Genomic DNA, 144,179 nt, shown 5'->3' on the forward strand with positions numbered 1-144,179 from the left:
ATAATCATTTTTCTCCAGAAAACAACACTAGGTTCAAGGAACCTGCAGCTCAGCTAATTCCTGTGCCATTTCTGAGATATAGTATCTTTGCAACTAATAGCCCTTTATGTTTTTCCATTAATTAGCCCACTGACTTTTTGAACCTGCGTAACTTTTTCCATTCCATATAATCCTCTGACAAAAAGCACCACAGTTTAACTACACATAAGTGAAAAAAATTTCCTTTTGTTTGTTCTGAACTTGTCATGTGGTCATTTAATCATAGACATGATGCTGCTACTGCTTAACTTATGAAAAGTATGAAGCATTCTCTCTGCACTTTCTCCACCCCATGCATGTTTTTCATGTAACTGTATTGTCTTGCCTGAGGCATCTTTTCTCCAGGGTGGAGAATCTTGTTTGTTTATTTGATCCTCATGAAGAAGTCAAGGTATATCTTTAACTATCTTTACTATTCTTTTTAGCACCTTTTCCATTTCTTCTATGTTCTTTTTACACAGATAGACAAGAACTACACATAATGTTTGAGATATGGACATGCTGTGAATGTAATTCATGACAAAACCCTGTTTTCTGTGCTGTTCTTTAGTCCTAATATTCTATGTGCTTATTTTGACTGCTACTGATCATTGAGCTGGCCATTTTATAGAACTGTCTCTTTTAGCTTCAAGATCCCTTTCCTAAAAGGCAAGAGCCTCTGCTGATGAGATATAAAGTTAGAAATGTTTTCCCCCAAGTACATCATGTTATTTTTGCTGACACTGAATTTCATCTGCTTTTTGTAACTGTTCAGTCAATAGCATAAGATCTTTAATTTACACTACTCTCAATAATATGCATTTTTTTTTATTTCCCTCTCCACCATTTTACATACTATTTATGAACATTTGGAGCCTCAGATAATGCCTCTGGAATTTTGCTAATGACTTCCTTCTTTGAGAAAACTGACCATTTATCCTTACTCCTTGTTTCCTAGTTTTCATCTTGATAGCGAGGAGCTCTCATTCTGCAACATAGTCCTCCTTAGGCATCTTTGGTGAGGGAACTTTCTAAAAGCCTTTTGGAAGTCCCAGTGGACTGTGTTGGCTGACTCCAATTTGAAATGCTCAGTGACTCCTTCAAAGAAGTTTAAAAGATTTGTAGAACAAGGCTGCTTTGAGCAAAAGCCTTGTTGACTCTATCCCATTACATTGTTCTAAGAAGGACTGGAAATAGCATAGCTGCATAGCAATGAGGCTTCAGTTAGGATTTTTTTCTCCAAAACCTTTTTTCTATGTGAACAGTAATCAAGAAAAAAATTTTTTGTACATGAAATCCTGCTCCTGCCCTACCTCTGAGACCTGGATTTTCAAAGTTGATGGCAGGGGACTCTATATTTTCTTTTGCTTCTACTCCAACCTCATCCCTCTACATTAGTGACCTCTATCCTTATTTTGCCTTTCAGTGTCTTAAAATTCAGGTTTTTGTGCAGTCATTCACACTGAACCCTGAAAAGAAGATACACATATATTTATAATGATAAAAGAGAAAGTATTTCTTAACTGTTATGGGCTTCTGATATTTTATTAGCCAAGTCTACATTCACCCTCACCCTTACAGGTCTCCCTATGGTGGCTCCGAGCTCTGCTGATCATGAAGACAAATGATGGAAGCATCTGACTTACAGCTTTTTAGAATCAAAGAAGTTTGAAAGGGAAAAGACCTTCTAGGTCATTTTGTCCATCCCCTGCCAATACAGGATCATGACCTACTGTGCAGTAACTTCACTAATGCTTTGCCAAATCTCAGTTTAAATGAATCAAATGATGGGAATTATACCACTTTCTTTGGGACAATATCCATGTTGCTTCATAGTCTCTGTGAAGAATAGTTATGATGTGCTACCTAACATTCTTAATATCACCATAATTACAAGGATAACTTATTTTCTTCTTATAATCAGTGTTTCTCTCCTGGTGTTTGTAGCTGTCACATACATGTGGACAATTATGTTACAGGTCCTGTATTTGTCATGTAATTCTTTCCAGCTTTCTTTATAAGCTCCCCAGTCCTTTATCCATGTTTGCTGTTTACCTTCATCTAATTTCTTTCTATTTTATTCATCCTTCCAGTATAGGCTGCTATGTGTAATGTTTTTTTAGGTTATTCTAGGCATAATATTCATTTGTTAATGTTCTTCAGCAAGAAGACTATTACCTGAGTCATAATATGTTGTGTCTGGATATGTGATTCTAAATCTCATGGGTGTCCCCCTTTATAGCTTAATGCATTTCTCTGACCAGTTCTCATTCTTGTCTTTTATTGCACCAATATACCTTTTACACACTGCTGAAATTCTGTTTTAGTGAATCACCCTTCCAGTTCTCAAGTAAGCTCACTTGTTCATTATCTACATTATTTAGTAATCAAACTCTACTCAATCTGGAAATAATAATAAAAAACATCTGGCAGACTTTGAGTTACATAAATTGTATTGAATTTTTAAAAATCAACTAATCTTTTTTGGAGCCACAAAAACTAAACTGCCTTCATCATAAATATACATTTGCTTCTTGGCATTGATACAGATCAGAGATAAGGTTCTTTGGATATACTCAATGGACGTTTCCAAGACAGTACATATTTACCTTTCATTTCAGTACGATCTTCAAGCAAAATTCTTATAAAATTTTTCGCTCTTAAATCACTACACATACTTTCAATTTTAACTCATCTTTCTTTCCTTTTTTTTTTCTTTCCATTGGATTTCTTTAAATTGTTGGTCTGACCAGAAATTTTCAAAGCTGAAAACTGTCAACAAAAATTAGAAAAATATGAAGAAGACATTACACGATTTTTTTTGTCCTCCTACTTGTTGATTAATTCTGAAGAAACAGCATGGGAAGAGGCAAATTGTATTTGAAACTATTGAAGAAGTTATGTAGGATTAACTTTATTAAGCTATTTGTAAGTTGCACAAATTATACAAGTTAAGTTGGATTTCAGATTTTAAATATTCATTTCTGCTGAACTTAATTTTTACTATTTTAACCACAAAAGTGCTGAGATAAATGCAACTTTTATACATGGATATATACTTGAAATTTTTGTATCTTTTGCAAATAGCATTTGTATGTGACTCTTCTCCTCCCTCACTACTCTAACTGAGGGCATAAGTATACATTCTCTTATAAACACAGATTCCTTCAGTTTACAAAGCTCACTGTCAAAACTTGCTCCAGGCTAAAAGTTGACAAATGAAGGGTTAACTAAAAGGTCAATGAAATATGAAGAAATCTCTGTCTCTCGATGTGTACAAAATTATATTTTTGGTTTTAGATGTCTTTTATGTTTCTATTGCTCAAAAATAGATTTTTTTTTTGATTAAACATTTTCAGGCTTCCATTGACTGAAATAGATGACTGCCTTAGGGCATTTTTGAAAGGGAAAACTAAAAGAAAAATGACTAAATTCCTGTGTTGAGAAGAACTCCTGCTCTGCATATCCAGTAAATGTTTTAATACAAAGACATACTAGTCAATGGGGAGTTTTGCTTGCAAAAGGACTGCAAGATTAGTATGCAAGTGTGACATCCAAATAGGTGTGATAATACTGCAGTGACCAGGAAGGAACAGTTACAGTCACTTTCTCAGTTTTCATGCTTCAGAGCTTCTTGAGTGTTCACATACGAATAGTCTGGCCAAAACAGTAGAGGAAGAGCCAGTGAGGGAAGGAAGAGAAACCCTTTATTGCAGAACAGCTGGGAGGCAACACTAGCTAGACCAGTGGCTGAGGTAGTCTGGTGCTCTGACACAAGAACAAGGTGGCCTTCTGGGAACATGGGAAGATTTGGGCTTTTGCTGAGCTTTTGTGTGGAGCCAGTGATGCACCTTCTTGCAAAGTAGATAGCCGATCAAGGCATAGTGGATCAAAGGCTCTGAGTCACCCACGGATTACTCTGCTTTACGCTGTGCGGACACTGTCAGGCTAGGCACAACAGTCCTCAAGATGATGAACAGGAAGTGAAAAATGGACCAGTTTCTTTACTGGGCTTTCATCTGAATCCTGCGCTAGACTTCTTAAAAGAAATAGAGAAGAAAATTGGTGTGGTCCATTTGTCCTTCTCTCTTTAGCGTTGCATAGGGAGCTTATACTGGAACAGCCTTTCATGGTACAGAGTCCTGACCCCACTCCCACTGAAGCCAGAGGGACTACAACAGGTACAAACCTTGCACTACAGCAGGTGCAAACCTTGCACTTTGCAAGTGACACTCCTTCATTCAGCTTTCTTTGAGGGTAGAAGAACAGCACAGATTCTAAATGCTCAGGTTAAAAAGCAATCCAGTAATAGTAATCTAGTAATCCAGGAAAAGCAATGGGAATAACTGCACCAGAATGCATTCTCTTCTTGGATGACTGAGCTGTGTACAAAAGGACTAACCATTTACTGCTCATGGCTAAGGAACAGTATTAGCAGTTAGGAGACAGAGCAAGTTTCTATTTTAACTTTATTTTAGAGTCAGCCCTGATGAGTTAGCCAAACTGTCTGGTCCTCAGTTTTCCCTCTTGCTTGTATTAGAAGACATTGCTGTGAGAGGCGGTGAAGTAATTTTTGTGAAGTATTTGCATGATGTTCAGCTGAAGAGGTTCTGAAAGAACAAAGGAAGATCCTTGTCATTTTTTCTGGGCACCCAAGCAGTGCTCAGTGAGGAATTGCAGGGGTCAGCCTTACTGAAAGAAATTTTAGAAGCGAGGTTTATTTTGTAATAAAATGAAAAGGAGACGTTAGGATGTTAAAACTTACATTTTTATTCAAATACAGTTATCTCCTCCTTAGTGCATACTAGCCAGCAAGAAATGCATTGAAAAGGACAAAGCCTTGAAGAGAAGGAAAAAAAACCTATCAGGCTTTCTACTTCTCTAGTGCTGCTGCTACTACTAAAAATGTTCTGTGTAAAGCTTAATTTTTTTGTTGTTATTGTTGGATACGTATTGACATGCTAGCTCATAACAGCTACTTAATGGCTATTATAGCTTAATATGTTCATAAAGTACATTTTTCAAAATGCCCTAAGTAGGCATTTACATAATAGGAGAAGGAATTCTAAGCATCAGAAAAATAATGCACGGTTTCAAAAATCATTTTGATAGACATTAAAACATTGACTAAGTTCATAAATACCGTCTGGAGTTGAATCTGGTGAGGGATGTGAAGGGAAACATGAAGGGCTTCTACAGGCAGATCAACAACAAAGTGAAGCCTAAGGGAGAATGTGGGCCTGCTGCTGAATGGGGCCAGGGACTTGGCGACAAGACATGGAAATGGCCAGAATACTCAGTGCCTTCTCCTTGGTCTTTACCGGTAAGACCAGCTTTCAGGAATACAAGGTCCCTGAGACCAGTGGGCAAGTATGGCACAAGGAAGACTTCCCCTTGATAGAGGGGGATCAGGTTACTGAATATTTAAAAAAACTGGACATACACAAGTCCATGGGACCTGATGCACCCACGAGTGCTAATGGAGCTGGCCAATGTCAGCAAGGCTACTCTTGATAATCTTCAAAAGGTCATGATGGTCAAGGAAGGTTCCTGAGGATGGGGAGAGAGCAAATGTCAGTCCTACCTTCAAGAAGGGGAAGAAGGAGGATCTAGGGAACAACAGGCTGGTCAGCCTCACCTTGATTCCTGGAAAGGTGATGGATCAGCTAATCCTGGAAACCATTCCCAAACATATTAAGGACAAGAAAGCAAATAGATTTCCAGCATGAAAGTTACCACAGATTTACAAAGGGAAAATCATTCCTGAAGAACCTGATAGCTTGCTATGGTGAGATAACTGCCTTGGTAGATGAAGGTAGAGCAGTGGATGTTGTTTCTCTTGACTTCTGATGCAACGTTTTTGATGTTGTCTCCCCTAACATCCCCACAGACAAACTGGTAAAGTAGGTACTAGACAAATGGACAGTGAGATGCATTGAAAAACGGCTGAGACGCTGGTCTCAAAAGGCTGTGATCAGCAGCACAAAGTTTGGCTGAACGAATTAGGCCAGTCACTCGTGATTTCCTCCAGTGATCAATACTGGGGCCAATACTGTTTAACTCTTCATTAATGACTTGGAAAATGAGACAGAGGGCATCCTCAGCAAGTTTGCAGATGATACAAAACTGGGAGGAGTGGCTGATACCCCGGGTGGCTGTGCTGCTATTCAAAGGGACCTTAACAGGCTGGAGAAACGGGCAAACAGGAATCTTGTGAAGTTCAGCAAAGGGAAAGGCCAAGTCCTGCACCTGGGGACAAACAGCCCCATGCACCAGTACAGGCTGGGAGCCAACTGGCTGGAAAGCGGCTTTGCAGAGAAGGACCTGGGGGTCCTGGTGGACAGAAGTTGGACATGAGCCAGCAACGTGCCCTTGCAGCAAAGGCAGCCAACAACCTCCTGGGCCGCACCAGGAACAGCGTTGCCAGTGGGGCGCGGGAGGGGATCCTTCGCCTCTCCTCAGCACTGGGGAGGCCACAGCTGGAGTGCTGGGCCGAGGGTTCGGTTCCACAGGGCAGGAGAGACACGGACCTCCCGGAAAGTGTGCAGCAAAAGGCCATGAAAATGAGTAGGGGTTTGGAGCACCTGCCCTGGGCAGAGAGGCTGCGAGAGCTGGGCCTGTTCAGCCTGGAGAAGAGATGGCTCCAGGGGGATCTTATTAGTGTGCATAAATATCTGACGTGGGGAGTAAGGAAGATGGAGCCAGATTCTTCTCAGTGATGTCCAGTGAGAGGACAAGAGGCAATGGGCACAAACTGAAATACAAGAAATTCCATTTAAACGGAGGAAAAAACTTTTTTATTGTGATGGTGGTCAAACACTGGAACGGGTTGCCCAGAGTAGCTGTGGACACTCCATGCTTGGATATATTCAGACCTTCACTGGACATGGCGCTGAGCAACTTGCTTCAGTTGACCCTGCTTTGAGCAGGGGGGTTGGAGTGGATGATCTCCAGAGGTCCCTTCTAACCTCAACCATTCTGTGATTCTGTGGTTCAGACAATTCAGAATTATATGATCTCTTGTGGTCAGTAGAGATTTTGGGAAACCCATTTACTTTACTTCCCCCTCCCCCCCCCACCTCCCCCCAGGGAAATCATGTAGCAATTAATATCGTTTAAGTTTGAATTAATAAACAGAAGGCCAGCTCACAGCACATTGTACCACTTCCCTCATTTTGCTTTCTGTTTATCAGTACTTTTTGACAGGGTTCAAGTCAAGCCACTGGAGATCTGATTTCTCATGTCTAACATATTACAAAACATACTTACTATAGGGGTGAATTAGGGATGATGTTCAAGTCTTCATTCCATGTTTCCTGGGGGCAAAGACAGTATAAGCCAGTGTGCTGTTATTTTAAAGGGCTGGATCAGTTTATACTACAAGCCCTTTCTCACATGAGTAATTCTGATATGAAGTTTTCTTCCTCAGAACTATTCACTTTTGAAATGGTTACTTTTTCAGGATCAAGTCTTCATGTTTCATATGACTGCTTAGAAACTGGACTGTGAAAATATTTCTTCTTCTAAACACAGAATGTTAATGTAGATGGCTGTTAGCAATGCAGTTCCTCCAGAAAACTGAAATAGCTAATGCATACAGAATCAGTTTTACCTTTATTACTTTTCAAGAGGTTACTTACATATATATTGTATCCACTATAGAACAAGTAGGAAACAGAAGGGGGAAAAATAAAGGCTTCTTTCTGATATCAATTGTGGGTTTTTTTGTTGTTTTTTTTTTTTTTTAAGCTGGCAGTTGTTCCTATTTTCAAGTGTTTGTTTCTACTTTAATGAGGATACCAACTTTCATCCAGCGAGATGCGTGGGTCACTTTGTTAGTGCACTTGCACACACCAAGGCAATATACCAGCTGGAAATTTTGACTTTTAGCTGAATTATTTCTCCCCAGCAAATGGCTTTCCTTTTGACATATTTTAATTTACTTGCACACTGAGAGGAAGAGTGGGTGAACAGAAAACAGACTGTTTTATTAACCCAGCAGTCACCTTTGAGATTCATACATGTCCACTTTTTTCTCGCCTTTGTACCTAATCCCAAGAGACTGGTACCTGGCTTCCCTTGGAATAACAAAGTCAGTCAAAAACCTCCAAACATGATTGTTAACTGAATGCCAACTGTTTCTTCTCATCTTTTTTTTTTAGTAGTGTGTTAGGGATTGTGTCCTTATGGGTGCCGTATAACCATAACATTAATTTGGCTTTATATTTAAGGATTTTTTTTCTCTTGCAATAGTAGAATTACATTGTGCAAGAAATTAAATTGCTGCTTCTATTTTGTATGTGTGTGTGTTTTATAGTGATTTTTTCAGCTCTGCTAATAGTGGAAAGGGAAGAAATAAAGCAATGCTGCAGGCACTGACTGGACTACAGTTTCAGCTCAGAGGAAAGCTACAGGATCAAGAGTGGACAGACAAGCACCCTCAAGAAGAAGCCCATGCACATTATTCACAGTGTCATATACCAGTTTCACAGTATTCTGGCTTCAATGGATTTTTTCCACTGGGAACACGCTTTTCATCAGACAAAGCTCCAGCAATCTCAGAGGTACCTATATTACCAACATTTACAAAGCAGATTTCAGAATGCTGTGTTATCTGCAGAAAGCTGTTCTTAATTGTAACATAATTACCTCATTTTGAAGTTCATCTAAATCAAATCCAGGAGGGAGGTGAGGGGTGAAGCTGTTAAGCTTAACATTTTCTAAAAAAACATATATAGGGCTCAAGCAAGTGTTGGGATATTAACTAACAACTTCTTGTGCTCATTCTGCATCAAAACATGCTAGTTGAATCAATAATCTTGGCACAACTGTCTAATGAGCTAAGTGTGACGACATACAGTCCATTTACCCTTTGGACAGTGGAATGGCTCTGGAGTTTGCTTTCCACATTGTGCGACGTTTCCTGGGAGCAGACAGGCTGAGGTCCAGCTGCAGCGGGCAGGGGAAGGGACCTTGCAGCTGTAGGGGTGCCCCTCACCCTGGGGTAGCGGGTGCAGGTTCTCATGATGTGGGGAGAGAGGGAACGACCGCCTCCCGGCAAACCTGTGCCCGGCAGCTGTTAGCACCATCCCTCTGGGACTACAGTTTTTCTCCACGGCTTTTGACAGCTTTGGGCAGCCTTCGGCTCTTCTCTGAACTCCCTGCCCCAAGGACTGGCAGAGGAGAAGCAGGTCGGCAGGGTGGTCACCGTTCTGTACGCAGGGTTTGGAGGCAATATCGCACAGCTCCTTTGTCTCAGCAGGGTCTGCATGGGGGTGCAGGGCAGCAGCCCATCGCCCAGGTTATCTGGTGCTGGCTGTGCATTACAAAACTCACTGTTTGAAAAACAATTACTGAACATAACAGATAATGCCACCATATTTCTCTTTACTCAAATGGGAAATAACTGTGGTATTTCAGATACCACATGGTGGCAGTTGTTGATAAAGGGTGATACTAGTTTGTTTTTAATTTATTAAACTGAGGAAAGCTAAACTGCAGTGAGTGGAGTAGCCAAGTAGCCATTTCAGAAATGTTACATCTGTTAGTTTGATATCTGATATCTTGACCGTTTCTTTCTCATTTAGCAGTGGGAAGGAAAAGAAAAAGATAAGCAGAGATTCAGTTACTATCCAAACTCTGAATCCAACAATGAATATTTTAAATCTTTGACTGCTAATAAACTTTCCCTCCAGTTCTTGCCACTCCCTCTCTCTTCTGGGCTCTCTCCGCTCTCCTGCTCCTCCAGTATTCTGCACTGTAGCCTGGGGAAAAGAAGTTTAAGAAAAGTAATAAAGTTTTTATTTATTCCTTACAGCTTTTCTGCCCCTGTGGGCATTTGTCTGCCTGTCTGGCTAATGTGCTGTAATAAATCTGCTCTCTGCCATACACACATATATCATTCTATCAATCAGCAAGAGGAAATGCTGAGTATGGTGAGTGCTAACAAGCACTCAGAGAGGTCAGTACACCAGTGCACTATACTGGCATGCTACTTTCCCTACAGGCTGCCTTTAATTGGAGGAAAATAAATGAGGTGGCACGTGGCTGGCGCCATGTCTTCTTGCCGATTTCCTTGCTTTGGCAAACTGACTGGCTGCTTCATTTTGCAGGGTGGCACTAACCCTCCCCAGGCTCCTGTTGGAAGGCAGTTCCCTCTTAGCCTCTTTACTGACTCTGAGTTGACTGGGGCAGGCAGTGCTGCTGGAAGAGGTGCTCCCACAGAGGCTAGCAGGTGATCAAAGGGAGCTGAAGGGCCTGTGGGGATAGCACTTCCTCGCAGGCTGGAAATCACAAGGGAAGGAGGTGTGGGAAAAGGTGAAGAAAAAGGAATAAGGGAGTGAAGGAGAGGAAAGCAAGGGGGGATGAGAAAGAGAAAATATAAAGTGGGAAATGGTGAAGGAAGTGGCATCGAGGAGAAATGGACTGAGGAAAAATGGAAAAAAAACAAATAAGAGGAGAGGGAAAAAAAGTAAAGAAATAATGATGAAAAAGACATAGAAAGCCATATATTACTGGAGAGAAATATCAAAAGTAGAAAAAAATAGAAAAACAAAAATATTCTTGTGCAGAAGTCAAAGTAGGCAGGAAGCAACATCTCCAAAAGATCTCAAGGAAGATCAGGTCATCAGAGGAATTTTTCAAAGACAGGTTTCAGGTTTCAGTTTTAGACAAGAAATCGTGCCCAATCCATTATTAAGTAGCAATGCTTTAAGCTGGATTTCTACAGAGAGGCTGACTTCTAGACATTTCTTCTCACCCACTTGTGGGCAGCCATCAAGCCATCAAGGACTGACTCTCATTCCTCACTAGCAAAACTTATGATTGAGTAAGTTTTGTACCAGAGGCTTTACAGCAAAGCCAATCTGTTCACTGCAGACTGTGTGTCTGGTAGGTGAAAAGGGATTTGTTGTGAAGAAGAGAAGAATTACAAATCTCTGTGGGGATATAAAGGCCAAGGTGAGAACTCAGGGTTTATAGAATGTAAGAACAGATCATTTTCTGGAAGTCCTGCATTTTCTCTGCATTCACAGAGGTTCTGGTGTTGATAAGTGTATCACATTTGCACAATAGTAAAATGATAAAAAATCTTAATGATATTTTTCCCAATCAGAGTCAGCACTAACGAGGAATCCATCCTGAGTGAAGAAGTACCATAAAACAGCATTGAGAACACTATATTTGAGATCAAGGATTTGGGAAGGTAGCAAGAAAGGGTTAGAATTTGCTATTTTAGAAGAACCTTGGCAAAGGTCTAAGAAACAGAGTTCAGAATATGACTCATGTTGAGGCCTCCTTTTTGTGACACAAAACTTGGGTCCAGATTAGCTTTTGTGTTGAACAAAGAGAATCATCTTTACTCTCCCAGAAGGCAGATCAATCTATAGAAAGGCAGTAAAAGAGCTACTGGGTTTTCTCTTGCATTATTTGTAGGTCTTATGAGCTAAGTGACTTTGGTTTTAGCAAATATCTGGATTGGAGAACTGAAAGAAAATCCAGAGGAATGTAGGATGTGGTATCTGTGACTCAGAATGTGTGACTTCTGCTCTTGAATGAATGTCAAGCCTACTTTGTATCTGTTTCAATCAGAATTCAAATTTGGCTGATAGTGGTAAAAATGTTAATAATATAGTCAGACTTCCTCAAGGTGTTTGATTAGTAAACTTGTCATGGAATAATTGGATTAATCAACTAAATAACTGACAGATCTGAAAAAGGACTTGGAAACGGGGGATCATTGCTGGATTGGATGTTGTCCTTGGACTAGCACAGGAATGAGTTCTTGGGCCAGTGTTACATAAAAATATATTTTCAACTAGTGAAAACAGCTTAACCTGTGTAAGTGGCTTCATTACTGGAGCAGTGGAAAAGAGGAGAGTATAGAAAAATGTTGCTGGCGTAGAATAGCATGGGTCTTTTCACAATGTGTGCACAAGTAAATCATGTGTATTTTAATGTGAAGTAAGCAAAGCTTCACCTCCAGAAAATGAAAAGCTGTATCAGCCCAGTCTGTGGCAAGGTGGGGGACTTTGACCTGGGAACCTGTAAATTTGAGGAGGACTTAGGAGTCAGAAGGCTTGATCAACTAAAAACTGGTGTTAAATGAGGTTTAAGGGTAACCTGCTGAAAATCCAGCAGCACCTATAAAGATACTGAAAGACTGAAAACAGGCTCCCCAGTATACACAGCAAAGGCACACAAAGTAGTGGCTGGAAGCTGGATTCTTTGGGCAAGAATCATTTCACCTGACTCCCAGCACCTACAAGGTAGCTGTTTGCTAAACACTTTCACATAACTCCTAGTGAGGCTGGAGTGATACTTGTCTCATCTACTGGAGAAAGCTCCACATAAGGTCTGCCTGTTAACCATTTAAAAATACTACTATGATCTACATACCCTATTATATATCCCATACCCCCTACATACCCATACATACCCAACTACATACCCTACTATGATCTTCTCAAATTCTGTAAGAGTGATTAGTGAGAATAACACCCAACACTGTGACCTGGGACCCTGATGAAGCTGGGAGTTATGCTTCACAAAAGCATTTCTATAAATGGCTACATCTCTTTTAAATTAGGTATTTTAAAGCTTCTGGGGTTTTATTTTAATACTTATTCTTTTAGAACTTTTTGGTAGGCAACTTTTTATGTTTAAATACAGAACAGGTCTAATCCAGATACTGCAAGAAGGAAAGTCATGGCTTTCTTACAGTATTCTAAATGCCACAAATATCTGCTATATGTAGAAGTCCTGTGTTGCCTGTCTTATATCTCCCATGTAGGGGAGTCTCATTTACCCAATACCAGCAACAATGAGTATTTTCCACTTCCTCTTCTTGCTGAAGTCCTCTATTGGTAGCAGTGACACCCTACATTTGATATAAGGGTACATAAACATTCTAAACAGGATTTACCTTTTGGTGGATACGTGCATAATCTCTTTTGCCTGCAACTGCCAAAGTCTATCCTACTGTCATGTGTCTGTTCTTTCCAGAATTGTTAGGGCTGTCTTGATTAGGAAAAGAGAGAACAGAATGGCAGCATCTTGCTACCCACATACAAATAGCTAATTTGAATGCAAGTAAGGTGCACCTCATATCCAAGAATATCCTTGTCAAACACACGTATACATCTCATCTACCTCTGTAGTGTCTGTAATATCTTATCAGGGCTTTGCAACAGCTCCCATGTAAATGATACGTTAGCAGTACACAGTAACACAAGGATGCTTACACTACAATAGAGCAGTGATCCATACAGTTGAATATTGTGCTTCAGAATGCCTCCCTTGGGATATCCTCTATCTCGATATGTGCCTAAATCTGAACTAGATATCTCAGCCACTTTTTGTAGTCAGTGCGGCAAGTAGGCACTTTTAAGGTCCATTTTATATGGCTTATGTTAGGCATTTACTAACAAGTAAGATGGTTTGTACCCTCAGACTGCCCTTTTTATCCCTGTTTACTGAAAAGAGAGTCTAGATAATTAGCTTGGATGTAGGCATCTTCATTTTCTCATACACGCGAGTCAAATGAATTCTGTCTCTGCCTTTTGCTTCCGAGAAAGTATGGAAGTCAAAACCTTCTTGATTCCACTTTCAAATTAGTTTATGAGATGATGCAGAAGGGTTAAAATTTAATTACAAGAAATAAAGTAATTGAGGTTATTATGCTTTTTAAGTCTTCCCAAACTGTTTGCTGAACAGTTTCTAGCTACACAGATGCCTGTATGTTTGCTGAATTCACATAGATTTTTTTCATGGCAGTCGTCTGAAATTCATTACTTTTTAGTTTTATGGACAACCTGTACATTTATTATTGATATTAATAAAATTCTTATATTTGGTATTGATATCTACATCATGAGAAAGCATACAGAGAAAAGGAAAGAGGGAAATGAGGTGAAGGGATCAGAAACAAGAGGAAAGAGGGAAGTGGGAGGAAGAACAAAATATGTTTTGGAAGATCTGGAAAGAGGAGGAGCAGAATGGAGAGCAAAAGATGTGGGTGAGTGGGAAATAAGTAGAGATCTGTGTGGGATCCTCAGGCTCACTCATTGTTTTGTAGACGTCTATAATATCTCTTCTTTTCTTCTCCTTTTCAAACTTCACAGACTTCATCTTTTTAACCTTACAGTGTGTAAAGTCCACAGTCTCCATTCTTCCTCCCACATACTTCATCTTTTTTTGCCATTTTTTAGACCTTTTTATTTTTGCTGTGTCTATTCTTTCACACACCTCTTCACATCTGAGCACAGCTGTTGACCTACTTCTGTGCAATAATTCCTATAACATGGAAATCACCAAATCTAGCACTTTCTCTACACTGATGTCTGTGATATTGAGGGCAAATTCAGTATGTTCATCACCTGCATCAGTTGAGGAGTGCGTTAAAAATGCTGGATCACTTTGACTCAAAATTAGAATCACTTACTCAGAGGTAACAATTCTCTAAGGACTTGAAGCTGTGTCCTGTTAGGATGATTTGGTCTAAAGCATATTGTGATTCTTTGTATGAAGGAGGCCAAAAAGTGGGAAGACAGGTCTGCAAAGGAAAATAGTCATGCTTATATCACAGGATCTCTTGATTTCTTCCATGTGTTCTCAGCTCAGAGTCTTGGGCAAGAGTGAGATGTCTGTCTAAACTAAAAAATTTAAATATGCCCAGAACTTTTCCAGGCACTGATATTATCCTCTTAGGATCTCTTAGAAGAGTTCTTAGCACAATTTTGGCCCATGACAGCTAGTGCTCTCCTTCAGAAAGGTTTGGAATTTATGAGGTCTGGGGACAGTTTCTAACTGGCGTTTTGCAAGTAGTTGTGCTACTGTAGAGGCTAAAATAATTTACTGATGTAAATGTGGGCTCTTCCGTGACTGCCTGGCTTCAGTGCCCAGAGACCTTCCCAGGCACAACAATTTTATGAGTAAAAGTATAGATTGCGAGGGTTCTGTAAAATTTCTCTTCTGACAACCAAGTGCTGTTTAGTATATATTTTAAAATGGATGGTGCAAATGGGTACAGACCCCATTTGCAAGGAAGAGATCAGCCATTTTTTTTAATGGGGAATACTATCAGGTCCCATCTGCAGTTAAAAACTGTTTTGCAATTGTAAAGTAGAGAATGACAGTACAAACACTGTTGGCCCTACCTTGGGGGTATGCAAGTTTATCCACTGTTAATGGAAGGAGGTGAAGTTTCTTGTCTCATACAACAGAGAAAATGAATCAGCTCCACAGACTTGCAAAGCAGATCAGCACTTTTTGAAATGCTGGCCCAGAATTAACAGCATTGCAGGGCTTGCAGCTTCCTATTGACTTCAGTGGGAAGGTAAGAACCAAGATGGGAGTTAGAGTTCAAATGCAGTAATAAATAGCTGAAGGGTTACTGGGGAAAAATGGGCTTTGAAACAGTGGTGTGATTCTCTATGACAAGGGCTATAGTATTTGAATTTTGAAGAGAACTGACTGTTGAGATGTTAAGTATTATGCACTGCATTAGTAATTATATAACAGATGATATTAATGATTCTTATGCAAGTGTTTGTTAAACCTATAATTCAGATTTAATGAATAACCAATGGCCTTTGTTATATGGAAAAGAAAACCCACACTTCACTTGTGAGATTAATCTTATTTAAAGCAAAAATTCTCTCTGAATAGCTGGCAGTATTCAGCCTAAATTAGCATCAGCTGAAGTGAGCAGTTGAGCTTCATCTGACATTTATTAGGACAAATGCATAAAGGCTGTGCTGTGGCAATACCATTTAATTGTCAGGGCAATTAGTTTCCACTCTGGATATCAGAATTGTCACTGAGTTAAAAAAAACAAAAAAAAACAAAAAAACCCCCTGTTAGTTGTTATAAAGATCCAACAGAAATGGTTTCTTTTTTAACTGAAATTTGTGTCTGAATTTTATATTGCGCATAAAAGTGAGAATCTGATGGCATAGTCTGGGTCCAGGCATAACAGAGAAAAAAGTAATCATATTAACAGTGGTTGGTCGTCTTCTTATGACTTTGAACCGGTGCTGACTTTTATAAAAAACAGGTAAATCACGGGGTGCTAGGGGCAAAGTCCCTGCAGTGTTTATGGTTCCCTTACCTCCCTAGAAAAAGCAGGATTATTTATTTTCAGCTGTATTAATATATTAAAAATAAGAAACCTTGTGTCCTTATGCATTTTTCTGTAAGCCTTAGCTCATTTGCTCTGCAGTTTGTGGAGATGTCCTTAAGCAAATCAGATCTGCAAGTTGTCCAACAGTTTGACTCTAATCTCTGAGAGCTTTCTTATTTTGAAAAATACTCATAGTGTTATCCTCTTCTGATACACAAATAAACTTGCCATTGCAGGAGATCAAACTTTAATTTGAGACAGCTCTTCAGCCTCTCTCTTTATCGCTCCTTTCATTCTCAAATTCTTTCTAAAGACTTTTGAAATCAAACATTGCTTATCTGCCATGCAGCACAGACATAGTGGGAGCCAGAAAAAATCCAGTGTGGAAATGAGAGTTCCTTTAGGTCAAGGCTCTGATCACAAGTGCAGTGTCTGGAAGCCTATACTCTGATGGCTTGTACAATGGCTGGCCTTTGGATTAACATAGGAATGCAGTTTTCAAGAGCTAAAAGTCTCTTAATTTTTATAAAGAATGACAACCATTTCTAAATGGCTGGAGTCTGAGTTGTGTGCTCCTCCACTTCTTCTTCGCCCCTCCCCACCAAAGTGGGATTTGTGTGTTCAAAGTCAATCCAGATCAAATCCTATAGCCTGACATTTTCATGTGTTTGTCAGTTCTGCATCTGGACAGATCTGAACTGGTGATTATGGTGACTCTCTTCTTTTTAAAGGGGGCATTTTAAATTAAAATTTAACAGAAAGCCCTGGTGTCATGACGTGGAGTAGCTAGGTCCTGCTCTGGATGTGACAAGGTCTCTGGGCTATGCTGTGATCCAGTGGTGTCAAATGAGAACTTTGTCGCATCAGCTACTATTTCCTACCTCTGAGACAGTGGTAATGTAGTTCTGCACTTGCATTCAAAACTATTTCCAATGATCCCCGGAATTTCAGTGCCTTTTGACCATAAGGCAGATGTTCATGTCTAATTAAATGGCCCGTCTACTTTCTGAGCTGTGTGAAATAGGGTTAGGTTCATTTAGAGCTTTTGTATATTATTTTTCTGTGCAAAGATCTAGGACCTTTGAAGGCTAGCACTCAAAAACTTTGGAAAATAACACTGTATCAGAGGCTGGACATTAAAAATATCTGCTACAGAAACTGGACCAAATCCTTGCAATTTTCTAGATCAGTTCAGGTTAACTTTTCTTCTTGAAGTGAGAGGCAAGAGATTCAAAAGAGTGGAAACTCTAGGTAGCCTCTACAGGTAGTTGAAATCAGATTGAAATACGACAAAAATAGCGTCAAGATGTCATGATTTATCTGTGGTTACCTTCAGTCCAGCAAAACAGCACAGGCTGAAGTAATCTGATTCAAGAGGCTGTATACTTTGTAGCTAATTTTGAAGGTTTGGAGATGAATGGACCATTTCCTTGGTTCTTTGTAACGCTGCCATTGGTGGCAGATCAGAAGATATATCCCCATATAAGCCACCATATCTCTCTGCATCTCAATCATGGTGTTCCTGTTCCTTTTATCATCAGCCCTATTTCCTCTAAAGTCTTGCTGATTTCTGGTACATTGTGATCTTGATAACATGGCCTTTCCTCATATTGCTTGTTATCATATCCATTCCCATGAAAATGTTTCGTTAACAAGCTTCTTGAATGCAAGGCAACCTTCAATAATCACCCTGGGTAATCAGCTTCATCTGTGAAACTACTCTTCCTTCTTTTCTGTTGTGGACTTCTTATCTGTCAGAATTAGGGCCAGATTTTGGAATTAGGCAGCCAATGATGCTCATTTCCAAATCGCTGTAGTATCTTCCTCTACCAATGTTTGTACTGTTCTGCAAAAGGTCATTCAGTCATTCTCAGGTATTGTCTGAAGTGCATTTTTCCAGGAATGAAGCACATGGTTATTGACAATAGAATCCTACAGCCTCTATTGGGTTTGCTTTCTCCACTAGTTGGGAGAAAATAATAATGGGGGAAAAAGAAGAAAAAAAAAAAGCTACTGGAGTAACTTTTACCTGACTCACACCTGGATCTGCAAATTTGTTGCTATTCTTTGAAAGTCCTGTTATATGAGTTTTTGATGAGCAAAACATGATGTAAACCTTTTGTATTTGTCTCTGGGAGAAGGATACAAACTGGTGTTTGTGTCTGAGATCAGGCAGTTTTTGACCTCTCAGAGGGAGTTTTAGGATGTTTCCATTTCTCTCAGAATTCAGATGTGCTCCCTGAGACTTAAAGCGTCTCCATTTTGGAGAGCTGTATCACAAGCTGTAGAGGCAGACCCAAAAGGCACTGAAAATGAAGTAATGTCTTGCCCATCAAATGTGGATACAAAGCAAAAGAAAAACAAGTCAATAAGGATAAAGTAACACAAGAATTCTCTTCCACAAGGAGAATCAGTCGCCAGGTGTTCATATCTGTAGTGCAGACACACAGCTTTAGTTCCCGTGGCTCTTTCCCTCTGTACATGGGCATATTTATCCTTTCTCAGGAAACAGCTATTTGAATGCGATAATTCCTGTCCATGGGATAGAACCATAGACAAATTTAGTAACAGATAAAAATGTAACAGACAAAGTGCTTTGGTGCTCTTTAAAGGAGAATATCTGTTGTGAACAGCAACAACTTTTTCTTGTGTCCATAAGCCTAAAGGAAGAAAAATTACTGTTATTTCACAGCCATCATAATTTTCAAAGCCATGCAAACTGCGGAGGTTGTCAAGAAAGCAAAAAACCCAGAAAACACACAGACACACACAGACACACACAGACACACACAGACACACACAGACACACACAGACACACACAGACAGAGTAACCCCCACACCTCTGGCCTTCCACATTCCACTTATTTCACCCAGGACTGCATATTTATTTTGAGATTAATTTGCTACATGTAGTGTACATTTGCCAAGGGTTTTTCCTATTTAATCCTTCAGTTCAGTTATGTTTTAATCCTATTACTGCTAATTGAATGAAGTCTGAAGTCTTTCTGAGTTCGGTGAAGTTCAAGTTGTAATTGGTGTCAAAGAACGGCACAATGCAAGAACTGAATATTAATATTTAACTCTTGCCATTTTATTATTTCCACTTGAAAATCACAGCAGTGGTTAAAAGACCTTTTTATGAGTTCATAAGGGTAGTGAATTGGAGACTATGGGATGAAATTTTCCATTCATGCAGCAAGATTAACAAAAATTGCTTTGTGAGAAACGTAAATGAAATATTATACTGGTGCCCAGTAGCACTCATTATAGGTGCAGGTCTCTCAGTATTCTCAATATGAAATTTTGCCTGTAGGTTAAGTGACTGCACTGTAAAATTTAGCTCAAGGCCATTATGGCATACAAAATTCAAACCTAGGAGCTATTTTCTTTCATATATTCCATTTGGCCTTTTGTAGATAACTAGAAATTGTGGCAGTTTTAGATGATGTTTTAGATTTGAGAACTTTTAAAAAGGCTATGATTTAAAGAAGAGTTCCTGACAAGATATGCACACAATGCTGGATTAATTGCCTATGACTGAAAACAAGGATAAAGACCACCCAGGACAAAGACCACCCCTTTGATTTCAGATATCTAAACAAGTACATTTGTTTGCCTAAAGCAAGTTGTTCAAGGACACAAATGGTTAATTTACCCAACATCTACACAGAACCTTGTTCAAAAATCATAGAAATTAAAAGAAAAATGCCCATTTACTTAGTGGCTTTGGAAATAATTTTTACCCTTGATTAAAAGAATATTTGGAAAAAACAGTTAATTAAGAATTTCTATATGAAAGTTTTATTCTCTCCATTATTCCAGTTTTTCTTTTGATTTTTCAGGGTAGACCCTATAGCCTTTATCATGCTGACAGTGCATATTCAATATTATACCTTTGGGATCCCTATAATCAATCATTTGAAATCAAGCTGGATACAGACCACAACAGAGGAGCTGTTCCAGGAGCACATTAGTAACAACTATAATTCTCTGAACTATACTTTCCTGTAATATCACTAATACTAGAAAAAACAGTGCCTGCGAGGAAGAAAAATGATGAAAAGTAATGCTGGAAGTCAGAGTAAACATCTAAGGAAATCAAAACAGAGAAAGGGAGCAAAGAAGAGATGAAAAATTAGGCAGAGAGAAAAACACTGAAAAAAGCAGAGCAAAAAAGACACACCTGGTAATACTACATATCTGTCATCTGCTTTACACTACATGGGATAAAACTGTGATAATTATTACTGCTTATTTCTATCTACTGATATTTTTGGCCATCACATGAACACTGCACATAATCTGAGCAAGTTATTTGACCAAAATTTATAAGTAGCAATGATAGCAAAGCTGGTTCCAGAGTGAGATACTTGATTCTAAACACTTGCTCTGTGCACTGTGATTTCAGACCAATATATGGATAATCAAAGTTTTGTTTATTTATATTTTATCTTTCCCAAGAATATTTTCTTTTAATTTACTGCAGTTTGTCATGTTGTAATGCCATGCTAGGTTGGAGCAGAACTCCATTGGCCATGCAGATCCAATAACTTTGTGAGGAGCATTAATATGTCTGTGATATATAATTCCTCACGCAGAACAGATCTCAATGGCTTTCTAAAGCCAATGGCAGCTTTTTTTGACAGATTATGGAACTAAAACTGGATTGGAACTAAATGGTACTCTAAGCCTGTAACTTTCATTAGTGGTATTACAAATCATGGGCATATTTCTAAAGAAGAGCAGACTCCACATTTTGTTCGTATTTGAACAACAAATATTGAACTATGTCCTCCCTCATTAATACTGAAAGAAACAGATCACAGTTACCAGTCAAAGGATGGGAACAGTTAAAAATAAGCTGCACTGGGTCTTGAGATAGTCTACAGTATCTAAACATAGAGGAAGAAAATTTCTGAATGTTGCCACAACAACCTCCAATTGTCTCAGTGAAATTTTATTGTGGAAAGACCAGAGGAACTGAATGCAAGTAAACATTGTAATCCAGTTTGTGCCACTGAAATTGTTGATTTTGTGGCTTCAGTGATATGATTAATAATTTTAAGATTTTAATAATTTCATACTGAGTCTTTGAAGTATGATCTAGTCCATACAAACTCCAAACTTAGTCCCTTCTCTGGATTTTTGCTTTAGGTAACAAAAACACCCAAATCAGAGTAAAAACATTCAGTTCATATCTTTTGAATAGGGTTCACTGCCTCCAGAATACTTTTCTATCCATTTATCTTAAGTAACTGTCTGGTCCCACTGACATATTGCACAAGCATCATATAAACTTTGTAGTTTTATCCCTCACACTGTCTCACTGTAAGTAAGGTGTCACATTTTACAGGTGAAAACCTGAGACACAGATTCAGCTCCTCAAACTATAAAGCTTAGCTTCCACAACTTCCTAAGCAGACCTAGCTTTTTAGCCATGTAAATATTAGACATCTAAGTAAAGTTGCCCAAGTTCCCTTCTGTGATCAGTGGAAAGAGATAGGTGCCTCCCAAGAAAAAAAAGTTTTCCTGCCTTTATTAATCTGTCTTAGGAGAAAGAGAATCACTTTCTGGAGGTCCTTTTTCTTACCATTGTCTAAAAGACAGACATTTGCTTTACTTAGACTAGATACTTTTCTTTTAGAGATGAATGCCACTTGTGATGAACTGCTCAAAATTATCCAGGGAATCCCTGTTCAGGCAGGAATTGAACCTGACTCTTTGAAGTCTTTGTGTAGGATGTAACCACTGAGCCACTCCTCTTGCAATCCAGATGATCTTCTTCCAGAGACTCAGTCCACTTCTCTTACATCCAAATGATCACGAGCCTCTTTTCCCCTTTAAGTCAGTAGTATCTACTTCATTCCTTCACAGCAGGATCAGCACCTGTTACAACAATACTGCTCCACAAATGACTGTGGGATACTAAAGCTCACACTTTAGGATAGTGATATGGGTATCTGTGACCTACCTGACAGTAAGTTCATCTTAGAGCTGTCTGCTGCAACCTCCGCTGCTGACCACTGGTAGAAGTAGGAGACCAAGCAAGGACAACTTGCAAATGCAATGCCTTTCAATATCTGATACAAAGTACTTAGCACTAGAAGCTGTGTGCTGATTATCTGGAGTACTCACAATATAATTCCCCGCCCCCCCCCCCCCCACATTAGCTCTACAATAAAACAAACAGCTTCCCTGCAGGCTGGCTAAGAACTACCATCTGCAAACTGAAAGACCTGGAACCTATTCCAAAGCCCATTGAAAACAAGTTGACTTTACTGAACTTTGATTTGGGTCTAGAAAAGCAGCATTTTTAAGGTTAGAATCTTTGTGTTTAAAGAGAAAAATAACTCTGAAAACATTTTTGAAAGCATTCCAGCCAGTGATATTTCAACAAACAGACTTTCTGATCTCTGAACTCTGCTGATTTGTATTTAAATTATTATTTAAAAAACATGCTTGTACTCTTTTGGATCTTAGGTAATAAAACCTAAGGGTAACCCAGGCCTTTAAAGTCTTGTGTCTGTGAGAATAAAATTGAACATACATAAAAGGAACCCTCCCCCCCCCCCCCCCCAAAAAAAACACCCCCCCCCAACTTTCCTGTACCCTTATCTGAAATCTTTATACCAAGTCAGGTCTCCATGCGTACAGAGCTATTTTAAGCACATTTTCTAGCAAAAGAAATGTTGATGACATTTCAGAAGCGATTCCCTCACTGCTGTGCTAGTTATCGCCACAGTTAATGGGCCGCTCTTGATAACAGCAGTATTGCTTCTAAAAATGTGACGATTCTCTGCAGATAGAAATGTCTTGCTCTGCATTATGCCCATTGATTCAAAAAACAATACTAAAACACTTCTCCACAGAACTCATATTTGGAAGAAATGAGGTCTAACCAGACTTTATTCTCAAAAAATAAAAAAAGAATAAAAAGAGAATCTCTATTAGAAGAGGTAGGCTCTTGCCAGTCATTTTTTATTCCTCATTATTCAGTATTACTGAATATGTAAGTATATATATTTACACACATATACATCTATACATTCTGTGTGTATGTGTGAATGTGTTCAAGTATATATAAAAATCAAAGCTGTTTCAGTGAAAGAGACCCAATGTATAAGACATTGTAAATGTGTATATGATCAGCCAATTAGAGGCCCCAAACATTTGTTAGCTAAGGATCTAATTCTCTGGCTGTTCCGAACAGATCATCATCAGTTTCATCACAGCAATAAAGATTCCCTTGCACATAGCACCTGGTAGTCAAACAAACAAGTGACATATGTCATATCACATATGACATATGCTGAGGTGGTGGCAATACAGTTTTTACTACATTCATTCTTTAATTAAAAAAAAGAAAAAAGAAAAAAAAGAAAGCAAGTGGCCCGAACTGACTTGCTGTTTATTGTTATAGAAGATAGACATCCAAAATTAAACTCAGAAATCGGTTCCTGAGGCACATAAAGCTGAGATTCTCAAAAGCGTCTACATGACTTAGAAATACAGTCTCCAAGACTTCAGTTAATTAATGAGTGCTAACTAACACCTAAATCTCTGATGTGTTAACATTCATGTGGTTAACCTCAACTACGCTACCAATTATTTCCTTCTACAGTTATTTCTTTCATAGATGGAAGATAAAAGTGGATTTTCTTGATAGTTTGATTAAGTTCCTCTGAAAATAAGCATACTCTTAGACTTTCATGCAGTTTTCCTGCTACCACTGTTGACCTTATGCAGCCATTTGGTTCACTGGCTTTATTTACAGCTCTTAAGTTCATCATGCATGTTAGTTCTTTCAGGAACAGCCTCTCAGTGAAAAGGGAATTTTCCCAGGTGATGTATTAAATGGTGTTCTTCAAGATTTTAAAGAAGTATAATATACATGTTTAATGCAATATGTTTCATTAAGCAAGTCACTGTAATTTCCATTATTAGATATTAGTCAGAAATTAGATCACGCAAGGCACTGATTATATCTTTGAACAAATCCTAATACTTCAGAAACTTTCAACAGTTAAAAAGATCTGAGCTTTCACTCACTGGGTTTAAAATCCAGTTTAGTGTTGATTGATTCATATTTGATTTTCAAGTTTTTGTGATTCTTCTCCACTATTTTTACTATTACTGTTTTTCTGTATCAGATTTGCATTTCTAAATCAGATATACTCCCCTATACATACTGTTTGCCTAAAACCTTTTCTACCTTTCCTGGCTACTATTTGTTACATATTAAAAGCACTGAATTTATATTCTCAATTACATCTACTCTTACGTGTTCATTAGCTGAAGCTAACGTTAACATTACAGAGTTGCATCCACAAGAATTCTGCCCCTTATGAAGAAATGCATTAGTTTTTCAAATTGATAAGATTTGCCTAAAAAATATTATTATTTCTGTATTGTCTCTCCTTCATATTGTTTTAGATACGTCGTCTTGTAGCTTTTCTGCGGTTCAAAAGACATCAAGGTGATTCTGTAACTACCCTGAAAACAATCGAGAGTTTCGTAATTTTGGAACATATCCTGAATTTCTATAAAATCACATTTAAGACGTGTGTTTAATTTTCATTTTTGTAAGGAAATGTACTGTGTAACTCCAGTTTTTCTACTCTTATTTCCCACAGGAAAAATGTCTGTGGTGACTCCTCAGATTACATTATGTTAAATAAATGAGAAACTATTGAATGTCTCATAGTAAAGCAGTGTTTCAAGAAGTTCAGTTTCAAAGTGACACCTTCATTTTTCCTAGGCAGCAATATTTGATCATTTTTAATATAGCTTCCTAAAGAAATGCTGCATTCTGTGATTGCAGTTGCCTTCTGTTTGCCCATCATCAACCTTTCCATCCTACCATCTCAATAATTCCTGAACCTGCAGGCCATTTTCAACAGAAGTTCCTTTATGTGTTATAAAGATCCACAGGTGGGTAGGGGAAGAAGCATAAACTGCAGTGCAGAGCAGGAAGGCCCTTCATCACGCAGCCCCACATGCACACATGCGAGCAATGGCAGCACGTGTGTGCTGGCCTACTGGTTTGTAGGCACTCTAACAACACGCTGTGCCACCAGCTTCCTGTCCAAACAGCATATGAAAGCACACTGGAAGGTGCAGTGGCTATGATGAAGAGTCCAAAATGAGGGAATTGACAGTCCTGTGAAAGGAAGTTTTAAGGGACATATAACACAATTCCATAGGAAACAGTACTGTATTAGTTTCACTCTTCATGGACCAGCTTGGTTATATGCAGCATTCAAATTATACTGTATATATGTAACATTGTGATGAGATGAGGGTCAACTGTTTTATTTTATTTATCATATCTCTTCAGCTCACAGTCATTTTGAGGCTGATCATCTGTATCTATTTTTGTACTGCAGGTTGTTAAGGCAGTGTAACAAATCAATGCTTTTGACTTGTGTGTAGAATTTTGAGCTGGGTTTTGTAGTTAGTTGCTATGCTTACAATGTTCCAGACATGAAAATAGATGTCCTTTTTCTCTGAAAACTTGAGGTGCCTCATTTAGTTCATCAGAGTACTGTGCAGCGCAGGAAGTTCATGGAAAAAGTCACAAGCTCTTCTAATGTGGAAAAGTAAATAATAATAATACCACCAACTCTTGTAATTATGATTCAGGTAAAATTCCTAATCACTTACAATATTTTAAAGAGCAGGATGGTAGACTTTTGCCACTGTTATAATAAAATATACTGCTTATTAGCTAAGAGAGAGGATCTAAAAATAAGATGCAATTGCCAGGGAAAAAGTTGAGTTTCTGAACCACATTACTGAAAGAAGAAAGATGCATTAGTGTGACTAGTTTCAGAATCATATAATATTCTTGCTGTATTTAGCATACATAACTTTGGACTGCAGCATTTTAAATGAAGAATTTAAGAAGAAAGGTTCATATAATCCTTACTGTATCTCATTTATTTATTACTGAGAAGGTATTTAACTTGTTACCGCTTTGGAAAAACAGGCAGTTTTAACGTGATGATGCACTGTTTGTACAGGGGTCAGATAGTCAGGCTTAGGTCCACCAGGGCAACATAACCTGTATTTACATGCAGTTAAGAATCTAGTTGAGCATAAATTAGACCTTTTCTTTAAGTGATTTTGTCACTGCTTGCCCTTTTCTTCAAATTCAAAGCAATTGCTCTTTTTGGATATCAACCCTTATTTCTGTTCTTCGATGTACTGCATGTCTAGTACAAGTACATCTTATGCTATCACTCTCGGAGGTCCTTTTATTAAAGCGTTCTGAATTAGGAGTTAAATATTAATCGGTAAGCTGTAATAAGCCTATTCACACATGAATTTCTGTTCTTCCTGATTACTCAGTGGGAAAGTCATTTATGTTACATACTACTTGATTTATAGAGAAAGGTGTCTAGAAGACTTCCAAACTTATCGACCTGACATGAGATGGGACTTCTGAAAGGATTCTGCATTGGTCCGCTCCTGCTGAAGTCATAAGGGATTGGTGTTGACTTCAGCAACAACAGAGAACTGCTGGAAGCCTCAGCCAGGACTGAAAGAGCTTGTTGTCAGATGTTATTGGTTAATTGTGGTTTCTTCAACAAGATCTGGGCCCCAGTGTGCAAAGCATTATACAGACATATAGTGAACCATTTCCTTAAGGACCTTACAGCTATAAAAGACTTTACTGACAGAAAGTACACCTTAGACTTTTAAAGTCTCAATGTCAAATCCAGCAATACAGGAATAAGCAGAGAGGATAGCAGTAAACATTCAATGCAGATATTTAAGTAGTATGTTTGTTCAAGTGTTGGCAATGTCTTGGTTTCCTACACTAAAAAGGTAATGGGAGCTATACCTGGAATAAAGAATTGTTCTCAGCTCTTCAAGGAGCACTGTCTGATTTTGGAAGGCAGTTGACTGGGGTTATATAAAACTCCAATAGCAGTAATATGCAAACCCATCTTACCTTACTGTTACACGTAGGACTCCTCCCTTCCATTTAGGGCTTTGCTGAGCAGGTCTTCAGCAGAACTGGAGTGATGGGTGCCTGCTTCCAGGCAGACTGATGGTTCTGGGGTGTTCTGAAATGTGTCCATAATGGTGAAGTCTTCTTAAAAGATTAGGACCCTGTTCAAAATATTTCTGATTGGTTCCTTCGGTGCAGAAAATGAATATTTAGAAATTAAATCTTGTTAATTTTGTTACATGGAGACTGGAAGCTCTCCACTCTCTTGAACCAGAAGTAGTCCTTTGACCTCTGGGGACAAAGTCAGAACAGCAGAATTTCATACCTTCTTTAAATAGCAAGACTTGGTTCAAGGAAGTGAAGCATCAGTCTGTTGACCTAGCTGCATTATAAATAGTTGTGCCAGCTGCTTTCTTCAGGTGAGGCAGAGGAGAAATTGGGGGAGAAAGCATTCACATGCTGAGCTGTGAATATTCTTCCATGAGCAGCTCTCTGAAGTTAGATCCCAGAAGTCCAAAGCTCCTCTTAACCTTCTCTAACTAATGAAGTCATTCTTCAACATGCCTTCTGATAATACAGCATAGAGGGCTTCCCGTTGTGTATGATATATGCAGCAAAATCAAGGAATTCAGAAATCACAGGCTAGTTTTTCCAAAACTGATAGAATTAGAATAAATCTTTACCCCTTTAAAGAATAATTCTTTGGGAGTCTTTTAACTTTTGCAATTTACAATTTGATCACCTTTGGAATATATATATATTTATATACTATTATCAACAAGCCCAAATCTGCCCCACTGACTCAAGGTACATTTTTCCTTTACAGTTAGATACAGTTAGATAACATTTTCTTATTTCTAAGAATTGTCTTCATTTTCAGATATTAAAAAAAATACTGTTCTTTGACGAGAAATAACTCGATATCTTGATTGCTTAAATCACATATTAATGAGACAGATGTTTGGTCTATTTCATGAGAAAAAGTCAAGTCATAGAGCGTGAAAGATATATATTTTATGCATGGACATGATTATGTAAAAATAAGTTAGTTCAGAGAACTCTCTATTGTCATCTTAGTTTTGATGCTAAAGTAGATTATGAAATGAAGTTTGAAAGTGAACGCTTAACCAGTATGAATTCATGGATGATGAGTTTAGCATTAGTCAACAGGTCAGTCTAAAAAGTGAGGTCATTGATGGTATCTTGTTTAGACTAGAAATATTTTACACAGCATTCACCTGAAGATGGAGCTTGAGTGGTTCTGAATATGTAAGTAAAATACAATTAGTTTCACAAAACTGTTATTAATAACTTTCTATTTTGGACTGTGTATCTGCATAGGGAATAAATCACCATCGTGGGCTTATTTAGATTCTTGTGGCAGAAGAATGAAATCTATAAACAAACTTTCTTTCTTTAATCTTCTTCAACTACCCTGTACTCCTGGGTGTTTTACAGATTCTTATATAAGACTCCTGTAATTATTGAACTGTTCTTTTGACCTGGTTGCTTGAAGGATATTGGATTTCTGTTATATGCGGATGGAGATTAACAGTCAGATCATCTGAAATGCTAAAACACTGTTAATTTTTAGATTTATTGAAAAATCTCCATATTTTTTTTCTAGCTTGGACTTCATCATTTCACTCATTACAATATCTGTTTAGTGTAATTCAAGGATAACATTCCTTAGTTACAACTTTATTAAATACACTCACGACTGCAGTATAACGTTAAAAACTCACTGGTATTTCTAAAAAATTATAATTATATAGCTGGATAATTACTTAGGTACCTAAAATTATGATTAAAAATAATCAAAGCATGTTCTCTGTGACTGCTGTTTTCCTTTTATTTCAGTGGCCACATTCTTAAAGGACCACTTGTATGTGCATATTGAATCTCAGCATATACTCTGAGGACCCCGTTTTACATCTTTTTGCTAGCTTCCTGCTTTCCAAGTTCTGACACTGATTTCACAGTTCACAGCCACCTGGAAGTGACTATGAGGAACTAAAGTTACTGACATTGCCTGCAGTGAAACTACCTTAAAAAAAAAAAAAAGTATATACCTAATTGTGAGTTGGCTTTGTCCTAACTGTGCAACTTCTGTTTTGTGCCCCCAAATTATTATTCCAAATTCCTAATTTTCCAGGGCCACATGTTTGGAATGTGGGTATCTGTGGCAGCAGAATTACATATGTGGAATTAGTGTCCAACTTGGGAAACAGAGGTCTTACTTCCCATTTTTGGATGAAATTTAGGACAGTGTTAATTGTGCATTTCCTGAATCTGGAAGCCCAGGCACAGTTATTGAGTTTGATGAGCACTTTTTGATCTTACAGAACAGAAAGTTTTTATTTCCCTTTTTGTATTCTCATGATTATAACTTATTCCCTTTTTATTATGAAATTTTGGAACTGGAAACATTCCAAGCACTAATATCAGAGAAGAAGAACAATAACTTATTTTTTCTAACTACCAGACTATTTCTAGAAATTCTCTTTTAAGACATAGAAAGATATCTAAATCTCAATTCAATGAAGATCCTTTCTGACAAAAACAAAGAGGAGGAGATAATCTATATGTGTGTTGCGAATAGCTTCCAGTAGGGAGGAGTGAGAAGAAGAATGCAATATTCTAAAATTTGGCTTTCTGAATCATCAATCTCATCTCTACATCTGCAATAAATTAATAGACACCATGCTTGTAAATAAAGAGACAAGCATGTGGGGAGGAAAACAGGGTTGCTAAGGTCGGTGATTTCCACAAAGAAGGAAGAAGACGATTGTAAAACATTATCTATCCAGTTCTTAAATCTTCTTCAGCCTCTGTTGTAGAAGCCTGAGTGAAAACATTTTAGGCAAAGTTTTAAAAGAACCTGGAAGATTGTACAAAAATGCCAAGAATTGGATTAATTGGCATAATACAAGGTGGCTGGGCACAGTTGGGGAAAGTGTCAGTGTAGGGAGAATCCCCACCAAGTAAGACTGTCTATGCAATTAGCTATCTGAACTCTAACCCTTCCAGAATATTTAATGAATAACAGAGGGGATCAAGACAAAGACACAAAGTGATTTGGTGGGTGCTAGCAAGTAATACATCAAAGAATGCTGGTAATTGGCCCTGTGGCTTTCATTCTTTGCCCTATTTCTTTCAATTCATTGACTCAAAATAATGGGTTCAGGTTCATTATCAACAGGTTTTAGCTGCAAGAGCACAACACTGCAACAAAGCTATAATTGTAGCAGTGCTGGTGGTTAAGTAAAAAGTTGTAGACTGTAGCACACTCCCTTGAAAGGGAAAGTTACAGCATAGTCATAGGCTTTGTCTTACATGAAACAGTTGGTATTCACGAATTTGCTCTGAGTTTTCTAAGGCTTGGTTTTCACTGAGGTTGCAATGCTGGAATACAGTTGGTATGGGCAGGTATGTATAACTCCACTTCAAACCATATTATAGAAGCAGCATCTATATTATGTTCCTTCAGCTGTAAGAAATGAAATAGAATTCTTGACATCATGTGTCACATGTACATGACATTATTTGCATACTAACAGAGACAATTTAGAAACTTTTTTTCATTGTTTTGGAGGCATTGCAGTAAACTGAAAGTTAATGATTTTTAATCCCTAAAAATATATTCCTGGTCTGCAAAATTTTACTGTGGGGTTTGAGGGTTTTTGGCCAAAATCAGAATCGGAATCTCTACTGTTCTCTTTTGTTTCTAATGTAAATGCTGTAGTAAGGTGTTGACTTAGCTAATGAGGATATCTTTAATTATTTAGAATAACTTTTTATAAAAAATAGAAGAAACAGTAGAGTGTTCGAAGAGCTTCTTTAGCAGTCATCTTCAATGAGTGAATGATATATATTTTTGCTCTGCTGTTTCATTTTCCCATCATTGTTCCTCCCTATGTGCAGGCTGCAGCACATATTATTTGTTATTTTGTTACTATCACATTAAAGACAATTGCATTTATACTAAGTGCTTTGGTTATAAATTTCCCTTTTGGTTTAGTATCTGAGAAACATTAGAGGTTGTTTAAATGTTAGAGGCATGCTTATGAAAGCAAGTGAATGTAAAAAATTATTTTTCTCTGAAGTCAAAAGAAGCTATTGTGAATTTGTTCTTAGAAAATGTGCAAAATGCCATAAATGTTTAGATCACCAAACTGTGCTCCATAGAAAACAATCTAAAAACTTCCCATTACATCTAGCAAGCCTGCTAGGAGTTAGCAGCTAGCAAGCTGCTGGTGCAGCTATTAGCTGTCTATACGATACAGGTCAGATTCTGATCTTTCACTGTCTTTTCAACATGCTTCAATAAAATTTATCCAGAAGTTCATTTTGAGAGGTCTATATTTTCTAGTTGCAAAATCATAAAGTGGAATCTTGAACAATAATAAAGTTAGATAAAAAGTTCTTGATTCAGCTTGTGGTATTTCATTTTGATCTTAGTCATGTTTCTGAAAATGACAACTATTTGTGAAATACTCAGACATATGTATTGTTTATGAGTGTATACATATAGCTATAAATATGATGCATGACCAACAGGTCCCGCTTTAAATGACCACATGCTGGTTACAATAATGTTGTCACAGATTTTTATGTTTTATGCTGTTACCTGCTGTAATGCTTTCATTCATTAGAATATACACCTTATCCATAACTTTGTGCATGCCATGAACAAAAGTATTTTGTAAAGCTAGAACCTCATTAACACAGCATCTAACTAAATTGTTGTTTCTGGTAAATTCTAAACAACACTTTCCATAATTTTTTGAATATTTTAAATATTTTTATTAAAATTATTGCTCATCGTTGAGAACAATGTTTACAAATGGTAAAGCTGTTAGAACATTTGATTTTCCCCCTCACCGATTCCAGGTGGTTTTGGTAGAGGTTTCTTGTGTAAATCTCAACATGATTTAGACAATATACGAAACATCCTTAGACAATTTCAGGATTGCTCAAATTCTAGCTCTTATGGAAGCTTTTATGGTACTGAGGAAATCTTTTCCATCCATTCTCATGGGAACATGGGTGTAGTAAACATATCATTGTCACAAAAATTAATGTTAGAGATGACAAACAAAAATTTTGTAAGTGGTTTTTATTTTAGTCTCGACACTGTTATATGTTGTTAAAATAAATATTTAAAAGCATACTAATATTATGAAGAACACTATTCACAGTGACTTCTGTCACACATGTAATTCAAGATACTGAGTTGGCAAAAAGCTGTTGATTTTGTCCCAGAGGTCCTCACACTTTTTCAGAGAGTTGCTCCTCTTTTTGTATAATTTTACCTTCAAATGAATAACAAGACTTAGGGAGAGAAGGAAAATTGTTATTAAAAATACACACAGACTTGATCAAAATAACTTTGATGGCTAGAACGATGAGAACAGTCATTCTCTTCCTTTGGCAGGTACTTTTGGTTTGAGATTTGAGGACACTGATATTGATTTAGAAAGCTATGTGGCTCAATTTTAAATGAAACGTAAAACTTCCATTTTGTCAGGTATCAACCTCTACGAAAGAGCAACTCTTCTTGCAATATGGAGATGTGCTTTTGTCAAAAGTGTTATTCTTGCTTTGGGAATCACAATGCAGTTATTTGTGGGGCTAATCTAAACAGCTTCCCTTTGCATGAGAAGGAAAGAAAGTCTACCTTTATTTAGGGTAGGAGATCTGATGTTAGCACTTGGATGCAAGTTTGGAACCCAGGGTGGGATCTGAGGTTTGGATGCCCTTCAGATGATCCTTTCCACCAGGTATCTCCCCTGTTTTCCTCCTCTCTCCTGGAAGTAACAGTGGCAGAAACCTCCTCCCTGGTCCCCCTTCACCCTCTGCTGCAAGCAGGTGCACCCAGGCCCTGATGGATGTTTCTTCTCCTCCCCAGAGAAAAGGCAGCAAGCTGAATATGCCTGGATGATTGCTTGGTCCCTTGCTACCCCACAGACAGTTTTCAAGCAACATGTAGGGGGTTTATGCCTTCTACCACTGATCATCAAAATTGCTCACACATGCTAAAAATGGATTTGATCTGAGAGCAGAACTAACCATGTATGGGAAAGGCAGAGGAAGAGGAGCCAAGAGACAGTCTGGTCTCTCAACAGCACTCAGTTCCTGTCTTTCAGTGAGAAGAGGAACAACTCTAAGCTTTTAAGGAGGTTTAGCAGAGGAATATTAGAATATACCCCATTGTGCTCCTTTTTAATAGAAAGTGAACTAAGGTTAGAAAGGACAGAGGAATCTTGATTGCTTAAGGACTGCTCCTGTTTTAAAGCCTCCACTGAAAAGAGATCTGTACCTAGTATTCCCATATGAAGTGAATTGGTTGGGCTGCATGCTGTGCCTTGAGTCAGGGAAGTACTAAGGTTCAGTTCAAGTCACTTTCTCCTGAGAAAGGCATTTCAGCAGAACCTTAAGTCTCTCTGACTGAAAAAAGGATGCTTTCTAAAGCAGGGTATTCATTTGGCTGGTATTTATGTGCTTGAATATCTCAAAACTGTAAAATTAGAAAAATCCAGACTCTTCTTAGATGTGATACTATTATCTTCAGCTGATGCAGTTTCACTTGGTCCGTTATCCACTGCACAGCGTCTTACCAGAACTATTAGTAAAATATCATCTAAATGGAGCTAGGATAGAAAATCATCATTATTTCAGATTTTTAGTGTAAGTTAGGATTGTGGAATGAATCAGAGAGAGAAAAGCACAGTGGGGCAGTAATTAGACTAAGGGAGTGCAATCTGTGTTTCTGGGTTTTGTTCTTAAACTATGTCACATACTAACTTTACTGCCCAGTCTCTCAAAAATAACACTATTTGCCAGGACTAGGACTTTTGAGATTCTTAGATGACAGGTGTATGTAGAAGGAAAATATTACAATATTGACATTTTAATTTGATTTTTTCTATAAAGTGAAAAGAGGAAAAGTTCATAGTTTGGAGAGGGAAAGGGTCTGACTTCTCTTATTATTAGATTTGTACTTTCTTGAAAAATACATTCCTTAAATAAAAGGATGACGAATGACCACTGGATCTCAGGGAAGAGAGTAGCAAGATGCTGGATGGCACAGGCATGTTAAATGATAACTCCTGATAAGCGATTTCTCATGGAAATTAATGAGGTGGAAGCCAGAAACAACAGAGGAGCTTTGGAGAGAAAGAAGACCGTGTTAGATATTGTATCTGCTTACAATGTGTCATTGGTCAATCACGAAGGGATTGACTCATCCAACTCTCCTCTTTCCTATAAAGCCAGGTCTTCTCCCTTTGTCTCCTTGACCACCCTGATCTCCTCCTATACAGCTTTTATATTGTTTGCCAGAATCTGCTCCGGCTAAAGATCCAAAAGAATTTTCTTATGAAAGAAAAAGTTCTGTGAAGGTTGTTTTTATTGAGGAACTTTGAATTTGTCTCAGCTTTTCAAGTGCCTGGTGTGGGGCTAGACTGTCAGTGTCTAGAGTGGAGTTTGAGTGAAGGCAAGCATAGGTCCCATGAAACTGTTAGGTCTCGAAGTGTTCTGAGAACAGCAAAGGCTGTCTTCAGCAGCTATGGCTTCTTAAAAGAAAGCAGGTCTGTGTCAGTGTCCAAGGAGGACAGTGTCTGAGTGTTGGATTGCTATTTGATGGTTTTGTCTTTGTGTAACTTTTTGCCATACTAGATCTCTTGCTTGCTTGGTGAGATCAGAGGAGCTATTAACTTCTTTTAGTATTGTTACTAAAAATTGTGAGCTGCTGCTTGAACCCCATCCTTTTTACTTTTGGGTTTTGTGCAATGCACTGTGGTAACCTGATTGTAAATGTGAGATCTTACAGAATATTTTAGTATCTTCCCAGTAACAATTAATTAAAACTTATGAAAATACAGTGCTAACTGCCTCAGAGGATATCTGTTTGCCATTTCTTATGTATGCCAATTCTTGCCGCTCATGAAGGATCAGATGGATCCTTTACTCTTATGTTACATGGAGAATAATAGTATGAGAGAAAACGGGTGTTTCCTGAATGCAGCTCTGGGATGCATTTCCCACCTTTGGAAGTATTTGAATCTTCAGATTGAACTATGCCAATAGGATTTACAGCAGTCATAACAACTAGGCTTAAAAAGAGACAAAATTGCCTCCCTCGAGGCTTTAGCATATAGACACTACTAAAAAAAGCTTAGAAGACTTAGCGTGACTTCAACAGTTAATCATAAATCAGAGGAAATCATTGCATTACAAGAGCCTCTCCTGATTACAATTTTTTTAATCTCAATCCAGGATAAACATGTCTTCAACACTACATACACCTGAGTTGCCCTTTTAAATACCCAAAACCTTGATCCATATTCAGGTCTTTTTTTTTCTTGAGCCTGCCTGCTGTGATGAAACAGTCATCTCATCTCGTATTAATTTTGTCTTGGTACATGGAATATTATTATGCTACTGCTTTTGGGGTAGGTTTTCTCACATATTTCTGAGAATTTTAAACCTGTTAAAGTAACAGCTAGAATTTCTGCCTCAATTCCAAAAAATGTATTTTGGTTGTGAAAGAAAGGTGGCGTTATGCAACTTTCCTTTGAGTAATTGTCTTCAACAGTTATAGAAAGTCAAATATAGAACGAAATTTCTGGTAGTTCCTTAAGAACTGAACCTTGTCCCCACCCTTCATGGGAAGGGAAGCAGGATTTGTGAAACCCTGTTTATTTGCTCCCCTCAGCAGTGTGGACCTTCAGATGGCCGGTCACGTCTGCAAACCGCGGTGTGGGGAGCTAGGGTGAGTAAGGAGATGTTCAGGTACCTGGCTCCAATGATCATTTTCCTTCTCAAAAGTGGGGATAACTAGCTAGAAGTGTCTAGCCTGGGTTTGGAAACTGCGGTAAGGGTTGCAGGGCCTTGGGGAGTGCTGGAGCACACAGCCCAGACTTGAAGACTGAACCCTGTGTCCAGATGGGTGTGTATGAAAGCTGCAACTGCAAAACAGCCCTTAAATGTTTAGTCATTAATAATCGATTTTAATGCTCATATTTTAACTGATGCTGAACTTGCAGTGTTTTCTGTGACTGGAACTGATTGTTTAACACAATATTTTCAATGCCATCTGGATTTAGATCCCATTACAATTAAACTATTATACTTCTGTAGCCATTGCATTACACCATAACTAACTGGGTTTAAGTTAGACCATTAACCCAATATACTGCTTTCTGAGGAGACGTAAAGATTGCATTTCCCAGTTTTCTAAAATTAAATTTGTCGTACTATATAAAACAGTACATGCTCTTTACTGCTTATTCACACAAAGCTTCTGTTGAGTTTAGTGGAAGTTTTGCTGACAGATTCAGAGCAAGACTGTATTCAGATAATATTTACAACACACAACACTCTTCCATTGTGCGGGTCACTCCTTTGCCTCACCCATTTTATATTTAATTATAAAATAATTTTAGAGCTTAAAGTACTTTAATGATCTTATAGGTACAAATGGAGGCCCATATGTTTGGATGCTATACTTATTCCTAATTGAAGTCTCCACCATAAATACTTGTTACTAAATATAGACAATTCATTGCCAAGGAAAAGAATATAGGAAACACTCATCTAAAGAGTTTAATCACGTCAGTCTTTTTGCCTCCATGGCCATGGACAAATATCTCAAATTTGGATGTCCAAAATCTAGATTAATTTTCAAAGCCTGGAAGTGATTTAAGAGCAGGATCTACAACAAGATCAGTGGTGACTGCCATTCTTAAGTAATTTTTGCAGTTTTCACAAATGTATATACTGGCATATAAGTCAATATGATGTTCTTTCAGAGAGCTATACACAGAAGTATTCTGGTACTTCAGTGGAAACTGACAGGACTGAGTACTAATTTAGATGCCTAATTATAAATTGAGGTAAAATTTTAAAAAAGACTGAATTATCCCAAGTCATGTTTTAAAAGCTGCTCCTATGTACCTCATCTTATTTGAGCCATTCTAAAAGTTTGACATCTGGGCTAAGCTAGTTGTCAGTGCAGAGAAGCAAGTATTAACAAAGAGCAATCAACCCACCTGTTTTAGACATAATCAGGACACAATCCCCTAATTGAAGCCAAAACTAGTGTTCTGGAACCTACATGCATTTGCATGGAAGAAAAATAGAAAAAAAAGGGTAATAAGTGTAGATTCTAAGACATTTTTTCTGTTTATATTTACATACCACATGCTTCTGAATCTCCAAAATGCTCAACACCTCTGCTGAGTGGGAGAAGATGAATGTGACAATCAGTCCTGGGGAATAAAACTTGTATACTGGAATAACACTTATGTAATCTGCTCTAGAATAACTCCCCGTGTTGGGGGAAGCAGGTGTGAGGGGGTACACAACAGTAGAAAGCATTTGAAAAAATGAAGGTTCAACGTGGAAGTTTCTAAGCCTGCAGAAAGGTCTGCAGGTCTGCAGAAAGGAAGGTTGTCCTTAAGCTGCCTTTGCCCTGGTATGTAGTGTTTAACCCACTACTCTAAATTGCTTTGCTTTTACAGAGTTGTGCTGACAGTGAGCAAGACTGCAATTCTTTCCTACCATTTGTTTTCCCTGCACTGACAGAGAAAGGGAATGTCTCTGTGATGATCCTTTCGCACAAAGTCATAACATGGTTGTGTCAATGGAGTATTGCAAAGCTACCTTAAAGCAGTAAGTGCTCATCAAGTTGGTAGCAGCCCAGGCTTTGTTTCATGGTCATTTGGTTACTTTTGGCAGCTTCTTGGGACTTCACAAGTAGATTGTGTATTTGTATGATAAATAGCGTGGGCTGGGCAATGTTTTGGTATACCTGTCTGTAGTTGGCCTTTTTCCAGAGGGGCAGATTCTACTTAGTCTTGAACGCACAGCAAGCAGCACATGTCTGCAATCTGTTGTCAGCACAGGGCTGGGAACCAAACAAACTCTGTCCCACAAGTGATAATTATATTATGGTGCAGTAAAAGGAGCACCAGCAATATGTGCACAGCCAAGTGCAAAATAACCCTGCTGATCAAGCAGCCATACCCATCAGGAACTATTAAGTTCTCGTCTTGGTAGAGATTACATAGGTGTGTTCAAAACCTGGTGGTGTGATGTTCCTTTAGAAAAAAATTAAATTTAGGCTAAAAGTAAGCTGCCACTCAAGTCTCAGGCTATACGTGTTGTAGGAAATACTTGTAGGAAATACTTGTTGTTTGCTTCAATTTTGCATTACGTTTCAAAGCCTCCTTTCTTTAGAGTGTTTTCAATCCAGCTGCTCCTCTTTGCCTGAGTAGAGACACCTCTTCACCTCCATAAGTGACTGGCTGTGCTGCAAAGGCTTTATGGGACAAAGCCAGATATCACAGCACAAAACCATTTTTTCCTTTTTGGGTATTTAATGACTTATGATTTTGAAATGAAGAATAAATCTGTTCAGCTAAAGAAAATCTAACCAAATTCAGATAAAAACTTTCTTATGATTCTATTAAGTGTCTAAATGGCCATATTGAATGTATTAGAGAGAACTTGTCTGCTCTCATTCAATGTCTGGAAGTTAGATGTCTTAACCCAAATTACTAACACCAGGGGCCCTTTATAATAAAAGGCTTATAAGAGAGAAATTAGGAGACCTTTGTGTCACCCTAAGATAGCTGTCTATGGTAGGTCAAATGACTCCCCTTTTGGAGATTTCTCTCAAGTAAGAGGCTCACCTCAGGTTTAGATGTCTGGCTTTGAAGACTCTAAACTTAGGCGACATGAATATCATCATGTAAAAAAGCATGGCAAGAAACAGTCCCTGTTCTGAAGAATTTATCGTCTAATCAGGAAAGGCAGACAAAAGGGATGTGAAAGAAGGAAGGCACAGAGATGTGGCTGGAATTACTCAATGTGATCAGGAATTGCAATGATTGCATGGTAATACGCCTTTGCTGTCCTCAGACAAAGTTCTTTGTCCTAGATGTTGGAACCATTTTAATCTGATGTATGTTTTTTGTTTTGGCATGCTTCTAACTTCCTGGTTCAGCCAGGGCTTTAAGCAATATGTGAAAGCCTTGGGGTGGGGAAGGGGAGAAGGAAGGAGGAGAGGAGACCTCTCACACTTTACAGCCTAATCTGAACAAGGAAGTGCTGAAAGTTTTGCAAGATAATCAGGCCCTCAAAAAAAGTTCACTTTCACAGCCGTTTTACAGATGCAGTGAGCCCAATGCAGCTGTATTGCAAGCAAGTTCAGCAACTGCCTTTACTGCAGCTGCTCCCACTAGTACTAATTTGAATTGGGCCAAATAAACCAGGGTAACTTTATTTTTTTCCTCTTTTTATTTAACCAGTGATGAAAATGCTGTAAGAGGAAATTCTCAATCTATGGCACATGGGTTATGGGTTGGAGATGTGGAAAGACCTTTCAGATCACTCTGTAGTTTTTATCTTAATTTACATAGGCTAAATTAAATCAGTATGGCTGATACACATGAAATATTTTTCTAGTTATTTTTTTTGTAGATATTCAGTTGCTTAGGCTGCCTCGTGGATGGTATGTGAATGTAAATACAAGAGGTCAGTAGACTATATTGACAGTCTTCAACATTAGATATGTTCCACTCTAAGAAAAAAAGGAGGTGGGGGATCAGAAACAAAACAAAAATAGTCCCCATACCAGATAATTCACCACCCAATAGAAACAGGGGTGAGATGGCAGACTCCAAAGATGGACATTAGGAATGATTTATAGGATGAACTAAAAAGAAATATGTTGATAAAGTTTAATAAACACTAGCATTCCAAATGCTTTTTTAAACAAAATTTAATATGTAAACCAAGTAAGTTTTGCCTCAGTGTTCTAAAATGAGTCTTCTAAAGAAAAGCTTCAATGGATTTTGCCTTCCTAATTCTCATCAATCTTTAATCTCTGGGCTGGAAATCTATTTTAAAAATATGCCTAAAAATAGGACAGTGAAATTTAATGACTTTAGGGAATAATGGCATGAGTCAAACTATTTCTTCTTAGAGTCCACTATCAATTCAAACAAAGGGTGGCCTCTGTTCAGTTTTATTTACTAACTGTAAGTTATCTTTCTTACAGAACTGTGGTAAAGACAGCTGAAATATTTTGTTGTATAAATTATGATGCCATATAAACTTCCATTAAAGCGGTCCAGATACTCAGCTACTGTAACTCAGGATTTAATGAAACAACAGTGAGTTATAGCAAGTCATGATCACAACAATGAGTTTTAGCAAGTCATGATCTCAGCCAATATGACCAGCATACAAAGATACGGATTGTCATTTACCTTCCTCATGTAAGGTACCTTCAGGACCACATAACTGGTTGTACCTTTAGCTCATTGGCATTAATATATTTAATGATGTCAAAACAAAGTCTTTCCACTGCAGTGCTGGAAAATTTCAAGTTCTGTTTCTGTAAATGTTGCAGGACTTTAAGGGTAACTTGCTTCCCACTGTTGGAATCCAGGTGTTCCCCAGTTTCTCAGTGAGAGGGTCTCCAAAGGGTGGGTAGTGCTGGGGTGAGAGGCTAGTACCTACCCAAAGAGGAGCTTTTTCCCAGCCTAGTCCTGGAACCATGGGCAGCTGGGATTGATTCTGCCAAATGTGTACCAAGTGCCTCAGGGATATTTTCAGCTCCCACTCAGAGTGGGTAATGTTGAGATTGGCCAGAGCACCTACCAGCTGTTCAGCACCTTGCAAGAATAAAGATTAAAGTCACTCTTTCTTAAAAGAATCCCTAAGAAGAGCCAGAAATTAAATCCTGCCTGTCCTCCTTGAGGAGTAAGTCATTCTGGAAGCCCTTGTAGCTCCCACAGGTAATACATGTTACCTGCATGTTTACAGATATTTGCTTGAGTCTGCTGTTTCGTGGTCTTTACAGTGAAATTCTTGAAAAAAGATGTCCAACCAGTTATAAACACCAACAGGAATTTTAGTTTATCTTTATCATTATTAACATGATAGTAAGTTGAAATATTCCTACTTTCTAACCAAACCAAATTAATCAAATATATCTTTTTCTTTGATGCTCACAACTCATATTCTGTGATTGATTCTGCAAAATGTGCAGAGGGTTAAATTAAAGATGAAATAGCATTCAGCAGATTCTCGCCCTCCTCCAAATCATATTTAAATGATAAAAAGCCTTTCTACAGGGTTAGCTCCAAACTATGGAGTTCCTGTTACATTTAATAATGTAACCTCATACATAATGATAAAACTTAATACTTGCAAATTCAATTTTTGAAATTACCAGAATCGTTTATGTCAGAAAATAAGTGAAACAATTCATTTTCTGATTGTTTGAATATTGTTTAAAGTTGACTATTTATGTGTAAAAGCATTTTTCTATCTTTTTTTTTATAGGACTTTAATTTTAAAGCTCTTCTTTCATGTTAATTCCATTGACTTCATTATTTTTCTCTACATTGCTATTTCTAAATTCATACCATTGCAATTACATTTTATTTTAAGTTTTATCTGAGGAGAAATTATTTTAAGTTTGTATGTTGGGGAGCTCTGCCAAGAGTACATGCCAATGAGGGCAATCACTATTTTGTATTTGGAAAATGTCAACAACTTTACTAAATGAAATTAAATGAAATAGCTCCAAAGATAGGTATATTCAGCAGCTACTAAAATTCTATTTTTTTTCTCCTTTTCATCAAACAGGTACAAGGAGAACTGCAAGGAAACAAACATATCATAAAAAACTTTGTTAGTGTTTAAGATTTTTGAGCATAACTTTATAAGCCTGTGGAACTCATCCCTACAGATGCACAGACTTTATATGAATGAGGAATATTCATAAATATTATGGAACACTAAAGCAAAGCATTTTCAGAGAGCTCCTATTAAGAAGCTCCTATTTCTCAACAGTTGCTGATCACTAACTTTCAGCTCAGCAAATCCCATCATTACTTGGATTGTCTGCATAGTTGCTCACAGAATGATATAACTTCCCTTCTTTGTTTCTAAATACCTGAATATGGACACCGTTTGAGACAACTTTTGGACTACTTTTTCTACTTGCTATATATAATCTGTTAGCTTAAGGTGCCTAAATTGAGCCTAATTTGTCTAAAAACTTTGGAAATGTAAGGTCAAGTGATCAAACTAAACTCTGATTAGACATGTATGTATATTTAATTCATAAAACAGGATTAAGACACAGATCCACAAAGATGCTTAGATAGTATTTAGGAATCTATTTATACCAGCTTCTATGAAACTTGGGTGTCTAAAAAGGAGTGATCCAGCCTGCACATGGAATAGAACTCTCTTGTTCTAATGATGGGAAATGACAAACACACTGCTTTTCAGATTACACTAATGCCTCTAGAAATTATCGTTACAATTGGTGAAAGTGATATTTCATCTACTACCACAAAGACCAGGATAATATAATGTAATAAGAATTACTAATAACCTGTCAGACTATTACAATCCTCATAAAAATTACAGTGGTATTCAGAATACACAATGCTGGGACAAAACCTAATGGCCACTGTGTAGAATCCAATGGAATACAAAGGAATGCTAGTCAGTCTGCATCAGACTCAACACCGTCACCTTTCTTTTCTATATAGTAAAGATCAACACGTGGCTCTTCCTTAGGACATTTCCTTAGACTACACATGTCTATATAGAAGGCTACCTGAAACCAGGACACAAGAGATTCAGAGACCGATGTTAACTTTGTTTTCCTTTGTTCTCTGACTTGATGTTATGTATTTTTTTTAAATGTGCACTTTTTCAGGTTTAACAGGATTAAATCAAAACAAAATCTAATGAATACTACTATGCAACTCATGTTACATGTCACTTGAATCAATGAGAGTTAGTATGTTAATTAACTTAATGTTGACTAACAAATTCAAAGCACTCTTATTCCCTGGTCACATTAACAGAGGTCTAAGATAGCAGAAGTGTGTATTTAATGCTAGCTGCACGTGCCATGCCTGCCATGGTCTTTAAAGCCTAAGATTTTCATATGTTCAGACTTCACTTTCCAAATAGCAGTGCTCTTAGGTCACTGTCTGTTATTTTGTAGACTGTAAGCCTAGGTAGCTCTCAGTATTTTTAAGAAGCAGTTCATTTATACTGAAAGTCCTAAAGAAAAAAGAGAAGTCAGGATTGCTATTTCCATTTGTCAGCCAGTGTCTTGCTCCTTGTATAGCAAATGCTGAAGACTAACATGACACTTGCACCCTATGTAGCTACAAAACTGAGAAGAAAATCTCCTTCCCATCACAGTTCTTTCTTTAAGGTTGTCACAGTAGCTCTTGAGGTTTTTATGCCTTGTTTTCCTTGGATAGGAACAATGAATTTAAAATGTTCTATAAAGTGCTTGGCTTAAGTACTTGGAGAGTTTTGAGATAAACATCAAGTCTTTCACTTGAAAGGGTGGAGGGGGAACAGTGTAGCAGATATCTTCTATTTAGGCACTGCCTACTCAGCCTTTATGGATCTGAATTTAGAATTCCCTGATGTAAAACAGTACCATTTGCAGGTACTCACTTTCAGGTGAGATGCTCATAGACAGCCCTTTTAGTAGACAGCAGCTGAACTACTCTGCTTTCTCCAGAAGAATAGGAGCTACATTGAAATACCATTGTGCCTGTATGTTTACTATACTTTTTAGAAGCCTTTTTCTTTTCAATACTTCTATTGTAGGAACACATAATTTAATGACATTTTGGATCCAAACTAACCTATAAATGGAAAAAAAAAGAATTGTTTTGGTCTAAATCTTATTGAGTGTTATTGTTTCAGAAATCCTACATTGAAAGATGCAGGTCTAGAAACCTTCTATAGGTCTGAAAATAAAATTTGTCTGAGGCTATTATCTAGTCCTTAGACATTTATCTCTATTGTGCAAATGCTGCATAAGGTTGTGTGGATGGTAGAGGTAAGCCCCAGTAATTGAATAACTGTAGTGTTCCAGGTGAAGCCTGAGCTGAGATGCAAATGTTTGCAGTGTCTGCCTACATTCTTCCTGTATCTGTCTCACTTTCATGAACAACACAATTCACATACAATTATTTTTTTTCTGTGAGAAAAGGTGAACAGTTGGTGCCAGCCTACATAATGGCTATTATAATGCCTTCTTTTTTACTAACAAAAGCACTCTGAATATTCATAAAAAGTTGACATCATTTCATTAGCGGTTGCAGGTATATGTGTAAGCCTACTGCAAAGAGTATCATGCTCTCTGCTGGATGTCTGCATGAGTGTTTCTAAAACATGACTTCCCACAAGCACGGAGGACCATATAGCAAGACAATTAATAGGCACTGAATGTGTATTCCCAGGCTCTCATTCCTGCTCTTTCTCCTGTTAGTTCAGAGCTGTATTTATTATTGCTTCTTTCATAAATCTGTGAGATCCCAATCAAGCTTTCCAATAGCTAGACAGAAATGGGTGTTTGTCAAATTTCTCAGCCCTTTTGACCTCCTCAGTTTTAACAAAGAGATTTTTATATATTGGATTTTTACTTTTGTTACGGAAACAAGACTTTCTGAGTTTATTTTAAATCAGAGGTGCACTCCAGGAGCTAAAAAAAATTCCAGTCATGATCAAAAAGCAGGAAATCGGCCATGTTACAATGCTGATCATTATAACTATTGGTTGATCGTGCCTTCTGAGCAACCAGCAACACGGGGCAGTGCCTGCTATTTTGTTCTGAATCTGCAAAATGCAAAGAATGAGGGGTTTCTAGTATATCACAGACTCCTGGGTGCTGTGTGGCTACTGAGTGTGCGTGCAGTGCAGCTGCATGGATCAAAAGGGGTGCAGGTGCTGGGCTACTAAGGTGGCAGAGGTAGACATAAGTGGCAAAGAGGGCCTGGACCCCCATTTCCTTCTTTGCTTGTGCTTGACCAACACTTCTCTGTTCTACTACAGTGCAAAAAATAAGTAATAACACAGGTTAAAAGCAGGCGTTGCCCTACTCAGCTTTCGAAGTAGTATAAATGGGTGGAGAGCTTGTGACAGGAGAGTTAGGATGTGCTAAAATCATCTTGTGTTGGACTCATTGAAGAGCTATTAGAAAGAAATAGCTGTAAATCTTTGCTGTAGTGAGCATTAATCGATCTAGGGACCTGCTGCATATAAGCAAACATCCTGGATTTCCCTGAGCTTCAGGGTTATGCATTCAAGAATAATAGCAACTTTCTGAATTTTGGGCTTCTGCCTCAAGAGAGTCTTCTACTCTCTGGGCACACAGGCAGTGCTATCAATTTCAAACACAACCTAACTGTCACATCCTATTCTGAAAAGGAAAGTGCCCATATTCAAAATCAAATAAAAAATGACACAGTAAAGGCAAATATTCAGATTTGCTTCTAAATTCAAAGCTTTGCAACAAAACTCCAGTAGTTCAGATTTGTGATTCTATTTTTCCAAGACTCTAAGCTAATTTTTATCCATTCCTTTTCACTTCCACATAGGCTACCAGCTGCCTGTGAACTTACAGTCTGGAGATCCACAGAACATGCTGTATTTTTTTCTGCAGCAGGCTGTTAAAGCCTTAAGTTTGAACAGTATAGGCAGCTGTCTTCCACTTTATAAGCAGAGAACTGAAGACGAAAATGCTCCTGCGCATTCACTTTTTATATGAAATTAGTCAGTTAATTTTGGAACAGAGGTGAGATTGTGTAAAATTCATTCAGTTCTGGAGCTTATCACTATCGTGATTCTGTTGCTTGCATAAACAAAGCTTTTTAAATGCAAGTTTTAGGGAGAGATAAGAACAAAGATTAATATTTTTCCCAGAGTAAATAAGTGAAGTCAATTTAGAGATTATTGAAATACATCTGTTAAGCAGAGTTGACAAAAAGCTATTTTGTGGACCTACGCCACCATTTCATAACAGACTTGTTCTGAGCTACAAAACTATCTACAATTTTTGTTTATTAGACCAGATCCTGGTACTCTGTTCCTGAATTCTCACACTGGTACAAAAATAGGGAGGAATAAAAAGCCCAAATGGATATATTTATTATGTGGAAGATGCTGACTTTAAAAAATATAAAGGGCTCATCGGGTGTAAACGGATTTGGTTGCCTTTGTCTCCGCAGCAGCTGCATTGATTGACACAACCTAAGGACCTAAGTCTAAAATTTTTTTTTGTTTCTCTCAGAGTTTTGAAAGCAAAGCCACTGTTCAAGTCTCCCTTTTAAAACAAAGAATGTATGTAAATCATGTCCTCTATGTTCATCAGATGTACTGCTGAGTTTGATAGTCCTATCATTTGTAAGCTACATATATTGTTGCTTTAATGCATTCTCTCACTACTTTGATAAAAGCCTTAGGATGCTGCCACTAGTCCTTTGATGTTCCTTCTGATGTTAGAGAACCTCTTTTTTTCTCCTCTTCCAAAAATTCTGTTTTGCATTAACATGAGCAGGCTAGACATTTCTGGTTAAGGATAGAAACATCGAGTTTTATCAATAAAAGGACGAAAAGAACAGACTTTTATATGCTATAGCGAAGCCCTTGTAGATGAAAAAATGCCTTGCAAGGGTATTTGCATTGCACTTATGGCAAACATATTTTACTAGTTCTAAATAAAGCAACAGGGTTGCAGTGAGTTTTCTTGTGATGCAACCATTTACTTCTTAATAGGCTGTTACAGCAACTCTGAGAGAATTAATACCAGTAAGAGATTACTTGCATATCTACTCTTGTCCATAAACTATCAGGCTACTAACGGGGATTATTTGGTTATCACAGCAGAGAAAAGACCAAATTTTTGTATTTAGCTTCAAAACAGTATGTCTTCCCTTAAAAAAAAAAAGGTTCTTACTAGGAGCAGAAAGGGAATATTATTATTATTATTATTGGTACAAGTGTTTCAACTAAAGGTCCCAATGAAGAGGAGGTCCCATTGTGAATGAAAAAGTTCTTGCTGCAAAGATTTTCCAAAATAAAAATATATAAAAATAGTGAAAAATAAATATTATTATTCACATTTAACATGAAAAACCAAGGCATAGGTTAAATATTTTGCTCAAGGCCATATAGGGAAAATGTACCAAAGGCGGGGACTGAATACACACAACTCCTGAGTGCCAGTCCACTGTATTTTAAGTTATTGGCAAATGTTGTGGAAAGTGTGACTTTCTTATGAATGGCGAGACTGTTTTGCTGCATTCAGGAAGAACTTAATATAGTGGAGTCACAACATGGTCTGGTTAACTTAAGCCAAGAAATGCCAGCTTCTAATCTTGCTTCTTCCAAGACATACATGTTCTTTGGCTAGTCAAAATTTTTACTGCTTTCAAGAGCAGATGATGAGATCCCATAGTACATTATAGCTACAAAATGAAAATTTCAAATCCATTTAAAAGATTTATATAATCACTTCTCAGTAATTGCAAAAAAGGGCATAAAATATTTGTCTCACAGCCAGAGTGGTGGTACACTTCTTAAGGACCTGTTTCTTAGCTCACTACTGCAGGATGCCTTTGTCAATTGCTGCTCAGAGCTCCAGTCCTCCAAGCAATTGTCCATGTGAGTATGTCCTTGAAATTAGCAAAAGCTCTTGTTGGGATATAATGTGAAAGGTGCAGGTAATTGCAGGATCAGGACCTAGAATGGTATTAGCAAGGATAAAGACATTCTTGCAGTAATAAGTAGTGATTAAACAAAAAACAAACAATCCTGCTTCCTTGCCCCCTCCCTCCCCCCCCCCCATAAAGTGGGTAGGGACACATTTTTAAGTAAGCTCCTAATTAGCTAAGGAGAAATTTGGGAACTGGAAATAAGCAGGTTAAATAAAAACTGCTTGACAGTGGAATCCAAAACTGTGCAAATGAGATCCCATTTGAACCACAAAATGTTCTAAAAGAACAGAAAAAGGAAAGGAACCCAATGATTCTTGAGAAATATTATTTGTTAAACACATTTGTTTCTTCATCCTATCTCATGTCAACTACTGCTTTTGCGCCCACCTTCCCTCTTCCCCATGTTGCTGAAGCTATTGTGTTTGGACTAGGAAGCCTGGAGAGATGACTTTCAAATTCCATTACGTACTGGTAGAGAAGGTCACAACTATGAAAGGTGACTTCTTTTCTTTTTTCCTATATACCACATTTTAACATTAATTGATTTTATTGTACAGATGTAAAATAGAATCTGAATTTATGCCACTGATCAGAGCATGAATGATCCCTGTATAATGAAAGCTTATATGAAGGCTTATATTTCCTACTATTGTGCTGGCTACTTCTTTCTATAATCCTGTTTTCAGCTACTTCTTACCAACCTCTCTCTTGTTTACTCTCTACACATTTTCAGCAGCATGGGTGCCCAGATCTGAAGTCTACAGAAAAAAAGAATTAGAATTTTACTGTACAGCAGTTGATATTTTATCATTTGAATCATTTTAAACTGTCTTGCCTCTATGCAAAGCCATTTTCTGTCTGTTACTTCAAAAGAAGCCCACAGTGCATTATATCAGATCTCCCAGAGAGCGAGCTTTAAAGATAAGTTTAGAGAACTAACAGCTATGTTCATCTCTCTTGTAACATTCGTTTCTTATTACTGATGTCTGAATCCTAGGACTACTGGACGCCCTGTACGCTGATATTGAGATCTGTATGCTGGTATTGATAGAAGAAATGTTTACTACAGAGTTTTCTGTGGGTTTTACTGAATCCTCAGCAGTACGTTTTCCTGAGGTCACTTCTCACTATTTGAAGTTTGGTTAGAAAATTAATTGGGCTTCTCTTCCATGAAACACCTTTTCCCTGTCATCCATGGCACTTTTTGCACAGTGGACACATACCTTGCACACTTTGACATCTTAAAACCCACAACAAATAAGTCTTTATCTACATCCTCTAAACAGTGAAACTGCACTACTGGTATGGCCTTCTTACCTATGAGGGAGGATAGATGGGGATTTGCTTTAATGAAGCACTTAGAGCCTTAAATTATTCACCTGCTTATTCACTGTCTGGTCCAAAACTTACCAGCTTCAAGAAAACACTAGTAACAAAACAACAAGTCCTACTTCAGATCTATAAAATGACCTATAAGCTCTGCTGGGATTATTGCTGTTTCTTGTTTTGCTGGCAGTCTTTTGTATGCTTTCTAGTCCTTCCTGGTAAAGGACTTTCTGGCTGATATATACATATTTCTTGCTACTGTGGTTTATTAAGCTTAAGTTATAACATCAGAACCCTTTGTTCAACGCAAACACAGGAAGTAAGCTAACCATGATTTTCTACATCCAAGTTGGTTTCTATGTTGAACACATTCCTTTTCTTGGTTTTGTTTAATAATAAAACATTTCTTATACATAACTGCTCAGGACCTTTTCTTGTGCCAAAATGGGGTCTCTGTTCCTGTAAGTGTGACTCCTTCATGTTGCTTACTGACAGGGCCAGTTTAGACTTGGCATCTAAGTACACTATTCACTAGACAACCAAGATACAGTCTAAATTTCTTCTTCTTATGTTCTGACATTCTCGGGTCATTATCATTTTGGCTACTTCCCAGGTTGTGTGATTGCCTTATCTTGGTTTTCTTTTTCTTCTTATAAGGTTATTTGGTTTTCATTATGACAACAGACTTATCTTTCTTTCCTTTTCCAGTTTTATTCTCCCTGTTTTCTTGGTGAAGGGCTTTAGTTCTGCTTTCAAATATTCAGGCTAGTAATACAGAGCTACCAAAAATATCTTCTAAATAGAGACTGAACTTAGTGTTCCTCCCATTGTTCAGTCTTCTGACAGGTCTTTATCAAGCCCTATTTTCTCCTACTCACATTTTCAGCCTATTCTAGCCAGCTGGTCTAACTTTTCTAATTATTCTTAGTCATGCTGTTTTCATCTTTCACAATTGTATTAAATCCAGTTTTGGTTTTACACCTATTCATCATGAGTCAACATTTCCTACTCTTCCCACTAAAATTTTTGAACATTAACTCAAAGCTTTCCAGCAAATAGGATAATGTCATCTGCAAATCTAAGGTGACTTAAATATTCTCCATCAATATTGCCATGCTTTTCTTTTCATTCAAGGTTATGGAGACTTTCTTCACACAGGAGGAAAAGGGTTTGGTGAGACAGTTCAACAGGACCTTTTCACTTGCCTTGTCAAATGAAAATTTCAACTCAACTATACTAAAATTATTTTTGAAGACAGAAAATCTACAAAAATGTAAAATGTAGCTTTGGAAGTGAAAATGAAAATTTAGTAGTCAACATGAAAATCTTGCTTCAGGAATTGAAAATGTGGGTTAAATTTAGCTGGGTTGTAGACTAACTTATTAATGTGATAAGCTAAAGTCTTCCACTGGAGATCCAGACTTGGGGAGTGACAGCAGGAATTCTGCACTTCAAATAGTGGGATTTCATAATCTTTGGGATAGGATAACCTCATCCATTACATAGACTATCCTGGCTGTAACAGTGAGCTATGCACAGTGCAGCTGTGAGAGTGGTGGTCAAAGAGGTAGGGACAAAGGCAAAGCTCAGAGACCAGCAGGATTAAAATTTGAGGCCACTTGTACATATTCTGGTCTTTCTGCCACGGTTTTCAGGCTGTATGAAAGCCTTCTTCACTCTGGCAAGCAGCTATGCATCCTTTAATTCAGTGGGATGGTCCTGAGGCCCATACCATCTGGACTTCACTGAGAAAAATGAGGATGTTACTGAAAGGTAACAGCATTGCACATGTACTCTACATACAGCTAATGAAAAGGTAATAAGTTCAAGTAAATCTGAGCAAATTTTGCAGTTAACTTACTTTGAAAAAGTGTTGTATATACTGGGATTGTGAAATGGGTTGAGAATAACCCTAGTGCTTGATGTTAAAGAAGAGAAAGTTAACTCATTCTAGATAATAACAATAAGAAATTGTATTGGGAAGAGTTCTGCCCCAGTGTTTAGATTTTATGGCCTTTTGGACAGAAACGGTGATGACAGTGATAAAATGATGGAAGAAAGCCACTAACATGGCCATACTATTATGCTATTGATTTCTTTCAGCATCTGTTCTTCAGTTAATAGTGCATTTAAGACACAGATAGGAAGTTTCTGTCCTTAAAAGTGCTGTATCATTTCTTTTTCTTTAACTGAAATTCCAGCCAGAGTTAAGGAAATACCCTTATGAACTACTTCTCCTTTCTCTCCCTTAAACCAACTAGATATGCACATACATTATTCATGGTCAGATTTGTACTATTCTTTTGTTGTTTGGCCTGCTGTGTTCTGGTACCTGGGCTTGGAGTCGATGCTGTTTTGTAGAAGGGGATAAAACTGATAAAAATCCAGCCACTGCTGGTAGGTAATTATGCTGGCAAACCAGTGTTTCTGCACTTTAACTATGTGATGAAAATCAACCTAGTCAATTCTTAATTTATGTTGCATGTGCGACTGAATCATAGTTTTTCTGCCTTCTTAAAGCAGACCACAGAGACTACAGTTTGCCTTCTTTCCATAATGTGACTTATTGATTATACTGACAAATACTAATGAACTCACCTGACAATTAAATAAACTTGATAATAATAATAATAATAATAATAATAATAATAAACTCACTTATTTAATTTTACTCTGTTTAACATTGACAGCACATCATTTTGTTGCAGTACAAATACTGTGACAATTTTCCTGCTGAAAGTTCTGTATCTCTTGTAACTTGCAGGAGACTCTTTAAAATAATGTACTCATTATTAAATAGTGCAAGGAAAATACGAACTTGCAAAGGCATAAGTATCTAAAGATATACTTAATATTTTTAAATTGTTAATTTAGCATTATATAGCTCATTTAATGATGTTAATTTATTCACCACATTTCTTGTTCATTAAAAGATTCTGGATTCCTACTTTCAATTAAAAAATTAACTAGGGGAGCAGAAAGATTTTACCCATTAAAAATAAAATAATTTCTACGCAATTCTAACTTAACTTATTTTTAACTTGTACATTCCTTTCCACATTAGGACTATTGCATTTGAAAGACTTAGTTTGTTTTGTTCTGTACGATACAGCTTATAATTAATGCTCTTAATAATGACTTACCAGTAGTAATCTTTAATTCCATATTCACACAAAAATCCTATTTAAACTAAGTGGGAGTTCCACTTGGTTAATCACAGTAAGATCAATTTTTTTGTTAATTAACGTTTTTATTTAATGGATGTTGGCTGAAAATTGTTGAGTAGTTTCAGCTTACCCAGATATCACTTCCCCAGCTCCTACTCTGTAGTATCTGCTAAGTGTGCAAATGTTTGTTGTACCTGAATTAAAATGTAAATGTTGTAAAGTACAATTTTAACACTGAAGGACATGCACACGTTTCTGTCAGACTGCCTTTTGATTCTGTTTATGGGTATTTGCAGGAGTTCTTTTTTCAAAGGGTTTTAAAAGCTGATTTCAGAATTCAAGTAATAGGAGAAGGAACAGAATTTTGCTCTGTTGTACATTAGAAATGGTATGAATATCTTTTTTTGGCTAATTGAGTGACTGCTGAATGGAACATGTGGTGAACCAAGATTAGTTTAAATACATGTCAAAAGGCAAGGCTGCTTGCTCAGTTCAGTACTGAAAGTACCAATTATGCTATTTTTGTGAGATTTCCTGTTAACTGTGGAGTACAGCAAAAAATAAGTGTTGGGGCCTTGCACACATAAATGCTCGCTGAATGAATTGTCAGCTTCCCTTCTCCTCTACATCAGATATTCATTAGTGTTAGGCTGAAAGTATCTTTTCAGATTCAAACATGTAAAACTACAGTTTAGAAAACCCACCCTTAAAATGAATTACACCAATTTTAAATAAAAGGTTAAACTGTATTTTTTATAAATTCTGGTCACACTAAGGCTTTTTGACTAACAACTTGGCTCTTTATTTGACTCTTATTTGTTAAAAATAACAATAAACATGAGCCTCATGAAATTACTAAAATATCTCAAGGACAACATAATTACTACACTGTAAATCCACTGTTTCTAATCTTGGAATATAAGTAGAAGTATTATTGCCTGAAGAATACATCAATTTGTAGCTGCTGTGCGAGTACTGAAAGCAGAGAAAGCAAGAGCTAAGCATCCGATTTCATGTCCAGGCAGTGAAATGGACTAAACACAGTTAGGACCTTGGGGAACATGGAGAAAAGGGCAAGCAAGAGACAGTAAAGTTTTCCAATCCCATGAATAGCAAGGCAACAGCACGCTGAAGCCTGAACATGGTCAAACTCATTGCCATTTACAGCCATAAAACATATTTGAAGATAAAATAGACCAGATGGATTTTAAAAAATGCTATTGATAATTGATGCGCAGTATTTTTGTTACTTTTTCTCATATAGTTAGTCTTGATGTCCCATTCCTGTTTCTTGCGGAAATGTCACATCCTCCTGTCAGCTACCAATCTGCTCCTCTACACTCTGTGGCCAGACCCTAAGCTAGCTCAAAATGATGTTGCTGCCTTGATTTCACAAAAACTGTGCTGTGAAGCTGATCCTAAGATTCTTACTTCGAAAGCTTCCCCTCTCACCCGCTTCATTCATTCTGAGACTGAGGGAAGGAATAGAAAGTAGCCCTCTTCCCATTCTTATCATATCTTCCTGACTTCTCAAAAAACTCTTTTTAGGCTCAAGCTGGTCTTGTTTGTTTGTTTACAGAAGCTAGAACCATTCATAGTCTTTAACATGACATTCAAAGATAACTCACCCAACAAATTAGTCTTTATTTTGTGACTATCTCACCATACCACCTTAAGACACCTGCTTTTTTCCTTCATTCTATGCCATTCTTGTAATGCATGAGTTAAGAGTATGCAGTCTGGTGAGAGTATATTTAAGTATTTCTGTTCGCAATGAGGGAGACTGAAACTCAAGAAAGTAGTTAGTAATAAGCAGTGCTGTCATCTGGTGGTGAAATTGTTACCCACTTTTTAACAAACTGATAATGCTTTTCAGGCAATGGGTTTCAGGCATTTTGGGGGAAGTCTGTGTAGTCCCTTTGGCACAGAATCATGGATCTTACATATTAGAAACAGAAAAAAATCATGTTTTTATCTGAAATCACTAAATCTTTTGAACTTGTTCTATTTTTCATGAAGTATAACAGGCCAGAACTAGGATCACTGTGTTAAATTGTTCTTTTTCTTTGTTAACTTGTGCTGCCAAAGCATGAAAAAAGTTCATGCGAAGACCATTGTAAGAGTTGATTATTTGCAGAAAAGCACTACTTGTTTAATGACAATAAGAAGGAAAAGCAAAAAGATATACCCTCCACCTCAGAAATATCAGCATATTCAAATGCTGAAGTACCAATTCCTCCTCTTACAGTTTTATCATCAATACTTTTTTCCATATTATATTTGATGTCCATATCCCTACATAACAGGAAAACATGTTTTTCAGATCTAGCTTCTAGAATTGTTCTGCTCTCTATAACTGAGCAGGACAGATATTACTGCTATCATTGCATCTCAAATGATGAAATATCTGCTGTCTAAGGGAACCATGAAAAATGTATAGCAAACACTGAGCAATTTATTCCTTCATCCATTCCTCCCTCATACTTTGTAAGGTTGAATTATTTCTGAATTTTCTTAACCCTAAATGTGAGATACAGATGAAAAAAATGATAGTTGGTGTCACATGAAAACAGTCAGAAATCAAAGAATAAATCAGTCTCTTAAAACTATTCAGGAATTTACTAGAGTAGCTGATACACCGATGATCTTTCTTCTTTTGGTTCATCCTTGTTAAGGTTCTGGCCAAATGGCTTTCTCATCTATACATAAGGATAACATACATATTTACTGGTTCTTTCTAATGTTACACCTATTTTCCAGTCTTTGCCTAGCAATGTCAAAATAGACTATGTGGATCTTCATAATACAGTCATCTTTTGACTTTTCTGAATACTTTCATCTGAAGTTAAATAGCTAGCAATGTTGACATTAAAATATAAACCTTTGTGACTGCAGGCATTTTCATCATTGCTGACCCCTATTTTAGCCACAGAGCTCCGTGAATCCTATCTTTTGAAATAGATTTTTTTTTGACATATATTTGTCAGAAATTTTTGGTTCTTTGAATAAGCTACATCATTCTGGTTACAGGTTTCCCATACTACCATGACCATAATCTTTAGGGCTCCATATGAATTGTTGCAGTTGACAAATACAGAAGAACTTTTAAAGCTGCTGTTTTGTTTCTGTTATAGGGACCAATAAACAGTATCAGTGGAAGATCATTAGTAGAGGTTTTTTAACTAAAAAACAGATGACTGTGGTTTTCATATTTAAAACTGATTTTCCTAGAATACATGTCTAATATCTTCTTCTCAGTTTAATAGCATCTTATTACATGATCTAATTAGAGTGACTCTGGGAATAGGAGAGATATTTAAGTAAAGGTATCAGGACCTCTTTAAACATAGCTAGCTGTACAAAAAGTTTCTTTCCATTCTTCAAATGCAGTAGTCACATTTGCCATCCTTTAATAATATCAACAATAAAGAGGAACTGGAACAGCAAAGATTTATTATATTCACAGATCTCATGAATCAACGAGACCATGGACAGGGTCACTGTGCAGAGTCAAAGTCAGGATATTAGACAGGGTTTCAAAATTTGATTGTGGTCCATTGTTATGCTTGTGTGGCCTATTAACTGTAGTGGTTGGTTTTATTCACAGTTTAGATTTTCAGCTTAAATTCTAACTTAAATCAAAGGGATAGTTTTGTAAAAATACTTCCTGTAGTTTGCTTTGCTTAACTTTATAGGCTGTTTTTATACTGCAATGCTAAAAACTTGAGCCTTTTCTGCCAGTAAAGACCACAAAGTCATCGAGACTCATTGTTATTTTAAAACATGACAAGCTGGCCTTAAGACCTTAGGGATCCTTTCTTCAGAAGTCAAGCTGGTGATGGATAAGGAGCCATAAGAACTGTATGTATCTTAACTGCAGGAGTTCAATTAAGAAGCCAAGAGTGTCTCGGGTATACCAGTGCAAATAGAACTGCTTGCTTTGATAATGTCTCTGTAGCTGTTCAGTGCAGGTAGTTGGCTTCCCCCAACTCATTTCTGATTGCACAAGGAGGTTAGCACAGAGAAATACCTGAAAGGACTGAGCTCCATCAATGCTCAGTGAGTGCTAGAGAATATTACAATGGGGAAATGCTGTCCAAATCACGACACCTGCACAGGAATTTGACAGGAAATGGCTAGTTATAAGATACAGCCTCTAATAGCCATATTCATGGGAGTTCTACTGCCTTTCTCCCTGTGAGAGAAATGCTGTTCTGCTGTTTATATTGTACAGAAAAAGTTTTTCTTATCCATCACTGGTATCTGCAAAGTCTCTTTTGCAGTACTTTTACTCCCGCATCCCTCTTGCCTATTTCTTATGATTGTTAATTTGCTGAACCACTTAGTTTTCTATCTCTTTTGGTATGTTTGGGCTTGTTCCCTAATATGTTTGCTGCAACAGATAGGTGGGTTTCCTTGAAAGTGTAAGTCTGAAGAGAATTTGGGAAGGTCCATTTCTTTTCCCTAGGCTAGCCTCAACTCTGCCCCTGTCCTTCCTGGAATGCTTGCCTCGCTTAAAAGACTTTCAATTTTGAGAGACTGCCATCTCCTCAGGTAACCTCTGCCAATGCTTCGCTATTCTTATCATGAGAAATCTGTTTCTAACGTTTGGCCATATTCACTCTTCTTGCAGTTTAATGCTGTATTACTTATTCACCTTATAGAGAAATCTGTTGTTTGGCCACAGCCTTTTAAAGACCTGAAGTCTCTTATGTTCCCTCTCAGTCTTCTCTTCTAAAACTAAATAACCCGATCTGAAATGATGTCTGATCATTGATGTTGCTCTCCTCTGAACTTACTCACTTCTCATCTTGAAAGTCAATATTTCTACTGTAAACACTTTCTAGAGTACATGTCCTACTTTCAAGTTCTGATCTTGCAAGATGCTTCATGTCAGTGGATCTCAGTGGAAACCTGTTTCATAAAGTTTTCTTAAGTGGAGCTGTACTTGGAAAGAGAGGTCATTCATATAGTAGATCGCAAGACTGAAGTCTGATTTATGCCTTCCGTTTCCAAATTCTGTGTAGTCAAAGTGTGAAAAACCCAAACCCACTTCTATTTTTCCAACTGGAGTAAAATTTGGGACAATAGTATTATTGAGAAAGACACTTTCTTGCAAAAGTTTGTTAGTCAAGATATAAGATCTCATTTCTTCATTTTTAATTAGAATCTGGACATGCATTCCCTGAAAATAACCAAGTTAAAGGGTTTCTTTCTTTCTCTGATGTCAGTGACAAAACCAATATTGATTCCAATGGAAAGAAGTTTGGGTCAAAATATGAATAACAGTGAAATCCATTTGGGCTTGGACACTGAAATGTGAGCCTCTAATATAGGCAAACATTTTGTTGTATCCTTATATGTGACCTTATTTAGGGAAACACTAAGATTTGTATTTCACTGTGAGTACATATTAAGTTTCAGTGACTTCAGAGAGAGTTAATCACATAATTAATTGCTTTCCTAAATTCACATTTAAATTACAGAGGCATTCTTCTGTGGTAAAAATAGTGTCATGAATTTCATAACTCACATCTTATAACTGGATTCCCTATGTACTGTCCTGCTCTGTGCAGCTGACTCCCTTTAATTTCGGGTAATTTCATATTATAGAAATATCCATTTTTAAAGCAAAAGGAAATACATATTTTAAGTATTTTTCTGAAATGTTGTAATAATTGAAAATGTTTTTTCTTTCTAAGAATAATAACAGAAATAATATGTAAATCTGTCTCAGAAGAAAACAACTGTGAAATTAATATACTTCTAATAATCCTTATTATATATACAATAGACAATATCATGGTTTTAATAGTGGTTGGCAGCATGATGGAGAATTTTAGATTACTTCCATCCTACTCCACATTTATAATTATCAGCTATTTTTGGACATTGAGATACCAAAATACAGGAGCAGCAATCATTGTTGAAGACATGGCCTGTGTCAAAGAACTTTAAAATGTTTCTTCTTTAGTCCCTTTACCCTTGAAAGAACATTCACAAGTTCTTGATGAATATGATGTCAAAGGTTAAACCAGATGAAAAATAGTGCATTAGAGTCACATGAGAATTTTTTTTAGCTTGAAAGCTACTGTAAGGCATCAGCTAAACACAGCTATGAATTGCCAGACTGGATGTCTTTTGCTTTGTATTCTCTCTTCATGAATATTAACAGAGAAGAGCTCATCTAGTCAGATCAAAGTTCGAATAAGAAAAATATTCACATTAAAAGATTAATTACTGTGTTTAGCTTAAGTAATTAATTGACATAATCACACATGCTTTTAGAAACAGAACATTAGAGTGAACAGCTACATTATTTGGTGATAATTTTCAAGATAGAACAGAAATGTATAATTGCTAAGTTAAATTGAAATTTCTTTTTATTATGAAATAATTTCATATATAGGCATTTCTCAAAAAGTTTAATAGAGTGAGCAGGACAAATAAACAACTGATGTTAATTTCTAACAGAAGTTCAAAAACACTATTTCATCACTAAACATGTTTTCTTTTCACCCTTAAAATCCAGTTGAAAGTCCTCAGAGAAAGAACAAAAATAGTCTGTGTTGTGACTGTGTTTCTTACCCTAAAATAGAATTAAACTCTTTAGGTACTTATAGAACATTTTAATAATTAAGAAATTCATGATTAGATGCTTATTTTCTGGTAGTGTGACTGAAAAAAACATAAAGCCCCTAACTCAAACAGTTTTAGTGAGGTGTTGTATTCAGGACTAAAGATAAATGACGTGATTCCAACAGTGTGAGGAATTTTATTTCAAAAGCCATTAAAAACACTGGAACAAATTAACCTCTGGCGTAAGTGGCAAACTGTAATGAAGTCTGCTGAGTTCTGTTCAGTATACCATGACCATATTTAAAAATATTATTTTGTAACAGACTTTAATATTTATTAAATTCAGTGTGAATTTTCATCCAAGAAAAAGTTACTATTATAATAGCCAATTCTCAACCCCAAAAATGCATCAATTTTAAAGACAGAAGGGACTATTACACCACCTATTCTGATTTCTTTAAAATCTTGGAGTACTATATTCCATTCAGTTATTATTCTCGTACTCAGCTTTGTGTCCAAGAATGTGTTTGATAAAAGTATATCTTGGATTTGGCTAACATATCTCTCCCAGAAAGTCTTACATCCTTAGTTTGAAGAAAACAGCAGTTAGAATATTTCCTTTTGTTGTGTATTTCATTGTCTATTCCCATAATTTCTGATGTCAGCTTGCTAACATCAGCTTGTGGCCAGTGATTCTCACCATGCTTTCCGTGTTAGCTTAAAAACCTCTTTCACTCTCAGCATTCCCTGTAATCAAACCACCTCACAAATTTCAGTTTGACAGCAAGAACATAATGGAGTTTCATTAATCTTTCACTGAAACAGCCTTTCTTCAGTCCTCAGTTACTTTTGTAGTTCCTTTCTGTACCCTTTCAAATTTTCAACGGTCTTTTAAAAATAGAAACTTTTTCAGGATTCTATTATTGGTCTCTTCTGAGCCACAAAGGAAAGCAGAATCAAACCAGGCTTCCATTTACTACTTCCATCTTCATGACATTTGCCCTTTCTTGCTACAGCATCAACTGGACTCTTCTGTTGAGCTGCTTGTCTGTTATGACACCGAAACTTCTTCAGATTTGTTACTTCCACTGTTTTCTCTATTCAGTTTTCTGCATTATTTCATTCTGTATTTCTTCTTCCAGCAAATGTAGTCGTATAGTTGGCTAACTTAGAACGCATTTTGTTTAAATGGTGTTACTACTCTAAACAATATTTGTTCTTTTTAGGTTGTTTTATTTTACACTAGTCGCAAATCACTGATGAAAATTTTGAATAATATAAGACTGAAGAGACCCTCTTATGATGCTGAGCCTTTACTGATTGCTTTCTTATGCAAGTTCGTTAGCCAGTTCTTAATCCAGTTAAAATATGCTTTATTGATATTGTATAGTGCTATATTTTTAATTAGAATACTGAATGATAGTCAAAAGACACACAAAAGTTGAAGTATATTTTACCTACATCATTATCTTTGGCAACCTAACTTGAAATCTCATCAAAGAGCGGAAGTAGATTTGTTTGACAAGGCTTATTTTCCACAGAACTATGTTGACTAGCATTAATTATATTCCTATCTTTTAATAATTTATTAATTGGATCTCTTTTCAGCTTTTCGATTATTTTGCCCAGGACCAATGCTGGGCTAACCACCGAAGGGGTACAGGGGTCACTTACTTGCCATTTATGAAACACCAGTACAATATTTAGCACTATTATTTACTGGAATATTGTTGACATTGTTCATGATTCATTTAGGTCCCCTGAATGTATCCTCATTTTTACCTTTAGCATGCTGGGGATAAACCTAGATATCTTTTTCTTGATGGAAAAATCTCATCCACAAATGTGGAAGTAAAATATTTAACGTTTGTGTAAATAAACTACTGAAGATCTAGTTATGCCATTGTGAAATACATTAGAAAAGAAAGTAAAATTAGTGTGAGTGTGGGAAAAGCTGTTACACAATTCTACCACAGTTTTACAACGTCAGGATGCGTGCTTAGATTAGAAAGAATAATTGAAGAAGTTGAATATATATCTGTAATTCTGAAAGACAGTTAAGTTCTTGTTCTCAAAACTGGCTTGTCAGTGGGATATAAAATAGAAATAGATGCAGTCAGTTACATGTGCATTAGGTTTTGTTCTGGATTACAAAATCCATCTCAAAGTGTTGATTTCTGTTCTGGTTTTGTTCTGCTTGAGTTTGAGCTTGGGCTGGATGCTTTCGGTTCCCTGCATGCTTGATGCTTCTGGTTCTGATTTGGCTCTAATTTCACCATGATTAGGCAAGCAGGATCCCAGACAAAAGAAGTGTCTGGAAGGGAGCAGATAATGTCTTTATCATTGAATTTTATGCTATCCTTCACTTCTCAAATAAGTAGCATTAAAGTATATGGCTACAGGAGCTGCAAGAGAATGCCTAGGAGGAGAACCAGCACTTCTTCCACACAGATTTCAAAAGAGTCAGAAAAGCCTACATGATTTCAACAACACTTGACACTGTGATTCAGGCCACTGACTTTACTGGGAGTTAAAGTGCTTCTGCAATAGACGCACCAGAGGATGAAGTTAACACCTGGGCTGTGTCCGAAGGCTTCTTTCTCTCTGGTAATTAGGGAGATTAGGATCAATGTCAGATGCCTGATTCAAAGAAGTTTTAATGATTTCTTATATGGAAGGTCTCAAACTGGAGAGATTTGGAGACCTTCACCTTAGAATTTCATATAACCTTTGACAAGATGTTCTCACAGACCATGGGAAATCGTCAGATGATGAGGGATTAGAAAAGTAGTCTCCCAACACTACAGGATGATACCCTACCTGGATTATTGGGTGAAATAGAATGCCCTGAAAAATTTTTTTTTGGTTGTGTGTGGAAGGGACCTTTTTTGCTGGCTCATATATATGCACATGAACAAGGGCTTCACGCAGCTTAGTGTGTGTAGATCTGGGCTGTTTGGTTCATGTTTGGTCAGCAACATAAACATGTAGTCGTGTTGGGAGTTTACAGGTGAGGAAACCTGAGTATAAGGCAACAGCTGAGTAGTAACTTGAGAATGTAAGTCATGGCTGAATAATAGATTAAGGTACTGAAAGACCTTTATATACTTAACCTCTAAATCTAACCTCTAATTCAACTTCTAAATCGTGTTATTTTTGTGTTGTTTTTTTATCTTCTCCTCCATAACTCAAATTTTACAGTTACTTTCACAGATCTTTTATATCAATAAAGGAAAATAAAGGTAAACACACTAAACAGGCCTATATTTGCACATTTCATGTAAATAGGTTTATGTACATAGATAATCTCACTAAATATGGTAATCTCAATAAACTACAGTGGTTACTCATATTTCAGAATAACCTTTCTGTTCCTTTATTTTTTTGCATTTATTTCACTGAATCCCTGAACTGAATATTTAAATACCACTTTTTCTCCATACTTATGAATGATTATCCAGAGTTTCAACATTTAGACTATCAGTTGCAATTTCTCTTGCTATCTCCAGATTTTTGTTTTGTTTTGTTTTCTCTGCAGTACTGGATAAAATAGAATAATACAAACATTTAAGTTGCAAATGGCCTCTGGAAGTCATCTAGTCCAAATGTCCGCTTGAAGAAAAGTTAGCTTCGAATTTAGATCAGATTGCTCAGGGCCTTGTCCAGGCAAGTTTTGAAACTCTCCAAGGATGGAGATTCCACAGCCTCTCTGAGCAATTCACTCCACTGCTTAACCACTCTTATTACATGATTAAAATAAAGGTCAGAATCAGAAACTGATGTTTGTAATTATGGTAATATTTAAAAGAGTTTATTTCATTTTAAACTTTCAGAAAACCTAAATGGAGCTTAACATTGCTGATATAAGGTAATACAAATCATCTGGCTTCCCACTGGAGAATAAATGAATCAAACTGTGGTAATTGACAGTTCACTATCAGGTTTCATAAAATTATTAAATTTTGAGCTTCCTCTCCTATTTCACACATGTTGCATGGGCAGTTTTAACTGTCATTTCTTATTTTTGAGAGCTTGACTTTGCAATCTTAGTATTCCTTTAGCATAGCAAGGCTTTCTTTCTGCCATTTATTATATACTCACAGTATGATTATAAAAATAGGAGTCCAGCTCTGTTTTGTCTTTATATAATAGTTTGACTTTCATAAGTGCTGTACAGCCTATTGTTGACATTGACTTCTATGACTTATTTAGCTATACAAAGATGAATCAAGGACTGTAACTTTATGCAGTTTCTTTTGAAAATCATGTCAGAGAACCTGTTTTAACCCCAACAGTTCTGCTTTACAATGACTGTGATTTGCACAGTAAAGGGAATGGAGAAGTTTGCAAAACCAAAGCAACAGATCCCATCAGAGAAGCTTTAAACTCTTTTCATGTTTGTGACAGGACAGTACTGACAGGATTGAAGGTCATTCAAGAGAAGTACTCATGATAAGATTGATTTTTGACTTAGTCAGCGGTTAGTTGATTTTCTTTCACAGACCCCTCTGGTGGGATACTGGTGGTTCACAATAATTCGTTACCCATTACAGAGAGACCATCAGATTCTTTTAAGAGAAAAAATTAGCTGGGGTGAAATGTAGCAGTTGTACTTATAGCCTATGCATTGTCCTCACTCCCATTTATGCCACTGAAAGAAGCTGTACTTTCAAAGCTGTTGATTTGGGTGTTCTGCATTTCAAAAAAGACGTTTTCGTCAATTTAGGCAGCATAAGGGTCTGGATAGCAGCCACTTTTTGTGGATTAAGTGACACCAGAATTCAGCACAAGCATGTGTGCGCTTCTGAAATAGCAACAGAAAATAAGGGTGCACAGCAAATCCCTACTCTGGCCTGCAACAGGACTTATTCTCTCCCCCTCACCACATTGCATTTCACCCACAGACAGACCAATACTCTTCCTAATTTGGCATGCAGTAGATTTTATGGTTAAATTCTAATTTAAGAAAACACTTATTGAAGCTAAGGGAATAAGTATATGCATAAGCATCTGAATGATTTGGGATGGATTTACTTGTGTCCTTGCATATGATAAATCAGAGCCTAAATTAACGCAGCATTAATTACGTTCTAAAACTAACACAAATACTTTCTAAAACTGACACATTTGTCAGTTAAGACAAATAATACCACAATTTAAGTAAATACAAGATATACATATAGTTTTTAAAACCATACATGTGATGCATACCTTCCTAATACAAAACATGGGAAGGTCTAAACAGCACATTTAAGATTTTATATCAATATTTTAATAGAAAGTTATTTAATAACTCTAAGGCTTACATCAAAATAATTAATGTTATATTCATTATTGCATGGCTTAATCTCTTTTCCATGACTAGAAAATTAGTTTAAAGAGACTTAATTAAAATAATTCTAGACATGCCACCATAACACAATTAAAAATAGAGTAAGTACTGCAGTATTGTACAAAAATATAGCTAATTTAAATGCAAACCCCTTTTATGGGCTATTTATCTCTGCTTATGTATGTTAGGGGAATTAAAAAGAAGTTTGTTTAAATGGACTGAATTTTTTTCAGAGAAAATAAGGGCTACAAAGTGAGCCCTGCTATTATTTAATTGTATATTGATCATACTTACTTAGAGGTCACTTGATAAAAATTTATTGCAAGAAACCTGTGACTAGGCATGCCATAGCAAAAGGAGAAAGCCACAGGGCTGAAATGACAGTAAGGTCTGTGTACACAGTGTTTCTCTGGTAGTCAAATAGCAGGATGTGACATTGATCTGAAATGGGAGCTGTTTGAAGTAGCAACTGTTAATCTCTACAATCAAAGGATGGCCCAATGTCTTACTCAATTAGCCATTTTGGCATGACCACTCAGTTTATAAAGTCCTTCCAATGCAAAAGTGATCTGTCCTCAAGAGGCACTTCAAGAAGAGCAGGAGAGCAAACTTTGGCCTCTTCAGGGACCTACTTGGAGKAATCCCATGGGTGAGGGCCCTAGAAGGAAGGAGTGTTCAAGAAAGCTGGTTAAGATTCAAACATCACTTCCTCCAGGCTCAAGAGCGGTGCATCCCTGTGAGTAGGAAGTTCTCCAAAGGAGGCAGGAGACCTGCATGGATGAGCAAGGAGCTCCTGGCAAAACTCAACCAGAAGAAGGAAGTATACAGAAAGTGGAAAGGGGGACRGGCCACTTGGGAGGAATATAGGAATGTTGTCAGAGTATGCAGGGATGCGACGAGGAAGGCTAAGGCCCGTTTGGAATTAAATCTGGCTAGAGATGTCAAGGACAGCAAGAAGGGCTTCTTCAAATACATCAGCAGTAAGAGGAAGACTAGGGAAAATGTGGGCCCTTTGCTGAATGGGGTGGGTGCCCTGGTGACGAAGGATGCAGAGAAGGCAGAGTTACTGAATGCCTTCTTTGCTTCAGTCTTTACTGCTCAGGCCAGCCCTCAGGAACCCCAGATCCTGGAGGCAAGAGAGAAAGTCTGGAGAAAGGAAGATTTTCCCTTGGTGGAGGAGGAGTGGGTTAGAGATCATTTAAGCAAACTTGACACCCACAAATCCATGGGCCCTGATGGGATGCACCCACGAGTGCTGAGGGAGCTGGCGGATGTCATTGCTAAGCCACTCTCCATCATCTTTGAAAGGTCATGGAGAACAGGAGAGGTGCCCGAGGACTGGAAGAAAGCCAATGTCACCCCAGTCTTCAAAAAGGGCAAGAAGGAGGACCCAGGGAACTACAGGCCAGTCAGCCTCACCTGCATCCCTGGAAAGGTGATGGAGCAGCTCATCCTGAAAGCCATCTCCAAGCATGTGGAGGACAAGAAGGTGATCAGGAGTAGTCAGCATGACTTCACCAAGGGGAAATCATGCCTAACCAATCTGATAGCCTTCTGTGATGGAATGACTGGTCGGGTAGATGAGGGGAGAGCAGTGGATGTTGTCTACCTCGACTTCAGCAAGGCTTTCGACACTGTCTCCCATAGCATCCTCATAGACAAGCTCAGGAAGTGTGGGCTAGATGAGTGGACAGTGAGGTGGATTGAGAACTGGCTGAATGGCAGAGCTCAGAGAGTTGTGATCAGTGGCACAGAGTCTAGTTGGAGGCCTGTAGCTAGCGGTGTCCCCCAGGGGTCAGTACTGGGTCCAGTCTTGTTCAACTTCTTCATCAATGACCTGGATGAAGGCACAGAGTGCACCCTCAGCAAGTTTGCTGACGATACAAAACTGGGAGGAGTGGCTGATACACCAGAGGGCTGTGCTGCCATTCAAAGAGACTTGGACAGGCTGGAGAGGTGGGCGGAGAGGAACCTCATGAAGTTCAACAAAGGGAAGTGCAGGGTCCTGCACCTAGGCAGGAATAACCCCATGCACCAGTACAGGTTGGGGGTTGACCTGCTGGAAAGCAGCTCTGCGGAGAAGGACCTGGGAGTGCTGGTGGACACCAAGTTAAGCATGAGGCAGCAATGTGCCCTCGTGGCCAAGAAGGCCAATGGTATCCTGGGGTGCATCAGGAAGAGTGTTGCCAGCAGGTCGAGCGAGGTGATCCTCCCCCTCTACTCAGCCCTGGTGAGGCCACATCTGGAGTACTGCGTCCAGTTCTGGGCTCCCCAGTACAAGAGGGATGTGGCACTACTGGAGCAAGTCCAGCGAAGGGCTACAAAGATGATTAGGGGACTGGAGCATCTCTCTTATGAGGAAAGGCTGAGAGAGCTGGGCCTGTTTAGCCTGGAGAAGAGAAGGCTGAGAGGAGATCTTATCAATGTGTACAAGTATCTGAAGGGAGGGTGTCGAGAGGATGGGACCAGACTCTTTTCAGTGGTGCCGAGCGACAGGACGCGAGGCAACGGGCACAAACTGAAACACAGACACTTCCGTCTGAACATGAGGAAAAACTTTTTCACTGTGAGGGTGACAGAGCACTGGAACAGGTTGCCCCGAGAGGTGGTGGAGTCTTCTTCTCTGGAGATATTCAAAACGCGCCTGGATGCAATCCTGTGCAATGTGCTCTAGGTGACCCTGCTTGAGCAGGGGGGTTGGACTAGATGATCTCCAGAGGTCCCTTCCAACCTCAGTGATTCTGTGATTCTGTGATAAGGGTTCAAGAGTTAAAAAAGATTTGAGATTCATAGTAATTCTATCCAACAGGTATAAAAGTTGAATCTGTTGTTTTAAAGTTCTTTAAGTGAGCGTGCATGTAAATGCTGTGTTTGAAACTCCAGCAATTATTTCCATTTTCCACAGGTGCAAACACACTTGGAAAATCAGTCTAGATACCATATACAGCAAAGCCAGAGGCACCAGGTGAAACAGTACCTGACCCTTGATACCAAGCTGTCCAGCCAAACGCTCTCCCTGTCCCACTCCCACACAATCCAGCCTGCAGGAGTTGCAACCTTATTAAGAAACGGACATATGCCTCCCGTCAGTGATATTGGCACACCGGAAAGCCCAGTTACCAAGCTGTTGGCCCTTGGAGAAGAACACGAAAATGCGGTAGGGCAGGGCTGGTAAAAAGAATGGGGAAATGGGCACTGCCTACTTTTAGGAAAGTGTTGTATGACCCATCTTGCATTAATTGTGGGCAAGAAATGGCTTTCTTTGCTTTTGTGGGGCCTTCAGATACAGCTCTAGCTCCCTGAATCCTTCTGGATTGCATGGGTGATTGCCTTGAATGTCATGTGAGCAGCTTATTGCATGATCAGGCTTCTAAATTACTGCCAGTTTAAATATACTGATGCATCTTTTTATCTAGGAGTCATATATTGCTGTACACTTTCTGAACACACACTTTGCAATGCAAACCTTTTTTTTCAGGTGAGAGTTATTTCTGTCTAAAAGTATTATCCTATCTGCATAACAAAGTTAAATACTGATTACTTTAAAGATGTAACTGAAAGAATCATTCATTCATTTTTCAGTTAGCTGATATATTTATATATGGGTTATCTTGGGTAAATTGGCATAGATCTGCTAACTTTAGTGCTGCCATTGATTTTAACAGAGGTACAGCTATTATGCAGTGTCAGATTCTCAGTCAGTGTGAGATGTAGATCATTATGGCCTTTAATACTTCAATAGATTTCAAGAGAGAGTGCTTATTAGGTAAAAGGGGAATTTCTACAGAAATAAGAAATGGAGATGCCATATTATACCTTGGGCTTTAACAGAACAGAAGAGTCTTACAAATACACTGTGACCCACCTTGAGCATTTGGATGCTATGCTGCTAACTGAGAGGGAACTGAAAAAATAAAACCAACACTTGTTGGAGAGCTCATTTGGGGCCCCTCCATTTCTCCAACAGAGAACTGACATTTTATGTCAGATGTATGGATTATTGGAGCCACTGCTCTGCAAAGACTCTTTTAGATGGCCTTTGTGGAGGCCTCTGCAGCTACCTATGTGCTGGCAAATGCAGCATTTTGAGGATCATTCTTAGGCACTATGGGTGTCTGACCAGGAACAACCTGTGCCCATGCTATTGTACTTTGTCCTCTAGAGCAAGAAGGCTACTTGTAACCGCCTACGGCTCCCTTCTGAATGGTGCCTGGCGATATTTGGAAGTGTGACCGCTGGCACAGGCCAAAATCCATGTAGTGACCGTTCTAGTAATTTAAACGATCCTGTTCCAGAGCCTCAGGAAGCTCACTGGTACTGTACAATTTACTAGTACAAATGTACCCTGTGGGTCAGCATGGGCTATGTTTATATCTGTAAGTAAAACACAACCAAGGCACAAGCTTGAGCACTGGACTGTGGCTATTCTTACTGCCTAATTGCTGAGACATTCTCTGGCATCCTTTGGCTCAGAAAGCAATCTCCTACATAAGTCTGGGCACGGTTCATGGGACAGCACATGCCCTGTTTCTAGAAGGGGAAGAGGAGTATCAGTATGAGCTGTGGTGTGTCACTGGGCCTAAGAGTCTGTATTGAATGGTCCTTGGCCTGTGAATAGTCCCTGGCCTATGGTATGAAATTGTTTCGTAGGGCCTTCTACATTTCCTTCACCTAGAGCTCTTTGGACTGAGATCTGCTTGGATATGCTCAGAGCGCAAGTGAGCTGTTCCTGCAGACAGTAGAGTTAACAGCGGCAGGTTCATTATCTGGTCTTTTTTAAGGTTATTTTGTGAAGGGAATCAGACCAAAATTATCATTGAAAACTCATACTGAACCTTTTCCAAATTAATATATATCTCTCTGGAAAGTATATCCTGTTTCATCCCATATAATTAAATAGTTATTCCATCTGCTTCAGCAGTTCTGATTCAGACTAGGACAAAAAAATAAGACCAGAAAGCTGGTTAGAAAAGTATCCCGTATACATCAGAAGAGAAATCCCTAATTTTTATGCTTCCAAACACAACACAAACCTCTGCCTTCTGAATCCTGAGAGCAGAGTATAACACCAAATCTTGAATGACTAATGCTCTTGAAGAAGCACAGGTTCCTTCCAGCCTTCCTGCTCCAGTAAAACAATACCCTGTGGATACGACACATCTGCTGAAGGTGATGGATCATAGTTACAACTTAGCAATACACTCCTGTCATCTGAGCTAGGTGTTGCAATAAGGGGTTAAAAAAAGGCAAATGGGTTGTTGGTGTTCAAGAGGAAAAAGCTAACTTGCTAAACCACAAAAATTGTTTTCACCAGAAGTATAAAATATGAATATCCTGTAAAAGTGCCTGAATTATTTGAAGTTTAAGATACAAACCTTTGAAATTCAGTTTTATTGATGCAGTATATGCTCAGGATTATTTCCTCTATATTTTCAGAATGACATTATCTGCATTATTGTTAATAATGATTAGTTTAAAATATTATTTTATTAGATGGAAGAGGTTATTGATGACATAATCAATATGGAATCAAGTTTTAATGATGAAGGGATAGGTTGCTCTGAAGCTCCTCTACTAATGCAAAGAACTGTAAGTATTTTGTGGAACTTGGTCTTGCTGTTTATAATAGAGAATTTCATTAAGTGATTCAATTATACGTTACACTTCAGAGGCTAAAGCAGTAATATCAGTGGATTTATTCTCCTTTCTCTTGAGTTACTTGTCTTTATGTCAAGAAATATTAAAAGAAAGGGTTCTAATGTAGTGGGATACAGCCATTTTAACTGGCTTGAATTGCATCCAGTGTTTTAGCCTAGCCCCAGCTCCAGTGTGTAGGCCACTGGAGGTAATAATTCACTTGCAGGACTATGGATATAAAGATTCTCTAGACCCATGAAGGTCTTTTAAAGTCTTTCTTTAAGATCCCTCTGTCTCATCTCAAAAATGCTGCCTCATGTAGCAGTAGCTATTTTCTTTGGGGTGTTACATTGAAGTAACGATGGGCTCCATTTGTTGACTTTCATAAAGGCAAGCTGCACTTATGTTGAATAATTCTAAGGACAAAGATGAGAAATATCACTTTTCAGTTGAAATGCCTCATTGGAATAATAGTAACGGAGCATTATAATTCTGTAATCTCTTTTCGTAAAGGAATGACAAAAGAATGACAAAGTCTGCTTAAATTTTCATGTGTGCTATGCATTTGAAAAGGTAGGATAGACCTTTTACAGACACAGCAATTTACAAAGCATTATTATTTGGGAAAATAACATCTGCCAAATACCCCCAGTGCAACATACTTTATAGAGGAGATGTCCTCTGTCCTCCCAGCCCTGATTTGTGTTGGGAACATTTTTCCACAGATTTTGTTCTCAGGGCCCTAATTTGGCTATTCATAAAGGCAGACTTCGTCCTGGGGAAGGCAGAAGGTTTTTCACAGTCTTTCTCTGGCAATCTACAAAGCTAATTTCGAAATACAAAGCTAGGTGCTTTTCTTAATCAGCTACTAGAGGAACATCTTTTTCTGACTACAGAATATCACTGGCTACAAGAAATACTTTAGGAGATGATACTTTTATGTCCCTGTGTTACCCACCACACAGTACAGAGTGGCAGTTAATACTTACCATGAATGTTTGGCCATCTGCATGCCAGTTATGGAATTAATACAGTCAGTAATAATATAGTCAGTATGATTTATACATACCGAAGTACAGAACATACCAAAGAAATGCTCTTAGGGAAGTGAATTAATAATTTGGCTCAAATTAACCTGAGGCAGGGGAGGATCCTTTCTGGTGTGGTACAGTGCGATGGTGATGGGAAACATGGATTCTCTGTTTTGGATTGGACTCACACTCCCTCAACACCTTTTAAAACTGGATGATATTAATCTTTGCTGATTCTGGACTCAATAGCCTTTATCTTCAGCCATGAAGGACGTATGTGAAATGTATTGAATGCCCTATTCTTGAAGAGCAAGGTAATAGGCAGTGACTTTTAGGCCCAAATTTTATCCGATTTGAAAGATTTTAAAATCTTGCAATGCCTCTGGGCTGGATAATGCTACCTAAATTTTTGTTTATGCTGCAGAAGTCCCCAGGCTCCTAGTTAAACCATGAAAATAGAGTGTTTTTCCAAATTGCCTACTGCAATACTGTGGCAAAATGAAGCCTGCTTTCAACAGGGCCTGTGAACTGTGCCAGTGTGTCAAGAAGTCCAGCAATGTTTCTGCCTGTTCTGTCTTCTCTTTTGGCAACTTGTACTCCAAAAAACATATGAAAAAAATGGCCATATGGAGGTGAATTCAGGCATTTGACTTCAGGCATATAGCTTGTGACTCATGATTTTGTGGCATCTTTATGGCAACATCCTAAACTTGTCTTCAAAATTTCAGTCATAAGCTGCACAAGCATATTGAATAGAGAAAGAAAGAGAGGCAGGCAGAAAAGACATTTTTCAGATCCGGTTTTTCAGCATCACATAAAATGTGAGGACATTTTATTTACCTGAGTTAAAAATGCAGATATATTACAACAATATTGGACTAGAGACATGTTATCAGGAATGAGAGAACATCTAATGCTATTCATGACCCTGAGAAGAGGAACTGTACTTAAACAGTCTTATACAAAGATTCATATCAGCTCTTCCATCTTTTTGCAAAGGCCCTGCTATGATGTCTGCTATCTATATAAAGTAAGTGAGACCACAAACGAGACCAAGGTGCCTGTAAGCCTGTCTGACTCAGTATTTCCTCCTTCCTTATGCTTATCCAGTGCAATGCTAAAGTATTTTTTGGGTCATGTCTTAGATTTTTCCTTCCCTGGCATTCTCTCGAATTTCTCTGAACTGTGCAAAACAGTCTCTAAAATTCTGAAAAAATTGGAGTTTCCTGGTTTTCTGAATATGTGTCAGGCTCATCTTTCCATTAAACTGCTTGCTTGACCAAGTCAAATTCATGAAGCAATTTGCTTCATTTTTCTCATTTTTTTTCAGTAGATGATAGGTAAGATTAGGGATTTTGCAGGGCTAACCATTGTGTGTTGTTATGAACTAATGTTTACTTTAGTTAGATGCACCCATGTACCATTTTAATGGGCACATTAAATGAGGACATTGAATTCTATGAGACTACTCATGTGAATAATTGCTCAGACGTTCATTGTTTGACCCTGAATTAATGAATTACAGTCATGTATTAGTAGAATCAGAGGAGTGAAAACAAGAACATCCCTCCATTTCCCATTAAAATTAGCACAGCTACTAAAGAGCTCTTTTTCCTGCTTTTACTGTATTTGGCCTAAAATTCATAATTTCATAAAACCTGCTGGTGGGCAGGAACAGAAGAATCACTCAAAACAGGGAATATCCTGACTGTGTTTCTCTTGCTCTTAATGTTACCCTAATACTGGAAACCTACCTTTAATTGCTTTTTAGACGCTAGATTCAAACATAGGACTAGGTCCTTGTTATATGCAAGGTGTCTTGATTCTTCTGAAAGTATTTGTAGACCCTAGCTACATCTCTGTCCAGGAAATACAGTTGAAAACAAACCATAACTATTCTTATGATCTAGCACTTGATGAGAGATGTTTTTTTCACCATGGACAAGGCAGTAAAACATAAGAAAACTATATAATTATCACAATCTCAACTTTCAGTGCAATTTTAAGTGTGGACCCCACACCTAAAATTCTGAATTCTCTGTTGATAAAATTTAGGACTTAATAAAGCAAACTTGAAGATAAAACAGAACATGACCAATTTAAAGTCATTTTTTTAATTGTAATAATTTAGTCTTATGAAACCATTTACTAATAGACATCATCATATTTAACCATATTATAAGAAATCCATTTGTGTTCTGAGTATTATATTAAGAGCAACAAATGAACAGGTGCTCTTCCTGACCTCATAGGAATCATTGAAAAGCTTCCATTTGTAATGAAACAAAGAGTATATGAATAAGTTTTAGAAGTTAAATAATATTATAGTATGCCAGATATGGTGACAGACATTTAGAAGGTATACTTTGACTCTTATTCAAAATCCTCACAGTATAGTCAACATTCTGTAATGAATTTAAAATGTATTAACTTCCAAATGTTCAAAATAATGTTCTGCTAATATAAAGCATATATGACATCATCATTGATAGTTTAGTACAAGTTCTATAAAGCTGAAGTCTATGTTCCTTTTAATATCTGAAGAAGGGAGGTGCGAAAAAAAGTATCAAGGGAGATATGGAGAGTGAAAGGAACCAGAAAAGAGCAGAGTTAAAAAATAAGATTTCTATGTTTTTCAAGTTTGGAGTTGAGAGTGTGTAACCTAGTGAAACCTTTAATTATTACTAAAGGTTGTTTTGTTGTGTTAATACATGTATACAGTCCTAAGACTGTAAGACACCAGAAAACTCTAAAATTTAGCAGTGATCTCTTGCGAAGAAGGTTGGCATTTTACTGGTACCTTCATTCAGAAATAACTGCTGTAGCTCAGAAAATCACTGTGCAGCTACTGGGATAATGTCCTCCATTTGACAAGGGGGCCACTAAAACTTATGTCAAAAGCATTAGAAGATTGATTGGTTCAGAATGAGAATAAAATAAGAGGATATTAACATTCTGCAAGGGTGCAGCCTTCTCCCGCACATTGCTGGGTGTGACAGGCCAGAAAACAAGAATTTAATGTTTTGAACATTTCCAAAGATTCAGAGTTGTCTTTTGTTCTGGTGCAGACCTTTCAGAAGTATTTCTGTAGAAGCCGGAGGAAAGAGGCTCAGCAACCATTAGAAACCCGGTGGTAAGGCCTCCCATCCTGGCTGTAAGAGCAGTGCAGAGCAGTGCTTGAGACAGAGCACTACCATAAAACTGGGCTTCCCAGATCCCTAACAAATGCCTGACCGGTGATCTGTTGAATCAGGTGGGCTCACTGTTCTTGGCCCAATAGATATGGAATGACCAAAGAAAATGGAACAGTTCCCTTCAAACTGTTTAAGAGAAAAAGGAAGGCCTCTCCATGGAAAAACATTTAACTGATTTTTACCACTCCAATACTAAACAGAGCCCCCCCCCCCCAAATTGCTGTTTTGATTTTTTCATAATACATAATGAATTTTATTTCTGTAAATATCCCACTTAATGAGCTTGTCAGCAGCCTTGTTTCCTGCAAGCTATACCTTCTAACCAGCAGGAAGCGCAGCTTTTATTATTACATACGAATACAGGCACCATAAATATGATTTGAAGATGTATTCTTACTTAGGGACTAGAATAGCCTTGGAAGTCCAGACAAAGGTAGGCAAATAGCTGTTGAAACAAGTTCTTTAAAAAAATCTGCAAAATATTTTCCAAAATTGTTCTTCAAAGGAAAGAAATAGTTAGCTCTGAAAAAGCATTTCTTGCTCCAGCAGCTCCAGCTCCAACTACTGAAATCATCATGGTGTCATTGGCACTTCGAAGTTCATATCATTCCAGAGATTCAGAGCTGTCACAAGCAATGAATCTGTTACTGGAAACTTTGTCGAGTTGCGAGCTTCAGCAAATTTCTTCAGTTCTCCTTTGAGTCTGATGATGTATTTGGCATTTTTATGCTGGGAAAAGAAGAATTAGAACAACAGATAAAAACATGTTCTTTTTATTTGCACCAGTTTAAAGAAATGGTAATGAACCTCAGTCAAAACTCGGTTTTATTATTAATTAGGCAATATTTACACAATATTAGATTATTATATTGAATAGTAATGTTCAGTGCAAAGCAGTGATAGTGTCAGGTTCAACCTTACGTTATCGACAAAGTGCAGGCAGGTTCTCCCTCAATTGCCAGGCCTGTGCTCGTAATGATAGTGGCCCCTAGTTGCTGCCTCACTAACTCACTTTCTGCTTTCATATTTGCTCATTCGTAACCGAGTGAGAGGACTGTGAGCTGGAGGAATCACTAACAGACAGAGAAAGCAAAAGCATCTGGGCATGCTGAAAGACAGAGGTTTCATTAGCCACTAAACAGAAAAGATGAGGCCTGAAGGCCGGCGTGACATGGGGAAAAGCAGCCCAGCAGGTAGCACAGTGTGGTGCTGAGGCATTGTGCTGCAGTAGGGCACCTCTTTAGGGGTCCTGCAAAGTTTCACTGCTTCACTTTTACATTACTTGCATACTTTATTGCATACATTCACAGTGCATTATTTCACTAAGATAGGTAGCTACAATCTGCTTCCACTCCGATTCAGAGTCAAGTCTGTCAGGATTACTTCACCTCTGTCATTCTTGCAAGAAAGCAGCTAACTGAGAAAATTCTTAGTTGGCTGGTGGCTTGCTTTTATTTGTCAGCAATTTTGACATTTGAAACAATCTTGTGTTGCACAGGCGTGGACTAGAGAACAGGATAGATCTTTTCCATCTCTAATTTTTAAGATTCTGTTAAATACAGCTGGTATAAAGTTCTCATTAAATCTGTTAACACTGCATTTGGTTTTATGCAGACAGTATTTATTGATAAAAGCAAAATGCTGTCTGTCTGGAAAAATCTCACTGCTATTGCAAGGTCTCTGAGGTCACAGTTTCTCATCATGTCATTAATAATTTGTATTTGTATTAATTATTTGTCAAGTACTGATGGCTACCATTTGGTATTTGGATGGATTACAAAAATTGCTGTTTGTCCCACTCCCAGAAATCATACAGAAAAAGAGAAATTGAAGTAGATATCCTCCTAAGTATTTTATTTAATAATTGCTATGATTATTCAGTCATGAAGTAAAAGCAGGTTCCTTTAGGGATGCATATAGTATTGCTGAACTAGGCAGCCCTCTGCTGCATAATCATGTGAGTATGTTTTATTCAGTGAATAGTGATGTCATATGGCAATTTTTTAAAGTTTATAAAAACTGCTAAAGTTCAAAACCATTCCAGAGAAGGGCAGTGTAAATATTAACAATCATCTCATTTGCTTAGGTTGGGTAACTTGAAAAAACTGCACAACATCAATGAAAATGCTTTGTCAATCACATTCTACACTAGATTAGTCTTAAAGTCCAAGGAAGAATCAAAGTTCACCTGAGTATATAAGCTTCTGCCTAGCACTCCCTGGTATTGTTTACAAGTTTAATGAAAAAGAAAAATGAAGGAGAAAGAACAATCTGTAGCTATTGTGGAAATAATAGACTCCTCAAAAATAAAACTGGTGAGCAAATATTTTCTTTGTCTTTCTTCAATAGTATAAAGGTAAGGATGTGCACTATATGTGGATCACGAGCTACTAATCTCAGGATCAGTAAAATAAGATAGGAAATTGTACCTTTCAGCTGCAGAAAACTAACAACGAAATGCACAAGTTTAGAACTCCTGAGAACTGTTTTCTGTACCAGGTGGAGATGTCTTCTGATATCACTTCCACTGTTGTTTTGAATGTAATACGGATGCCAAATAATGTTTGTTATCAGCCTTTTACACATTATAGCAGTTTGAAGCAGCAATCTCTGAATGAAATGGGCAGTGTATGGCCCTCTTGCATGCTTGATTTACTCCAGATAGGTTGGGAATAAGCGTTTGCAATTTACTTCATGCTGTAGTAAAGGTCTTCATAGCATACAGCATACAATGCATTTGGTCCAGGAGAAGAAATATGGGTCCACTTTTACATAGCTCCAGGTCTCTAAATCCATGTAACGTGCCTGAATGGCTAGTGAGGTAGCCAAATAGCAATCCTTTCTATACATTTAATCAACCTCGACACATTATCAACATTTAGCTTAACACATGGAGTTGAATTCCCCTCATTTGATCTTAGACTACCTTCATCTAGTTTCTTCATCTGCATCTGAACTCTTCACTCTAAGTTCTTTTTGTCTTCATTTACTATAAAGAGGCAATTTTAGCCTGAGATTTATCTGACTGATTTTAGATGTCAAGTTCAGTATGAAGTGAGTTACACTGAAGAATTTTCTGTTTCCTCCCTTAAGTATAAGGGGAATCTAAACCAGTCACTTAATACTGAAGTCCACGCTGTGGATGTCTGTATTTAGTTGAATGTATCACAGCCCTTAGGGACAGGCAAACAAAAGATACGAATGAAGGCTATAAAAACAGAGCTTTATCACTTCTTCACCATAGGTAACCCCAACATCCAACAAATCACAGTGTCTAAAAATATAAGGATTAGCATTTTGGAGTAGATCCTGAGCTGATGGACAAAGGAAAGGATTTTTAATGTGTATTGTCATGTTGCAGTTTGCCTTTGTTGGCAGATAATAAATGCATTCAATGTCTTGGTAGTCCTCACTAATTCTAAGTTTGCAGGATCTGCAAGTAAATTCCTGCTGTTTGTGATCACCAAGTATATTCCATCTTATCCTGAAGCCTAATGACACAGCTGCTGCTACATGTCTCATGTCTTCTTTTCTGTATATAGTAAAGTGAGAGCTGCAGTAGAGATGCCAGATAGAGAAGGCTACATTAAGCTTGTCTTCAAGAAGACTGGGTTGATTAGGTGAAAATTTGGGTCTGTAATGTATAGGAGATAGTTGCTTCTGGAACTAATCTGGATTACGTAGAAGATTTGTAGACTCAGAGACAACAATAGTAGCCACTAACTTTGTTCTCCAGGCACAGTCAAGGTTTTTAGTGTAACACAAAGCTAATTTGTGGAAAACACAAATATTTCTTAAAGGCCATTTTGAGAAATAAACTGCAAAATATCCTAGCATTTCTTAGCACCTCCCTCTCCACAGCTTTCGTTTACTGTATGCTTATAGAGTATTTTATAAAGTATTTCACAATGCATTTATATTTACACTATAAATAAACACTTTTGTTTATATCTAAAGTCAATTATTACAGAAGGGAATTCAAATCAAAGCAAAACTCTGTATGTCACATGATAATCCATCTGAACACACCAGATCACAGAAATCATTAAATACCTTAGTGAAAAGTTTTCAGATACTGAGGTGATACATGAAACGTAAGAGAATATATAAAGTCTATGATATGATATAAATACTAATATTAGAGTTAGCATCTGTATTTAAGAGAAAAAGCCCAATCTTCATATTCTGCAATAACTCTGCTTTATACTTGTACCTCAGCATCAATTTTTCACTTGTTTGAAGTTTTTGTGCTGACATTTGTTCAGGAATAGAATTTGAATGATCTGGTACATACAGTTACAGATGGTAGGCAAGAAGTTGTTTGGGACCAGAAATTAGTGCATTAGCTGGTTTTACTGCTGAAATAATAGTTGTAAAACAGATAACAGTGTTATTTAAATTGCCATTTTTAGGTTTCAGACCTTGGAGACAATTGGAACAGTACTCCTGTGATGTTTTATTTCTAGCTGCCACCTGGCTTCTTGCAGTATCACAACATCACTTCACTTTTGGTCCACATCTGTTAAGTTATCCTTGTAACCAGAAAAGCCAAGAACAGCTAAAATCATATTATTAAAAGATCATAACTAGAAGAACAGAACTCTCCAGCAAAAGTGGATTCTCCAGCAAATTCCTTTGCTTGGTCATATTTGACCAGACATTTATCTAGACAATGGACTCTCTATATATGATTGGGGCAGGAATGTACTGTAACTGGGAATCTGAACAGAGTTCATTTTTCTCTGGTGAATAATGAACTAACTTGATGATCATTATTTGAAGATAAAAAATGAACCAGTTTTCATACATAATATATAAAATGTAATATAATCTATCTGAACATTAAGTCCCTGGTTGAGGAGTGTGTAATTATGAACCATGTTAAGGATAAATATAAAAGGAGATACAATTTGTTCTAAGCAAAACAAGACTGAAAAGGGAAGCATTTGCTTTTCTGCTGTTCTCTTTAGATAATAAAAAAATGAACTGAAATATTTGGTTATTAGTTAGTATTAAAGACCATTTATTTCCAAATATGTCATAATTATTTTGTGTTTTAATTACAACAGGACCATTTACCTTTTCTTTCATTTGTAAAACCTGTAGTCCACATCACTGCAATCACAATTAGCTTTTCTCCCCCACAACACCTTATCTTTGGAAACTTGGATACTCCACTCTTGGATCTGAGTATACACCTCCACCAGCCAAGACTCCATTTTGGGTAGACTGGGGTACCATCCTCTGCCTCCCTCACTACCAGTAAGATCTGAGGCTAATTTAAAACCTAATACAGACAAATCAATGAATCTATTCAGACTGCAATCTACAGAACCAGTTTCACTTAGCAATTCACCAAGTATTAGCAAAAGTATGAGCTTCCATTATGCTTGACGTGTGAGTGGTACACAGCAAAAGAACATGGATCGCTCTAAAATCACCTTACGTGCTGCTTCTTTGGCAGGTAAATCTGAATTTCTGCAATAGTAGTAACATTGCAGTGAAATAACAATGGATTTATACTAAATTCAAAGCACAAATATTTAGGGGATGCCAAGAAAATGATGCCCTTTTAAAATTCAAAGACTTAAGATGTACTGAAGAAAAGTAATATGCTTTAAAAATGCAAAAATTCATTATAGTTCATTAGAAACAAGCCACTAAGATAAATTTGGATTGGTAATACTGTAATAACAAAAAAATAAGAAAAAATAATGGGTGTAGACATTTAGTACGCTGCATGCCTGCAATTGTTATGATGCTTCCTGACCTTCTTATGCATGACTGAACTAGGTATGCAAACTTTCGTACTCACAGCCCACTCCTTGCCTTGGAACAACCCTGGAAAGAGGATTGCAGAGGAAGTTTCTGCTAGCAGGACAATTCATGAAGCTTCTTTCCTACTTGCTTTCTTTTCCATAGCCTCCTCAGACCTGGGCAGAACGAAGACTTCTGGTAGAGGCAGCCTGCTCCTGATGTCTGCCTTTCCCAGGGCATCTTGCCGTTCTTGTCACATGCCTGGTCTTGTGTCTGTTATGTGACAATGGAGAACTGAGGAGACCTTGGGAGAAATGGTAGCTGGAAATGAGCTTCCACCAACAGGTTCCTGATCCCAGGTCTCTCAAGAGAAAGAGGGCTATCTGGTGAACATGTCAGGGCAGTCCAGAGACTTTAGGTTCAAAAACTCTTGCTATCCTAGGTTTAGCTATTCTAGGTAACTGTTTACTTGAAAGGTGTCTGTTATTTACAAATGTACATATCCTCCATCACTTCAGTGATTAGTGATATCCTTTTGGAGATATGGAAATCTGTTTGCTACTTGAATTATTCTTTCTAGCTAGTCTTGCACATCCAGAGTTTGTTGATTTGAGCCTTCTTTTATGAGAATAGATGAGTAAAATGCAGTGGAGATTTTGAAGAAGGTAACTGAGCAGGATTCTTTTCAGGGTAAAGGGCTGGCAAAAGAGAAGGCAATGATTTTGTTGAAAGAAAAGTACATGGCTGGAGTCAAGAATCAATCTTCAGCCTCAGTTTATTTAATATTTTGATTACTGACCTTGGTACAAAAGATATGTGCATTCTGATGAAATTTATTGAGTTAACAAAAGTAGAAAACATTGTCAATACAAAGGAGGATCAGGATATCATAGAGGAAGAATTATATGACTGTGATGACAGAACAGTATAAATGGAAGGAATGTAATAGTACTGAGTGCAAGGTCATTCATTTAAATACTAATAACAAGAATGTCTGCAGTAAGCTGAGAGCTCATTAATTGGAGATGACAGAGAAAGATCTGGGTATATTAGTTTCTCAGAGGATGACTATAAGCCATCAAAATGATGGGAATGCAAAAAAGAGATAAATATGATCTTAGAATCCATCAAGAGAGATATTTCCAGGAGGCACAGGGAAATATCCACTGCAGAATTCACTGGGAAGAAAACTTTTAGAATGCTGTAAACAATTAAAGGCATCCACCTTCCAAAACACTAACTCAGAGCAGGAAAGGTAGAGAGAGGACTTTGCAGATAATTCATAGCATGAAATGTCTGGCTGAAAGAGTATGGCCTGTTCACTTTTGCGAAACAAAGGCTTAAGGGAACTATGGCCACTCACAGTAATTGCACTGAGAGGCTGAAAATGAACTATATAAGCTAAAGGAGCACAAAAACAAAATAAAATCTGTTTAGGAATGGAAGTGAAAAGAAGGCTTTTTAACAGGCATTTAAGATCATACAAATTCTGGAACATGCTCCAAATAAAAATATTGGAGATGCAAAACCTATTTGGTTTTAAGATGAAGCATGATTGGTTTATGAAATGGATTATGTGATGCTGTGATAATTGAGCTCAATACCCAGGAAATACTTTCTAGTCCTGGGCCTCTGTGTCTAGACTGAGCATTATCATAGTCAGCATAATTTTTAAATTAAGAAAAAGCTAGCTGACTTTGGAACATGGTTGAACTGTTATTTTCTATCTGTGCAATACTGACTGTGATTGAGCCGTGATCCTGACAGACTTGAATACAAACTGCAATACAGACTGCAATACAAACAAATTGCACAAAGATTAGGCAGTATGGAAAAAGAGTTAAAATAGTATTTGATCATGTAAGTGAAGACTTTATCATTACATATAGCTGCCTATGGACTACAGGTGAATAGGCACAGCCAATCCTCATTTCTATATTTTATTATCTTATTAATAATCTTTCTTATATGTTCCTGGAAGAGATGGAAATGTTATTTGGTTTGTGTCTCACTTGAAATTAAATGATGTTTACTAATAGCTACTATGCTGTGGGATCTGGGATATCACATTCTTTCCCTAAATTAGGAGAGAGTTTTCATGGCCTAGTAATGTTTTCCTTTAGAAAGGACATGACTTGGTATTACAGACTGCTAATTTTTTGTGATCATTGTTGTCCATTGCCAATTATCTGTGTGAGAAATGAACCCTTAATATTTTACCTTAGAGGCTTGCCTACACAGCAGTTCAGACCCAATTATTAAATATAACAAGCGCTTCAGGATGAGGCCTTTCCAGTACTTGTGCTGGACAGCGCCAGCAACAGCACCCAAAGGTGCCAGGCTGTGTTTCTGAGAATGCTACATCCTGCAAGGTGCTGCTCAGCTTAAGCCAGGCACTTGTTCAGATACTTGAGCTGAAGTATGCCTTTAATTGATCTACGCTTCGAAGCTGAGCATCTTCCAGGATTGAGCCCCATGAATGTAAATTCTCATGTTCCAGTCTTCTGACACAGGCATTAAAGAGCCTGTGACACATTATACAAAAGGAAGAGTGTCAACCCCAGTGTCCTTGCCAAATGCTAACTTGGTTAATTACAGTCTGCTTTCCTTAATTCTTCTTGAAGTTTTAATTAGATATAGTATTATTCTCTTCCAGCACCACATTGTCACTGGCTGTTCCCACTTGACTATTTGCTATGTTAAAGGTTGTTAATCTTTTGTCCAAAGCTGGCTGCATATTAGAAGCAAGAAAAATGACTAATTATAGACTGCTATTTTTAATATGTGTGTGCTCGCCCCTTACAAGCTACTTGCATCTAAATTCTCAGTCATGCATATATAAATATATGTATATATAGTGAATGGAAAGGTAGAAAATGATGTGACTTAAAAGGGCTTCTCAGAAACAACACAAACGTGTACCAATGCATCTTATGATGACTGGAAGATTCTTTCCTGGGATTTCTACATTTTCATACCCAAATGTCTATGTTTCCACATCAGCCACCAGGTATACATATCTAAACTGAAAGCAAGCGCATGCTTCTGATGCAGCATACTTAGTTACATTTTTAAAGTGCTCTGAGATTCATCAAGTTTGACAGTGCTATATAACGGAATAAGATCATTATCATACACATAACATATAATTATGCCATTGCAAATGATTTTTACTTTTAGTAAGATTGTATTGGATTCCTTGTAAGATCATGTCAATGTATATATTTATCCTGTAATGTAGAACTGAAAGCTCTTTGAAGCCACAATACTGCAAAAACTTTACCTGCTGCATACATGGCTGTGTAAGAAATAAATTGCATTATGGTATATGGAGTCTTAATGCACATCAAAATGGCTAAATATATTTTGACACATAATTTCTATAATATATTGTGATAGATTTTTTAATTTTGTAATTTAAAAATTATTTCCCAGATGTCTACATTTCTAAAATAGCTCCCTGCTTTGACAGACAAAAAAATTTCTTACCTCATTTCTCTACCTTAGCAAAATTAACCAATTTTTATTTGAACCTCTTTCTCAAAGCTGTATAACATTAGCAAGCAAATGCCTTGGAATTTTCCATGCTTGATATCAACTCAGGGCAAATTCAGGTAGAGAGTTTCAACAAAATACATTGTTAAATTTTTGGCTCTGCATATTTAACTCCCTTATAAGCAGAAAGGCGAATACTTTTCAAGAAAGATCTAGTCTGTTTTGCTTTGTTGTTCTCATATGATTTTTAAAATAAGGCTTTATTCAGAAATTTTCTTATTAAAAGTATAGTGAGGTTTAGAAATGGAAGGTGTGTGTGCAAAGCCTGGAACAGTCACCTGAGGCTTCCTTTAGAGTCAATAAGAAGAAATAGGGGTGATTCAGCTCATTGCAAGTGTCCAAGACAGGTCAGATGAACCACCACCTATTACTTCTGTTGATTCTGAATCATGATATTGTGACTTATTCCATCCACACAAGTTCATAGCAGGTTTTTCTGTGTGTAACTATTTCTGTAGGAACAAAGTGACTGCAACTAGGTAGTCTAATTTGCTGGTGCTGTATAAGCACTTTGCCCTTCTGTAAGCATGTAAATGCTGTGCCAGTTAACTGAGAATGAAGACAGTGTCTCAAAGTGAGATCACTGATCTCTCTGTCCACAAAGAAGCCTCTTATCCATCATAGAGGCCGTTACAGTAATGCCTTACATTTGGGTTTTCTACTAAATGTTCAGGAAGAAAGAAGCACTTTACAATGAAACTGGAACAACTCCCTTTGTACTGAGTAGAATCACCTAGACTAACGCTGAAGGGAGATAGAAAACCTAAGCCAGGACAGTAAGTAGGCAAGAAGAGAAGAACCTTCTTTCATGTGTCTCTTCTATGGCCAGATGAAAAAGCTATTTATTCTGTCATCCAATTTGTTCAGTGCACTGATTGAGACAATGAAAGACCTGAGGAAGTTCAAACCTACAGTTCTCCATTCCCGAAGACTAGCTTACCTATGGATTTTTAAAAGTGGTCGTATTTTTCATATCTGTGCCAAAAGAAAGCTTCAAACAGAAAGATGGAGCAAGAAGGCACACAATTCTGTAGCCCAGAAATTAATGCTTTTGGATAGATGAATGAGGGCAAAGTTTGTTGGACTTTTGTGACAGTACTCTTGAATAGGTTTGTCCTCTGATGTTCAAGTTCTGGAGAATAATTTAGGACAATTAACATAAGACCATGGTTTCTCTCAAGTGGAGTGGCAGAAGGCTGGTTTTGACATGCTTGGTGATTAACACTTGTGAATAATTTTAATTAGTGAGCTTATAAGATTGTTACCATCAGTGGATGGACGACCTGGGCTTGGGTTTCATTTTCATCATCCACATGGAATTATGATCCTGCTTTCCTATGAGTAATAAAAATTGCTGAATGATGAGGGGAAAAATGCTGGAGACCATCTGTGTGAAACAAAGTTGATGTGGGAGCTTTGGGAAAATATTTCACACCTTTTGCTGCTTAATGGAAGAATTAATTTAGCCAGACATAAACTACGGACAGATATGCACTTAGAGATTTAGGTGTGCTGGATGCTCCTGCTCCAGCAGTTGTGCTGACAGGAAGGAGTCATATGAATTCTTCTTATCACTCCAGGCAAAGTTAGTTGAATTAGATAAATCACCTTCATCAACTGTGCAATCTAATTCAGCTGAAATGTCTGCTCACAACTTTAAGTTGAGTTTACCCACCCTGGCTGTCATCAGAAAGGTGTTTTGGAATCTTTAGCTGCTTTTGAACTTTCAGGTATCTTGTTGGTGTTATTTTTTCATTGACTTCCAATTGGACTTTCATAACATTTTTCTTTTGGAGTTGGGCCCTGTCATTTTAATTCATGCCTTTGTGAAGAGACTACAGAGATTTAACTATATTTAGATGACAAAGATGATATACTGCTTGAAAAGTTGAAGAGATTGTCAATGTATCTCATGTGTTTGTGTCATTCATCTCAATCTGTCATTTAGAGATTGTTTTCAACAACAGTACTGATAACCTTACAAATTAAAACATTTATTACCAGTTTGGTGCAAGTTACTGAACTCACCTACACAACTGTGTGAAACATACATAACATGATATAAAAGATACATATCCGTTTCTCATTTGTTAGATTATTTATGAGATTATTATATTATTTTCTGTGGTTACTGTTTCCTAGGGTTTCATGAAAACAGTAGACTATCCAAATGATGGCTTGATCCAAAATTCACAGCGATCAGTATAGGAGTCACATTGACTCTCAAGTCTTTGAATCAGTGCTGAATATGAAATCTATGTTTTCATATCATTTCAGTAAGCCAAATTCACTTACATTAATGTAGGAAGTCCTTGAATATGTGTCTAGAGCTAATATGAGTTAACTCTTAAAATATAGTTATGCTATCACTGGAACAAAGAAAATGCAAAGTTAAAGCTGTAGTGAATACTGTAATACTTGTCAGTTCACTACCCAGGAATGAAACAAAGGTACTTTATGTGGGAATGTGCTTAGCTTTCAAATCCTACACATTAAACATAGCCTATTCTTGAGTAATACTCAACTGAATTCCGAACATTCTTTAAAAAAGTATTTTCATTGAGAGATCAAATATTTAAGCAGATTTTCAAAACTGACTTGGCATGGTGATTTCTAATAGTATTTAAGAATTCTCAGTTGTCTTAAGTAATAGGCGTCTCCATAAATTAATTAAAAAGTGGGCATATTATTCATGTGTATCCAAAAAGAGTCTTGACAGTTTCATTCCATTCTGAGTTATTATAAGAATTTAATGCAAACTAGATGCTCAGATAATTTAGTACTAAAGATGATTTTTTTTTCCTCTTTGAAAACAAAGCTTATTTACAATTGCAGATTTAATATAAAAATATAGGAAAAACTGCCATCGGACAGTTTCACACTATGCAAATCATTCTTTTATTGTATGCATGGATTGTTAGGTATTTCCTTTTTCCCTTTTTTTTTTTTTTTTTAAATTTCTGATGCATACCTTTCATTCACCCCTGAAGCAGTAATACGGTCTATCTGGAGTCATCTTCTATCTTCAGTAGAAAAGTTGGTCTTGTCACTTAATAAAGCTTTCTTAAGTAACTCCTAATTTCAACAGGTACTTTTATATCTGAAGTCAGTAGTTTCATCCACAATTTTTTCTCACCCTTGGAAAATGACTACCTTTAAGAAGCCAAGTATATACATGACTGGTTAGGATGAACTTAGTTTGTTCATACCAAACATCAGTATGAGCAATACTTCAGAAAATACAACTTCAAAACATTGCTGAAATCATTTTATACATCATAAACTGGCATTGTCAGAGAGTGCATACATCCATAATGAATGTGTTAAAGTTCAAGATCATTGTTAACAAAAATAATTACATTTTTTAACCTATTGCCTGCTTTTCTAACCACAGCAAACATTATTTAAATAAGTAATAACTAGATGAGTTGTATGCTAAAGATCCCCCCAGGTTTCAGTAATGCATGTTAAATTTCTTAACCAGTTCTTCTTTTCTTCTTATCAGTTAGTCAAAGTTAGAACAAGCTTTTTGCTTTTGCTCCTCGTTCTCTCAGCTGTGAGATATTACTTTTGTTATAGGTATATTTTTTTCCCTACTCTACTTTTTACTGGACCAGACTGACCCAAACTCAGTATCTGAGTCCTTGTTTGTTGTCCTAGAGTGAAAGAAATTGTTCTACACAAAGATTGTATGCATCATAAAATGCAAAAATATGTTGCTTTACATTCATATTCTCTTTTATGTTCTTGTTTGTGAATCTGAACTTGTACTCTTTTTATAGAGTTGTTTTCACATGAACATACAGCAATACATAAGATATCATCAGTGATCAGTGAGGAAAGGTTAGCTATACAATCATAAAAACTGAGCAGAGCCTAAACTGTTCATTACTAAACTTCTACATATTTTAAACATTATATTTGATGTGTAAAATTATTCAAGTAAGAGGCTTGGGCTATTGTGTGGAAACCATAGAAATATACTTTAGCCTTACTTCTCTTTTAGGACATTCTGTGGGTTTGTTTAAATAATGTTTATAATATATAAATAATATATTACATTTTGGAAAGGAAATAAAGATAATGTTATACATGATTATATATGATATGCCTATTAAAACCATTAGGTTATGCGGTCTATCCTGACTACAGCACAGTTTTTTTAATTAAAGCTTATTCTTTGATGTTCTGTCCACCCCAATTTTAACTATCACATCTAACTAGGTCACTGAATTTTTATATTGTTAAAACATAAACGGTATGAAGTACCAGTTCAGAGTTCGGTGATGTGGTTAAAAAATCATTGGGGAGTAGCTTAAGACCAGCAAGGTTATTTTTCCTTTCAACTTAATTCATGTTTGAAGTGTAGTTGTGGTAAACCTGCTATTGGAAAATCTGCTATAGAATTAATTCAAAAACAGACACTAGGGGCCACATCTTGTCATCACTCTGCATACAAAACCCGTATGAATGTCAGTTAGAAATCTGCTTATGAAATAATAGCAGACTTTGACCCTTCACTTCTAATTTTACTTAATTCTAGATAAGGGCAAATTTTCCCTTTAGACACATGCATGTAGCTCATACTGAAGAACATCAGATTCATATTCAAAGAAGTTTGCTCTTTGTATTTACAATGTTTTAATCTTTTAAACCTTTAACTTAGTCTGATTTTTTTTGTTCTTCTTCTTTCCTCCCCCTTCCTCTTAAGCTATCTAGCAGCATTTTGGATGTATATAGCAGTGACCAGGGAATGGCACCAGCTAATATGGGTCTCACAAATGCTTCTTGCCCAGCTACTCTACCTGTAAAAAGGGAACTCACAGGTAAAATAACCCTGATATTTTAGTATTTTATAATTTCAAAAGTGATGGTATTTATCATATAAGCTGAATAAATCTTGCCCATGAAATAGATCTTCTCCATAATCATTGCCTGAGAATTGTGCAATGTTTGTACTGTTTCAGTGAAGGAGAGGAACAAAGATCAAGGAGAAATGTTTTCTTTCTATTCTCTACTTTAACAATTGAAAAACAACGCTTGCCCTGTGATTTTTTTTTTTTTAAATGAATATCATGCTTCTAATAGGACTAATTATTTTAGGAAATGTAGTGGAGTCTTCCACATGTTGGCTCCTGATCAACGATATAAATAAATTATCATCCATTAAATTTGTTCCAGGGTAGAACAAATGACTCTTTTAAAAGCTTACAATAAGGCTATTCAAGGTAAATCTACACTGGTGGATCAACAACTTTAAAAGTTACATTCAATTAATCCAAAGAATGCTAACAACCATGTACAGTTTATTAGTGTCACTCAGAGGAAACAGTGAGTTTGTTCAATACAAATATCTAGAAATCTGATTAACTCTTGCATTGTGGGATATACAAATCCAGATTCATTTTGGTGTATTGTAAGTTTTATCCTGATGTGAAGTACAGCAAATTGGAGAAAAATACATAGCATTTCTGCATGTTTAAATAAAAAACATGCAATAATAAAAACTTAAGCAACCTGCCAGACCTGCTTAAAAATTTAGTACTGGTAGAATATAGATTTGCTTATGATCTGGTGTAATAACAAAAAGAATAATAAAGGTATAGACTAAAAGCCTGCTCTTAGTTACAGAAGACCATTTTGAAAAGGTGAAAGGAGGGCTGGAATTGCAACTTAAGGACTGTTTTAATAAATATTACTTTCTGTCAGAAGCAGATACACGAGCAATGGCAAAGGAGAGACAAAAAAAGGATAACCACAATCTCAGTGAGTATATGTTCATATATGGTATGGAGAATATATGGAGAATATTAAAATAATATACATTAGCTACTATGTCTCTGCTCTTGTTCTTGATCAACATCTTGATTGGGTAATTAAGTTGAACTCAGTCTGCAAACACACAGCTTTCTTCCTTGAGCTAAATTGCTTTCTTTTACTTTTTTCTTTTCAAAATATTTTGCCTATTTTAATGAATTTCCTCTTATATCACCTCCTGCTACTATGTTTTTATGGTCTGAAAAATCAAATTTCAGAGCATGATTAGAGTTACACCAGCATTCATGTTTTGGGTTGATTTAAGGTCCCCATTTTACAGTTTGAAGCAGAAATATTCTTCTATCTCCAAGGAGGAGCTAGAAAATTATTCCCTTTAAGTGGTTAGCTCCTCAACCAAACCCTGAAAGGGAGGTTAGAAAGACAATTTTTTCTTTGCCTTGTTTCATAGCAAGTGTTTAGTTGGCTTTTTTTTTCTTTTTATCAGTCTCTCTTGAAGAGCTTTTCTACTCTGTAAATATTAACTAAACAATAGTTATTAAGATATATGACTATATATTTAACTCTTTTTGCCCCATAGTTTTTTTGCCAGCATAAATTATATATATATATTTTTTACTGTTTGGTTGCAATGTGCTTTTGTACGTTGTGTTCTCCTAAGAATTAGAGTATATTGGTGCCCATGGGGTATGAGGGATCACTTAATAATACACTCACATGGACTATAATCCTGTCTACTGAATATGTGAGTCACGACTGGAAAAACTAAGACACTTTAATCTGTTGAGTGAAATTCCTCTTTCTAAAGAGAGTAAGACAAGCTAATACATCCCATTGAGGCAGAGCACTTTACCAGTGTAATAAATAACACCCAGGGAGTTCCCTGAATTGAAATCAACTAATAACTGCAGAGTCAATTCACTAGCTGCCACACAAACCAAAGAACCTCACTTAGACAGCAAGAAAAAATATCTCTATTTATAGAAGGAGGTAAAGAACTAAAAGTAATCTATGCGATGGGACTGAAACTGAAAGTAGTATGTTAGCAAGTATGACAATGAGAAGGTTGAAGTTAGCCTAGGAAGACCCACTGGGCCTCCCTTCTCTGCACACTTTTTTTAATATAGGTCTATTGAGTTGTAAAGACTGGCTTTTTGACTTCCATTCAAAATTAGGCCATCAAACCTTAAGTGCATATTTACATACATGGATAAAGGAGAACATGTACCTAGTCTGCTTATGTTCTAAGCTGGCCTATAGGAGTTAGTTTTGGTCTGGTGGAGTGTAGTTGAATTAGCATGGTCAACCCAAGGTAAGAAGGTCTTCTGAGAAGCAAGGGATAACAGAAATGGCTCAGTGCAATGCCAGTCATGGACCAAAGCTGATTCCCAAAAGAGAAATGGGAGATGTTCTTTGAGTCTGTCTGTTAGAAAAAGTGATATTTCTGCATATAAAAGTAGCTGGAGAAAACCTGGTGAGGAAGAAGAAGTGAATTCTCTCTAAATTAGTGAAATGGGAGGCAGAAAGGTGACAAGCCCTTGTGTAAAGGAGAGGCACACACTCCAGTCTGGACAGCCAGTACTATACTGACAAAATCATCTGAGAGCACAGAGAAGGAGAAAATTTTAAGGTGCATATTTTTTCTTTTTTCCTTTGTAACTAAGCTACAAATAAACTGATTTACCATATATAGTTCATCTTAGGAGAATGATCAATTTAAATACAGCAAACACAGTTTTGGTTATTTAAATTACATTTTTTCTTTATTTTCTATTACTTTTGAAAGTTATTGTAAATATGCTCATGCAGTCCATCACTGAAGGAAATAGAAGTGCTGAGGATGAAATGTTTTTTGGAACACAATCTTTCCTCAGCTTCAGTGAAGGGATATGGTTGTAGTTATGTTCTTTGTGGTTTACACTGCTGATATGCTGTAGCAGAAAAAGGCAAAGCAAGAAGCTGAAGACTTTAACAGTAGGCAAGAGATAACCAAGCTGTTAACCATAAGCTGTAGCAGGAGTTTTGACATAATGTGAACTGCTGGATGAGTTGTCTTTTGTTTTCATTGAAGTCATCAGCAAAACTCCTCTGAGCTGGAAGATCACTGTTTGGGAGCAGGCTGGAGAAATGGTACATAAGCTACACAAAAAAGAAGTGTTATCCCACATCTAAGGAAAAAGTGACCAGTTCATTCATTAGGAGTCTAGCTGTAAAGGGATGGGAAACCTACCAAGTAGGGTAAGATGATACTGATCATGGAGTTTGTCTTGAGAGTATGTCAGAGGCATGTAAAATGTCATGTTTGAATTTCTATTTGAGGAAGAATATTCTGTCTATTGACTGACTTGTTTTTAACTAATTAAAATGTTTGATGTTGACTTTGTCCAAGAATATTTCACCATAAAAATAGTAACTGTTTCTTTTTAACAGTTGAGAGAAGAAGGAGGTACAATATTAACTACCGAATCAAGGAGCTTGGCACACTCATCCCCAAATCTAATGATCCGTGAGTTCAACAGTCTTTCCTGTAATAATGTTTATAGTTTAAATAATAATAATAATAATAATAATAATAAAAGGTTGCATATACTTGCTATAAAGGTGACTAATGGGATACAGAATCTACTATGCCAGGTCACTGGCTCAAGTCGAGCTGTTGAAGTATCAAATCTTTGACAGATTTTCGGTGGCTGTTAGGAAATCTTATGTGAAAGGATAATAAAAGGAAAGCAGATCTAGTAATTCCAGGATGTTAAAGAGAGACCTCCATGCCAGGGGAGGAAAAATCAGTCCAACACCAGAAAGTCCAGCCCTCTGTTCCTGGGAGCAATTGTATGGTATCTCTGGAAAAGGAAGGAGTGATGCTTCCATCCCTAGGGCCCTCTAGTGGGATAAAACAAAATGTGTGTTGCAGCTGTCTGCTCTTGGCTTAAGCAAAAACAATTATTTTAAGAGTCCGTAGACTGAGCATTTTTCAGAAGTCCCCCCTCAGTGGGGGGAAAAACAACAGTCCTGAAATGCAAGGTACTTTTCTGATAAAAATAATAATTGCTATAATTGCTATAATAATAGCATTTTATACTAATGCATATACTTACAGTAGCACAAAATGCACATTGCTTAAACTATACTTGCATTCCCTGAAAGCTTATATTTGTCATCAGTATGAAAAAAGCCCCCTCAGTAGGAAAACCTGTTGCAGGATTAGCAATAACAGTTCAGTGTGATATTTAATGCTGGACCTTAGCCTTAGATTTCTCATGTCAGTCAGAGTGCTTTAAGACTGTGCACTGGTATGATTGTGATTTGCATAAAACTGGTTATACAGATTTTGTCTTTATCATTTGCATGTCAGTGCAGACCTGCGTGTTGCTTCAAATGAAAACAGCTATTGACACTTCAGGCTTTTTTTTCCCCGCCTTAGGACTAAAACTTTTGATTATATGGAGGATTTTTATAAAAATCTAAAGCTGTGTGAGATTTACATAAGTACAAGCTTGGCATGACAAGCCACTCTGAGTGAAATCACCAGTAAGAAAGTTAGCATGCCACAACCCTTTTGAGAGAATTCACAGACTGCTTGTTCTACAGCATCAACCCAAGGTTAGATAAATGGGCATGTTGCTGTTATTAATAAGAGTTTAGGTGTAACAGCTGAGTTAAAATAAGAAGCACCCTGGGCACCTAAATACAGTTTTGCTCACATGTGATCTCCTACAAATACACATTAGTAGATGAGTTTTAATTTTGCTCATGTTCCTCTCAGTATTCAAGACTATTTGGCAAATAATTGAAAGATTACTCAGAAAAACAGTGGATGGCACTGTTGGTTTGCAGCTATAAAGCAATAATGGAAGCAAGTTATGCTGCAATTAGAAATGGGGGTGAGGTACAAATTCCAATTAAGATTTTTGATAGCCTGCAGAAGTGTTTCAGTTGCGTATTTTGGGTTGGATTCAGATTTAGTTTATGAACTTATTCCAAATGTAAATACCTAGACCAAACACTTAAACTCTTCTTAAAATGAATGATCTGGACCTGCAGTTTTGCTCCAATAAATGGATGATGGATTTTACTCACTGATTTTGGTGGTGTTGCCTTATAAAAAGGGTTCAGGAAAAGATCCTGAAGGCATCACCTTTTCTTGTTTTAGTCTCCAAATCCATGAATGATTTTGACAATATGACAGCCATAGGGGTTTATGTTTATAAAAGCAGTAGGTGAACTTAGGCGTCCCAGGTTCTGAGGACTGCTGTTTTCAAAAGGCTGGTAATCAGTACTGTTTTTGAAAATAGCTTTGTTTAAAAGTTTCAAAATGGCACTAAGAAAAAAGAGACATCAAAATGTGCCTGTCACTCTTGGAAAATTTAGGTTAAAGCATAACTTGACTATAGCTTGGTGCCAGCTTCAATTAATCACAAGAACAAGTGTAAATATAGGTTTTCTTTTTTTTTCCTAAGTGTAAATTCATCAATTTGACCATGTTGTTTTGATGGCCCAGCACATCAAAATCATTATTTCTCTCTGGAATGGTCCTGTGTTGCCAAATCATAACTCAGTGTCCTTACCCTCTCTTTCAATTCTTTGCTTTTTCCTTCATAACACCTTACTGTGCCCCCAATCTGCCCTCTTCTTCTTTGAAGAAAGAGATATACCATTTCTTATAATATTTTCTCTGTAACATTTTATCACACATAGCATTTTCACCTCATATATTGATTTGAAAAGATCCCTCTTATAGTGGGGACTTGGCTGTAAAAGGAGACACTTTACTGATGTTTGGACTAATGACAGTGAAGCAAACCAGCCTTTGCATTGAATTGAGCAAATACTACTATAACTGAGTCATTGTGGTTAGCATGCCTGTCCTGGATGGCTTGCTTCAAGAAGATTACATTCAAACTCAGGAACAGAAAGGACATTTTTGATGCTATTTAGAAACCTTTAATGATTTATATTTCTTATAAGTGTTTTTTTTTTTTTTTTTAATTTCACTTCTGTTTTGTTAGTTATATGGTGCACTTATTTGGCTCCTGCAGAGCTTCCACAGGAACCCTCTTCTGACTGGCTTAAAACCTCCATTCTCTTCACTCTTTTTATTTAATAGTGAGAAGTGTGGATTGCCTTGCTTAAATGAATGGGTATTTTAAGTTCATCAGCATTAGAAAATGGAGATAAACCTAATGGCTCTCTTAAGTTGCAAAGAACTCTGTCTCTTTTGTTTGATTTTCAGCACTTAGACATCCAAGTGATAGATGCTCCATAAATGCAAAATTGTTAGATAGAATAATTTTAAAATAGAATGAAAAATGATCCAAAATCCCCAGTGAAATTTTTCTGAAAAAATCACAACCTGCTCCTTTAAATATACCTACTTTTCCGTTCTTGGTTCTTTTGTGTTAAACCTTTCAGAAACCAGTTTCAGGTGGTTAACAGGACTTCACATTGTGACAGAGTCTGGAAAAGCTAACTCAAGAACTGTTTTATGGTAGTCAGACTAGAATTGTCAGAAATAGCAAGAAAAAAAATCTTTCATGTAAGAATTCTAGTCATTTTATAGAACCAAGATGCTGAGAGAATCCCTGATGATTTGGAAAGAATTAGTGGGTTGCTTTCACTCTCTCTATGCTTAAAGTATCTGTGTCTGAAGTTGTGTTGTCCATGGACACACCCTCTCATGGCTAGGACTTCCAAACTTGATGTAAAGGAAAAGCTTGTGTAAGCAGGTGCTATTAGAAAATGGAAACTTGCTGCCCTTTCAGGAGAATACACTTAGTAATTGTACAGGTCATCAAAACAGGTACAAAGTCCTTTAAGGTATTTCTTTGAACAAGCACAGTTTAAAGATAATTTCTGAGAAGAAGGGGAAGAAATGGTCTGCAAACATAGTTTGAACTTCACTAATGTATCTGTTATTGGTAACAACTCTGTGACTGACGAACTCTGTGACTATCACCTGCTCGCAATCTGTGTTTTTGCTAATTAGTTTTAATTTTAGATGATCAGGTGCTCTTGTCCTTCCTGCAGTTCTTCAGCTTGTGTAAACTGGGGAAGCTCTTTTGACTTCAAAAGAGTTACCCTAATGGAAAAGAGCTGAAGATCTCTTTCATGGCTATGTTTCTTTTCTCCTAAGCAGATGACAGTTTCACTAAGTTTCTGGGCCTTTTAGTTTTGTAGAGAGATTAAGCTGTTAAAGTCAGGAGGAACTAAGAATTGGAGACTAATAAAACACTATATAGTTTTCACTTTTTTGCTAGTTTTCCATACAAAATATGTTGTGTGGTGGACCTCCATTAATTAAGCTAGATAATACATCTGTAACTTGCTTGTCATATTATTGTACTAGTTGCATCTAAATGTGCTGATAAGTAATAAGTTGACACTGTGCTGGTAGCTATACTAACACACACACAAAGACACAGTCCTCCTTGGGCTGGCGCCCAGGCCTGCAGGACCTAGGCCTGCAGGTATAGAGTTGCTCACGTGTAGCAGTATTTACAGGGCTGAAGCCTAATGCACACACAATAATAATGTAGGTTTAAAAAAACCCAATAAGGAATGAATAGAGAATAAAAGAGTAAAATATAAAAAGAACTCCTTCCACCTCCAAAGATTAGTTATTCTATATCCAGCTAGATAGCTTCAAAACAGTTATGAATGCCACTGTTTTATCCAGTTTTATAAAGCAATTTCAGATAAAATGACTAAAACTAACAGTGGTTGCTCACTTTTTTAAAAAGATTCTCAAATGACTTTGTGGGTCTCATCAGTTCAAATTTTGTCTCTATTTTGTACTGGGCAAGAATGATATAGAAATCTCTAAAAAGTAATAAACAATTTCTTAATGGCACTTTTATTATTTTTCATATAACTTTGCATCCAATTTAAAATTTAGCTTTTCACAGAAATAACTGAAAACCAGTAACTGATCTGAGAATTTCTAAATTCTCCTTATGCAATTGCTTTTCTTGGATTTAATCCATTTTTTTCTTGTATTTAATCCATTTTTCAAATGCTGAGGTTTTTTTCTTCCTGTCATAGATGAACCTGCTTGCCTGCCTGCTAAGCAGAGCTAGACACATTAGAGACAATTGTTATGCGAGCACCTTCTCCACGCTATTCCCCCCTATTTGCCTTCATCCCGAAGGGTGATATCTCTGCTCTTCCAGCCCTGTGCAACTCCTGTGTAGGGCGTCTCTCTGCTCCTCCAAGGTGCTGTCCTGTGGCTGCTGTATGGTGCTCTGGGTTAAAGCGTTTGGAGAATGTCTGTGATGCAGAATCAGCACAGGCGTCCTTCAATATTTGCTCCTGGTACAAATGAAAAGATATGGAGTGAGAGATGCATTAATTTCTAAGGTTGCCATCTGATACTAAATGTTTCCTTTGAGATCTTCCTTTCAGATATGGGAAGATTTAGCTTCAATATTGGTCATTTAATAAGACACCAACCAGTTTATGTATATATGAATAGAAATGTCAAAAATAATGTTGGATAAACACACAAAAGCATGCACACACAGACGCGTGCCCACAGTAGCAAATATATAAATAAGAATCACGAGGAATTCTGTACTTGCATCAGATACTGACCTGTAGACTTATTGTATACCACACTTCATCCAGCACAACAGTTTCATGGAAAGGGTTCAAAATCTCTTAAAGTGATAATAGCAACCGTTCTGTGGTAGTTTTTCCTCTCAAGCATACATACCTGGAACAGTTGAATGGCCTAAGTTGGTTATTTCTCAGATTTCTCAGACCAGTTTAAATAGAGCAGTTTTGTCCCTCTCAGGCTTGTTTTGTAGGACCAGAACCTCTGTCAGTCTTTTTGATCTAAGCCTTCTTGCAGTGAAGTGGATAATTTGGATAAACCCTTCTATCTTTATATTTAATGCAATGGTGCCCATTCCTGTGTTATAAAACATGGAACTTTATCAGAAGTTCAACATTTTCAATAAAATTCATTCTTGTTCCAGGGCCTCCCATGCATGACAGTCCTTGAACACATGCTAGGTTTGAGCACATGCATTGTTGTTAATATGACTACTTGTAAACTGGAAGTTAAAATGTGGTCTTCTCAATCAGGGACAGTTTTAATCTCTATTTTTGAGAGATGCTTATTTTGAGTTGGACTCTGTATGTAGCTATGCTCTTTAACCTGCTGTACATTGTTTCAAACTTTGTGAACGGGCTTGATCAAGAATTTCTGTCATACTACAGCCACTGTGGTGATTTGTCTGCTCTGTCATCAATGAGGAGTGGCATTCAGCACAGACCATTTTTTTCTCAACAAGCATAAGAGCAACCTCATTAGTAAGTCAGGTAAAAGGAGCAGTATATTCGAAATAATCTTTAAAAATTTAGGCTTAAGTCCTCAGTAATGTATATTTCCTAGTTCATTAATGCAGAAATATTGCACATAGATTTTAATCTTAGAGTTAATAATAAAAGCAATTTTCACTAAAAATATAAAAACTGTAATGGTAGAATCATGATATTGCATTTAGCTCTCCCACAAAAAGTCACTTTATTACTTTCTTTTGACACTTATTTTCATTCTGGGATTAATTTTACTATATAAGGGCTTCTTAACTATTCTATTAAAATTTCCATTCAGAAGCAATAATATCTAAGAGTGAATAATAGTCATGTAAATCATTATTTCATATTAATGTAAAAGATTTTGTAAGTTCTTATGAATTCTGCTGACATGCACAATTGTGAAAAGGTTATCTCTACATTCTGCAGTGATATGCGCTGGAACAAAGGAACTATTTTAAAAGCATCAGTGGAGTACATCAAGTGGCTACAAAAAGAGCAACAGAGAGCCAGAGAATTAGAACACAGACAGAAGAAATTAGAGCATGCTAACAGAAGACTTCTACTTCGAATTCAGGTTTGTATAAAAGTGTTGCCATGAACTACAAAGGGTTTCGCTACTTATCCCTCATCAAATTTTATTAATCTATATCATCATATTTCCCCAAATGCCATTTATTAAAAATGAATTGTTTTCCCTATTTATTGCTATAAATATTGGGGGTGTATTCCTTATATTTCTAGGAAATTCCTTTGATAATTAGACCTTACATAGAGGAACACACGGAAAGTTAATGAAATATTTGTAGAAACAGTTTCCAAATAATATGCTGAGAAAGACAACACAGGAAGTGTATTTCTCCTGCCAAGAATCAATACTGGACACTAAATTCTCTTCCATATTTTCATTTTCTCTTAGTAGCCATTTCACACATTACAATGCCTTGGGTATACTGTGCTATGTTATACTATATCACACATCACCTGCTTGTGTGACATGAAACATCAGAATATGGCCCTGCCTGGCTTGAAATGCAAGATTAGAGTACATATATATGCGCGCGCACACACACACATACACATATGTAATCAGTCATCATCATGGTGATATATACATATATCTGTATATCATAAGCATCATCAAGTGTTGTACCTTCTGTTTCTCTAGATAGCAAGCCTGATCTTCTGTGAATAATGAATTAGAAAGTTGTAACATTTTTCTGTCACATACACATGGCTCAGTAGTATAGGCAATGGTTTTAGAAAGGCTGTCCTACCTCTTATGTTCTTCTAGGAACATAATGACAGGAGTGGAATTAGAAAGAAACCAACCTATGATGTGGCTCACTGCAAATTATCAGAGATTAAACATTATCATATTTTAAAACATATTTTCACAACTGAACAAGAGGTTCAGTCATTATTATTATTTTTGTGTGTACTATTGGTATGCTTCTTATTGCAATAGTTCTGAAGACACTGTTTTCTTTTCCAAAATAATTATTGAATTGTTTTTGTTTGAAACATTAGGAACTAGAGATACAGGCTCGTGCACATGGTCTTCCTGTCATGTCTTCGCTCAGTGCTGTAGATTTAGCTTCCCAGGTCATCAAGCAACAGTCTTACCCAGAGGAGAACTCTGCAGACTACTCTCAACAAATGTCTCTGGCACATGGACCAAATTCTGATGTTTGTGATGGATCAACAGCCTTTTCTGATCCACTTTCACACTTCACAGATTTGTCCTTCAGCGCAGCTTTAAAAGAAGAACAACGGCTAGAGGAAATTTTACTGGATCACACAGTATCACCATTTGGAACAGATCCACTGTTGTCTTCCACATCACCAGCTGCATCAAAAGAGAGCAGCAGGAGAAGCAGCTATAGTACAGATGATGGAGATGATTTATAAAAGCAGAAGTGGCCCCATGATTCTTTAACCACCTGCAAAAAGACAGAGTTGAATAAAAGCATGATGTTTGTGCTTATTTCAAATATGAATATGGAGAGCCACTGTAAAGACAAGTTACTGCATGGCAAGGGTTTAAATGAGCCCTTACTTCACAGGAAAATGAGATGGACATGAAGTTGTATCACTTTGCTCGGAATTCACAACATCTACTCACAGCTGACATTTGCACAAATCTTTCTTCACTGGGAACATTTTTACTATCTTTCTCTGATTTTTTACAGCAATATGAAAATTGAAAATGGTTACCACATGAAGAATACCTACATTACAGAGGTGTATTCAAACTCTTTTCAGTCTGCATTCACTTATGTCTGCTATATCATGAGTTTTAGTCATCTATTAATTTCTTCTTTTATAAATAAAATAAGAAGTTTGTATTAAAACTTCTAAAAACATGCAAAACAGCAGGGAAATATTTAAACTGTGAAGTATATGTGATACAGGTATTGAAGTCTGGAAAAAACAGACAGTAATGCTTTTGTACGAATGAAGCGAGCATGAGTTTAGCACTGTATAGACTTCTCTTTAAAAGGAAACTAAAAAACCATTAAGTGTTTCATGGAATCCTGTTTTTTTAATTTTGTTTGTAGAAAAAGATCAGACTTTTAATATATATTTTAGTGATACACAAGGATGGAAGCTAACATAATGACGGAGACTCAAAAGAACTCATCAGACAGAAAAGGATATGACGTTGCAGCCAAGAGTGTTCAGAAAGACTTTATGGATGTGCAAGACTCAACAAAAATATTCTGTGTTACTGTTAACACAATTTAAAACAACTGGTAACACTACTGGTAATAGTGCTATGTCAGCTGCTTATTCCATGAGTGTTCAAGCTGTGTCTTTATTATATGGAAGTGATCAGAATTCAGAGACAAGCTACTATGCTCCTTGATGATTTCAGTTTCCTTTGGCAGCATAATAAGGTTTTTCTAAAGGGACTCTTCCTAATCCATACCCTTGCCTTTGATCCTTTTGGAAATGGAGGGAAGTTACAAGATTCCCATTACAAACATAGAGATGGGGAGAATTTAACTTCAAATTTGGCTTTGGATTCACTACAGAAAAGCTGAAGAGGTTGACTTTTCAAATCAAAGGTGATATTCTTAAGTGTTGATATGATGCACTGCTTTCCAGAACCAGCATGCTAGGAGTGGTCATTCACAAAATATGCACTGATGATGCAGTAAAGGTTTGGCAGTTAGAGGGCAGGTAGAAGACATACCATTTCTGTACATAGTGAAATTTTGCAGTGATGTATGTAATGTACGTACATTAAGTGCAATCATTCTAAATGTGATATTAACACATGGGAAAATAAGCTGGCACAAGTTCTTCATAGCTCTTCCTCAACCAAAGCCAAAAGAGCACATTTAGGAGTTCTCTAACAATTCAAGATATATTTTAAAAGTGTGTATTAAGCTTTGCTGTCACAGAGCCTGCCTCACTCCCTGGAAGTGTTGCATAATTGGGAATAGCAAGAAGAGGCTAAGATGGATTGTAAACTGAGTGAATGTTTTAAATACATTTAAACATATTATTCAAGAATAGAGCATTCGTCTAGGAGTTTCCTCATTTTGCCTCTTATATTGTTGGTTCTTCAAATGGAGAATTTTTGTGTTTTTAGGAAACTCAAGCATGTTGTGTTAGCCTATGAAAACCACTTAGATGTAAGCTGAACAGAACAGACCCTGTCTTCTTGTCAGATATGTGTTCCCGCATAGTACAAACCTCTTCCTTGACAAAGGCCTGGGTGTGCTTCCACTGTATGGTTAAAAATAATAATAGCAGCCAACAGTGTTCTGGTCATTCTTATCCTTTTTTGGCATAGAGGAAAGGAAAGGAAACACAAATGGATATTAACCAAAGGCAATCGAACATAGGTCAGAACAGCATTTTAATTGGAGTGCTTCTATAAATTAGGTTCATTAGGAAAAGAAATCATTTTGTCACAGATTTGCTGAAGACTAGCTAATATTGAAAGTTGAATACAAAATATGATGACTTAAAAGTAACATTTATACCCACATTATGCCTACTGTAGGAGGTGTATTGTCCATTTCAGCTGATGAAAGGAGAGAATACTTAGTTGATATCAAATGCCATTTGTCCTTGTACTGCAGTTTCTACTACATTAGTTTTAAATACACCAATGTGGGTTGCTCATAACGGAGAAAAAGAAATTAAATATGAATGTATTACATGATTTTCCCATTGAACTTTTACATGGGAGTTAGACCATACTTCTGAGCTATATTGACTTTAAATAACATCCTGAATTTCATCACTTTTATAAGCACTGTTCTAAAAAAAACATTATAGTGCATCCATTAAATTTTTTAAAGTTGATTTTCATTCTTCTGACAATTGCTTCACTCTGAAGCACTGGAATTTTTTCTTTTCCTGCATGAAAAACTTAACAGGAGAGAGGAAATGCTCCTTTTGCAAGATATCATATTGCATCTATCATTAAACATATTTAGGCTGTCTTCATTCACACATGCCCACCCCTACCCACTAGAACACTAAATGTATCCGTACCTGTAGGTGTTTATTATGGTAATGTTGTCTCACTACCATCATGGTTTTTTTTTCCAGTAGGAAGTTGTCATATTTAGTATTTTCACTAGCAACTATTGTGTGTGGATTATAGTATTACCCTTGAAATTAAATGGTGATACAGGACACAAAAAATGCAATGCTGATATGTCCTTGATAATCTAGGACATTCTGGAGATAAATAGGTGGTATGGAAGATGTATAGGAGGGCTGGTAACCCTGCTCCAAACTTTCTGGAATAAGCACTCCCTCTCCCTACTCAGATTTAGTGAGACTGCTATAAAACTTGGAGGAGTGCTTAGAGCAGGGCGGAGCTCAGTGCCTTTAGGCTTGCAGAGATGTGCAGAGGAAAGGGATTTCCTGACTACAGGGACAAATTCTGACGTCCTTACTCAGGCAGAATTACTTTAGTGTCCATGGGAGTTTTAGAGGACTAAAGTCTGGTGCATGCAAAACACATTTTACTTATTTCCTATACAGATCTGTTTAATGCAATCTCATGGAAGAGCTGCATAATATATCTATGGCTCTGGGTCTAGAGAAGAATTTGGACTTGTACAGTTTGACCTCAAGCAGGGGAGAGGGTGAGGGAGACTGACATTTTTTTTCAAAATGTATTACATTAGAAATTTTTGCTTGTTTTCAGTAGCAGCTGTTCAAAGCTAATGGACACATTCTTACAGAAAACACAAACCAGTGGACTGATAATTATACAAAAGGAAAGGGAGTTGAAATATTAAGATCTTGTTTAATTCATGAAATGGATATATATACTATACTAAGAACAGAAAACTAAATTATTTCACTGCATATAATGTGGATAGTTGAAAAGCTACAGTAAGTTCAAACAATTTTAACAAACAGGAAAGCAGTTGCTTTATATAGTAAAATAACTAAATATAATTCAGTCATTTAATCTTAATAAGAACATTGTTATTGTAATACATTTTGACTTTAATAGGGCTGTATATATGAATGGAGGATGTAAAATTATTGTAATTTAAAATTATGCTAAGTCTCTTAGATAAGTAAAGGCATTTACATTACTATTATGAGACTGTAGAATATTTTTATAATAATTGCTATTTTTCATTGTTAACCATACAGTATCTTGTTTTCTAAGGCAATGTATGCAATGTACTTTATTACACACTGTACATGCAATCTTTTTAAAATTACATTTTATACATACTGATATTTTATGTTTATTACATGAATACAATTAAAGGACAGAAATTAAAACATCCCTTTATATGTCCCTTGCGAAACTTCACTATCCAGCCCCACAAAGAATGCCATCACAAGACAATATAATAACATCCGCTAAGAACATCTGAGATGCCTAACAGACAAAACACTTCACAACTGCTAAACATTTAGTCCATTATGATACATCATGATCCAGTAGCCTCCCATTAATAAAAATAATTGATACATTCTTTAATATGGTCTCCTGCCATCTGCTTATTCCTGCTGCTAAGGCTTTGATTTATGGAAAGTGTTTTCAGAATGTTGCAAAATTGCTAGCAGGCATGATGATATCTGTTAAGTCACTAAGAAGCACTACAAAACCTTTTAATGTACTAGATGTTCCCCAGACAATCTATGATAAACAGAATATTGTATTTTAGATGTAAAACATTTTTTTAAAGCTGATAATTAGGTAGCATTTTGGCACTAAAAGATACTCTTACTTAATGAATTAGGTAAGGATTTGGTTTGCATTTTGAATTCCTAATATCAGAAGTCCTGCTTTCTTTAGAAGATATTTGGTACTTTCCGTGCATGAAAAGATGCAAAAATTTTAAGTAGTAACATAGTTTTGTAATAATGCATTTGTTCTTGTTAAATAGTGCTCTTTGTGTGCATCAGATAAACATTTTATTTCTAATAAAGATGCTCTCCAGACTCTTTTTATTTCACTAAATCACTAAGACACACCTAATAATGTTAAAACAGAATAATATTATAAATATTACTTCAAGTTCAGTGATTAGCCAAGAAAGGAAGCTTTGCTTTTTTACATATTTATTATGCATTTAGGATTTGATCATAAAAGGTACTCAGCTCCTTTGTGTAGGACTGAGAGCCCTCAGTTCACTTTGAAGAAAGGCAATGCTTAGCCTGTTGCGGAATCAGACTCTTAATGATTAGATAAACAGGATCAGAAAATAAAAATCAGAAGTTATTTCAAAGATTAGAAAAGTACTATACGATACACTGCTTGATTAAAAATAGTGATATTAGGAATAGAAGGACAAACAGATCAGAGGTTAGCATCATTTGTACTGACAACCAATGGGAGATTATAGGAAAACCTATGAAGTTTTGATAATAATCAGTTGTCAGACCAAAAGTCTGATTTTTAAGGTGACTACAACAGTGAAGTATGCTACAGCTTATTGGTTAAATCACTGGCACCCATCAAGTTAAATATATATCAGTTTCATTAATTGGGAACCACAAGACAAGTGTTCCATGTTCAGGGTGGTGATGATTTTGATATAATCCACCACATTGTGGTTAAGTATATGATTCATGTAATAAGAAAAAGGTGCCTCCAGGCTATTGTTCCTAGCATGGATTAAAATTTACATATTGCTTCTCCTTATGTCAAAACATCTGGTGCCTGCAAATGCTAACATTTCGTTAAAAAGTTTTGCAAGATAGGGAAAGTGGATTGGAAACATTGCATGTGAATCATTCAAGCATTATAATGGAATAAGAGGGTGAGTTATGAACAAGCAGATTGAAGAAAATACTGTAGTCTGAAGAGATTCATATGCTTATGAGTCTGATAGACAACTCTTTTTATAAGAAGGGGAAATGCCTCAAATCATAAGAAGTAATCAGCAATTTTTTTCAAGTGTCATTGAAATATATCTTCTCAGTTCCTTTCCAAACTGCATTTAAAAAAGATCATAGATATCATATGATCTAAGATCACAGATAATCTATTTAGGTCATTCCTGCACTTCAGTATGTGGGCACTCATTTTGCCTACCTCCATGTAGTTTTCTCAGAAAATTACATGATTCTTACCTTTACTCTCCTACCTGTAAATACATATTGTAGCAGTATGTCAAGGAATAGCTGGGTAAATCTCAAAAGATTTGGAAGGTCACTTATCCTAATTATCTTAACTCCTTGAAAAGCCTAGCACTCCTTGCATCAACACCTTCTCTTAAGATCTTTTCCCCACTAATTTTTAAGTGGAATTTTAGGTGTTAATTTTGATTTATTAAAAAATCCCCAACATTATTTGGTACTAGGTTATCTGAAAAGCCATATCACAGATTGCTGCAATCGGCAAAGGCATTAATGTTGGAAATTGCCTTCTGTGTGAAAGGAGGCAGTAGACTAACTGCTTTCCATGAAGTGCCTTGAGTAGTGATATCTGTTAATTTTCCGGAATCAAAACACAAACTTTGCTGGAAGACCTCTGTTTTTGAATAAGAGGAACAGTTCAAAATGTCATGGCTTCCTAAAAGTGCTTTTGTTTTTTAAAAATCATCTTGGGTTAGAAATTCACTTTCTTTTTTAAGCCTCTGGAGTACAGACACATAATATTTCTGTGCCCTAAGTTATCCCCCTGCTCCGTGATGCCCTGAGCATAGCCTAGTAGCACGTGTCTGTGCAATGCCGACAGGCGACCTCCCGGTTCTACTAAAGCATAACTAGTCCGAAAACAGTAAGTGTAAAATAGGGGTTATACAATATGATTGCCTGTGATAGGCAATGTGACTGAGCTCCCTTGCAGACTTCCCAGGGTTACTTGATATGCTGCCACTGAGCCTGAGGCCTCGTTTGAATAAGACGGTAGTGAGAATCCAGTGCAGGCCAAGAACTCTCCCTACAAAAAATCTTGTGAAATTGTTAAATTTGTGAATGGTGGTTAACACGAGAAGTTTTTTTTTTAAGGATTTTACGTAAGTAGATGTTTGCATATTCCATTTACTTGTAATGCACTTGCCTGCAGTGACTATATGATTCCAAATTATACAAGTCCATGTATTATATAATACATGAAATTTAGAAAAAAACTGTTAGCTAAATATTTCACATACTCTCCCAGGAATAGGTTAAGATAAAGGAGAAGTGCCTTTTTAAAACATAAAACAGTAACATTAAAAGTTCTTAGTAAGATGTATTTTTACTTTCAGTTGATCTGATGCATCAGCACCTCCTCTCATTGTTAGGGGGTGGATCCTCACTGAGAAAAAATCCTGCATTGCTACAGAACCCATAGGAAAGTAAAGCAAATACCTGAAGTCCTTGAAGAAATACCATTCCATCATTTCTGCTGAAAAATAGTTTCTACTACAGGATAGCTAGTATACACAAGCAGCTTGCTATAAAAGCAAACCAATACAAAGCATTTCAGTCTTACTGTGACGGAAAGTAAACATGGTCAACCACAGGCAAGGAGCAGAGAACTGACTTTCACAATAAACACTCAAGGAACATTGTCTCCACTTGGGAATTTACACTCGAAATTACACTAAATTTGACTTGTTCTTTTGCAGTAGATAAAAGCTTCTGTTGGGCAAGTGAAAATAAAGCTTGAGACAAATGAAATTAAGGAATGTGAAAAATAAAAGAAGGTAACATTTTTGATCTCTAAATGTCCTAAATGGAGCACCTTAGGGAAGATCTCTACACAAGGGCAAATGTCAACTTGAAAAGCAGGCAGGAGAGCAGCCAGGGCTGGGCTGAGGCAGCAGCCTTCCAGGTTACCCTGAAATGTGTCCATCTCTCCTCCTGCAGGAAAAGAAAGGAGTTAATTTCTGGCTCTTCTCAGGGTATTTTCAGCTTCCAGAGAGGTAGGTCATGCATGCCTCCCTCTCCTAACCTACCTGGCACATCATTCTCTCTCTTTCCTTGCCCTTTTCAAACAGTGCTAAATTCTGGATGATAAATAAAAGGATTCTTCTCTCCGTTACTGTTCTTCCTCCTCCAGAGGATGGTACATACAGATGTGAGGAGCATCATCTCCGCCTAGCTGCAGCCGCAGCTGAACCTGGTAGATCAGTCAGTGGTTTCAATAGGCTAGTAACTACGAAACAATGTCAATCTACTACTAGTAACAAGTAATTATATAGTTATTTAAAAGGCCAAAAATGGGTTTCTACTTATCTTGACCCTCAGTATTACAAAGTGTGTGAGCAAAATGAACTTACTTGCACTTTAAGCCTTGCCCTTTCAGAAGAGCTAACTTAGTTTTGACACTCAGTGTGTTGAAATACAGTGGTAAATAGATATTTCATTCTCTTAGGCCCCTGAAATCCCAGACTAGATTTTTATTGGCTCCATGCACTTGCAGTGTTACTGAATAGGTGTAGATGGTTTGGTCTTGATAGCCTTGCCGGTGTGAGCAGACTGTTACCATCAACAGCTTTACTGAGTATTTTCTTCTAAATAAGTGTTTTTCATGTTTGAACTTTTGTATGTAAAGCACAAAGTTATCTTTTCCATGGGCCATTAAAAGATGCTTATTAGTGCAGCTAACTGCTTCATGTCCTATTTTGCCAGCGTTGTGTACAAAGGAGCAAGTATATTTTGCAGCAAAATACTTTAAAAGATGTACCCATTTGCTTTGTCCCATTTTTTGAAGCAGATGTTTGGAGTTGGAGCTGGAGCAGAATTTGGAACACAGGGCATGCATTATTTTGTTTTGGGGAACTAAATTCTTAAGCTGACAGAAAAGTGATTTGGGATCCTGCAGAGGCTGTTTCTGTGAGACTAGAGCATTCTTATTACTCTTTCTGTCTTTGCTTAACTGTATTTTTAAAGTGTCTGTGCTATGGTGTCAGCCAGAGAATTTAAAAGCACAGTCAAACAGAAACAGTGATCTGATTGACAGCTATTGCCCAAATCAGATTTATACTTTATGTACTCTGAAATAGAGACCTAGAGTCTGTTCACTAAAATAATTAAGATCCTCAGCATACTCTTCAAATTCAGTGCGGTGGTATGTGTAGCAAAGATGTTACTCAGAGTATGGAAAGGAGCAAGCAGCAGAGCCTACGGAAAAGCATTTCAGTGATATTGTACTTTCTGAAGCTTAAAGACTTGTATTTCTTTCCTTTTTTATGACAGCAACTTCATTAACATTGCTTTTCTATTCCATTTTTGAAGCACATCTGCTAGTAAGAGGCTGTGGAAGTCCTATTCTTATTTAGCACAAGGTCCTACAGTATCTTTGTCATCGATAAAATATAGGGATACTTAGGTCTGTATTATAAATAATAATACATGTATGTGGTACATGATTCTAATGATGTAATTCAGTTTCAGGTTTTTACTGCCATTCATAAACTGCTTCAGCAGACTTCTTGTAATTTATGATATCAATAGAGCCCCTTAAATTACATCCTAGATTCTGCCATGTATTGCCCTATGAAAGAAAATGGCTTTGTATCCAATATCACTGTAAGAGGAGAGCTAAAGGGAGAATGAACTAAAAGTCAAGTGCCCTTTATTGACAGTGAATATTGCCTTCTTAGTGTGCAATATACGAGAACACTTGAAAACAACTGCTGTAATCCTCACCTTAATTGTTTGCTTTGAAACTGTGTGGCGTTTCCTAGCACCAGTTTAAAATAAGCTCGTAAGGGTCATGAGAAAGCTGAGGCCATCTTTTGGACCCACAGCTTCTGACTCTGAGCTGCTTTGGGGCCAAAATAGCAGCTGCTAAATGTTGGCACCTTCTTCCTCTTGTCAGGGGCTTGCAGCCACACCAGGATTTGCAGAGAGAGAGAGCAGAGCACCCCTGGCAGAAAACATTGCTCCTGAAATATGCTTTGCCCAGGGTGGTGGTGGCGTTTGCACAGGAACCACATGCTCTTGGCTATAGTCTGAAACTGCGCCAGCTTTTTGAATATTTCCAGTCCTGACTCAGGTGAAAATTGTCTATTCTGCCTTTGTTGGCTAAGGGGAGAAATCCCAATGCACTCATTAGCTGTTGGATCGCAGCATGATAGACTATTGCCTCTACAGCTTTTTTCCCCCCTCTATTCATCTTTTGTCTATAAAACTCTCCAAGGAAGTTAAAATCTGTAGGTGCTGAGAGGGTGGAAAAGGAACTCTTCAAAGCTAAGCAGAGAGACCTGACCAATTCAACACTGAGTTATTTTAATTCAGGTGCTTTCTTCCTCTGCAATGTGTAAACCTTGCTTGCACAGAGTCCTAGGGGCAGTGGCTGGAGGGGATCCACCGGCTCAAAGCCCTTTGGGGACGTGGAGGTGGTGTGGGGGCGCTGAGCCTCAGTGAGGGAAAGCTCATGTAGTTTCCTATCACATGAATTCTTTTATTCTTGCATAAGAAATGATCCAACCTTCCACTGCTAAAAATCAACAGCAAACAGTTATATAGAAGCTTGCAGAGCTGGCAGAACTTGTCAGTGACCGCACGTAATTCTCCTGACTTCACAGCGGCAAGTACGTTTCAGTTGTTTGTGATGTTTCAGCAATAAAAGCCATTTGTATTAGACATTAAAGTGGGATGCAGAAGAAGCACTAAAACCAGTATTCTGGCCAAAATATTTGAAATGTTAATAGGATCTTTAGTAGTTTATTTTTCAGACTTAAGGATATCTGTGAATTTTCAAAGCATCTTAATAGCATTTTAATCTTGATTAAATAACATTTAAACCTTCATTGTTACCACTGAGGGAGGATGATTTTAGAGCTGTTTTCTTGCAAAAGGTGCAAAAAACAACCTTAGCTGGTTTTATATATGTAGGGAAACTCTTGTAGTTTGTGTTTCAAAGCAGTTTTGCTGATCTTAGGGGAAGAAGCAAAATCAGATTTATTCTGTCTAAACAGAGGCAGGCCTGAAACAAAACCCTTGTTCTGAATATCCCACAAGTTTGAAAATGCCTGGTCTTGGACTTAACTTTTAACATTAAACATACTGATATCTGAAGAGCAGGAAATGTAATAGAGACAAACGAGACACAGCATTTGAAAATTTCTCAGCTTTTTAGATCGTCCCCTAATCTTATTGTAGCTGTACCTAACTATTTATATAGGATAACATGCCAGCTCATAGCAGTGTTATCTAGACTGCTTTTTATCTCGTTTACTGTATATTGCAGAAGGATTTTATTTTATTACTTTCTTTTTTGGTGCAATTTAATTCTAGTAACACTGTGTAATTTTCATCAACAAAAGAAATGAAATGTATACAGTAGAAAATGAATCCTGTTTTAAAATGTTCAGACCTGTCAGGTGTCCATTAATCTATAAATATTCCATGTAGGAAGTAGAAAGCAATATGAGTTTTCACATCCGTTGTGTTTAATATTTACCTGTGGGCATGTATAAAATAATTCTAATAAATCCACAGCTACTTACAATTTACAGAACAAGACTAATGCTGCTAGTTGATCCTAAACTGACACAAACCAGATATTCTCTTAATGTTACTCCAAGGAATTTTAAACTGACTCTGTTAAAGCCAAGGTTATTTGCCTTGGGGATGCCTAATGGAAGGGTTATTATAACACTGTCCACAAATAGGTGTCTTGAGAGAGCCAGGGCCATAATACTTCATTGACAGCTAATAGATTGTGCTATTGCTGTATCATAGTGATCTCTGAGGCCAAAGGTCACATCTCTTCCTTAATATTTAAATAAAGATACTTGACTAGAGCAGAAAACAGCTTATTGCCAGTGATGGCTGCTGCTCAATTTACAAGAACCTTTACAAAGTCATGCTAATTCCCGGCCTCCTTAGAATGCACGATAACCTTTCATAAATCCATCTTTTCCAGATGTCCTTGGAAATGACAGTTATAAAACTACAAATGATTTGTAATGCAAAATGGGACTGACAGACTTGGAGATTAGTTCTCAATGTACTAAAATGACTAAAGACTATAGCTAACAAAAGGCTTAAAATGCATCAATAAGTATCTGCCAAAACAGCTCATGAGTATCTTAAACATCTCAGTAGCTGCTGGAAAATAAGAAATACTCACAATTATAATATGACAAGTGGCCATTTTCCCCATAAGGGTCTCAGAGTAGAACTTCCTTTCTGTGGGTCAGTCTGGAAGACAGATTTTTGAATTGCTCATGCTTTGAATACAGGATTTTATTTGTCTGTATCATCCTCTCCGTGAACAGAATTGTTTATGAGATCAAATTCTGCCTAGACTTATGCTCTTCACAGTACAAATGGGTTGTGAAGTGTGTTAAAATTTAGAAAGTGTTACAGAAAATATGTTTGGTTGAAATTAGTAATACTCTTCTAAGAGGTTTTGAAAGTCTATAGGACATTGGATCTTAAGTTTCACTGAAATATGGACTATAATTTGTATTTACAGACAATTTTGCATTTTCTGTTACTCCAGGGGATGCTTTATAATTCAGAAAAAAATATTCATTTTTTAAATGTACTTGTACAGGCAATGTATGAATAGTTTGCTATTTTCAAAAAAGTAATATAGAAATATAGAAAAGAATACAGAAATCAAGAGAGATAACAGATGTTGACAGGGATTTCTAGAAGTAGTCTTCTATTTAAGGCAAAAAATACATTCTAATACTTAAAAAAAAAAAAAAGGAACCACAGCAAGGCATATCTGTACCTTGGCACTCAGAAATAACTTCAGGGTCTGCCTGGCTAGTAAAACACTAGGATGACTGCAATGGCTTATAGAGCCAGCAGAACCTGTTGTAGAAGAGGTCCTGCATTATGGTTTGTATTTATCACCCCTCTCTTCTACTTTCTGCAACTTTTGTCTCCTACTATCTGCTCTCACTTTTATTTACATTTCCTTTCTCTAAAACAGTTAAACCCTTGGAAATGTTATTTTTGGAACTTGGAAACATTCACTGTATTAATGAAGTATTTGGTAAAATAAATAATAAATGTTGTCTGTCATGCTAAGGAAGTATATTATTGTGACATGGTAATTTTTATCATATTCTTATACTTTTAAAGCCACCTAAGAAAATTATTATATATATTAGAACCAATCACTTAGCTTAATTGGTCACAAATGTAGTCCTAGCCTTTGTTCATTTGTGGATTATTTCACAGTCCTGATTTCTGCAGAGGTATTTGTAATTCCCAAGTTTTAAATAGATTGTCAAAACATACTTCAGCCAACCGTCTGTTCACACACATTTTACCTCACCTGCACAACTTTTCTTTCATGGCATATGATTGTTTGCCAAGATATAATGATGTTGTTTCTGCTCCCGGACTGAATGAGTGAAAGTTATTAATCAGCCACTCCCCAGTTTATGAACAAAAAGCTGTTCGTATATATTTTTAAGGAATAACCATAATAAAGATACACATTTGTATAAAAAACAGCTATTAAAAAACAGCTATTAAAACTTTGATTTAATGTTTGTGAGCCATGATCCTATTTGCTCTAATTTTGTTTATTTTTCTCTCCTCTGCTGTGATTCCAAGGACTATCTTGCCTTGTATTTGTAACCACAAGTCTGTCAGGCTTAAACTGTACCTGATGGATTTTGGGAGCTCAGATACTAGCTCTTTGGAGCTGTTGGTTGTGGTAGGTCAAGAAAGTAAGGGAATAAAGTCATGGTGCTTGCTGGACCTCCAGGCAGGTAGTACATCAGATCTCTTCCTCTTATGGGATATGATGACCCAGACAGGGAAATCTTTACCTGTTTTTGCTGTTCATTGGTTCTCACTGAGTGTCCTTTCTCCTCTTTCTCTTAGATGTTTCAAATTGACTTCCCACATAATTTATTCCAGATCATATTTGGCAGCTGAAGCAAGTTCCTCTTATACCACCAGATTTACTTCTCCCTCACACCAGGTGCCCTGCAGCTGCCAGTCTCTCCTACCAGTAGACTGGGGCACATCTGTGACCCAGAGCAGACTTTGATGCTGGTGTGCTGGGCCTCCAGCTCAAGCTCTCCATACCAAGATGAGGGGAGTATTAAGAGTACCTTGGAGTAGTGAGCCAGGAAACAGCTGACCAACACTAGAGGAACCTACCAGAAAACGAGCAGAACTTTCACTCTTTTATGTGGGCCTGTGAGATGCACCATATTTCATTCCTCTTGCAGCTGTGAACTTCTCCTTAGCATGAGGCACTAGTGACCTTTGGATGAAAATTCAGAGCAAAAGATTCAACTACCATGCCCTCCTCAGTAAATGAGCAGCTCAGGCATTCACCCAAGGGTGAGGGATCTGGCTTTTAAATACTTATTTTGCCTTGTTTGTTGTTGAGATTGGTGCTTTTTCCTTCCATGTCTCTGATGAGCACTTTAAATATGGTACCAATCTTTGCCCTGCTAACTTTGATTTTTTATAGGTGAAACTGTTTCAACCAGGAGAGATCAGAAAAACCCCTGACAGTAGCTAACAGTCTGGTGGCTGGAATGGCCTAGCTGCTTTGATAGTGAAAGACCTCAGATCAGGTTCCTCTTCTAAATCAAGTGCTGTAGAGATTCAGACATCGTATAGGAATCCCCAGACCTCTGCTCTTTGAATGAACATGTACTGTCTTCCAGGTTAGATGTACTCTAGAGATATATGCCAAAGTGCCACTGGTGGTAAAGTGGAGGAGGGAAAACAGACTGAAATTGCTAGATGGGTTTTGACAGGATCTGAAGCTCTGAGTGACTGAGGACCACTAGGACTTTGATAGTTTTGTGTGTATTCAAAAAAGGGAATCCTGCGTACAAACACAAGCTTGTTTGTAAAGCAGCTGAAGCAATGCTGGATGTAACCGCAACTCAGTTGTTGGTTTTCACCCTTCAGTTTCCATACTGGGGCTCTCTGACAGCATGCTCCAGTGCAAGGTAAAACAGCTTCATTTAAGTCAATTGCTGAAGAGGCTGAAGCAGAGGTGAACAGCAGTATCCTTAGAAAAAGTTCAGCTACAGTTATCTTGCAAGAGAAAGTCTCACTATTATGTTATAAGCATGTGCGGTACCTACAGCACTAGGAGGCAGATGAGCAGAGGTTTGTGAATGCCACTAGATGTTGTCCAGAGGTTTAAAGAGAAATCTAATTGCCTATGTCAATTTGTCTTTTGAAATAGGAATTTAGGTTGTTCATCAGGTAATGTTCTAACATTGAGCAAAGCAATATTTAAATACATTTAACATCTTTGTCTTGAAAATTTAGGTTCTTGGTAGCACTAATATGGGTTCAATAGCTACTGAGATATTCCTCTGCATTTACACTGGAATATATAAGACCTGAGTCTGGTGGCTTTTAATAGTGATTAAAAACATTTCCTAGATGTCTTCCTTGTTAACTCAAGTAATATGGTTGATTTAATTCCCCAAAGAAATTATACTTCTAAACATCATCCTCTTGTGGATATAGGGACAGGGGTTGTTTGCCTGTACAGCTGTTTAAGAAAATTATACCCCAAAAGTAGAGAAAAGACTTCTCTTAGAGATTTTAAGCTTAAAGCATCAAAACTGTTCGTATTGTCAGAAAATGAGAAGCAAGAGATAGGGGGGGAAAAAATCGCAGTGAGAGGTAATAAAACCAGTGTGACAGACTTAGGATCCTGTAGTTTGGGATCTCTTGGCTCCAGAAAATAATCTCCTACCTTACCAAATATATTCAGGAGATCAAAAAGAAAGGAAGGGAGTGTTGGATGGCTACATATGAAATGGTTTTACTCTGCCAAACCTGTCCTAAAACAATAATTCAGTTTCAATGAGAAAATTGAAACCATGTGTCTTTCTTTATAGGAACGATTGGTAAATTACATTTGCCTGACCATTTTTTACTACCCTTCTAATATGGTATATTTCTGTATTTTTTTTTAACCTTTTTGCAGGACTAGCAATGAATCTTTTCATATTTAAAAGATGAACACAAATTTTATGCACAAAGATCGCAATGCCGAATACATTTTTGCAACAGACCACCTCCAGCAATACTCTAAATAATATTTAGAAAGGAGTCCACCTACAGGGGAAAAGTAGCCCAGATGACTATCTGATCAGAGTTGATGAGGCAAAGATGATGGAGTTATTCACTAAAGTAGACCCCATAGTTTTTCTGCCATCAGCAATATATTCAAGGAACTGATTGACAAGCCTTGTTTTCATGAAATAAATGTCTGAAGCATGAGGAAACGAAAAACGAGGATGCACCATGTAAAAATGAATGTGATCAGAGCACAAAAGTGGGTAGTTGGTAGGAGATAATATGGCATATAACCAGTACTTTTATTTTATCTTCCAAACAGTAAAAAGGAAAAAGTAAATTTGGAAAAATGGAATCAAGCTGTCTTCTTTTGTTTTAACAGTGCCATTGCTTACTTACACAACTATGCACTTATGCCTTTCCCTAGTGATGTACTGTTACCATCCAGAAAACAAAGCTGTATGCACATATATTATGCCATTAGAGTCTACTAAAAAAGATAAATGCTACCTTTGCAATTTCAAAGTGCCAGCTGTCCGATTCACAGGCTTGATAAAATACTTATACACAAGTAGGAACCAGGTTCCTTTTGCAAATTGCTGAGAACTGTTGGTAAAATTCCTGAACAAACTGTGAATAACCTGTATGATGAATGGGGTTGAGAAATCTCATCATCCTCATATATCTGAGGAGAACTTAATTAATTCAAATGAAGAAATTAAAGGTGTATGAAGGGGATTAAAGCAAAAGCTGAAAATAAAAATAGATCTGCAAAATATTAGATCTCCCCTAGCCTCAAAAGAGATCAATTAAATCTTTACAAGAGAAAAGGCACTGAAAAGCTCTCCTGTGGGACCAGCAAAAGTCTGAAGTGTAATATTTTGGAAATGCCATAATTTAAGGAGAATATAATGTGTTATTTTTATATGCTGCAGAACCCTACAACTCCACCTCCCTCTCCTGTTAAAAATCCTACTCAACTAGGTTAATGCTCACAACTCTTTGACATAATGTCCTGGATTTTAACACGTTCTGCCTATTTTATTTTCCATGTCTGCAGCAGTTCCAGAAGTCAGTCACCTCAATGCTATTATTCTTCATAAATCAGACAGGAGTGACTGATTCCTTTATAAATTATGTGTACCACACAGAAAACTAGCTGGTAAATACTGCTATAGTAAACAAGCCTTCTCTTTATATATATGTTTTAGAGAACCATGCACAAAGTGTTTAAATTTCTGATGAACTGCTTGCTCCATCTCTAATTAGCATTAACACTAAAAACACTATTCACTATTCATATTTGCTCATCTCCTTATCTTAGATTAACCACTGTTTAATATGTGGTTAAAATTATTCTGCACATCATCAACTGATCTATGTGAAACAGCACAGAGAACAAAAGAAGCTTAATCTTCCATGAAGCTTCAGTCAAGTGAAACTGTACATAATCCAGAGACAGTTTCTTTTTGATAACCTGCACTTAATACACACTGCATGTCTCCCCTCTCTGTGCCCCTGCATATTTTGAATCTGTTAATTAAAAAACAAAACAAAACAGCCCTGATTATTATTATTTTACTGGCTTTCACACCTTGGGCCTAATTGTGCAAACTCTTTGCATTGGGCATGATGGTTGAGCTGTCCCATTGACATGACTGTGTGCTAACAACCATGATACCAACAGGACCACTTGCAGTAAAATTCATCTAGGAAGAAAGAAGACTTTGTGAGATGAGGCTTTGAACAGTGGTTGTAGTTGCAAATGACTTGAGACAAATATTTGTTGTTTGGGCTTCTAACCATCTATATGATGAAATAGAAATAGAAACAAAAAGAAGAATAACAAAAAGCCTTCCCATAAATAAAGCAAATAATAACGAAGTAAGATGACATTAATCTAGTGAATTGTAATGGCATGACTGCAGAGGGTCTTGTTAGTGAATGAGAACATAAATTGCCTCACTGAACCCTCTGTTTTTCCAAATGGATTTACTCACCTAAGTAAGTCTGAAAGGGCTCAGCAAACAGCCACAGTAAAACAAAACTAATTTTCTGTAGCTTGAAATATTGCATATTAAAAAAAAAATCACCTGGGAGTAATGGCAATATTTTAATTTTTAATATTGTGTGTCACAGGGTACTGCTGTGTAGCATGGTAAATTAAAGGTTATAACTGTTACTAAAGGTGTCTTTGCCCATTTAGCCGAACTAGCATGAATAGGATGTTTGTGGGCATCCCGAAAGAGAGGGGCAACCACAACCCTCCACTGCACCTCTGATCAGGATTTGCCTTTATTTCAAGGAGGCAAAACCGATGCAGCCACCATTTAGGAAAGTAAAGTTAAAGCTGTACAATGCTAAGTGAAAACAATAAATTGCCTTTTAGCCACGCAAGCTTTATTCCACTAGAGGTCTCTCTCGTAACAGCTTTCCTTCTTTTGGGATCATTAATTATTTTACTCAAAGGAACAATTCTACCTTTTAGATTGGAATGCCTCACATTAAGTGGTATGCTAGAGAAAGATATAATGCCTCCTTAGCTTGTTCTCCTGCTGATGAGTAGATGTTGGGTTGACTGAATGAATCATCCTGGATATTTTAATACACAATGGATATACTTTAGCAAAGAAGTTTGAGCTTTCACCTTGGCTTCCAAAAGGTTGAAAATTTGACCAGATAAAACAATATGCTGCAGTAAAAAGTGCCTTAATACTGAGAGACAGACAGCATGATACTTCAAACTCCCCTGAGGACACCTAGGATCTGGTATATACTTAGATCCAATAATTGCAAGCATGAACCTTTTTACATTAATTTCTATTTCTTTTTAAAAGAAAAGAAAGCATATTTTACAATATGAGTTGATGGTAAAGTTCTAGTGTTTGACTAATTGCAATTTGTAATGTGTTTTTCTTTTAATAAAGAATGAGATATTAACTGTGGTAGTCATCTTTTTTATTGTAACCTTATTATGAAAAAAGAAATCCTTCTCTATTTGCCATGTTCTTATTGTTTTAAATTATTGTAGGATGTTGCCTTCCTTATACCTGCTACATGGATGAAACAAAACATTGTCTAACTTAAGGAAAGTTACATTCTTGTGATTAATAAAGTCAAAGGACATGAAGAAAATTGAAAGAAATGCAAATGAAACCTCATCCCCATAAACAATGCAAACCACGTTTGAAGAAACTACAGCAAAGCACATTGATATCAGCTAAAAGGGTATAAAAATATTCATGGTATGGAAAGAATTTTCAGATTTCTGAGGACAGTGGAGGAAGAAAGGTGGAGAGACAGTGTATCTTCTTAGCATGGGGAGTTGCATGTAGGAGGTAAAGAAGACCATACTGTAGCAAATCAATTCCAGCGTCACACCGAAGGAAGTTGGAATAAATGAACAGATCCCACTGTTAAACAGAGAGGTAGGCACTGTATAAGGGCCAGCGGGGGGACAAAGAGATTTGAATTAATTGCAGTAGGGTGATACAACCTGGCCCAAATCAGGAGATGAAAAAAAGCCAGAAAGTTATGGGAAAAGATATTGTAGTAAAAATTACTGTGAACTGAGCAAGAAGGCACTGTAAGGGTATATTATGGGGCCATAATCACACCGTTCAGGCTGTGCTGAAAGAATTCAAGCTGAAGCCTATTTGCTACTTACAAACTGTAAAGTAGAGTTACAGTGCAAATACATACTCCCCACAATATCTTACTGGGATTGTTAAAATGGTTGTGTAGGTTCGGATTCCAATTTCACTTGCACTAGTTTCGCTGTAGTGTAACTGGAAATCTCAGTGGAGTTATTGCTTATTTACGGTCCTGTGAGATCACACTCAGTATCTTAAAAAACAAAGACAGTCTTGATATTCCTTTTATGATTCCAAAGTACTTGTTTCCTTAGAGATTTTACAGGGCTTGATTTTCCATTGCCATCTGCCTCCTTGTTCCTACCTTTCCAAAATGGATGTAAAATGCTACCTTTCCAACTTTGCAGCTTGGTACTCAGTCTGCACAAACACATATAGCTCTGCCAGTGCTAGGTAGAAGAAAATCATGCTGTGTAATCATTTTTAAGATAAGTACATTGATTAAATGTTTAATAGATCAAATTTGGACCATGGTACTTCTACTACGTGATTTACACTGAGCCAGACACCCTGACTACACTAAGGTGGGTTTATACATATTGAGAGACTATCAGCCTACTTTAATGAAGCTGCTGGAACCTGATAAGATGCCTTTTTTTTACCCCTGCTGATGAGAATGGCAGTTGTGTAGCTGACAACTTCTGTGTTTAAATTCTGTTGTCCAAGTGAAAGAAGAAGTAGGTTTCTGAAGTAAGAGAGGACTATGCTAAAGGAAAAGGAAAAGGTAGTCCGTAGGAGAGTGAGATCAGTAAAACCAGAGCTTTCTTGCAAGCACCAACAATCTCTCTGACTCAGTGTGGAGAATACTTCCTGCTTCTTTGATGAGTTTAAATCCTGTGAGGCTGAGACGGTTGTGCAGTCCTTTGGGCCCACTGGCTGCAAATGTCTTTTCGCTATGTAGAAGGAAGGTGGACGTAAGAAAACTTCTTCCTCCTCTCCTTCTGCATGAAGAAGCCATTTTTGTTTTGAAATCCTGGTAGACACTCAATGCAGTTAATTTCTCCATCCTTTGCAGTAGTTCCACAGGCATCGTTGTAGCCTGAGGGCTGTCATTACTGCTAGGGCTTGCAGAAGGGGAAAGAAAGACCAGATTCATTATTCATTTGTACTGAAGGGAGAGGGAAGGAATCCAGAGAGACAGAGTGGTCATACACAGAACCCAGTTTTCCTGATTCTCAGTATATTCACTGGGCTATGCTGCCTTTGGCATGTGCTGGGGTAAGAAATGCATTAAGTACAAGTGTCTGTCCAATAAGCTGTGTAGCTCCTACACATCTCCTGGGTCAGATCAGCTGCAGGACTGCTTTGGAGTAGGGACTGCAAAGTAATGGCTAAGGATGAAAGCCCTTGCTTTGCCTGTTTTGGGGAATGTCTGATTCAAGTAAGTGATGGGGAAGGGCTGCCACATCCTTGACTGCTGAAGGCAGCTGTAATGGTGATTCAGAGAGAGTAGCATTTTCTTCTTCTCATGACCCCAGAGTGTGTGCCCCTTAGTTTCTCCCGTAAATCCACTGCTGCTAACTGCTGCATTAAATAGACCCATGACCCCAATATTTTTAGTTCACTTTTTCCTGGACTCTGGCTTGGCTATTACTATAAATTAGGAAAATGAGAAAGGATTGTATTATCTCTGTTATCTCCGGAAGTGTCCTTGTTCTGCAGACCCCTCACCCAGTGTTAGTAGTAGCTACAGCTTTCAATTAGCCTACTCCTGTGATTTGCACTGCCTTTTTTTTTTTTTTTTTTTTTCCTTTAACATTCTCTTAGGACAGAAGATACATGGTCAGCATGGGAGGTTTTATGGGTGATGTTCTTCAGCAGTGGTGCCAGCCAAGTCTTAATCCTAACTACATTAGTTCTTTGGGAAGATGTTTCCCTGCATGTTACACCCCGCACCAACTTGGGTGGAGATTTCTGGACACAATTATCAGCTTGGCCAAGGACAGCTTTTCTGGAGAAGGCCTCCATGCTCCACAAAAAGGTTATTTTATCCTGGAGCAGGAGGAAGGAGCCCTCCCAAGGTGCTGTGGCAAATGCATGTGCTCCAGAGAGTGGTTTTCATCTTGTGAAATAAAGAAGGAGTGAGATGTCTGCAGATCAAAAAGCTCAAAAGAGAATATTGGATAGGGAAAAACATCCTTATTTTTTTCATGCAGAGAAATGAGTGCCAGAAGCTCCAGTTTACACATACTGCTCTTTAGTAGAGCTGGGTGCATTTTGATCCAAGCTGGCAGCCTACTCACCATTTGTAGGGTCTGGTAGATTTACTGGTCTTCCCAGTGGTTTGGCAAGATCAGATCAGGCATCCATCAGCGACCTTCTTTCTTACTGAAGTATGGGTGAAGCTTTACAATGGCCAACCTAGAAAAGGAAAAGCCTATGTATATAGTAATTCCTTTACACAGGAAAAACTGGCAGTAATAACTCATATGTAACTACAAAAGATCAAGGAACTAGTACCCATGGAGTGTATGAGACAGAGAGAGAGAGAGAGACTATTTGCATCCTATTTTTTGAAAGAGTATCACTGTTTTTCTCACCAGGGTAGATTTTTTTATTGCCATTTGTTTTTAATGGGAAGCTACCCTTTCTGCTTATGTAAACCAGAACATTGCCTTTGTATGCCTGGTCACATAGTTATAGATTTTGCAGTAGGTTATCAGGCTTTTGAACTGTCAGTGTAACCATACTTCACCAGGACTTACTGTCAATCAGTTTATGTATAGCTCTGCATATATACTAAGAGAATAATATTACAGCTGAGTTCCACTGTGAAACTCAGGAAACAAAATTCTCAGTATAAAATTAATCCTGACTTAAAGGAAATATTTGGAGATGGATTCTTTCCCCATATGATTTGTACTAAGGAGACTCCTTAGCTGTCACTTTTGCACTGTTTTCCTGTTTGGGATATTACCAGCCTGTTGCGTTGGCATTACATTTGTGTTTATGAGAAAAGAGAATCTGACAAAAACAACCTCTGAATTACCATAAAAACATCTCTCTTCAGCTGGATTTCAACCCCAAAAGTGTAAAGAATATCAGCATACTTATTTGAGTGTGGATATATGTCTGTGCATTTGTTGGGAATGAGCTTTTAAAAACTCTTTGTCAGTAGCCATCTGATACATAAATGACTTTGTTTACAGCAAAATACTGGCATAAATAAATAGGAATATTGAACCAGAACAGTTGCCTTTAGCAGCCAGCACTGTAAATCATACACAAGCTGTCATCATGAGTTGAAACACGTCTACATATTTAGTACCATGTTTAGCTTGCCTAATCAGAACAATATGTAAACTGTTAGTGCACATGAGAGCTTGCCAAGCCAAAAATTATTTACAAGTTGAATTCTGTGTTTCTGAAAATTTTCAACAAAGAAGAAAAAGAAAAGAAAAGAAAAGAAAAGAGAAGAGAAAAGAGAAGAGAAGAGAAGAGAAGAGAAGAGAAGAAAAGAAAAGAGGAAAGGAAAGGAAAGGAAAAAGGAGAGGAGAGGAGAGGGAAAAGGAAGGGAAGAGAAGGGAAGGGAAGGGAAGGGAAGGGAAGGGAAGGGGGGAAAGGAAAGGTGGGGGGTGGGAAAAAGTTCATTGTTAAATAAGGAAGAATGTATTGGTTATAGTAATCAAGCAAACACTGAATATTTTCCCTGCCAATACAATACAGTGGGCCAGATCTCCAGAGGATATAAATCAGAGCAGTCAATGAAGCTGTACAGATTTATATCAGCTATAATTCTGCCTGTTAAAGTTTTACTTTCTGTTAAATTCAGATTAATATAAACAAATAATTTAAAGCCACATGCATTTTTTGGCTTGATTCCATTTGTCAGACTATGGTGCCTTAAGAATATTTATTCTGACCATAATAGTCTTCTCAGCTTGTAGGTACAGCCTTTCAACAATATGTACACTGGAGCAGATTCTCAACTGGGTAGAATGGATGCTTGATTTGAGTTGCCATTACACTTGCTTATATTTTCAAGGCTCTTAAATAAACTCTTTTAGTAAAGTTCCTTTATTTAACTGAGGGCAGTAAGAAGGCAAGGGTAGCCCAAGTTCTCATGAAGAACTATTCCTCTCTGTACTGCCCTCAGATGTCCCATTGAAACACTCTTCATAAGGCTTTAAGAATATATGGATTTGCCTATCTGCTCCCTGTATTACTGTTGGTGAAAATGCTTTCTCTGTAGGGGAGTTCCTTGAGCAGGACTAGGACTGCTGGGGGGGGGGGCAGTGATAAGAATAAGGGTGCTACTACTAACAATGCCTGAGGCAAATTGTGTCTACAGTACTTTTTGACAGCCCTTTTGAGACTGTCTTAAGGGCCTTATTTGCAGCCTCTATCAACAGAAAAATATTACCCCAGGTTCAGTCAGAGGATGTTCTCCCAAGATATGCAGAAAGGCTGCTGGTTTCTAATCTGCGGGAAGGCTGTACCCGGACTGCCGAGCAGCCATGTTGACTGTAACGCAATACAGGGTAAATGGGCAGGTGCCCATGGTGTCTGCAGTGCCTACTCTGGCCACCCATCAATGGCTGAAAAGACAGAGCCAAAATCCTCCAAATTCAGGAGTGATAGGGCAAATGACAAGCACCAGCTTAGCCTAGGAGAAACAGCATGTGTTCCTCTGTACAACCACCTGGACCCACAGGGGAGGAAAGTGGGATCTGGGCGTCAGATTGGTTTGCCTGGTGTTCAAGCATGGACAGAAGTGCAAGGAAGCATGCTGAAACTTTCCCTCTGTTATGAACTAGTGCAAGCCAGGCATTTATCAGTATACAAAATAATATGATCAAGAACACAATTTCCATTATTATGGCACCTGAAGAAAATTTCAGTAACTACTCTCATTTTCATATCATAAATCTTCATCTATTTTCACAGACTATAAAGAACACAGTATGGTAGCACAGATTCCTGCCTTGAGTGTTTGCTGTTTACAAATTGGATTTTCTTTTGTTTTGAAGCATGCTATTCTAGTAGAGAATCCTTTGTAAATGTCTAATTGCTTTGTAGGCCACACACTATTTGATCATGGTGGTCTATGAAGAACAATAAAAGTAGACTTACAATAGCCTTCTTTAAATCATGCTTGGCACTTGACCATGAACATGCATGTATTCTGAGGTTTCCACTTATTAAAAATCCAGCAGTTTTTATTGAGCAAATTAATGGTTCAAAATCACAGTGAAATACCACTATTATAGCTGATCTTACCTAGAAAAATAAACCTAATGAGAATGAACTGTTCTCTCTCCATTTTACATATGTTGCCGACATCCGTATGTGGCATTACAAAAACTGTCTTTGGCCTTTTTAGAAAAATCTTAATGTGTATTTAAATGAAAACATAAGTGGGCTACAATCCTCTGAAGTACTTTATTCAATTAACTCTTTTTTTTCTTTCCTCAGTAGAAAGATTTGAATTATTTTATATTGTTTTGCTTCCTGATAGTCTCTCGTGTGATTATTATGATGATGCCATTTGTGCCACTCTGGGTACATTTGTGTCATATTTTTCATTTATAACTCCTTGATTCAGATTTTTATGATGAAACTATTAGGAGTTTCCAGCCCTATAAAAGACTTAGGCCCAGGTCCTTGAAACACATTATACATATACATTTACTTACATACACACACACATACATACATACATGTATGTATAAACATATATGCTTAACTTGACTGCTGAGAGTAGTCCTGATAGCAAAGTTAAGCACAGCTGTAACTGCAGGACTGTGGCTTTCTCTGTCTGAGTAGTACTGCTAGCTGCAATGGGACAAACTAATGTGTAAAATTAAGCTTGGGCATGTTGCCTTAGGTCCAAGGCTGAAGTTTCCTCTGGGATGAAACTATAGGATCTTAGCTCAAATGCAGCTGATCTTAAGAGAAAATGGAAGCCAATTGTTTCAGCTGTTATTATGTTATATAAATGAAAGATATAGAAATGGTGTGATATTATGCCTTTTTTAGCTCATGAAACTTAAAAAAAATTTTTCAAATGAAATTTTGCAGGTCATTAGTCTTTAAAAGTCAGAAATATTGAGGGCTATTTTGAAAATGCCAGATAACTAATATTTTTTCTAACTGGTCATTTATACACACGTACACCCACAACGTAATTTTAAAAATAATAAATTTCATAACTGCTCGCAGATTGCTCTGTATGTGCAGCAGCCAAATAGACATGAAATGCTAAAACATTTAATGGAGCAGTTGTAGTCTATTGGGGTTAAAAATCTCCTGTCTACAGGAATTTAAATATGCATTTAAATAATAGCCCATAATAATTCAAAAAAAACCCTATGCTGTATAGGCAAAATAGAATAGTTGATAGTAGAAAGTCAGACAAGTTAACAAAAAGACATTTGGAATATCCCATCACATGCAGGTTCCTGGCATAGGAATAATGCCATGGATGGCAATGGCCCTCAGTTATGCAGGCTGTCCAGTCGGCTTGAAGAGGGGCTGTTCAGAGACCAGATCCTGACCTTCTCATTCATGTTCTTCTGCAGTTATTCACTTGCTAAGTGAATCCTATTAAAACCTAAGGGGCTCCTTGGGAGAACAGCTCTTCTTGCCTGTGGGCAATGGGTTCTTGACTTGGGTCCAAGAAATTGATGTAGTAACATTGCACTGTCCAGCTGTGGTAAAGTGTTTTGGCAAATTGGCATATAGTCTTGGCAAACATGACATACTGAAAGGCATCTTCTCTGGAACACCTCTTTCAAAGCAGCGCATGCTTTAAACTCTCTGTTTGCCTAAGAAACCATCTTTCTTCAGTGAGAAAAATGTACCAATCAGGGACCATAATCCTTGCCAGCATTTTGAGACATAACTGTCATACCTTAATGCTCCCATTTGATCACGTTTTCAGCTGACTGGGAATATTATGCTACTTAATTACAAGTATGAGATTTTATATATTTTCTATACTCATATGTGTGGGTCCTGAATCTGCTAATGAAAACTCACAGACATGTCTCCTTGATTACAAAGACACTAGAAATAACTCTGAAGTTCTTCATGAATCTAAACTCAGGAAGAACTGTGTATTTAGGATCAGGGCCTTAATTTTGTCTTTTTTTTGCTTGTTTGTTCAAGATTTAAAATTGATTTAAGTAGTTTTTGTCATTATGATTAAATATACAGGTGAAGAGAAGCATTTTTGGATACTTATCTTCCTTTCATCTTTATTAAACTGGAAAAATATTAAACTTTTCACCTTAGACAGCAGGTTGAAGTATGACAGTATAATCCAGATGGGAAACACAGGAAAACTTGGATAAAAGAAAATGGTGCTCAAGCTGACGAAGTTAACAATGCTGTAATACCACCTTCGATTCAGTCTTGAGCTGTTTGTTTTTGCAATGAACACAAGTTTCCATTATAACATTTGCTTGTATGAAAAACTATGGCAAGACTTTGGTTTCCATGGTGACACTTCTCTTTTTCATACATATTTATCATTAAAAAGCAGGATATCCACCCTTTTCTATCTGAGAATGTTACTTTTAGCACTTAATAATTGAAGCCAAAGTTGATTTATTTTTTATGCCAGAGTGTCTTGCACACATTCCTCTATCAGTGAAAACTCATGCAGTATTTCATTTTCTTGTAAGTAGTTTATTCCATACATTACTTCAGGAAACATTCCTAGTTTTTAAAACTGGAGAAAAGCCTGCCTGTTCTCCTCCCTTCCTCCCTCCCTGCTTTCTAACTGGCACCACAGGATATCATGGTTAAGCTTTCAAACTATTTCAGAACACACACCACACTATACACAAAGCTTTTGGCTTCATTAATACGACATGCAAGAGAAGTGGCAGCATTTCTAGTTCTTTCCAATGACCAGAAAATATTTGGAAGCGGGAAATGTTTCATCAAATGATCATTTTGGAAACAAAAATGCTCTATCTTTACCTGACACATTCTTTTGCATTTACACAACAGTGTTGTTTTTTATATCCCTTCCCCAACAGAGCTGAAATTAGTAAATAAGCTAAGATGGCCACTGTGTCAGTTTTCCTATTCTTAAAATCCATACTTCAGCTAGCAATTTGCTAACATTTCTCAAGTGAAAAAAGTTAGAAGCTCAATCCTAAACAATTTTTCCATTCTCAGGATCCCAAGCTGATGCCTTTTATTAGCAGAGCTTTGTATTGTGGAGGAAAGATACCCTGGTGAAATGTGTTGTCTAATTAGTTTTGAATCTAAAAACACCAAGGATATGTGACATAATTAAATACACAAATGCTACTTGAACCTAAATAATTCTTACAGAAACTGAGTTAACATCTGAAATGATACATTCATAAATGTATCAACATTAAGTGACAATGAGCAAAGTCTATATGCTGTATATACTCTATCAACAGTGTGTGAGTTGCCTTAGGTGCCTACATAAGTGTATCCTTAGTATTTACAGTAGTCCATAATTTCCCAGGTTTTTTCCAGCATAATTAAAATAGGATCCTATAAATTCATTACAAATTGGTACTGTAAATTCAAGCTGAAGAATGAGATGTTTGGCCAAACTGATGGAATAGACTGTGGTTTGGGATACATAATATACAGTTGTGATGGTGAATATGGCATAAAAACGCAGGTATTTTATAACTTAATGGCTGGCAGTCATTACAGCTTTACTCAAAAGTCAATGAGTATTACAAGTGCAATGCAAGTGGAGACGTGTATCAGAAAAATGAAAATAAAAAAAAAGATTTGAAAGAGTTACTAGATATGAAAAATCATGGATACTTCTGTCACTGATTCTTTCTGGCTGAAATCCAGATTACGAGGTCTGGCCCACACAGCTGAGCTGAGCGGTGCAGAGCCACTGCTGGCATAAGTCTTGCAACTTGGTGCACAGCAGGTGCTACCCTGAGGGGAAGGTGCATGGTGTGCTCAGCAGGTTGTCTGGCCAAGGGCCAATTTCACCCATGCTCCTGTCAGCTCCTTCAGACCTCTGGGAATAGGAGGTACATGCAGAAGACAAGATAGTAGTCATTAATGCTGAGCTATCTATACTGTACAAATGTGACCATGCTGCTTGCATAGAAGTGAAGGAAGGAAAGATACATTTGCCTTTCTGCTCAAACTTCTCCTTCCAGAGTTATAGGATGTTGTGGAGAGCTGTTCTCTGTGAAGCAGCACAAATGTGGACATTCTCCACACCTAAACCCAGTGTCCCTCTGGTGCAGATCCTCTGGGAGGCTGTATTTTCCCTTTGTTTGGGGGATTGCGTATTCTCATTTAAGAATTTTTTGTTGTTGTTTTTTGTTGTTTGGTTGGATTTTTTTTGAGCATAATTTGTGTCCTATTATGGGTTTAGGAATAAAGAAATAAAAACACTTAGAAAAATAGATTAATCATTAGATTTACATTACAGTGAATAAATAGATATCTAAACAAATACACATACACATATGTACTTCCTACCCACATTTGTGGTAATATATTGGTGGACAATGAAGCAGCAAGAAATATTAATAAATTTATGAATACAGGACAGATCAAACATGGGATTTCTATATGTTTTATATATATATAAAAAAAGCCATAGACTTGAAATATATTACATCATATATATATTTATACATGAAGTCTACAGTTGAGGTTTTTGAAAGCAATATCTAGGTTAAATTTTATAAAACATTTCTAAACTATTTAGTTTTCTTAGTTTAACTCTCTCCGTCCTTTGTTTTCATATATTCCAATAAAGACAGTTTTTTCTTTCTGGTAACTTGGTTGCTCACACCATATGCAGCTGGTTCAGTCTAGGTCTTGGTCTTTTTTTCTGGATTTATTTGCCTTCCATTGTAGAGCAAAGGTGGTCTTTCATATATGCACTAATAATGTTTACATTTATAAAATAGAATACAGACTTTCTCTTGAGGTAAAAGATCACAAGGTCAAGGAAACACAGAGATTAGATCTTCTGCCTGAGCAGACTGCAGTGCAGTTAAACTTTGGAGATCTTGATCTGTAATGTTAATACCCTGTTTTAGAGCCAGAGGCCAAGGCCTTGTGTACACTAACATTTTTGTTAAAATTGCCTTCTAAAATTTCTTTAAATTACCCACTCACACCAGCAAAATTCCAACCAATGTAACAAGCAATCAGGAGCATTAGTGTATTTCAGCTATTAGTGTTATAACCTCAATGTGATCCAGCCCTAGTAGAGGGGGTTTCTAATCCTCCAGCTGGCCATTTATGGCTGCTATTAATGGAAATGTATTGGTGGCAATGAAACAACAAGAAATATTAATAAACTCAGTAGTATAGGCAGGTCAAGCATGTGAGGATGATTTTTAACAGAACAAATGCACCTGTCAACAGCTTCTAAATGAAGAAGGTGAAAGTCAACATCTTGAAGACTGAATTGTTTGGGTAGCAATGTCCATAAACAATTAAGTCTGACATGCTGCAGAAAATCTGAGGAGATAGATTAATTCATGAGTTTTGAATTGGTGCTTACCTTTAATTCATTCAAATATTGTGAGATTAAGCCGATAGAAATACTCCTGATAATGTTCAAGCAAATTTTCCTAGGAAAACATTTTCTCCTGCATAAATACTCAGCATCATCTCCATGGTGCTGTGCATGTTGTTCCAACAAGCAGTCCATGTATATCTCTTTTTTTTTCCTGGCCCCCAAAGTGTGCTTTGGGATTAGGTTACTTTTAGGCCTTGTTCAGTCCATTTTAGATTTCTCACCTGCACCTGAGTTAATTTTAACTTTCATTGTTGTGCTAATGCATCTCTCATAGTTTAAGAATATAAGAGAGGCAAAGCAAGTTGGGAGAGCTAACATCCATTATTAGATGTTCTAAGATAGATGAAAAATACAGGGGATGTAGAATAATTTCTGCTATTTCTACTTCTTTTCTTTCCAAAAAGAAAATGGAAATATCAAAAAAATTTCAACAAAAAAAGATTTGCCTAAATTATCAGCTTTTTGTCTGGAGTATTTTGACATTTTCAATCTCAAATAGTGTTTTTAGTTTGTCAGTCTGAAACAAATATTTGTTATGGGCAACATAAATCTGCCTAATATTTTGAGTGCCATATGGAAAGTGCAGTTCTCAGACTCCTTGTTTCCTGGTGGTGATGCTTCACAGTTAGATGCCATCTCTCATGATGAACAGTGGCCATTCTCTATCAGTGAGTTGCTACAATACTCAAGGGAAAGAAGATGTAAGTTGGCCTACCTGCAAAAAGCCCAAGTTGGTGGGCTTTGGGTTAAGAAGTTTTGTTGTGATTCTGAGAAAGGAAAACATTTGCTTTTCCTGTGATTAAGTCTGCAAAACTAATTGTCCATTCCCCAGAAACTTCCCTCTCCCTCACTGCAGAAAGGGCTCTCTTACTTTGTCTGCAAGGTGCAAGTGTGTTTTGTGTGGACCCTTTATGTCTGTACTCTGAAATGTACAAGTATCCTTTATTGTACTGAAACACATATAAAGTGTACTAGATATGGATGCTCTAGCTCTATAAATCCATAAAGAACACAGAAGCGCCATCCAAACTTGCAATCATTTATTGGCTATACAGAAGAAAGTGGCTTCTATAAATGATGAGTGAAATAAGGTTTATTACCCTTCCTGGAACCAAGTCACTGCGTAGAGAATGTGTGCAGAGAACAAGCAATGAGGAAGACATGATGCCTGAACAGAATCAGAGACATATTTTTAGTTGCAGCCACGATCAGAATGAAGCCAAATCAGTCATTGCAAACCCAGACAACTTCAGGCTAGAGTTCTGATTCCAGCCAGTTTCTAAAAATAACATAAAAGCTGTGATGAAAACTGATAAAAGCTTGGAAAGAGTAAGCTACAGCTGGTCTCTGGGCTTGATTCACTGCCATATTAAAGCCCCTTTAAACATCTCTGGCAGGGCAAAGGGTCTTTAAAGTGAGTGTGAATTATATAGTTAAATAGTTACAGCTGATTTATCATAACTTATGCTGCTATATAGGGTTATGGAAATCAGTTTTGTCTTGTCCTATTTTCCTGAACTGCACAACTCTAAGGAATTTGAGTGTTTGTAGGACAGTGATAGTTAGAATATACAGAGTGCAGCATAATATTGGAAGCTCAAGCTTGAAGGAAAAGCTCACATTCCTCAGTGTAAGAGGCTTTAATATTGTATATCAATATTTAAATTAAAATATTTTTTATTGAATACAAATTGAAAATGTGATAGGCGCCACACAGGCAAACGTGGGACTCAGGATGGTGCAGCCCATAGAAGAGGGGTTTGCTCGGGGATGCTCCCCAAGAGTTAAGGAATCCCAGGTGTACCATGGCCAGAGTCACCACACTGTGGGGTTGCTGTAGCCCTCCAATGACCCCATGAGTGCTGAGTGAACCTAGTCAGCAAAGGAGAAGTGACACTGCAGACTCACACCATAAACATCTATGTACTGTGGAACTTTGCACTGGGTTATCTGTTGAATATGTGTACTGTTATCTATTGAACATGCATACTGTTATCTTTTGACCATCCTGTTGACCATCCCATTGATCATACTGTTATTGGCTGAGGCCTTTGATTCTGTTGTGTAACCGTGCTCTGACATTGTTTGAATGGATAATGAACTAAGCCCAGGAAGGGTAAAAGAAAGCCACATACCTCTGTGTGGACTCGGACTCACTGACAGCTGGCCTGCAGACCCGACAACCCACCCATCAGCGGTGACACCCTTGATGCCGACTGCCAGGGAGAACCTGAACCATCCTGGCACAGCTCCAGTGTGGTGAGAACAATCCAGGGAAAACTATACCGGAGGGGTAGCCCATAAGGACAAGGAAAAGGCGGGAATGGTCATTGTACTGTGCATCCATGGCTTAACCATAGAGCTCTGATATGTATATATATCTTTAGTTCTGTTATATTTCTGGCTTTACTGTATTTTTTAGCTTTGTAATACTTGCAGATTATCTGGTGTTAATTGTTTAGTGTTGCCCGGCATCAATCATATGTGTAGAACCACTCAGCTCTAATAAATTTTTATACTTGACAAATGATGATCTTCTCGTGTGAGACTAATCCCAGAATCTGAAAGAATCCCAGACGCCCCTCTGTTGGTCCATCACAAAATGTTGAAAACATTTTTAGACCCAATTCTAGTAGGCTTCTGAATCTGGCTACAATAATAGCATAAGTATGTAAAATTCAAAAAATATATCATACTGTTCAAAGAGCTGTTATTTAAAGCTAGAGAAGTAAAAGCCTGAAGTTCACTCTGTAAATACCATCTAATTAAATGATTTCACCTTAGGTCTAACACCATTATGCAAAATGCCCAGACAATTTTTTCTTTGGGTTCTACCTAATCCAGCTGAATCTGCTTTAAATAGCTATAACTGGTGATTTTCTAGATCAAGGGTCTTACTCAGATCAATGACAGTAGCTTGTGTATATTGATTACTATCCATGCCTATGAAAATATCATTTGTTACCTCGGGAATGATAGTGGAATGAACAAGCTAACTCCAAATTGGAATAGAATCAATGTGTTGCATGTAGATAAAAAGAATCATGTTACCTGAGAGAGCATCAATTTTTCATGGACCATGGACAAAAAAAAAAGAAAAAGAAATTCACTAGGTCAAACAATTACTAAGGTCCTGTATTTTCTTGTAGTAGAAGTATGAATCAAGTTCATTTTTCAGTCAGAGAGAAGGACGAAATCCTCTAAACCACGATGAAATATATGGAGCATATCCATTAAAAATGAGGATACTTGCTGTAGTATTACAACCGTACTTAATGTTTTAGAAACACAGACTGGTGTATCATCTTATAACAAGTACTCCTGGACAGATATGCTAGGCCTGCTAGGGGTGAGCAGCTTATGGACATAAGCATCCCAAATATCTTCAGGCCTCTAGGAGAAGCTCGCTTCTCCCCTTTTCCTCAGACGTCTGAAATTAGGAAAAAAGTATAGACTTGAAATCATATTCACAAACATGCTTCTTTGCAAGCATATGTTTCAGAGTATTTCTTCACTTATCCTGGACCTGACACCTAAGTGGATTGGCAGAGCATGGCTGACTAACTGTGTGATAAAAGAAAGATTTAATCCATAACTAAGTAGTACTTACTGCAGTTCCAGAAAGGGACATGAAGGACACTGTGGCAGAACTGTGCTGCCGAGGAGTTGTCAGGAGTACAGAGTAATCCAGAGGCAGAAGAAATGGACATGCCAAGCAAAGATGACCCCGGACGTGCAGTGGAGGCATAAGTATCTCAGCAGAGATGTCCACCGCAGGATCCAGGGTGGTCCCTGGAAAGGCAGAAGAGTCCCTGGCTTGTTGTGTAATGAAGGGGGAGGAGGGAGAGGAGAGACCTCCTTTACCTCTGCAGTGATCTGATGGAAGTACCACAAAGGCAAATTCTGTAGTGTTTTGGGACTGTGGCCTTTTGACTCTTTTGGTTGTCTTTTTTGATACACAAACGGTAAACATCCATGTCCTAGGCTATCTATGCTAAAAGAGTCAACAGAAGGTAACTCTTCCTTCTTTTCCACTGAGTTGATTTATTCACGTTAACTTTCGAGCTGTACAATAATTGGGTCGGGATCTGCTTTTCCTATATTATGGGATGGTGTTCAACATAGTGTCAAGTGTCACATAGACAAAAGTGGCAATAATGTGAGTATTGCTTTACAGTCAATTAGCTCATCCCAGAAAATCACAATTGACTGACACTCTGTGGTCCCACCTAGTGGGGTCTTTAGGAAGTACCTCAAGACTGAAGTAATACAATTTTTATGTGTTTTTTTTTTAATTTGGTCGAAAAATATTCCAGCTATTATAATTACTGAAGAGTGGTGAACTAAATAAAAAGAGTCAAAATTCTTAGCCTTTTTTTCATTATGTTTGTACCTGATCTCCATGCTATGAAATTTCCATAGTGTTTCACATTGCGATGCTGAGAAGTGAACAGCAAATAGTGACAAAAGATTTGGTTTTTGATTTTAGCAGAAGTATCAATTTTCTCCCTCCAAATAGAAAAGGGAAGGGAAGTGAAAAGGGAAGGGAAGGGAAGGGAAGGGAAGGGAAGGGAAGGGAAGGGAAGGGAAGGGAAGGGAAGGAAGGGGGAGGAGAAGAACTTTTCAGAAAGAAGTTAGAAAACTTGACTTATACGTTCTCTGAACCAAAGACACAAGGTAAAAAAAGAAAATCTTTTATAAATTTCATATATTTTATTTGCTCCTGGATTTTGGGACTTGGCTTGTGGTGGTGAAATAGTTGGGAATTTGTTCATAATCGATGGAATTATAGGTGTCACTAAAATCAGAAGATATTGCATAGTTTTCAGTCATATTAACTTGAAGAATTTCAACCCTGTGAGTTGACATAATCTGAACAGCCTGTACTTCTTCCTCAGATTTGTTTTTAGCAGTGACAGAGTAACTACAGAATGCAGGTTTTCTGCTTTATTAGTGAAGACTACTACATAGCCGCAGAGTTTGCAAATTGTTCATTGCTACTTCAAACAAATAATTCTCCACAGTATTACTCCTCTATAATATTTTTTGGATGGATGAAACAAGCCAACTGCATTGATCCACTCTTATAAAAGCATGGGAAGTTGAAAACACAGGTGCTTCTGTGGCTCATAGAATTTATAGCATAAAGCAGATAAGTTAGCTCCAATGTTAATCCTTTATTTGTTTAAAAAAATGAAGAAGGTCATAAAAACAACCCACAATGCAGAATTTGGCATCTTGACATGTTGAAGGAGTGAGAGCCTCATCAATAAAGAAATGAGTTTTGCTATTAGTCTGCTAAACTGAATTCATGCTGTTTTCTGCTTCTGCAGCTGTTGCTTTTCCTTTGCTTCCAAACATTAGACAACTATTAGCTTTCTGCTTTGTTTCAAGCAAGATGATTAAACCTAGACACTGGACAGATTGCAGAAAGCAAAGGCTGTCTCAGAGAATTAGCACCCTTATTATATAGTTCAGATTTTAAATCAAAATTAACAAATAAGACTATCACACTATGATATATGAACCATAGGGCAATTTTTACATATATAAACACTGATTAGCATTTCATTTCAATTTGTTAATTTAATTAGCTATTTTCAGAAAATTTAAATATTGTTTGAGTATAACTCCTGTATTTAAACCTTTTATATGAAGGTCACATGGACAAATCTTGTTTTGCCAGGTGGACTGTCTACAGTGTACAGAGTCTTGATAAAAGCCAGCTGCAACTGCCTGATACTGGTTAAGGCTCAAAAATCAGACTGTGCAAACAAATATATCTTGGCCCTAGATACTTGCCACATCTGCCAACAATTAGTTACATATCAAGACTAGAAAGGGACACAGGATAAACAAGATCTGATTTCAGAATAAGCAAATAAACAAGGAACTCAGCATCATCATTCATCAAGTGGATGTGGAATTACCTAACTTGTAGGCTTAGGTTCAAAACTGTCAATCCTTGAGGTTTAGCTAAAAGTATTAAGTAACAAAAGATCTGATTGACAAATACTTTGCAGATGCTCTGGGAGCATATCATTCCACCTGTTTGACCCTTCAAGAGTGCCACCCAAACAGCTGGGATGCTTATGGGGGACAGATGTGAGGGGTGAATTGGCATTGGTAGCAAGAAGTATTATTTCTAAAGAGCTTCTTACTACTATTGTTAGAATTTCTAGGTGTCAGAGGGGCTGACTTGGTGACATTAGAATTCAAGATACCCGTCTATTCAGAATAAAGTAAGAATTTAAAACAAATGAAAACTTAAGTTTTGGATTCAAAGGTAGTTTTTAAACCAAAGTGTTTTGTAAGGATTGAAGCAGGGAGGAAAGCTGAAACTCAGTGAAAATAGTGAGGTTTCCTGGTTTGCAAAATTAAGTTGCTGTGTGGAATTAGGACACAGGCCTTAAAGAAGCCTCAAAGATAGTTTCCTGTCCTTTTATATAATGATAGAGAATGCAGAAGCTCACATTGACCCATTTAAAATGTGTGGGATAGGCAAGGTTAAGAGTTGCAACCATTTTTTTCTCTTGGATCATAAATAAGAATATGTCATATTCAATAATACTACAGACAGGTCCAAAGGGAAAACCAGGAAGCTTTTCTTACAAACAAAAGTTACAAATAGAGGAGCATGATACCCATCCTCCACACCTCAGCTTGCTATGTTCAAAGTCACAAGAGGCTGAAACAAAGTAAAAGCTGAATTCTAAGCTTACCTCATCATGCCTTAAAACTCACATACATACAATGAAATATTTTGCCTGAGTTAATTAAAATACCCTCTTTTCATCTTATTAACTATATTTAACCAACTCAGTTGAAAGATGCTTAAAAAAATCAGAAATTGGAAAAGAACTCATTAAAAAGTGAATTAGTGTTTCACTGATTTGAGTTTAATATGATTGTATTTATACAGTACAGAAAAATTACCACTTTATTAGAAGTCATCTGTATACTTAACTACTGTATGAATTCACCTTTGATGTAGTGGAATAGTATTTATATCAACTGCTAAGTATTATACGGTAATAATAAGGTCCTACCCTGTTTTGCTTCTAAACAGCTAGTTATTAGATGCACATGATATGACAAAAGTCTTATGATTAGTGGCACAAAAAGCTCCATGAATCTATCGTGACATGTCTCTGTAATGGCTCATCCCTATTCCAAGAAAATGATTACTCTAGGAAAAGCCAATACTAATTTGAACAGATTCTGAAACCTAGTTTTTCCTTCTGCCCAATCAGAGAATTTGGACAATATTTGAAAAAAGCTTGGCATGATGTTTCTGTTGGGAAAACTAACATGGCTGAGCAACAGCGTGCTTAGAAGCTGTCCCAACATCTGAATGCCCTGGGGAAGTTCTTTTCTGACTTTCGTGTCCTAAAACAAAGGTAACATTAGGAAGACGTGTATAATCATATATTGCATGTATCTAGAGGAATGTGATCAGCTTTGTGTTCTGGACCTTCCTGATGCTTGGCAAATACCTAGAAGCATTTTTTAAATTCAGACATTTCAGAATCACCAACTATTCTTTTATTCTGGAATCCAAATTCTGCTAGAAAAAAGTGCTCAAGAATAGTGTAAGTGTTCCTTTTAAAGTGGAGCCAGAATTCTCCTTTGAGTCCTATCATCTTTATTCTCAGGGCCACAATGTTTTTCTCTATGTTCAAAATCAGGAAGGAAGGAAAAAAGGAAGAAGGGAGGGAGGAAGAGAGGGAGGAAAAGAAAGAGAGAGGGAGGGAAAGAAAAAGAAAATGTTGCACAATACTTTTGCACTTTTTCTTAGTTACTGGGAAAAGACTTAATAGATTCAGCAGATTCTCTTCTGGGATTGTCTGTCTGAAAATCCATGTTATTATGAATGACACGAACAAAAAACAATTGCTAGTATAGAGTCACTATATGATTTTTAATTTGAACAGTATTCCAGTGGCTTATCCTCATAGGCAAGCTCAGGAAGTGTGGGCTAGATGAGTGGACAGTGAGGTGGACTGAGAACTGGCTGAATGGCAGAGCTCAGAAGGTTGTGGTCAGTGGCACAAAGTCTAGTTGGAGGCCTGTAGCTATTGGTGTGCCCCAGGGGTCAGTACTGGATCCAATACAGTTCAACTTATCCATCAATGACCTGGATGAAGGGACAGAGTGCACCCTCAGCCAGTTTGCTGATGATACAAAACTGGGAGGAGTGGCCGATACACCAGAGGGCTGTGCTGCCATTCAGAGGGACCTGGACAGGCTGGAGAGGTGGGCGGAGAGGAACCTCCTGAAGTTCAACAAAGGCAAGTGCAGGGTCCTGCACCTRGGSAGGAATAACCCCATGCACCAGKACAGGYTGGGGGTTGACCTGCTGGAAAGCAGSTCWGCNGAGAAGGACCTGGGAGTGCTGGTGGACACCAAGTTAAGCATGAGGCAGCAATGTGCCCTTGTGGCCAAGAAGGCCAATGGTATCCTGGGGTGCATCAGGAAGAGTGTTGCCAGCAGGTCGAGGGAGGTGATCCTCCCCCTCTACTCAGCCCTGGTGAGGCCACATCTGGAGTACTGCGTCCAGTTCTGGGCTCCCCAGTACAAGAGGGATGTGGCACTACTGGAGCAAGTCCAGCGAAGGGCTACCAAGATGATGAGGGGACTGGAGCATCTCTCTTATGAGGAAAGACTGAGAGAGCTGGGCCTGTTTAGCCTGGAGAAGAGAAGGCTGAGAGGAGATCTTATCAACATGTACAAGTATCTGAAGGGAGGGTGTCAAGAGGATGGAGCCAGACTCTTTTCAGTGGTGCCCAGTGACAGGACGCGAGGCAACGGGCACAAACTGAAACACAGGCAGTTCCATCTGAACATGAGGAAAAACTTCTTTAATGTGAGGGTGACTGAGCACTGGAACAGATTCCCAGAGGTACTGTGGAGTCTCCATCCTTGGAGATATTCAAAAGCCGTCTGAACACAATCCTGGGTCTTCAAAGTGCTCTAGGTGATCCTGCTTGAGCAGGGAGGTTGGATTAGATGATCTTGAGAGGTCCCTTCCAACCTCAACCCTTCCGTGATTCTGTGAAAGGGATATTTCTCTTCATACCTATGTTTAGGGATCATGCAAGGTGCTTGACAGTGACTCTTAAAACTCTATAAAACTCTATTAATCTTAGGAGAAGTTCCTGCAGAAGCACACAGTTCCCAAATAATCTTCCAACAATATGTTTTAGTCATATTTTGCAGGGACTCGAGACACTAGAAGCTGATCTCCATGCCCATCCACTTCTTTTTTCTCTTCAAATGAAACCCAAACTTTGTCAGCTTCCAGTTGTATCATATTAATTTTTGCCACGTGCCTATTTTATAAGGAAAATGTAATTGGTAAGGGTAACTCTTTTCCTACAAGCCACTCAAAAACTTGATTTTTTAAGGGCTTTCAGTCTTCAGAGAGGTTTAGCCAGTTTCAGAAAGACAATTTACAGGGGAAAATCCCTGAACTGTTACTACTTGTCTTAGACAACATTTCTTTTTCCTTTCTGAGTCATATATTTTTAAAAGGAGCCAGAAACATGACCAGCTGCAACTGTTATCTTATGGTGCACTGCAGCAAAGTTTGGTGTTGTTTTAGACAGTGTTTTTGTCCCAGTCTTGCGAGAAGAAGGGAAAGCACCAGGAATACAGTCTAACTATACTACAAGTCTCCCTGCTCGATTCTTTACAAAGTTATCACTGTCTAGGAGCTTATGACTCATCTGTCTCAGAGCATCCCTCTATAGCTATTTAAAAAAACAATGCTTCCCAATTTATGTTATTCTTCCTTCTTAGTCTCAAAGCTGTTGGTAAGTGTATGTATCTGTATTACTCATCTATGCATGTATATGTGTGTAAACTGATAATTTAATTAAGAGAAGCTGAATTGAAAAAGGGAGTGAATTTTGTTCTAAAATTCATTATCTCCATGATTATTGTGAATGAATTCATAGGCTCACTCATGATCCCTTGATAGCTCAGTTGCCAAGGCTTCCAAACCTCTCCTTGTAGGGTGAGAGCTTCATTCCTAAGAGAAACACAGAATCCCTCAGATAACCATTGCCAAAATCCTGGAGGACTCTGAGACTAAGACAAGCACCTATCTTTGAGTTTTGTTTTAGGATGGAGAGGGCCAGTAGGCAAAGTAGACCATCAGTCGTGTTCACAGGGCCTTGCCGTGTCTAAAAGATGGTCTGCTGCATTGTACAGCAAGAGAGACTCTTCCCGGAGGGTGCTGTTTTCTGTCTATCTCTTACAGGTTAGAAAAGCAACAGAATTATGGTTTGTCCTTCTCTGTGGCAGGGTCTGCCTATAGTGACATGAGGTTCAAATTTCTGCTACTAATAAATGGGATGTGTGTGTATGTGTGTGCAATACTGTAAAAATCTGAATAGCCATAGGTGCTGAGGATTCTGAGGATAAAGATTAACTAAGTCAAAGGCATATTCCTGTATTAGTAGGGTATGCCACCAATGAAGCAGATGCTTGTGTCTTGCTACACATTTCTGTCTTGGTAACATTATCAGGCACAACAAGAAGAAAAAAATCTCTATGTAAAGAATGGAAAGCTTCCCCCACCCCCGCCCCTTCGCTGTCCAAACCATTTTTTCCTATGTAAATATGGAAAAGCAAAGCTCTGAATATATTATAAAAGAATATGCTGAAAGAAGATTAATAAAATGTGTGTCATCTTTTGCATTCATGGCTTCTGTTACAGAGGGACCTGGGAAGATTGTAGTGCACACCTCTGTCATCTTTTCCCTAGACATAAAATAGTAAGGAAGGCATAGATTAGAACTGAACATGCTTCGATTCTTGTCACCCGCATACAAATGTGTGTGGATGACATATCATTGCTTAGAGTAAATCTGTTACAGAGATAACTCTCCTGTCTCATACTGATTTCGATTCTACTTATTACTAGTTTAGTGATAATAGATAGGTGTTAAATGGAAATATGTCAGGGTCATGGTTTTGGACCATCAATGAAATTTGTCAGCCTGAGTCCATCTTCCCATATCTTTTCTGACTTAGACTAAAACTTTTTTTTTCTTTTTCAGATGACTTCTGTGAAGAATTCTTGTAATATTCCAGTGGCATATTCCTGTATGATATCCAGAACCCCTTAATAGGGAAATTACAGTACCTGTCAAATTGATGTTCAAATGTGACTGTGTTCCTGTGGGATAGTTTTCATTTTCTTTGTTATTTTTGTTTCCAGTGGAAAAGACATATTTGTATGAAGTTGAGCTAAAGATATTTATTATCACAGTATGTTACGTAAAACAGCCAGAGTATATAAAGACTGATTATTGGCTGAATATTTTGCAATCAATTCACAGTCTCAGAATTAAACATCCTTTTTCCCCTTTTCAATCCATTGTTAAACCATTTGTAATAACCTTGTTTTGTGAAAAGCGTATGCTGACAATTAACGGTGTGATAATGTATTATTAATGTAACTAAGCTCAAAACCAGTCACTTGTTCAGCTCTTTCTTCAGCTGTGGGTTGCTTTATTTAGGACATGGGTGGAAACAGACTGCTGCACATCCAGCTCCCTGAAGCTGCCCACTCTAGTTTGGAAGCTGTGTGGCATTTTCAGCCCAGTATTGGGCCTATCTCTGCTGATAGGCACTTGGGCAGTGAAACGACTGTGTTTCACCTAGCCTTGTTGAAAAGGTAGTGATAGGCATTCAGAGCTTGTTGCTTCAGTTATGCTAGTGAGTTAAAATGCTCTTGGTTTTTAATTTGCTTTGCTTGTTCTGGGCCTGACACCTCCTGTACGTCAGATTTTGGATTCAGTAAGTTTCATTCTGTTCTTCTACCTCATTAGCATAAGTATGGAGTCATTTGACCAATCTGGAGCTTTCTTTTATAGACACAGGCTATAAAATTGTTCTGTTTAATTCCTTTACTCTTCTGAAAGACATTTACAAGACTCTACATTTGGAAATTATACAAAGGTAAGAGGTGTTGCAAATAACTGTGAGGGGAGAAGAATAATACAGAAAACATTGAGTTTAGTAATATGCAGTGAAAATAAGTTCACATAGGTGAGAATCAAAGCAAAAAAAATGCAAATGACATATCATGAGAAAAAGATAATTTGAAACAGAGATATTCAGCAGGAGGATAATACTTGAAAAGTTGCTGTGTCATAAGGGCATAATGTGAGTTAGTATGGCAAACTGCCTGTGAACTTATAATGGGGCATAATAGTGTAAAAGAAGAAAAAATCCAAAGCACAGTTGCTGCAGTGAAGCAATTTTTGATAGAGGAAAATCCTTATTTGCCATTTTGAGTCTGCAGAATATCTTGAGGCAAAGTCACTGTCTCTTGTTAAGTATTTTATTCTATCCCAATTAAAATCTCAGAATTTCCACAAAAGAGGAACTTTTTATTATTCTACATAATGAAAGGAATAAAACACCTATGATTATTCTTTCTGCCAGCATGTATGGACGCTGCTCTTGTGAGACTTTTTAACTGCTTTGTTTGCTTGTGCAGTAATGGTCTTATCAAGGATAGCTTGAAGATAAAAGACCTAGCTTATCATTTTCTAAAGTCTAGCCTGAATCAGCATAAAGCAGATTGTTTTAATCTTATTATCTTGGTGTTCTGAATGTGAGGTACAATATACTGTCAGCCCAGCATGATCCCTCTATAGACTCTGTATAGTATCCAACAAATCTTAGAGATGACCTTATGGTATGGATTCGTTCATTTGAATTATTATTTTTTTTCAATCCTAACAGGGAAAATGGTCTTTCCAGCTGATTCAGTTTGTCCAGATCTGATCTGATTTATAGCTGCAATCAGACGAGATATTTCCCTGACAGAAGAAAAAGGGAATACTCCCCTTCAATATGATTCATTTGGGCCAGCAATAGAGAAGTTGAAATCGGGTCAGCAATAAAAAATGTCAAGCTGTTTCAAATGCAGGAGTCTATGAAAGAAATGATCAAAATGAGGTCACTGAATTATCTGATTCTGAAAACAATTTTATTTGTCTGCATGCACTGAAGCTTGAGGGTCATAGGGACTAAGATGAGAGCAGGAATGAATATGCCTGGAGACCATGAGAAACACTTGAACTTGTAGCTGCTGTGATCTTTGATTTTGGAATATTCTCCTTGAAAGTGATACTTCAGGGATTGGCATCACAGCTGCTAACCAAAATGATTGATTGTTTCTTTGACGAAATTCTGTTTATTTCTCCTCCCATAGGCATTACATCTGAGAATTTTTTATGGGTCCTGTCAAGAATGCACAGTTATTTGTGAAGCTTCTGTGGGTGCTGTGTACTCCAATTTGAACACTCTCTGAGCAATGCTTTTTCTGAGTATTAAATAATCTGAAAAGCAGGGAGGAAAAAATTGTATGTGAACTAAACACTCAAAAAACTCTATTTTCAATCTTTTAATTCTTCATCAGTGCAAGTGAAAATGTCTGTCACAGCTGTCATGACTCACATACTCAATTATTTTTAAAATGGTGTGTGACTTCTGACATTGTGGCACTCTTGTGCTGCTATGAGTGGGCAGCTGGAAGAGAAATTGAACCACCTTTACTGAGTTTTAAGTCTTAACTTTTGATAAGCCACTTTCCTTGTGCATCCTGAATGCAGGAGCAATGAAAAAAAAACTTAGAGTGGTATTCTGAGTGCTCTGTAGCCCCAATACATGGTGAAACACAGCTGTTCCCAGCTGTGTGGTTTCTGTAGGAAGTGATAATCTTGTTCAGAGGTGAGCATCTGAAAAGGCTGTGGTGAGTGTTCCCAATACCATTGCCTCCAGGATTTCCACTGACCACTGGAGACATGGAAGGATGTGTTGTGGGGCAGCTGTGTGTCTTGGTTTGGCTATGTTTCATCTTTAGCTTCTTGATAATGAAGGAGAAATTTCTTGGTTCTCATTCTGGAGGGAGCAGTCCTTGTCAAGGAAAGTTGAAGCTTCTGTACAATGTAATGCCTTAATCAGTTAGGTCTTTCCAAGAAGTGTCCAGAAAGTTTAATTTACAAGGATTTAAAATCATCTTTACACTTTTGTTGTTGTTGTTTTTCACAGAAAAGGTTTGCCCAGCTAAATTTCTGACTTTTGCTTGTCCATGTCACAATATAGTCTTACCGACTTACTGAAAATCTGCCTTGCTGTGATAGCCATGTGCTAGTTGGTGGTGGTATGTGTAATGACTATATTGCTACAGGAGTCCTTTATTGTAGCCAGATCCCACCACAGGCTGTGATCCCACATGTAGGCCATGTCTGCCTGAACTGTACATTCTGGGCCAAATATTGCAAAATATTGTAAGTATTTATTTGTGTCTTCCATTACAAATGTACTATTTAGATGTTTTTTAGTATCTAATAAAGACAGTAAACTCAGTCTTAGGGAAAACAACAGGAAAACCCATTTTTAAGAGAAAACAACAGAATGGATAAAAAAGAAGCATTTTAAAAGTCTGAGAGGAACAAATCTTTGACATTTCTTCTGCCAAGGAAATAATTACTGTGTGAGACCTGCTGCCTTATTTAGGGCAATGTATCCTGAAAGGCTAAAGAATAAAAAGGCAATCCAAGCACATCATATGATAACTTTAACATTATTTATTACCTCACATTTGCCCTGCCCTAGGAGACATCTTTCACTGATCTTTTGTTCATCTAGAATCATGGTATCATAGGATCAGAGGGTAATTCAGCTTGAAAGGAACCTCAGGAGATCTCTAGGCCAACCTCCTCCCCAAAGTAGGCTCAGCTATGAGGTCAGACCAGGCTGCTTAGGGCTTTACCCAGTCAGGTCATGAAAACCTCCAAGGGTGGAGACTGCACAACCTCCCTGGGCAACCTGTTTTATTGCCTGACTGTCCTTATGGGGAAAAAGTTCTTCCTTATGCCCCATCCAGTCAGAACTGCTGTTGCTTCATTTCTATGTCTGTTATTTCTCATCCTCCTGCTGTTCACTGCTGTAAAAAGCCTGGTTCCATCTTGTTATTGGAGGTGCTGGCACCTCATATGTACTGGCAAGCTGCTTTTAGATCCCCCCAAAGCCACCTCTTCTCCAGGCTGAACAAGCCCAGCTCCCTCAGCATCTCCTCACAGGGTAAGTGCTCCTGGCCCCAACCAGCTTGGTGGCCTCTGCTGAACTCACCCAAGTCAAACAATATCTCTTTTGCACTCAAAGAATTCCAAAACTGGATGCAGAAGTAGTCTAATGAGTATCTAGTAGAGGGGGATAATCGCTTTCCTCAGTCTACTGCCAGTGCT

The 144,179-nt window shown here is 37.4% G+C and overlaps 1 protein-coding gene across 1 annotated transcript; it reads left to right on the top strand.

The window, feature by feature from the left end:
- Positions 1-8,381: 8,381 nt before the first annotated feature.
- On the top strand, positions 8,382-99,571 carry TFEC (transcription factor EC). Its single transcript, XM_026064504.1, has 8 exons — positions 8,382-8,582; positions 66,970-67,221; positions 69,558-69,653; positions 87,950-88,064; positions 88,948-89,004; positions 91,444-91,519; positions 97,762-97,909; positions 98,863-99,571. The coding sequence occupies exons 1-8, from the start codon at positions 8,382-8,384 to the stop codon at positions 99,241-99,243; spliced, it is 1,326 nt and encodes a 441-aa protein (XP_025920289.1). The 3' UTR covers positions 99,244-99,571.
- The last annotated feature ends 44,608 nt before the right edge of the window (positions 99,572-144,179 follow it).

The sequence above is a fragment of the Apteryx rowi genome, unplaced genomic scaffold (assembly GCF_003343035.1).
Source record: "Apteryx rowi isolate R43461 unplaced genomic scaffold, aptRow1 scaffold_219, whole genome shotgun sequence".
Taxonomy (NCBI): domain Eukaryota; kingdom Metazoa; phylum Chordata; class Aves; order Apterygiformes; family Apterygidae; genus Apteryx; species Apteryx rowi.

Bases quoted from the DNA above. Each gene is read 5' to 3' on its own strand.
- TFEC (XM_026064504.1), top strand. From the start codon at position 8,382: ATGCTGCAGGCACTGACTGGACTACAGTTTCAGCTCAGAGGAAAGCTA. The intron at 88,065-88,947 runs GTAAAATAACCC...ACTTTCTGTCAG, and splicing joins TGTAAAAAGGGAACTCACAG to AAGCAGATACACGAGCAATG. The intron at 89,005-91,443 runs GTGAGTATATGT...TCTTTTTAACAG, and splicing joins AAAGGATAACCACAATCTCA to TTGAGAGAAGAAGGAGGTAC.